This window comes from Cannabis sativa, chromosome 9, assembly GCF_029168945.1.
Source record: "Cannabis sativa cultivar Pink pepper isolate KNU-18-1 chromosome 9, ASM2916894v1, whole genome shotgun sequence".
Taxonomy (NCBI): Eukaryota; Viridiplantae; Streptophyta; class Magnoliopsida; order Rosales; family Cannabaceae; genus Cannabis; species Cannabis sativa.
The window spans coordinates 7,986,749-8,129,392 of NC_083609.1; the positions used below are offsets into that span (position 1 = coordinate 7,986,749).

General features: G+C 32.7%; 12 protein-coding genes, 1 long non-coding RNA gene and 1 pseudogene across 17 annotated transcripts in view; 5 read left to right on the forward strand and 9 right to left on the reverse strand.

Moving 5' to 3' along the window:
- LOC115722150 (squamosa promoter-binding-like protein 7) overlaps positions 1 to 4,770 on the forward strand; it is a 6,640-nt gene extending 1,870 nt beyond the window's left edge. Inside the window, exons 3-10 of the mRNA XM_030651279.2 lie at positions 1 to 9; positions 96 to 170; positions 275 to 382; positions 683 to 800; positions 1,222 to 1,357; positions 2,071 to 2,233; positions 2,751 to 3,329; positions 3,980 to 4,770. The exon at positions 1 to 9 is cut by the window's left edge and continues 218 nt beyond it. Coding sequence (XP_030507139.2) covers positions 1 to 9; positions 96 to 170; positions 275 to 382; positions 683 to 800; positions 1,222 to 1,357; positions 2,071 to 2,233; positions 2,751 to 3,329; positions 3,980 to 4,303 — 1,512 coding nt within the window. The 3' untranslated portion in view covers positions 4,304 to 4,770. The remainder of the gene's footprint in view (positions 10 to 95; positions 171 to 274; positions 383 to 682; positions 801 to 1,221; positions 1,358 to 2,070; positions 2,234 to 2,750; positions 3,330 to 3,979) is intronic.
- Positions 4,771 to 12,874: 8,104 nt separating this feature from the next.
- On the forward strand, positions 12,875 to 16,470 carry LOC115722728 (sugar transporter ERD6-like 16). Its single transcript, XM_030652016.2, has 17 exons — positions 12,875 to 13,214; positions 13,421 to 13,483; positions 13,582 to 13,671; positions 13,771 to 13,830; positions 13,908 to 13,973; positions 14,068 to 14,133; positions 14,231 to 14,306; positions 14,389 to 14,453; positions 14,548 to 14,640; positions 14,740 to 14,820; positions 14,907 to 14,991; positions 15,088 to 15,194; positions 15,293 to 15,352; positions 15,448 to 15,501; positions 15,592 to 15,651; positions 15,745 to 15,859; positions 15,963 to 16,470. Exons 1-17 carry the CDS (start codon positions 12,972 to 12,974, stop codon positions 16,103 to 16,105), a joined length of 1,527 nt encoding a protein of 508 aa, XP_030507876.2. The 5' UTR covers positions 12,875 to 12,971; the 3' UTR covers positions 16,106 to 16,470.
- A 977-nt stretch (positions 16,471 to 17,447) lies between these two features.
- On the forward strand, positions 17,448 to 18,222 carry LOC115722729 (uncharacterized). The gene is made up of 2 exons (XM_030652017.2): positions 17,448 to 17,748; positions 17,856 to 18,222. Exons 1-2 carry the CDS (start codon positions 17,601 to 17,603, stop codon positions 17,984 to 17,986), a joined length of 279 nt encoding a protein of 92 aa, XP_030507877.1. The 5' UTR covers positions 17,448 to 17,600; the 3' UTR covers positions 17,987 to 18,222.
- Positions 18,223 to 20,954: 2,732 nt separating this feature from the next.
- LOC115722562 (nucleolar complex-associated protein 2) lies at positions 20,955 to 26,775 on the reverse strand. The gene is made up of 12 exons (XM_030651803.2): positions 26,532 to 26,775; positions 25,203 to 25,356; positions 24,948 to 25,027; positions 24,797 to 24,868; positions 24,112 to 24,690; positions 23,631 to 23,933; positions 22,977 to 23,306; positions 22,684 to 22,890; positions 22,147 to 22,233; positions 21,764 to 21,858; positions 21,558 to 21,689; positions 20,955 to 21,472 (listed from the first exon to the last, which is right to left on the reverse strand). Exons 2-12 carry the CDS (start codon positions 25,219 to 25,221, stop codon positions 21,175 to 21,177), a joined length of 2,202 nt encoding a protein of 733 aa, XP_030507663.2. The 5' UTR covers positions 25,222 to 25,356; positions 26,532 to 26,775; the 3' UTR covers positions 20,955 to 21,174.
- Positions 26,776 to 46,059: 19,284 nt separating this feature from the next.
- LOC133030877 (uncharacterized) lies at positions 46,060 to 47,479 on the reverse strand. Its single transcript, XR_009684411.1, has 2 exons — positions 46,995 to 47,479; positions 46,060 to 46,536 (listed from the first exon to the last, which is right to left on the reverse strand). It is a non-coding gene; the product is annotated as an uncharacterized LOC133030877 (long non-coding RNA).
- A 296-nt stretch (positions 47,480 to 47,775) lies between these two features.
- Positions 47,776 to 54,146, reverse strand: LOC133031211 (uncharacterized; annotated as a pseudogene).
- On the forward strand, positions 53,953 to 58,553 carry LOC115722317 (nucleoside hydrolase 3). 2 transcript variants are annotated; one of them, XM_030651502.2, is made up of 13 exons: positions 53,953 to 54,083; positions 54,220 to 54,467; positions 54,939 to 55,118; positions 55,216 to 55,326; positions 55,405 to 55,737; positions 55,840 to 56,016; positions 56,110 to 56,397; positions 56,509 to 56,631; positions 56,710 to 56,907; positions 57,045 to 57,298; positions 57,434 to 57,638; positions 57,748 to 58,053; positions 58,191 to 58,553. In XM_030651502.2, the coding sequence occupies exons 2-13, from the start codon at positions 54,255 to 54,257 to the stop codon at positions 58,461 to 58,463; spliced, it is 2,661 nt and encodes an 886-aa protein (XP_030507362.2). In that variant the 5' UTR covers positions 53,953 to 54,083; positions 54,220 to 54,254; the 3' UTR covers positions 58,464 to 58,553. The 2 variants fall into 2 exon arrangements, with proteins under 2 accessions (XP_030507362.2, XP_030507363.2); XM_030651503.2 differs by lacking the exon at positions 53,953 to 54,083 and having other exon boundaries at positions 54,102 to 54,467.
- Positions 58,554 to 59,982: 1,429 nt separating this feature from the next.
- On the reverse strand, positions 59,983 to 62,384 carry LOC115722318 (histidine-containing phosphotransfer protein 1). Of its 2 annotated transcripts, none has more exons than XM_030651504.2 (7): positions 61,716 to 62,384; positions 61,505 to 61,585; positions 61,209 to 61,339; positions 60,948 to 61,016; positions 60,555 to 60,626; positions 60,386 to 60,458; positions 59,983 to 60,267 (listed from the first exon to the last, which is right to left on the reverse strand). In XM_030651504.2, exons 2-7 carry the CDS (start codon positions 61,562 to 61,564, stop codon positions 60,208 to 60,210), a joined length of 465 nt encoding a protein of 154 aa, XP_030507364.1. In that variant the 5' UTR covers positions 61,565 to 61,585; positions 61,716 to 62,384; the 3' UTR covers positions 59,983 to 60,207. The 2 variants fall into 2 exon arrangements, with proteins under 2 accessions (XP_030507364.1, XP_060960101.1); XM_061104118.1 differs by having other exon boundaries at positions 61,505 to 61,580; positions 61,716 to 62,367.
- Positions 62,385 to 69,035: 6,651 nt separating this feature from the next.
- LOC115722919 (probable prolyl 4-hydroxylase 4) lies at positions 69,036 to 72,834 on the reverse strand. Its single transcript, XM_030652295.2, has 8 exons — positions 72,582 to 72,834; positions 72,445 to 72,502; positions 72,247 to 72,351; positions 71,866 to 71,923; positions 70,719 to 70,894; positions 70,311 to 70,380; positions 69,877 to 70,189; positions 69,036 to 69,516 (listed from the first exon to the last, which is right to left on the reverse strand). Exons 1-7 carry the CDS (start codon positions 72,722 to 72,724, stop codon positions 69,894 to 69,896), a joined length of 906 nt encoding a protein of 301 aa, XP_030508155.2. The 5' UTR covers positions 72,725 to 72,834; the 3' UTR covers positions 69,036 to 69,516; positions 69,877 to 69,893.
- Positions 72,835 to 72,916: 82 nt separating this feature from the next.
- On the reverse strand, positions 72,917 to 78,193 carry LOC115723550 (uncharacterized). The gene is made up of 5 exons (XM_061104653.1): positions 77,021 to 78,193; positions 75,842 to 76,865; positions 75,207 to 75,749; positions 74,339 to 75,153; positions 72,917 to 74,251 (listed from the first exon to the last, which is right to left on the reverse strand). The coding sequence occupies exons 1-5, from the start codon at positions 78,191 to 78,193 to the stop codon at positions 72,917 to 72,919; spliced, it is 4,890 nt and encodes a 1,629-aa protein (XP_060960636.1).
- Positions 78,194 to 82,027: 3,834 nt separating this feature from the next.
- LOC115722942 (exosome complex component RRP41-like) lies at positions 82,028 to 86,312 on the reverse strand. 2 transcript variants are annotated; one of them, XM_030652329.2, is made up of 9 exons: positions 85,983 to 86,309; positions 85,676 to 85,718; positions 85,136 to 85,335; positions 84,878 to 84,956; positions 84,589 to 84,691; positions 84,377 to 84,497; positions 83,023 to 83,111; positions 82,599 to 82,748; positions 82,028 to 82,380 (listed from the first exon to the last, which is right to left on the reverse strand). In XM_030652329.2, exons 3-9 carry the CDS (start codon positions 85,257 to 85,259, stop codon positions 82,291 to 82,293), a joined length of 756 nt encoding a protein of 251 aa, XP_030508189.1. In that variant the 5' UTR covers positions 85,260 to 85,335; positions 85,676 to 85,718; positions 85,983 to 86,309; the 3' UTR covers positions 82,028 to 82,290. The 2 variants fall into 2 exon arrangements, with proteins under 2 accessions (XP_030508189.1, XP_030508190.1); XM_030652330.2 differs by lacking the exon at positions 85,676 to 85,718 and having other exon boundaries at positions 85,983 to 86,312.
- Positions 86,313 to 89,878: 3,566 nt separating this feature from the next.
- Positions 89,879 to 92,932, reverse strand: LOC115722051 (receptor-like cytosolic serine/threonine-protein kinase RBK2). 2 transcript variants are annotated; one of them, XM_030651171.2, is made up of 10 exons: positions 92,791 to 92,932; positions 92,548 to 92,635; positions 92,075 to 92,181; positions 91,578 to 91,982; positions 91,256 to 91,507; positions 91,025 to 91,179; positions 90,853 to 90,932; positions 90,626 to 90,761; positions 90,403 to 90,552; positions 89,879 to 90,282 (listed from the first exon to the last, which is right to left on the reverse strand). In XM_030651171.2, the coding sequence occupies exons 2-10, from the start codon at positions 92,601 to 92,603 to the stop codon at positions 90,100 to 90,102; spliced, it is 1,524 nt and encodes a 507-aa protein (XP_030507031.2). In that variant the 5' UTR covers positions 92,604 to 92,635; positions 92,791 to 92,932; the 3' UTR covers positions 89,879 to 90,099. The 2 variants fall into 2 exon arrangements, with proteins under 2 accessions (XP_030507031.2, XP_060960569.1); XM_061104586.1 differs by having other exon boundaries at positions 92,775 to 92,835.
- Positions 92,933 to 107,214: 14,282 nt separating this feature from the next.
- Positions 107,215 to 108,873, forward strand: LOC115723546 (uncharacterized). Its single transcript, XM_061104654.1, has 4 exons — positions 107,215 to 107,682; positions 107,818 to 108,142; positions 108,197 to 108,562; positions 108,647 to 108,873. The coding sequence occupies exons 1-4, from the start codon at positions 107,215 to 107,217 to the stop codon at positions 108,871 to 108,873; spliced, it is 1,386 nt and encodes a 461-aa protein (XP_060960637.1).
- A 28,474-nt stretch (positions 108,874 to 137,347) lies between these two features.
- On the reverse strand, positions 137,348 to 138,556 carry LOC133031212 (uncharacterized). The gene is made up of 3 exons (XM_061104655.1): positions 138,163 to 138,556; positions 137,747 to 137,898; positions 137,348 to 137,641 (listed from the first exon to the last, which is right to left on the reverse strand). Exons 1-3 carry the CDS (start codon positions 138,554 to 138,556, stop codon positions 137,348 to 137,350), a joined length of 840 nt encoding a protein of 279 aa, XP_060960638.1.
- Between the last annotated feature and the right edge of the window lie 4,088 nt (positions 138,557 to 142,644).

Here is a 142,644-nt window from a genome sequence, read left to right on the forward strand (position 1 = left end):
TCTTCTATGGTATGTGTTTGAATGATGTATTCAAGTCACTGAAGATATGCAATTTATTAGGGAGTTGTTATACTGATTTCATGTCACATTTATAGTGTCCTACAGGTCGTATTTCATTCAAGCTCTATGACTGGAATCCAGCAGAATTCCCTAGACGACTTCGGCACCAAGTACTATTAAAGGATTATTGTTACAGTTTAGTATATACAATCATATAATTATGGCTGCAAGCAATTTTAGGAATTGAGTAACCTGTAGCTTTCAATGTTTACAGATATTTCAATGGCTGTCCAATATGCCAGTTGAGTTGGAGGGGTATATTCGTCCCGGATGTATTATCTTGACTGTGTTTGTTGCGATGCCAAGGTTTATGTGGATGAAGGTATTTGTGATGGATTACTTTTATGAATTCCCCTTCAGGCTTATGATTGCATATTTACATATGATATTTGATAGTCTCATTTTTTCGTATCCCTAATCTAATTAATGAACACCAATGAAAGGATTGCTGCATATATTCAGAAAATACTTGTGTTAAATTAATGATTGGAAAAGATAAATAGCTTTTGGATGGATTCACTAGATAATTTCTCCGCTTATCAACTTTTTGATGACTTGAAAATATTTATTGGATTACAAGCGAATTTGTGATTTGACTGTTATTTTACTTCGTTTGCTACAGTTACTTGAAGATCCTAAATCATACGTTCACAACTTTGTTGCTACACCAGGAGGGATGTTGTCTGGAAGAGGCAATATACTTGTTTATTTAAACAATATGATGTTCTATGTAGTTAAAGGTAAATTGATGCTCCATATACTGTTTCATTCAACCATGTCTTCGATATTATTTAATACAGTCTGTTAGATAAAACTAAATTTATCTTTTATGTTTTCTGGCCTCTCTTAGCTTTATCCTGTTTAGTAAATCTGTATTTCTGGAAATCCTCCCCCTCCCCCCCAACCCCCCCGCGGCGGGGTGGAACAAATGTGGAGATTGAGATTAATTTCCTGACAGTGTTTTTTTTTTTAATTTTAGTTTTTGATAAACTGACAGTGTTCTTAAATGTCGTCATTGCAAGAACTTTGTGTTGTCATTTATTGGAAAATTTTATGATGTCTATTTTTTTTTTTGTTTTTAAATATCTTTGTCCATTGCATCCTTGGATAAAAAATTTTGTTAAAACTTTGACATGTTCTTACCTTTTTCAATATGCGTAGACGGGACTTCTGTAATAAAAGCCAAGGTGGATGTGCAGGCTCCAAAGCTCCACTATGTTCATCCTACTTGTTTTGAGGCAGGCAAGCCTATGGAGTTTGTTGCTTGCGGGAGCAACTTGCTACTACCTAAACTTAGGTATGGCTTCTTCCCGATGATTTAATAGTTTTCCTCCTTTTAGTTAAAAATAAACTTCTTGCTTCAATAGCATTTGCTTATAGATGGATAACTGGGTCTAGTTATTTCGATTGTTGCGTAGCTGTCTCACTATGAGCATCTCCATTAGAGATGTGAATCTATGATGCATTGCTAAAATATAACACACTTCAAAGAAAAGCTTCTATTCTAAATTTAGCATGTGCTAAAAGTTCATCCAAATTTGGATAAGAATATAACACTATCCAAATTTGCATCAACAAGAAATGCTCTTTTTTTCAATACTTTGTTGTCTTTACTTATTAATTTATTAATGTTGATATCTTATTTATTATTAACATTAAATGTCACTTTTTTATTTACTTTTTTTTGCCATTATTTATCTTTTTATTATTATTATTTGACATCTTATTTATTATTGGTATAAATGTTTACTTTTTCACATCTCTTTGTATATATATATAATCAAATTTAATATAATACAATACAATACGACCTAATACAACGTTCCAAACGAGCCCCATGTTTACTTTTTCACATCTCTTTGTATATATATCTATGGGCACTTTGGAGTAAAATTGTAAAAGTTGTGCAAAATATGTTTATTAATTTTTTGTTTTAAATTTAGCACTGTTTTTGCATCTTGCATTGGAGGTAGTCTAATGAGCGCTAAAGAAAGATCATCGTGTTGGCAGGTTTCTTTTATCCTTCTCTGGGAAGTATTTGGCATGTGCTTATAGTCCTGCATCTTCTCATTCTGTTACTGATGGGAACACTACTAGTAGCTTTGACCATCAACTGTACAGGATACAAGTCCCTCGTACTGAAGCCAACTGTTTTGGTCCAGTATTCATTGAGGTTGGTAATTTGTTACATTTACTTTCTTTGCATCTTTTTAGTTTTCTTTTATAATTTATTCAGCTGATCCATTCTTAAGATTATTATAACATTTTCTGAAATGCTTTCGTAATTAGTACACCCTTCGTGAATGAGTGCCCGTTATTGCTTGAGTAGTAATAAATGCAGTACTTAAAATTTGACAATTGGTGCTCTTTTCTGTTTCTTATTATGAATTTTTTTTGGCAACTTATGCTTTTTTATTTAATACAGACAATATTGATATGGGAAGTGGTATAACTTACCTACAGCAAGTTATCCAGCATAATACGAGTCTTTTGTGAACAATATTAACCTATAAAGAATAACTATTAACACAACCAACAATATCTAGTCGTATTTATTAGATTCAAGATTAGTTAATTTAAAATTTCTCCCCGCGAAGTACCAAACTTTCATTTGTTAGATTATATTATTAGAGCTATTGCTGTTAGTTATATATGAACTTGATGTATCTTCCTTTAATTTTATATTTCAGGTTGAGAATGAGGCTGGCTTATCTAATTTTATACCATTACTCATTGGAGACAAAGAAACTTGTTCAGAAATGAATGTCATTCAACAAAGACACAATGAATCTCACTTTTCAGAGAGGCCATACTTAACTTCCGTTGGTTCTCCATCAAACTTGTGCGAAGTTTCTTGTCAAAGACACGCAGCATTTTCTGAAATTATGTTGGAGATAGCATGGTTACTTAAGAAGCCAGGGTCAGAAAATTCTCAGCCGATCGTGACAACCTCTCAGATCCAAAGACTGAATTACTTATTAAATTTTCTGATATCTATGGAGTCATTTACAATTTTGGAGAAAGTAGTGCAAAATTTAAGAACTGTGGTAAATAAAATGGAATCAAATGCTTCATGTAATGGTATCAATGAGGCTGATTTAAAGCTGTTACAGAAATATATGGACTATGCTCATCAACTTCCTTCTCAGAAGCCACAGGAAGCTGCAAATTTAGATGTGAACTCCAGAAATTCAATGCTTCAGGTGGATCATGGCTCTCAAAGCTGCTCCCAAAATGATCCATGCTCGATTGGTTCTTTCCCTGGCCAGGTGCGAGTGCTGATAATGAAATATATTTATTCTAAACTAAAAAGTCTTTGTATATTTTCATAAATTTAGTTTCATTTTGGTTTGCTAGTGGCATCTATATCTATCTATGTATAGATATTATATAGATATATGGCACGGCTACAATGGTGCACATACCATGGTGAATCATTTTTTTTCATACGTGACTATGTTATCACCCAATTTTTTTACATGATAGTGTTAATTGTAGTTACATCGAACCTTCTGTGTATGTTCTTAGAAATACCAAAGCAGGATTTCAACCTTTTATTAGTCACGCCCGCAATATTGTTTTATACATTGAACCTTCTGCTTGTTCTTAGAAAAACATGAACAGTTTTGGATGCCGAAACAGGATTTCAACCTTTTATTAGTCACGCTCACAAATATTAATTTAGACTATTTTCAGCATCCTAAACTATTTAGTTTATTTTTTTTTTCTGAAAAGAATAACAAAACATACAGGACACCATGGTGGTACACAAGAAGTGTGCACAATTGTTGCCCACCCTATTTATATATATATTTATAAATATGAATTTGTGTTTATATGTATTTTGTAATGTTGCTTTTGTCAACCAATTATTTTATTTTATAATATGTTTAATAACAAATCAAGTAACCTTCTGCAGGATATGGAAATAATGGTTAATGGTAAGTCGGGATTCATGGAAGATTCCACTTATAACAAGAGAATTGAAACTATTTCACTTCTGGATAGAGAAACCATCTTAAAAGCAAACCGTAAGAAGGAATGGCCAAGTGATTCTGTTTGCCGAGTTTCTTATGGGCAAGTCTTAAGTTCTAGGCGCAGAGTAATATTGGGCTTCCGCCCAACTCTGCTTGTTATTGCCACCGCAGCTGTTTGCGTAGGGATTTGTTCGGTTCTGTTCCATCCTCAAAAGGTCAGCGAATTCGCAATATCAATCCGTAGGTGTCTGTTAAACAAACTGTAGATGCAAAACCTTTGAATCATCCTGTGTTATGGGATTCCTTATATCTGTACATATTCTGTGCACACTACATCTGACATGAGATTAAGAGAAGCTGCTCGGAAGCTCTATCCGTTGTAGCATGAGATTTTTTGCAGCTGGAAGGACAATTTCCGAGGGCTCACTGCCTCCTGCTTCAAAGTGAGTTTTCTTGTCCTGCACTTTTTGGAGTTATCAGGATGAAATGATTATCTCATAATAATTGCCCATAACTGTGGCTTTGGGCGATACATTTTGTTTCCTGAGATGAAAACTTGTGTCTGGTGTAGTGAGTCTTAGTTATTGATAATAGCTTCTGACCTTCGTGTATGTTATCTTGTTAAAGTGCTTAATAAAAGGGCTGGGTTTCTTTTTTCATGGCACTCTGTAACTTAATTCATGCTCTTCTTTTGGAAGAGTAAGTTATAGCCTTTTAGAATTGGTTATGAGTCTGAGCTGTTTTCTTATGGTAGATTAGTAGTAGATATTTTTATCAAGCTAATTTTTGGAACTACAATTATAGTTTTCACAACTATGAATGAATCTATGGAGTGTGGACGCACACACTCAAATACATCGAAGTTATCAGCATTCATTGGCTAATTAAGGTGAAGTTTGGTTAGAGGTAATGAAATAGGATAGAATGGGAAATAAAATAATTTTTATTCCATTCTTTTATTTGGTTTAAAATATTGGAATATCATTTCTGTGGAGTGACTATTATATTTAAAATGGAAGGAATGATCATTCTAATGTAAGATAAAGAAAAATTTAATAATTTTTTATTAATTTTTTTTTATACATTTTAAATTTAATTCTTTTCTTATTTTTATTTTTATATTTTTATTTCTCTCAACCAAATAACACCAACTAAGTTGTTAGCACCAGTCTTCTAATACAATGAACACATTGAGATTTACTTAGAATGTGTTTGGAAGTAATTGTGTAATTACTAAGGTGTGTTTGGATATGAGATGGTAATTACATATGAATTCTTAATATTTTGATTGGCAAAATAGTTAGTAATTACATAGGAAAATAATATTTTGTAATAGCTAATGTTTAATATGGAAAGTTTTTAGTAATTACACATTGTAATTACATTCAAGGAGAGTGTAATTGTAACCCCTCAATTACTTTCAATTACACAGTTACAGTGTAATTACATGGTCAGACAAACATGCCAAATTATGTAATTACCTCCAATTACACACAAATCCAATTACATTGTGATTTTCTAAACGCACCCTTAGGGTGTGTTTGGAAGTAACTATGTAATTACTAGGTAGGGTAATTACTAAAGTAGTAATTACACAGTTTAGTAATTACACTATTTTTTAAAAAGCAAGGTGTGTTTGGATATAAGGTGGTAATTACATATGAATTCCTAATATCTTGTTTGGCAAAATAGTTAGTAATTACATGAGAAAACAATATATTTTAGTAGCTAATATTTAATATGGAAAGTTTTTAGTAATTACATTCAATTCTCATGGGGGGCCATGAGAATTGAAAAGTGTAATTGGAACCCCTCAATTACTTCCAATTACACAGTTACAGTGTAAGTACATGGTCAGACAAACATGCCAAATTGTGTAATTACCTCCAATTACACACAAATCCAATTACATGTTGGCTTTCTAAACGTACCCTTAGTAAATTCAATGTCATTTGTTAACATTTTTTACACGAAGCATTGATGTTTTTTTTTTGTTTTTTTTTTTTTTGTTTTATGCTAATTTTGAATTATGTGTTTTGCATTTTATCTATTCACACTTTGTTATTTTAAATAAAAAAATCAACCTTCAAATCTTATATTATCTTACGTGTGAATAAATAAAATGTGAAGAATGTCCACGTTTTATTAACTGTTGTAAATAAATCAATTTCAAAAGGAATAATTGTCAATCTATATTCTTATAAATAAGGGCATAATCTATGAGAAAAAGGGACAATAAAAGAGAGAAAATTTTATTATTTTAAATATTGAGATTGTATTTTGTATTCAGAAAATATCTCTAATAATAAGGACTCATGGAGAGTAAGTAGATTTTAACTACAAAACTAAGTAAAATATCTAGTGTTATTTATTATCATTTAATTTTGTAGTGTATTTATTGCAAAAAAAAGCTATTTATTTAGTTAACGAAAATATGTGTTAATAATAGTACTTCATTGTAATTAATATATTTTATTTTATTTTTTGTTTGATCTGCATTAATCTCTCTATTTAGGATTTGTGATGTCCAAGAATAATTTGTAGGTGAATTTGGTTTTAATGGAGTTTAAATTCACAATATTAACTAAGACATATCAGGATTTTGTCTGCACAGATCAAGATTTATCTGTTCAGAAAAAATTTCATCATTTAATGAATTTCTGTGAGGAAACATTTAATGCATTCTCTTTATTTTCAAACCTTTAGAGCTTAGTTTTGGATGTCATTTATCTCTATAAATATCACCTAAATCAGTAGCTTCTACTTCTTAATTTCTTATATTTTTAGAAAAAAAAAATATATTTTTGTAAATGACAGTTGTTTTACTATTCCTTGTTGATTTGTGAGTCTTTATGATTACTTTTGTGTGAAGTAAATTTCAAAGTGAAGAACGTGAAGAACAACCTTGTGGAGAAGGTTCATCTAAGTCTTGCATCGAGAGGAAACAAATACCGCTATCTTCGGGAGAAGATTTCTACAAGTCTTGCATTAGGAGCAAGCACTGCTATCTTCGAGAGAAATTTTTACAAATCTTGCATCGAGAGAAAACAAGCATTCATCAGGTATTTGAAAGGAGTTCAAACATTGGTGTCTTAAGGAGATTCATTCAGTAAATATGAGTACATTAAGCTTGCGACAAATCATTAGAGGAATTCTATAAGTTTTGTTTAAGTATATTACTTTGTACTTGTAAAATTTACCTATGAATCTTATGTGGGTGTGGCCCCATAAATTGTGTCATTTTAATTTATGCACTATTATTTTGTTCTATAAAATTCAATATTTGATAGAACATATTTCACAAGTACTACTCAAACAATTTTATAATAATTTTGTATTAATCAAATTGTTAAATTTTACTTCATAATCATAAAAACAAAATTTCGGTCCATATAACAAAATTCTACAAGAACCATAACAACAAAAGTACCTTTTACAAATATAGGAAATTCTTCTTTGCACAATAGTATTTCCTACATAACAGTATTAATCCTTGGATATTGATTTTTTGTTTTTGTTTTTTTTATTTTTTTGAGCATAATAAATTTTGTAACATTAAATTTCCTTATGCAAAACATCTAGATATCAATAATTAAACTTCCTTATGCAAAACATCTAGATATGAATATGATGAATAGGGTTTCTCATAAAAGAAAGTAATAATAAGAAAACAACTGTTCTCTACAAGTGGGAAAACGATAGAAGAAACCCAAGTTGAAAGAAAAACAAGTTGCAAGATGAATAGTTTTGGTCTTTGGAGTACTATATATAGTAGTAGTATTTCAATTATTAACATTTTAAAAAAGAATAATAAGAAAAAAAGAAAAGGAATTATTGTTGTTTATTTTGGCAGTAGTCCAATTCTGATATGCCTTCATGCGTAAGATCCAACTCAGCTTCATATTTACATTGGAGGATCTTAAATGGTTTCATTATTATTCATTCGTATAATTGGGTCCCCAATCCAACGCACCTAGCTTATCATATCAACTTCTTTAAAAAAAAACCTCTAATTTTCTGTATATGGATGGCTGAAAATATGTTGTAATAGATTTTTATGTTTCAAAAAAAAATTATAATAGATTTTTTTTTGTTTGTAGATAAGTTAATTGTTAAGTCACTACAAAAGAAAAGAAAAATAATTATTTGATGATAGTTTTATTGGTCATAATATATATATTTTTGACTAATATCATTTTAATCACAACCTACAAAAATTATTGGTCATTGAAATATAATATTTGGATACAAATTGTTATTAATAAATAAAAAAAATTTCCCATCAACTATGATTTTTGTAGAGTTTGTCACAAATTGTTATAAATATTTTCATTTGATTACATTTTGCTTATTTTTTTTAAATGATTTATTTATGGGGACATGAATTACAGGTATAGTTGCACTAATTTATTTAACAATTTTAAACTACTCAAATTCAATTTGTTGACATTAAATATTAACTTTAAAAATTACATATACTTTTATAATTTATCAATAGACTATTGTTTATGTATTTATTTTTTATTTTGGCTCTTGATCAACTAAATCAGATTAATGTCACATTATACATCAACACAATATTTTAAAGAAAATGAGCAAATTGCAATTAGAGAAGATATTTTCTTTAATTTTTTATATTTCAATAATTTTTTTGCAAAACAAAAATGTTCAGGGGAAAATAGTGTTTACTTTAAATCGGTAAATTAATATTTGCATTTCACAAAAAATAAAATAAAAAAATCCAGTAAATATTTTTTGTAGTGTAAATAGAACTATGATGAATAATGATTAAGTCACATACAGCTAGCCTTGATTGATATGTTTTACTGGAAAACTTTGTGTTTATCCAAATTAAAAAGAAAAAGTTGAGTAAAAGATTATATTCTTTTCCCTACTGGTCAGAAGCTACTCATAATTTACTTTAAACAAAATTATAAAAATGTAAGTGAAGTGAAATTTATTAGGGTGTCACGAACATGATGTTGCAGATATCACTTTTCTATTAATTAATTTGTCTATTTATTAATAAGTGTAATAATTTCATTTGTCAGTGCCAATTGTTTGGAAGTTCCTTTTATACAAAGCTCTTCTCTGTCTCATTATAATAAATTATTATGGTAGAGGGTGATAGATAATATAGTTCTCTTCCAAGACAAATTAAGGTTTTATTTTTTCAATCAATTTTTCATAATAATTATACAATTTACATATTTATTTACTCTCACACTATTTATAACTTACTAATAAAACCCTACACTATTTTAATAGTGTAACACCTACTACATACCATTTGGAGAGATATTTTGACTCTTATATAATTTTCAACTTATTTATTTATTTTTTGAGGGACTTTTTCAACCTCAATTATTTAAAAAAAAATGAATTAAATAATAAATATAGGTAACTTAAAAAGGTAAATAATTATTATACAAATATATATATTTCTTTCTTATTGTCACAATATCAACTGGTACAATATTGTGTACTCATCTCAGTCATCACCAAAAAAAAAAAAAAAAAAACTTGTGTAGTCTATATATTTAGGAAAAATATATTAGTTTTATTAATCTCCCTGTGTGAGTGCTGAATTTACAGTACTCGAGCTTGAGCAAAAGTAGAATTATAGTGAGTGAGAGAGAGAGAGAGAGAGAGAGAGAGAGAGAGAGAGAGAGAGAGAGAGAGAGAGAAATTCATCTAACAGTAAAAGAAAACTCTAACTCATTTTCTATTTTAACACTCCCATATCTGTGAAACTCAAACTATAATATTCTCTCTAAAATTCTAAATGATCTCTATATGATTTTATTAATTACCTGTAATATTTTAGTGTTAAAAAATTAACGTGCACATTGGTACATTACAGGTGTGATGATGACTACTGAGCTGTCTTCAACTTTAATTACTACACATAAATATACAAAACAACAAAATAATAAATAATGATATAAATATATAATAAATCTTTTGATACATATTTAGTTTAGTACATGTACACATCAAAAACCCACTTTCTCTAAGAGTTAAACTAATAGTACAAATAATATAAAAAAATTATCCAAATTAACCCCATAATATATAATGACAAAAGAGTTTGCCAATATATATAACATATATCAAATGATTGGCTGGAATGGACCAGAATTGCCTGGTATAGCTTCTCATCTAATTATTATTTTTATTATCACGCATCACCAAAAATCTTCAATAATAATTTTTGTCCAAATGAGTCCAATGCTAGCCGTTCTTCATTGTCACTTCCACGTAAGCATTATGTGTACATAAGAAAACAAAGTTCATTATCATCATCATCATCATTAATTATATATATTCCACTCTCAGAAAAACAACATTCAACTACTTGCTCCAAATAATAATCCCATTTGGACTTAATTTTTAGAGATTTTTCTATTCCTAACGTTATATTTTTAGTACAAATTAAAGCTTTTTTACTGCGTTACTTTTCATGACCACGTCAGTGACAGCTTTATCCCACATGCATTATCACATTAAAATTTCATTTTCTATGTTTTTTTTTTTAAAAAAATAAAAAATTAGTGATTTCTTTTTTAATTAGTTTATGAATAGTTTTTTTTTTTTTTGAATAAGTGGTAATTTTATTAATGCAAATCAGCTATAACAATAGCTTGCAAATCCGTAGGGACAAGCCCCCTACCATAACTACGACCTGAGTATAAACAAGCATGCCTAGCCAAATAATTGGCGGCCTTGTTCGCAGATCGTTTAACAAAGACAAGAGAAACATTCCTTAAGATATTAATGAGAGAAATACAATCAGCAACAAGTAACCCAAACGGGGAAAACATAGTTACTTTGTGTAACACAGCGTTGACAAGCACTTGACAATCGGACTCAATCACAACTTGAGGAAAATCATTAGTTTTCAGCCAACTAAGAACTTCTTTGAGCCCAATTGCTTCGGCCATAGCAGGCTCCACCTGAAACTGCTGCAACATAGCAGTAGCAAAAAGGACACTGCCCTCATGGTCTCTAACCAACCAACCAAATCCAAACCGTTTCTCAGCCGCAAAAACCGAAGCATCTACATTGATTTTGATCGTATTAACGCTAGGAGGTTCCCAGTGCGGGATAATGACAGTACCAGCAGGCATATCATTCTCAACATTTTGAGTTTTCGCACTTTTCCATTGATCAAAATAAGCTAATGCAGATTGCACAACAGCTGCTGCAACCGGCTTTTTGTTACTCCAAACCACCTCGTTTCTCGCCTTCCACACAGCCCAGCAAATCACAGCCATACCTCCCAGAGCAGAAGAAGACAATGTACTGGAGATTGTAGCAAACCAGTCCACGAAGTTCACACCAGCCGGAATGCGAAGATGGGTGTTGAACTGCTGCCAACACTGTCGGGCAAAGGAGCATTCAACAAGAACATGTTCAATTGTTTCGTTGTATAGTTGGCAAAAAGGGCAAACAACAGGTGCATTAACATGTTTCACCTTCAGATTAACCCGAGTTGGAAGGTTATTACGACATGCACGCCAAAGAAATACAGAGATCTTTGCTGGAATTTTCAAATTCCAAAGCTTTCTCCACAGGCCGGAATTATCTCCACCAGTCCACCTTCCGTTCAGAACTTGAAGTCTTTTATAAGCACTCTTTACAGTGTACTGACCAAAATTTTCGAAAGACCAATACCGAGTATCAAATGCCATAGAAGAACTGATCACAACCGCCCGAATTAAATCTCTATCATGCTCCGAAAAGAGGTCCAAAAGAACCTCCTCATCCCATTGTCTAGCATTCGGGATCATGAGTTGAGACACTTTAGCACCGATCAAAGCAGGGTGTGACGAGGAAACATACGGATTGTCTTTATCCATCAGCCATGGCTGGTTCAATACATCCACAGAGTCCCCACTTGCTATACTCCATCTAACCCCAGACTGAATCAAAGCTTGACTCTCAAAGATACTCCGCCAGACAAAACTCGGATTATTTCCAATACTAGCAGATAAGAAGGAACCTTGCGGATAATATTTAGCTTTGAAAACACGCCCAACCAGAGAAGACTCATTAGTTAAAAGACGCCATCCCTGCTTACCCAGCATAGCAAGATTATGATCGTGAAGGCTTCTAAATCCCATTCCACCAGAATGTTTATGGGCCACCATCCTGTCCCAGGATTCCCAATGGATTCCTTTACCATGACTAGAAGAAGAGTGCCACCAACTAGAACACAGAATTCTTTCCATCTCGTGACAAGTTTTCAACGGTAGAAGAAAGACACTCATCGCATAGCTAGGAAGAGCTTGAGCCACAGTTTTAATTAAGACTTCTTTGCCCGCACGAGAAAGCATCTTAGCATCCCAACTCTCAATTCTTTTCCTCACCCTTTCTTTCAAGAAACCCAAAATCGAAGATTTATTTCTTCCCATTGTACTAGGCAAACCAAGATACTTACTATTATCATCAGCCTGAACCATGCCCGTAATCCTCATGATCCGATCTCTCATAGCCACCTCCGTGTTGGTGCTGAAGAAGATTGACGACTTCGCTAAATTGACTTTTTGACCCGAGGCAATTTCAAACTTCCTCAACAAAGTCATAATTTGAGAGGCTTCTCCCTCAGTAGCCTGACAATACAAGTAGCTATCGTCCGCGAAAAACATATGGGAGATAGAGGGAGCACTCCGCGCAATCTTACAACCATGGATCCATTTTCTCATCTCATACCGTTGAATAAGGGCCGAGAAACCTTCAGCACAAAGAATAAACAAGTAGGGAGTTTATGAATAGTTAGAATCGGACAAGTCAAAAATATCTAGTTGCACATATTGCACTGTCAAGTACGTACTCTCCTCGTGTGTATATATATACATATATCTTGAGAAAAAGGATTTCATATCAAAACTTGTGAAGTGGTGCAAGAGTTTTGGGTTTAATAAGAAAAAGATGGCAATTGGGGAATGCATAGATGTTGAGAATGGTGAGATTATGATTAGGAATAATAATAACAATAATATTCTTGAAGATTTGGAGCAACCATTAATCATAAATAATAAGAAAGTGAAGAAGATTGTTGCCTATGAAGATGAAGATGAAGATAATAGTACGGTCGATGAAAGTGGCTCCATTGGGATGGTTTTGTTCAGCACTTTTGTTGCTGTTTGTGGATCTTTCGAGTTTGGATCATGTGTAAGTATATAACATACATATATATATATATGTTCTTTTTCTGAAGGAAGAAAAAAACATTCTCTCCTCAAGTAGTTTTACTGAAATGTATTTCTTTTTGTTTGTTTTGTTTTCTGAATAGGAAGCCACAAAATTAAAAATAACCAAAAAAAATAAATTAAGGTAAAAGAAAAGGTTTGTTTTAGCTTAAACTATTATTTTGGCAGGTGGGTTTTTCAGCTCCCACTCAATCTGCTATCAGGGAAAGTCTAAATCTCTCCTTAGCTCAGGTTTGTTGTTTTTGTTCATTAAAAACCAGTTCTTAAAATAAGTTAAAATATATACATTTCTTACTAACTCTTATATACTATAATAATTCACATTGCAGTATTCCATGTTTGGTTCTATAGTAACAATTGGTGCAATGGTTGGAGCCATAACAAGTGGCCGGATTTCAGATTTCCTTGGCCGTAAAGGGGTAATATATATATATATATATTTATATATATGATCTTTTTTTTCATTATGAAGATATAGTTAGTTTTTTTTTACTTGTACTAACAAATTTATAATGTAGGCAATGAGAATCTCAGCTGGTTTTTGCATCACTGGATGGTTAGCTGTTTACTTAGCCAAGGTATAAAATTGAATAATTGTTGAATATTATTGTCAATTGGGTCAGTTTGTGATTTGAAAGAAAAAAATCTGATTCAGGGAGCAATGTCACTTGACATGGGAAGATTATTCACAGGATATGGCATTGGAATTTTCTCTTATGTGGTAACTTCCTTGAATATTACAACTGTTAAATTTTTTAAGAATAATAATATATATTCAAATTAATAAGATTGGTAATGAATGAAAACATGAACAGGTCCCAATATATATAGCAGAGATATCACCCAAGCATCTCCGTGGAGGTCTTACAACACTAAATCAGGTACAACAGAAGATTAATTTCATCTTAATTCTCTTAATGAGATGATTATGTAAAGTTAAAAAATTCTTATATGTTTGGTTAATTATTTGTTCTTCAGCTCATGATTGTTCTTGGAGCATCATTTGCATTCATAATAGGGACAGCTATAAGCTGGAGATCATTAGCTCTAACTGGTAAGATATATAATGATAGCATTATATTATGTGCTTGAACTGAATTTAAGGTACTGATTTCTGAGTTTCTTTTAATCTGAAGGACTTGTTCCATGCATTGTGTTATTGATTGGTCTACATTTTGTTCCTGAGTCCCCAAGATGGCTGGTAAGAATTTGGATCAAAACCAAGCTTAGAAAACATAGAAAAAAAAGAGACATATAAAGAATCTTATTAAGTACTTACTTTGATCATTTTTCAGGCTAAGGCTGGTCATGAAAAAGAGTTTCAAGCTTCACTGCAGAGACTTCGAGGCAAAGGAGCCGATATCACAAGTGAAGCTGCTGAAATCCAAGTAATTTTTTTCACCTACATTACAGAACAGAAGTTACAGAACATTTCTTTTTCTCTTATCATGAATACAGAAAACTAAGATTGTTGTCTGTTTATATAGGTATATATTGAAACACTTCACAGTCTTCCAAAAGCCAGTGTAGTAGACTTGTTTCAAAGCAAGTATATTCGTTCTGTCACTGTAAGAACTTAATGTTTCATACCTTGTCCTCAGATCTTGTTCTAAAAGACTTTCATTTTTAACTTGTGATCTTCATGACATCTTAGATTGGAGTTGGACTGATGATTTTCCAACAATTTGGAGGCATTAATGGAATTGGATTCTATGTTAGTGAAACCTTTACAGAAGCTGGTAAAGTCATAGCTTTCCTCTCACAAGATTTGATGTGTTTTTTTGTTAGTCTCACTGATATCAAACTTGTTTTCTCTCCTATCATTTCAACCACAGGACTTTCAGGCAACACAGGAACCATTGCCTATGCTTGTGTTCAAGTTCCAATAACTGTAATGGGAGCAATTTTGATGGACAGAACTGGAAGAAGACCACTCATTATGGTAAATCAGCTGAGAAAATCATCATAACAATGCTATATATAATTCATCATGTATTCCTCTTTTTCATACTTGTTTTTTTTTCTTCTTTTTGTATGAAGGTGTCTGCAACTGGAACATTTCTAGGCTGCTTTATGGCAGGAACTTCTTTCTTACTCAAGGCGAGTAGTCGAGACTCGATTCAAATGTCTTTTTTTCCCTCTTAGTGCTAAACCAGTGGTATCTAAATTAAACTTATAATCATTTGAATGAACAGGATCAAGGATTGCTACTTGAATGGGCACCCCTAATAGCTGTTGCTGGAGTACTGGTAAGATAAGACATTAGTTGCCATAACTCTACTTGAAGATCAAAATCTTGGACTAATTTCTTTTCTTTCAATCTCTTTTGGAATGATCAGATTTTTATAGCCTCTTTCTCAATTGGATTGGGGGCAGTCCCTTGGGTGATTATGTCTGAGGTAACTAAAATCCACACCATTGATAATCCGAAAAAGAAATAATGGTTTTGAATCATTTTTACTAACTTTATTTTTTATGGTCCCTTTTGGCAGATCTTCCCAATTCATGTGAAGGGAATTGCTGGAAGTATGGTGGTGATGGTGAACTGGTTAGGAGCTTGGGCAATATCCTATACATACAACTTCTTTATGAGCTGGAGTGCCTATGGTAAAAAAAGAAAATCAACGAAATAGGAATGAATAGAGTTAGTTGTTGACTCTCCATGATTGTTTGACCTTATCATTTTTCTTTTGTTTTCTCATTTTTTCAGGAACTTATTTCATCTACTCTGGATTTTCTCTATTGGCTGTTCTGTTTGTGGCCATTTTAGTCCCAGAGACAAAAGGCAAAACACTTGAAGAGATTCAGGCTTGCATTAATGCAGACAGAAGAAAAAACCAAGTTTTAAACTGATCATGATGAAACCCAAAAAGCTTGGAAATAATTTTGATATTTGATTCTTGCCCATGTAATCTACTCCCATTGATTTGGTGGTGAAAAAATTTGATGTGGGCAATTCATAGTTTATCTTGCTTGTTATATATAAATATATATTAGAATGTGAAGAGATTATTAGGCTTAATTAAAGAGAAAGAATGAAATAGTTCATTACTTTTGCAAGAGAGAGGAAGAGTACTTAAAGTTGTTAGTAATGATTATTATCATCATTATTTTGTTGTAGAGAGTGATATGATGGGTAGTAAATTTATTCAATGTAGAGAAGAAGATTTTTCTTCTTTTATTGTGCTATTAAAAGCTCAATATGTATCATTTTTCAATATCATATTCTTCATTTTGTTTTCTGTTGTTTGAATTTCTTGTAGAAGTAGAAAAATCTTTTTTTTTTTTTTGAAAATAAAGCTTGCATTGAAACTAGAAATTAGACTTCCCGATCATTACAAAAGATAGAGTAGGGTAACGCCTATCTAGCGACATTGTGAGTCAGAAATATAATTATAATGTTCCATAAGTAGAAAAATCTTACGAACATAAACCAAACGACAATAAATATCAAAGCAATAAACCTATATAATACGACAACGACTAATGTAATACACAGGGCCCAGGGGCATATTTTAAAGAAAATTTGTAGGTCGTACTGGAAACGACAATTGAATTGTTAAACGACAAACAACAGTCGTAAAACGTATGACATGATAAGATAATAAGCATGTATTAAATAATAAATAAGATTATGTTTGGATAAAATAATGTATTGTATTAATTATTACGACTAAATTTTTTAATACAATGTATGTTGTATTATTTAATACAAAATAAAGAGTCCGTATTAACTTGTATTATAATATTTACCTGGATCTGAGAGTAGGGACTCGAGACCGGGACCCAGACCCAGACCCGGAGCTGGACCTGGACCGGATCAGACCCGGACCTGGACTCGGGACTCGAACCCGTAGTAGGTGTTGGGATCGAGTGTATTAGAAATATATTATAACTTTACACAATCAATTAATACAAGTCAATATAAAATATTGTATTGTATTAAATAAAATACAATACAATACAATACATTACGATACGGCGTACCAAAAGAGGGGACTAAAAAATCAGCTTTACTTTTGCTTTTCTTTTCAAGAAAAACATGTGATTTTACCTCGTTCCTTGAATTTAGCATCTGATTTAAAGTCTCATCAATTTTAACAATTTGATTTGATGGAGGCTTACATGACAAGATAATACATTTAAGGACTAAATAGTTTAAATTTAAAAATAATAAGGACCAACCGTGTCACTGTCAAGAGGAAAATGTTTTGGGTATCGAGGGCCTAACTGCAAATTCGTCAAAATTTGCAAGTTTATACTTCTCTCTTTCTCTCTCTGGACTCTCGATTACGTTTCGGATCAGAAGTAGAAGAATCACACCGACATAGAGCTCCAAGCTCCATCAATGGCGTCCTCCACAGCCAAGGTCACCTTCCGAATGCTAATGCTGTTCCTAATCATTTTGGTCCTTTTCTACGTCGGTCGCCCCCTCTATTGGAAAATCTCCGCCACCATCCACGATATCCGCCAGAACAAACAGACCGTCAAACAAGGTTCAATTCTCCTCTCCTTTTCTTCTCTATTATTGGATGAATTAGGGTTTTTAATCTCTATTATTCTTGAAATAACTTCTTCATTGTTCTTTATTTTGGGGATTTAGGTATTTCGCAGATCGTTATGGAAGCTCAGAGAACGGTTGGTTGGTACCACGATGAGTCGGATTCGGGTGCCCGTGAAACTCGGATCGGAAAGAAGAGCGGGTCATCCACGACCCGGAAACTGTTGAGCTGATCAATGATGATGAGGTATAGATAATAATTCACCATAAATGTCTGTAATTTTAGGGTAATTTTTAGTCTATAAAAGGAAAAAGCAAAGAAATCAATGCCAGTTTGCAATAAATTTAGTTCCTGGAGAAGCCCAAGATAAAATTAAAAAAAAAAACTTGGCTTTGTATGAGTACTGTTAACATTTTTTTTTTCTTTTACCATAAATGTAATGTTATGTAGATTTGTTAGTGTTGCTAATTTGATTGGTTTTTTTTTTTTTTGTCTTTTTATTTTTTAGAATGAATGGCCTGAAGAAAGGTTTTATTAAATTTTTTTCAAGTATTAAAAGGGTTTAAACTTGAATTTATGTTTAATACAAGTCACGTGCTACATCTATTTTATCAATTATAAAATAGGTTAGATAGGATAATACCAGTTAAAATCAGTACAAAATAAACGAGTTTGAGTTGATTTGGATGGAAGTAAAAACACGTCTAATTTGTTTATTAAACAGACAATTTTCAGGTTCTCATGATACATCTCTTATGTTAGTCTTCATAGTCAGCTTGTGTTAAATCCTATTCTTTTTGTTAAGAGATTTGTACTTTTCTTACCTTGCATTACTGACATTGAGAAATGTTTATATGAGGGTTGAAACATCCTAATATATGAGGGGTTTTTTACCTAGTAATTATATGCAGGTTATGAGGGTTATATGTATCAAATTTTTGTTAGGGGTATTCATGAAAGGGAAATTTTCTAAATATATCTCATTTTAATAATTTTTATTTTATATAAAACTTATATCTTTAATTGTATTAAGTTTTTTTAATTTTTTTTTTCTTCCAATTCATATTCTTAAAAAATATACCTATCAAATAAAAATAAATTATATTTTAAATATTATGACAACAAAATTAAAATAAAAAATTACATGAAATTTTCTTAGAAAAATAAAAAAAATATATACATGAGTTGAAATTGAAATCAAAATAAATATTGAAATTAATATAAAATAATATGAGGAAAAAATTTAAGAAAAATATTGGGAGTAATTTTTAAAAATTATTTAAATTTATATTTTCTTAATAATGGGGTGTATTTATCATTTTATGGGGTGTAAATAGAATTTCTCTTCATAAAATAATTGATTCAATTCAATCTACACGATCCAATCTAATTCAATATGCTAAGTGTGGATATCCGCACTTGTGATAGTACAATAGCGTTGGTAACATTTTTGTTTTTTATTTTTTTAATCGCTAAAAGAGAAAGTAAAATTTGTGTTTTTAAAAAATAAAAATGTATTCTATAATTACTTTTATTTTTTAATTTTAAAAACAGAAAAATAAAAGTGTGTTCTATTACTTTTATTTTTATTTTTATTTTTTGATTTTATTTAAGTCGGGTCCAGGTCCAAGTTTGGAGTTGGGGTTGTGGTCCGAGTTCGGGATTGGGTTCGAAGTTGGAGTCTAGGTCACAAGGTCCAAGTTACTATCGGAGTCCAAAATATTGATTAAGAAAAAAAAATTATTGTGAAAGTATTTTTTTTTTTCAAAATTTTTAAAATTTTAATTCTCAATTAAAAATTTGAAAAGTGAAAACAATTTTATAAAACATGTTTTAAAAAATATTTTCACTTTCTAATTAAAAAAATAGAAACTAATTAAAAAGTGTTACCAAACGCACCTTAAGTAAAAAAAATCGTAATACAAAAATATATTGAGGAGTTAATATTATTTTGCTTATTGCAATTAGGTCATTATTTTGTTATTTTTCAATTGTTGTGTAGTTGTATTTTTATTGTTTTATAATTTTTTTCATGCTAATTGTTAAGTTATTTTAGAGTTGTTTTTTAGTTGTTTTTTTTATTTTACTAAAACACAATATTTTTGTAATTTAAAAAATTTAAACTCAGCATTTTTGTAAAATTGATAGAGTAAAAATGTAAAAAAATTCACGTCACAGTCAGTATTTTTGTAAACTTTCTTCAATTTTACAATATTTTTATAAGTTCTCCAAAAAGAACCTCTATTATTGGTATTATTTAAAAAATTAAATACTTAGTTGGTATTTGGTAATATTTTTTGTTTTTAAATTTTTTAATCACAAAAATAAAAGTAAAATTTTATTTTGAAAAACAAAATGTGTTGTATAACCACTTTTGTTTTTTAATTTTAAAAATAAATATGTATTTTGTAAATTTTATTTTTATTTTCATTTGTTGATTTTATTTAAGTCAAGTCCGAGATCAGAATCGGGACAGGTCCGAGTCGGGTCCAAGTTTAATTTTTAAGAAAATTTTAAAAGTGATTTTTTGTTTACTTTTAAAATTTAAATTCTTAATTAAAAAATAAAAAACAGATATATATTCTTGGGTGATTCTATAATGCACCCCTTAAAAGGGATGTACTGATGCATCCTTAACTTGTTTCGGCATTCAGAAAAATTTTTTAGTCTAATTTTTTTTTTCATATTCATGTATGTTATAGCTATTTAACATATCCTACAAAATTTTAAAAAATTCGAAATAATTTACAATATAGAAAACAATGTTCAAACAGTCTATTTTACACGCGTATAAAATAAAATAGTCACGCGTACAACACACTGTTTGAACATAATTTTCGGCGTGTTAAACTTTTCCAAATTTCTTAAAATTTTGCAGAATGTCTTAAATAATTATAACGTACATGACCATGAGAAAAAATTTGACTAAAAAATTATTTCGGATGCTAAAACAGATAGATGTACATCAATATATTCATTTTAAGGGAGTGCATTGTAGAATTTTCCTGAACATAATTTTTTGAAAAATGTTAAAATATTACCGAAAGCACCCGTTAACATTTCTATTTCATTTTTCATTGGTCCTTTTCGTTCCTCGAACACAATTAATAATAATAATAATAATAATAATAATAATAATAATAATAACTAAGTTAACAAATGTAAACTATTTTCTATTTTATACAACCTCAATTTCCATCTTTTTAAGCTAGACTGTATAAAGTATAAACGGCCGGTTTACATAATTTGTATTAATTGTTTAGATTGCCAATAAAAAAACCTTAAAAAAATGGTGCTTCTTACTACTTTTTTTTGTTTCTTTCTTATAATAAGGCCTCCTAAAAATATAACAAAAAACAAAACAAAATTTTAAGCTCAAAAAAATTACATAAAGAAAGAACTCATGGTTTAAATGATGTTTTACTCTCCTCTATTAGATTTTGAACTTGGGTTCTTTCTCTTCCTTGATTTGTTTGCAGGAATTTTTTTGTTCTTGGATTGTCTATGCTTCTTGGTCTGTTGTTTTGGAGGCAATGATGGTTTTCCGTCTTCATCTTCCTCATCAGACCGGTCATGGCCATCACTCAATGAGCCATCTTCGTCCGAACTCAGGACCAAGTCCTGTACAATGTCTTCATCCCCAGCTAACTCATCATCCACTTGCTCTGTCTTTCTCTTCTTTTTTCTCTTCTTTTTTGATTCCTTAGGTTTCTCATTCCTGTTAATTTAATAAAACAGCACAAATTAAGAATATATATCATGCAAGAAGAGAGAGAGAGAGAGAGAATCTTATTTAACCATACTTGGAATCAGTTCCTGGCAACCAGGAGGAACTAAACACAACTGTGCCTTCCTCATTTTGGGTATGATCTTCTTCATCGTCACTTTCTGTCATCTTTTTCCCAAAGAAGGATGAGTTTTCACCAACAACAACGCTGCAAATTACCACCACATTAGATTTAGATGCTTATCACCGAAAAAATCTTTGGAAAAGGAAAAAAAAAATAACCTGGATTCCATCAAGGAATTGTTTCTTTGTTGTGCTCTTTGGCGTAAAATTAAGACAAATTGTGACAGAGGGCTCGCCCCCGCCTTCTTCTCATCCTACAACAGCCAAAAACAAGTTCTTCATTTGATCAACTATAATTAGTTCGTAGCTTTTTTTTAAAAAAAAAAAAAATTAATTAGTTCATAGTTAACATAATAAAAAATGGAAAATTTCCAATTATATTGTGCAGGATTGATTCTGTTTTGATAGATTTTAGTAACAAAAATATCAATAGAAGAGAAATTCGAATATTCCTAAATATTGAGTCAAGCTTTGCTAGTTAGAAGCAAAATCAAACAATACAAATTCATAATGTAACACTCTACACGAAAAATAGAACATACCTCAAGAAAAGACGCCACTGCAGGATTATTTGGCATATAAGAGATTGACATGCGTTTCTCATTTGTAAATACAGAGTTAGCCTCAATCTGAGAAATAAAAGAGTATGAACATTAGATGCAACCTTTGTACATGTCAACACTCAACAATCATCAATTCACAGACCACTATAAGACCTTTGAACAACACTAAGGTGGCATTTGGTTGGGAGGAATGAAAATATAGAAATAGGAATAGGAATGGAATAAAATTTCAAATGCATAAAAAAAACTGATAAAAAAATCATTAAATTTTTTCTCTTGTTACATTGGAATGGTCTTTTATTCCTTTTTAAAATGGAATAGTCATTCCACCAAAATGGTGAAAAGAGCATTCCATTAGAATGCCATTCCAATACTTTAAAATGCAACCAAACAAAGGAATGGAATGAAAATTGTTTCCTTTCCATTCCATTCCATTTCATTACTTCCAACCAAACGCCACCTAAATGTCTAAAAGAAAATCACGTAACACATCTGATCACCACATAAAGTAATTACCTGGCGGATCAGCTGTCGCATTGCCTTCCGAAACCTATCAACCTTGGTGGACTTGGTAAAGTTACGTAACCGCACAGCTGGAATAAAAGACAGCTCAAAGAAAGAAACAGAATAGCTCCATTGAGCTAGGTGTTCGGAAAGCTCATCGATAACAGAAAAGACACATGCCTCCTGAAACGCTCGGGTCTTCACAATGGGCTTGCTAACCTGGCACAAAAGTTATGCAATCATGTGAAATAAAAAACACAATTAAGTGGTGCAATTGCATGAAGGATGCCCATGCTCATTCATACCTTGAGTATTGTACGTAAGTCAACGGCTTTGCCAATGCCTCCAGTTGGGGGCCTATTCAGTTCTTTCATTTCTAGCATGTCCAGTAAAAGCATGGATACAGGTATAAAAGTATCAGTTGCAGAAGCTATTTGATTGAGCATTCTCACACATCTCAATCTAAGAGGGAAATATCTAGCAGTTGGAACTAGACGTGCTACCCCGGCAATGATTTGCGATAGTGGGTATGCGAGAGGCTTCAAGTCAGATTCTTTGCCATAGGTGCAAATACATCCAGTCCAGAGCTCAAGGCAACTCATGAACTTCCACTCATAAACCTTACGGAATGCTTCCTGAATGAATAACCAACAACATAGCACAAGTAAAACAAAAGAATTTAATAATAAAAATTGTAAAAGCATCTAGCTAACCTTCCACCAATTGTCTGGTGGAATAAAAACATAAAAGCAGCCTGCAGCATCCGTTTCATTTATTCATGGCAAGAAAACTTTCTATTGATTAATTAACCAGTTTAAAAAAAATGAATTGAGAAACATAATTAAATTCAATGATGGTAGCCGACACCTTACCTGGCATATGATATGCATAAATGATTCAAAAAGAATTAACAAGTCAAAAGGCTGAATGTTATCTAAAGATCTAGAAATTGCCATTACCTTGGTTCTTGTATTCAATGCCTCTCGCAATACCATTGCTAGTTGCCGAATGAAAATGAAGGCATGTTGATATGCTGTTGGGAGATCTACCCCAAAAAGTTCAATAATACAGTTCTGAAGAAACTGGATATGTTGCAATTTGGCAGCATTTACAAACTGGCAATTCAAAACGTATGCTTTATATATCCCTTTAAAGCATTCATCTAAGCAATCAGAGCCAAGTCGAATGCATAGATCTCTTAAAAATAGAAAGGAGACAACAGGAAGGGCACCTCCACCAGTACCCCAAAAATGAAGCGCAATCTGAAATAAAACGTCAAAGAAATGTTTATTCCATTACTAAGGAAGTGACAATAAAACAAGTATACATAAGAATATACAAGTCCCTCACACCAATCATTAGAAAAGTCAGCAACATATCATATATGCATGTTGCGTATCAATTTCAAAACGCACAAAATGCCAACGAACTATGTCATACCTTAATGTACTTCCTTAAGAGACTTGGGAAAGCAGCCAGAAATACAGAAGAATATTTGAGACGCCGTAGAGTGAATGCTATCATTTGTGTGTCTGTCATTTGGTTCAGAACATGTAGGGAATTTCCAAGATATGACTTCACAATATGGTTGTAGTTCGTCCATTGTTTAGTGCTCCTTAATTCTAATATGATCTCTTTTTTCCCACCAGATGAAGGAAGCTGCAACATTTTTCGAAGTATTCCATCCATTTCACTTAGTACAAACAACATTACTTTATTAAAAACACTGCTAGACATGATACTGAATTTAGTTGATGGATCATCTCCACTGTCATCACCATAATGGCATGCTGTGTGAAAAGCTTTCATAAGAGTACGAATAGCAGAGATCTTTCCATCCTTTTGAACTGAGTTACACCATTCATCAACCATGGTAGCTGTTATAACACGTTTGGATGGCTTTTCTTCTTTCTCTGCAACTTCAAGGTCACTAGTTTCATCATCATCATCATCTTTTAGCTCTTCATCAACATCATCTACTTCGGTTTCTTCCTCCTCCAAATCACTATCAATATCCTCCTGCAATAAAATGGCAACAGATTTAATCATTTCTTAAAACAACCCATCAGAGGAAGTTACAAGTTGAGTGCAATAAACACACATTTTTGCATTTTTGCTTACTGACCTCAATATCTTCATCTTCAAACTGTAGAAGTTCTTTGTCGTGCTCTTTCAAAAATTCATAAAAATCTGGGTCCTGCACAATGAAGTTAATTAGTAATAACATACCAATCACCACAACTCAACCAACTGAAGAAGAAGAAGATTTTTCTAACCTTTTGCCTGAGTCTTTCCAGCTGCTCCTTATGCTCTGTTGCTTGACCCCGGGACTTCGATGTTTTCCCATCTTTATCATCTGATAACATAAATTAAGCAAGAATACCCAACCTTAGGTTCACAATCAAATTGAAATAACATGAGAATCATATTACAATAACAAACCACATTCTGACACCAATCCAGAAAACGCAGAAACTGCTTACATATATAAAAAGAAAAAAATCACAAATTTACTATTCAAAAATCAAAACCTGCGAACTCTGTATCCATATCGACAGTGGATTTTCCCCGCAAATGGACAGCCTCCTTAGACCTAAGATGACGAGCAAACCGTAACTGGAATACTGAACCCGCCAAGCTTAATCTAGGCCAAATTTGTCAAAATTTGTTGGGCCCAAATCAGACCTGTCACAAAAAAAAGTGACTTTTCAAGAATACGAAATTTTAAAATGGTAGAATAGTCATTTGTGACTGACAAACATTAAATAAAATAAACTGTATTAATGTAGAAGAAAAGGCAGAAAGAGATAAACTAGTAATGGTGAGTGGTTGGGTTGAAGCGAGTTTGAATTAGAAGAATAATATAAAAAATACATGCAAATCCTCATTTTATCAAACATTATCAATTTATTCTCATAAGACAGTACAATAGCATTAGAAACAAATTTACATGTATTCAATTTGTATAAATTAATAAAATAATAAAAGTAAAATTAAATTAACATTGAAAGAGTCATTTCATAACCCTTTTATTTTCTTTCTGGATTGGCGGATTCCTGAGTTAGTAAAAACCTGCTCTGCTTTCCTAGTTACTCTTCTAGCAATTCCTATCTCATCATATAGCCATGTGTTTGCATATGTTTGTGTTTATATTATTATATAATAATGAAAGAAACTAGGAGGAGAGTTGCACATAAATTAAACCACCAAAGTTCAGCATGTCAATTTGATTATAGATTTTCCGAGCATACAAAGGTTTTCCAGTGCGGCTGTGCCTACTATCTATTAGGAAATCTAGCTCAACATCATCATCATAAACATAAATTCTCATATGATTATTCCAACTCAAAATCGAAAGTGGCCAAAATTAAACCCATAAAAGACTGAAGCTCAAATTCTTCTATTCTCATCATCAACATCAAAAACACAAAATAATCAAAGCAAAACTAAGCTTACCAGTTCAAAGAAAAAAGAATGATAGAGGAGAGAGATGGTAACAAAGAAAGAGAACCCGTCCGTGCAACTGTGGAGCTGTAATATGCTACTGGTAAAAATTTCAAAACTAGCTAAAGCCTAAAATGCACATCTCTATCTATCTATCTATTCTAAACTAAACACTAAATGATAGTTGTTATTCGCTATTACTACGATATATATATATATATATATATATATATATCTAAAATGCTTTCTCAAAATTAATAAATGCAGAGCATTATACTTCCTCAATAAATTACAGTAATGAACACAAAACTAAAGAAAAATAATTAACTCTACTTAGTCAAGCATTCAAGCTTCAAAATAGAAGAGATATTGAGCCTAACGTAAAGAATGGCAATCAGAAATTTGATTTTGAATACCTGTTGGAGAGTGATCAAGAAAAATCCGGAGCTGGGCGGTGCGGACTGCGGAGTGAAGAGAGGGAGAGAGGAGAGAAGGAGAGGAGAGAGGAGAGTGGTGGACGGGAGAGAGAGTGACAGTGAGGCGCAGAGAAAGGGAAACAGAATTAGATTGATTAGGGTTACGTTTTATTATTTTGTTTGTTTTATTTTCATGGCATCTCACATACATACTCATTTGTTTTTCTTTTAGAAGAATCACATTATGTTTGAAAAAGAATACTTTAATTATATGGTAATATGAAATAGTATTTTTTTTATAATTATATAAAGCTGAATTTTTGCTCTACTTTTCATTTTGCTTGTAATTCTTAAGTGATTTTAAATAATTATATAATTTGTACAAAAAATATTTGTATTAATGATAGAAATTATAAAATAAACTTATAATTTTTAATATATTTTTATGTTATTCAATATATTCTAGGGGTGAGCATAAAATTCAGAAAACTGAAAAAACCGTCTAAATCGACCTACCGAACACCATTAGAATCGAAACCGACAAAACCAAAAATCGAAAAACCACTGATGGTTAAAACCGCCATTGAACATTCATTTTTTTTTTGGTAATAAACCGACCAAAAAACCGAAACCGACCGTTATACATATATATATTAATTTATTAAGTTTTTTTTTATGTATTATAGTTACTAATAATATAAAAAAAAAAAAAAAACTATATTATTTTTTGGCTAATTAGTAATTTTTTCCCCTGAACTTTTTTTGCCGTTAAAAATTTCCCCGAACTATTGAGATTGTTAAATTTAAGGACTTTTGTCTAATTTCATTCAATTTTATTGTTTCAGTAATTGTTTATGTACTAAACCATGCTCCCCATATTTTGATATCTACCAAATCATGTCCCTCAAACTTTGATATCTACCAAATCATGGCCCTTTAACTTTCATCCATGTTAGAATTTTTTTACTAAAATTAGACAAAAGTCCTTAAATTTAACAATCTCAATAGTTCGGGGGGAATTTTTAACGGCCAAAAAAGTTCAGGGGGCATGATTTAGTACATGTCAAAGTTCAGGGGAAAAAATTACTAATTAGCCTTATTTTTTTTTTATTAATATTAAAGTTAAAAGAATAAAATAATTAGTTTTTGAACAATTAATTTGTATGTTTGTAGTTGTAAAATGTAGAATAATATATTTATAGAATAAATGGATTTTTTTTTTAAAAAAAAAAAGTTCGGTTTGGGCAGTTTTAACCGACCAAACCGAGGTTCAAAACGGTCGGTTTTAATATAGGTTCTGGATTGGTCGGTCGGTTTTCGGATTGCACCAATCCAATCCAAACCGAAAACCGAATTTTGGATTTTTATATAGAAAAAAATCGATCAAACCAACCGATGCTCACCCCTAATATATTCAATAATTTTTAAGTTATTTTTATTATATTTAAAATTAAAATTACGTGAATTGCTACGTATATTTTTGTGTATACGTAAGCAATCTACCGTCGCAGTTAATTGAGATTTTTAGATAAAAGGGATAAATAGCTAATAGAAAAGGAATTTTGGTAGTTTTCATCAAAAAAATCTATTTAAGTAATTAATTATTAAAAAATATAAAATTAAGTGATTTTACTGCCAATATCTTTTTTTTAACAAGATGAAATTAAGTATTAAATGATTATCTGTAGAGTTTTTTGCGGTTAAATCCTCTAAATTAATATTTCACTTACATTTAACTCTCCAAACTTAAATTTTGACGGTAAAACCTACTAAACTATTAAACCGTTAATAAATTTAATGTGTCATCTATTTACTTTTGTTAACTGCCAACAAGATTGCCAACATGGCTGCTTATATGTACAATTTTAAACATGTGTCGTATTTATGTTAGTACACCTAATTTAATTATTTAAAACTTTAGTTTTTAAAATAACTTTCTATATTTTTTAAATAATTAAATTAGGTGTACCAATATAAATACCACACATGTTTAAAATTGTATACATAAACACCTATGTTGGCAGCCATGTTGACAGTTAGGATGATACTTTAAATTTGTTAACAGTTTAATGATTACTGTTAAAATTTAAATTTAGAAAATTAAATGTAAATGAAATAATAATTTGTCATGAGGATGGATTAGTAGTAAGCAATGTTAGAAATAATTGGGGTCACAATTGTATATATAAAATGTGTGTTGGGTCATCAAATAAATAAGTCAAATTTATGTGGTCTATTTTGGAATAAAGTTTATGACTTAAGGACATGATTGTTATGATTTTAATATGTGGATACCAATTAGACAATTTCTAATTTGATGAGGGGCCAAATTGGAAATAGTCAAAAAGGATTAATTTAAACAGGTATTGGTCCCCATTTTTGCATCGCTTCATATCGTATTCTTGAATCCCCATCATCAAGAAAACTCAAGTTCCAGAGAGAAGGTTTTGATGCAAAAATTGGAAGATCATACCAATCTAAGGTTATTACAAAATCGATTCTATGGACTCCGGTACGCTTCCGCTATTCTTTAATTTTATTGTTTGATTCTCTTGAATTAATTAGGGCTATATACAGATTTACAGTATTTCTAACATGTGGTATCAAGAGCATCCCTAAATTAATTCTTGAGGATTTATATAAATATATATGTGATGAAGATGAAATATATGTGTGATTAAAGCATAATGCTTGTACGATTAAATAATACCAGTTTCTTATATATACAAGCTTTAATGGTATCGATTACTAGTTTTCATATGGCAAGATTTACAGTAATCTTGTATATCATATCGACTACTCTGTTTTTATTTGTTTTGTTGTTATGCCTTTTTTGTCGATTACTGGTATAATATATATTCAAGTGATTTTGAAAGTTCTGCAAAAGCATTTATAATGCTTTACGATTGAAAATCATGTTTTGGTTTATATGAGTTCATACAAGAGATTTGTATATATATATATATAAGTCATATGCATTCTGCTAATGTATGAAATTTTGCAAACGTCACCGACAATATATATTCTGCTATTTGATTATGAAAGTAATCGTATATATATATATATGAAAGTAATTGTTTACAGAATATATTAGTTGGTGCATTTAATATATGTGTGCATCATTTTATTAATTTTGGAATAATTCAGTAACAATTAAATTTAAATTTTGGTTTAAAGTTTATTAAGAATATCTAATATTTAATTAAATTAATTGAAACAAAATATCACCAAAGTGATCTCTTTTGTGTAGATTAATTTAATAAAAATATTATGATAATTGTGTGTATGTGATTCATAAATTTATTAACTAACCCAAAAGTGAGTTAATATTTGGATGAATTTCATGCATGTTTGTGGTGATAAATGTGTGACAATTATAAGGTATTTTGTGTGAACAATGTGTTAGTCCAAAGATTGCATATTGTTTGACATAATTTATTGTCAATATTTGATCACTACAACAAGAGTACCGCTTACAATTAATATTACTGTCCAAAGACTTAATATTAATGTTGTGTTTGGTATCTTGAGATGGGATTAACCATTATTTGAATTTATTGTTTTATTTGGATTCTTATGTGAGCATGTTATTTATGTAATTGTATTGTTCTTTTCAGCTGTTGCTAGTGTATCTGCTAATCTTAATTCGGTACCGGTCCTTAATGGTAATAACTTTAAAGACTGGAAGGAGAACATTTTTATTGTTCTTGGCTGCATGGATCTTGACCTTGCATTAAGGATGGATCATCCTGCTTCTCTTACGGATACCAGTACCTCCGAGCAAAGGAGGATTTATGAGAAGTGGGACCGTTCAAACCGCATGAGTCTTATGATCATTAAGCGCGGCATACCTGAGGCTTTTAGGGGTGCGGTGTCCGAGGAGGTCACCGATGCCACAACTTTCCTTGCTGAAATTGAGAAACGCTTTGCAAAAAGCGATAAGGCGGAAACAAGTACTCTTTTGAAGAAACTTATTTCCATGAAGTTTAAGGGCAAGGAAAACATAAGGGAGTACATTATGGAAATGTCTCACCTTGCTTCAAAGTTGAAGGCACTAAAGCTTGAGCTTTCGGATGACTTGCTTGTGCATTTAGTGCTTATCTCTCTTCCTCCACAATTCAGTCAATTTAAAGTCAGTTACAACTGCCAAAGGGAGAAATGGACTCTTAATGAGCTCATTTCATTTTGTGTTCAAGAGGAAGAAAGATTGAAGCAAGAGAAGACTGAAAGTGCTCATTTGGCAAGCACCTCTAAAGATAAGGGCAAGAAAAGAAAGAATGAGGCTGCTAAGGATAAAGGTCCTGCACATAAGAAACAAACTCAAACCAACAGTGATGATGGTTGTTTCTTTTGCAACATGAAAGGACACATGAAGAAGGAATGTGCTAAGTATATTGCATGGCGAGCAAAGAAAGGTACATTTCTTACTTTGGTCTGTTCTGAGGTAAATTTAGCTTCAGTACCAAGAAACACTTGGTGGTTAGATTCCGGTGCTACTACTAACTGTTGGGTTTTATGCCCTAAATAAAACTCATTTCAATATAATCAGATTTACTTATTAATATAGATCAGAAATAACATTTAATGTTGCATGGTTCACATGATTTATTTCATGATTATATGTACACAATGTATAAATTCATCTGAAACCCTTTTCACATACTTGATCCTGTTTATTGTGTCGTCAACACATTGGAAAGTAAACATGACTATGTGAATAAAGTTTCCTAGATTTATCAGACACAGGGTTTTACTGATATGATAATCTACAACAAGAGTTTACTTGCATTTGGAGAAGTGCTATGTTCTTTCCAGAGCATTGGTTAAAGTAAAGCTCAGGTTGGATGCATGGAGTATGCATCGGAAGGGACCGATATTGAACTTTGACTTAGATTTAATTAAACTTACCGTAAAATCTATTCAAGTCAATATCGCCTAGTTGATCCTAGATCAAATGATCTTAATCCTGTTATGATTAGGCTCAATCTTGAAAGGCTATTCGTGTTCTTTGATTTGTTAGTTAAGCCTACTTTTAGGTCAGGGTGATACGTACATTTTGGGAACACGGTAGTGCAATTGAGTGGGAGCGCTATCATAAACATGGAATCTATAGCTTCTATCTGGCGAATAGTAAGCAAAGGATGATCTCCTTCGAGCTTGACCAAACGAACATAAATGGTGGAGTACTCATTTCACATAAGCTGAAATATCATTTATACGGGGTCAAGTGTTTTAAGGAATAAATACATTGTAGGGTGTAACGGTAATTTAATCCCTTTACAGTGTAGATCATTCATATAGAGGATCATTGATCAAATTAGGATTATAACAATGGATAACTAATGATGTGTTTATATGGTGGAACATATAGAGCATTCTATATACTGAGAGTGCAATTCTAAGTTCTATGCGTGGATTCAACGAAGAATTAATAAGTTAGTGAATTTTAGTGCTAAATTCTTGATCTACTTATTGGAAGCTCGGTTATATAGACCCATGGTCCCCCCTTTAGTTGAGATAATATTGCTTGTAAGACTCATGTAATTGGTTTTGATTAATCAATTATAATTCTCAAATTAGACTATGTCTATTTGTGAATTTTTCACTAAGTAAGGGCGAGATTGTAAAGAAAGAGTTTATAGGGGCATATTTGTTAATTATGATACTTTTTATGGTTCAATTAATAAATATGATAAATGACAATATTATTTAATAATTATTTATAGTTATTAAATAGTTAGAATTGGCATTTAAATGGTTGAATTAGGAAATTGGCATTTTTGAGAAAATCAGATACAAAAGGTGTTAAAATTGCAAAATTGCAAAAAGCAAGGCCCAATCCACTAAGTGTAGGGCCAGCCACTTTTGTAGGAAATTTAAACTGATTTTTTCATTATTTTAATGACAAATAATTCAAACCTAACCCTAGTGGAATGCTATAAATAGATAGTGAAGGCTTCAGGAAAATTACACTTAAATTTTCTATTTTTCCTTCAGAGAAAAACCTGAGCCTTCTCTCTCCCTATCTTTAGCTGTCACTTCTTCTCTTCCCTCTTGAGAATTTCGAAATCCTTAGTGATTAGAGTAGTGTCCACACACATCAAGTGATACCTCAATCATAGTGAGGAAGATCGTGAAGAAAGATCATCAGCAAAGGAGTTTCAGCATCAAAGATTCAGAGAAAGAGATCCAGGTTCAGATATTGATAATGCTCTGCTACAGAAAGGAATCAAGGGCTAGATATCTGAACGGAAGGAGTCATTATATTCCGCTGCACCCAATGTAAGGTTTCCTAAACTTTATATGTGTTTAATTTATCGTTTTAGAAAGTTCATATTTAGGATGTTAATAAACATACTTGTGAGTAGATCTAAGATCCTGGTAAAATAATTTCCAACAACTGGCCTCAGAGCCATGGTAATTGATTTACTTGCAAGAAATTTGGACTTTAAAACGATTGTTTGTATGTTCTTTGGATGGTATCATGTTGTATTGAGTGTTATTTGATGATTGATTGATGTTTGTGAAATTTTCGTGAAAAATAATTGCGATTTTATCTCTGGAATTATTTTTATTGGATAGTATGGAAAAAATTAAGCAAGTTAGCCTTTTACAGAACTCAATTTGGATTTTATTTGAATTAGTTATGATTTTTTGAAGATTTGACAAAATCGGTACATCTTGATAGTTTCCTGCGATCGCAGAACTGTCCGTACAGTTTCGAATTTTTCCTATTTTCTTCAATTTTTCATACTTTTTCATGGAATTAGCTTCCAATTTTTTGTATGGTTTTGTATATATACTATTACTATTCCTAATTCAATTCTAATTATCATTTTGAATTAATTTATTTTTTTTAATTTAATTCAAGATATTAGTGTAATTTGAATTTGAATAGAATTAGTATTTATCTTTTTGCTTAAAAATCTATCTTATTTTTAAATTTGATTATATTTTTTTTAAATTTAAGGTCAGATATTTTAAGATATTTTAAAAATATTTTATCTTTTAAGATTTTTTAATTAAATCTTTTTAGATATTTTGACCTTATTTAAATTTAAAATAAGATATTTATAATCATGTAATTTTAAATAGATGTAAGATATTTTGCTAATTTTTTTTAAATTTTGTTATTTTATTTATTTAAATTACATTTAAAATTTGAAAAAGATATTTATTTATCTTTTCTAATTTTTTATTTAATTTTTATTTATAAAATAATATTTAAAATTTAAAAGTAGTTAGCAAATTTTTGAAATGATATTTAGGTTGGTTGAAACCTAATTTTTCAAAATTGTAGGTTTAATTTTAAATTTAAATATTTAATTAATTTTTCGAAATTTTTTTAATTTTTTTTTTTAATTTTTCGAATTTTTTTTAATAATTTTTCGAAATTAATTATTTAATTTAAAATTAAATAAATCCTACATCCAACTATCCAGCTAACCCTGTTGCAGGAGTATGTGTTTTAGCTTGTTTGTAAGTTTTTAAAACCTATTATTACTTGATTGCAAATAGCCATGGTTACCTTTTGCCAGATCTAATGATCTGATGGCTCCCTTGGTCAAGATAATAATTTGTAACAGGTATATTTACAATCTTCTTTCATCTGTGTATGACCTAGTAACATGATAGGACCCATCCAAAGTGTGCCTGTGTGAGCCTATGTGTTTAATTTTATTATAGATGCATATAGGTTAATGTTGCTAAAATAAATTATCATAGTTATTGATAGAATTTATTTAGGCCCATTTAGTTTTTGGGCCTATTCAATTAATAACAGTTGTTCTTATTAAGGTTAAATTCCTCTCTTTTGGGCCTTGTGTGAGAGTTGGGAGCCATAGAAGTGGGTACGACATACTGAACCCAGCACCCCCTCACACAAACCACCCCAATTGTGAAGGCCCATTTGCCTAATTTGAATGACTGTACTAGGTTAATTACACTAGTTTAACCTAATTAAAATTGATTAGCAACATAATTAATTTCATTTATTTTGAAATTAATTTAAGAAAAATATAGTTTAAAGAATTATTTTTTATTCTAAGCTAAACTATATGTATTTTCTTGTATTTAATTAAATATAGAATTATAACCATCTAGATTCTTTTACGGAACTTAATTTAAATTTTTCATTAAATATTCTTATTTAAGTTGATATTTAGTTATCTACAACTAACCAACTTAAATCTGAATATCTTTTGAATTCAAAATTTCAAAATTAAGTTGAGGAATTTTAGGCATTGGTTATTAAGATTCTTTAGATATTTTTTAAGTTAATATCTTTTCGAATATTAACTTAAAATGGAATATTTTCAAATTAAGTGGTTACAACTTAATTTTTGATATTTAATTAAATTTAAATTTGAAAAATATTTAAGTTCTAGATTTTTTCTAATACAACTTAAATTAGATATTTTTTCAAATTTTGTGGAAAAGATACTTAGTCAAATAAGATATTTTCTAGATAGTTATTTCTAGACTACTTATTATTTCTAATATTAAATAGGAAAATATTATAAATTGTGAAATTAATTATTTAATTAATTTTGGTACAATTTATTTTAAGTATATTTTTCCTAGTATTAAACTAGAGATTAATAATTAAGCCTTCTCTAAACTTAATTATTTATTTCTTGAATTTAATACATTTAATTAATTTGAAAATTAAATATCTAAGTTGATTTTTATCATCATACTTAAATATTTTTTTTTCATGACATTTAATTAAATAGAAAATTATTTTTAGTTGAAATTAATTTTTTCAACTAAATTTAAATAATTTTCAAAATATTTTCTTTATTTTATTAATCAATTTTTCGAAATTGCATTTCTTAAATGCTAGAATTTCGAATTTTATCTTGAAAAATAGATTAAGTTGTAAATTAATTATTTATTTTAATTAATTCTTGGATCAACTTAAATCAATGATTTTTTCATTTATTGATTAATTTAAAATAAATTGAATTAAAGTATATTATTAGAAATTGAATTAATTAGTCAAAGGAAAATCTAGATAGATGATATTTTTGCTTCAAGTATTTTTCTAGTGTATTTAATTAAATAGAAAATTAATATTTAAGTTGATTTTCATCATCATACTTAAATATTTGAAATTTTTCTTATATATTTAATTAAATAGGAAAATTATATTTTTTGTTGTAAATTAATTTTATTAATTAATTTTGGGCCAACATTAAATTAGAATAATTTTTCCAGGATTAATTTTTTATTTTAACATGCATTTTCGAAAATTGTATCCTTAAATACTTTAATTTTTCGAAATGCAAAATATATTTATAGAAAATTAAATTTGAGTTGTAAATTAATTTATATTAATTTTGTAACAACTTAAATTGAATATTTTTCTAAATATTTATTGGAAATTATTACTAAGATGGAAATAATTCATGTTATTTTCATATCCATCTAAGTAAAATTTATAAATATTAAATTAAAATTTATATTTAGAATTTTTCATTCTAAATTGGAAATTTTAAATAAATATATATTTAAAATAAATAAATTAAATAAAGAGAATCAAAGAAAATACAACTCACTTTAAATAATGAGCTTGATTATTATTAAGATATTCGATCTCCATTGTTGGTCTTACAAAAGTTAAATGTTTTCAATATAACCTCGAGACGCTAGACTTCGTCCCCCTATGGATGGTTATTCGTTGAACGCATTTAACACCGTAAGATTTCATTTGATAAGTGTTTTGTAAGTTTTCGTCTCTATTAGACTCTCCCCTACGGTGACTACTTAGAGATAAACTTATGAAACATGAAACAATGGTAGAAGCTCATAAAATGAGAATAACCTTGACTCGCCTACGGGACAACGTTGGATTCTTATTTTGATCGAATAAAAGGTTGCTAGAATGGTTTTTATTTTAGATGAGGCGACAACTCTATTCAATAAATGATGCTTTGACTCTCGCCTACGGGACACTTTGTATCGGTTTATTGAAAACCTTGGAAATTATTTAGGATTGTATGTTTTAGTATTTTCACTAGTCATTCCTACTTGCTATATGTTTATAATTTCTGAATTGTGTATGAATTTATATTGAACCATGTTATTTTCTGTTATTAAGTTGTAGTTTAATTTCGAATCTTCATTGTTGGTCTAACTTGGCTTGTTTATCTAATGAGATAAATCCCTAATGGATTTTCACCATTAGACATACATAATAGTGTAAGATCTCGAAAGATAAGTATTGTATATGCGACATCTAACTGTTCATCAATTGATGACACCTTAGACTAGTATTTTTACAATATGAAACAAGAAGATTACATAAATAAGATTACTTTGTCTTTCGCCAATCGAAGCATCGTTGGATTCTTATTTTAAACGAAATTATCCTAATTCCTCTTAGCTTATTCATTTCGAATTAGCTTCAAAACATATCATTGGATGAATGGTCTATAAATCATTTCATGTCATTCTATATTTTCTCTTAAGAAATTAAATGACGCATATGATTATAATCCCGAAATTCTATTCCCAATTGATATAAATCCTCAATCTTAGAAATCTCCTACTTGTATGGGCAAATCTGACTTAGAGTTTGTATTAGTAGTGCTGGTCCAAGATAGAATTACTCATTATATTTGGTATAAATTTAAGTCTTTGACTTTAATTTTAGATTCCAAATAGAAATTTTCTTAAATTTCTAATTCCAGAATACAATACAGTTACACTTTCTCAAGTGTTTAATATCCATCTTTTATTAATGGATTAAAACTGTATGGAATATGAGTTAGGTATTCTGTGACCAGGATCCACTTGAAGTATTCTAGAACTCTTTGATGTAACTAAACCTATGTCATCAATAGACACTACCACATTTTTTTTAATCTATGGCATTTGTATCTTGTTCATAGTGGATTTGACAAGATCAATCTCTGCAAAGAGATAATATGCCTATATCCACTGAAAGTAGTTCATCTCATTCGCAAATGGATGTACATTCAGGGGTGGATATGAGTTTTTCGTTGTATTCTTAAGACGATAACTCTAGACTATACCTTTTAGCAAAGAAATTTGAAATGTTTGAAAAATTTCATTAATTTCTAGCAATGGTTAAAACCATTAAGGTAAGTGGTTAAAGATCTTGCGAACTGATAGGGGTGGAGAAATAGTTAGTAGATATGCAGTTCAAAGATCATTAAATTGATTTTTGAATTATATCCAAACTTACCTCCCCAGAAATTTCGATTTGCATATTGATGATTAGTTACTAGTCGTTGCCTAAGTCCTTCTATGGTAATACAATTTCAGAATGATGTAATGGTTGTATACTTAATGTAAATCATTACTAGATTCATGGATGACCTAATCAAAATCTTAAGAAATGCTAGAACTGTTAACCATGGTTTGTTAGCTTTTCTAAGTGATTAGGGGTGGACCATCCCATTGTCAATAGATAAGAAAGTGTTTGTTCAAACAAATACTACTTTTCTAAGAAAATGACTAAGTCTGAAAAACAAGTAGCAAATAAAGGAGATATTTAATTCTTGATTCCAAAAGTGTTCTATCATCTTATATAACATATGATGATCCCACTGCCTCTGTTGTCTTGTCACAACCGAAGAGATCAATACCATTTAGTTTTTCTTCGACATAATTCACGGTACCTTGTCGTAGTGGGAGAGTTTCTAGGAACTCACCTTCTTATGACTTGGGAGACACTAGTGATTAAAATCCATTGTGAGTTTAAACAGGTAATGGATTGTCAAGATAAGAAACTAAGAAGAAAAGCCAATAGAACTATGGTTTAATCCATTCACATGGAATAACCTAAAGTTTTCTATTACAAGGACATAAAAGGAAATTTTCGTTTATAAGTCCATTCAATGGACTTAACAAAACTTCCTGTTCCTAGTATTATAGGTTTGAGTTTATCTAAACCTATGGCTTGTGGTATACACAGTAATTACTTACTCTAATGCAAGCAACTTAAGTAAGATGCTGAAGCATTTTCTTTCTAATGGCAATCTATAGAAGCTTCACAACTTCTTAGGCATAGATTTTATTTATCTAAGGAAAAGTCTTAACTATTCCAGAAAAGATAAAGCCATGAACGAATTTCTTACATCAACAGTGAGAGGTCTTAGATATGCTTTTGTATGCCTTAGACCAGACACCTGCTGTTGAGTGGGAGTAATGAGTAGGTATCAGATTAATCCAGGAGAAGAACATTGGAAGACAATCAAGTAAATCTTAAGATAAAGAAGAGGAACTATATGTTAGTCTATAAGAGTGTGTTTAAAAACTCTTAGACTACACCATATCAGATTTCGAAATTTGCCTTAGTGCTAGAAAATCTTTCTGATAAGATGGTGGTTACTCTGGGGGTGGAATAGTGATTTTGGAGAAGTTTAAAAACCTATACGAAGTCTCTAGGTCTACCGGAGAGGGCGAATGTTAAAGTCAGCAGAAAGGTACTTATTCAGTCTAAGGAAAGTTCTATACATCTTTGGCACCATTCCAAATTGCCTTAAACTACTAGTGTTAATTTCCTGATTAACCAAAAGTAGTTGCCAAAGGTATAGAATCCAGTATCCCAAGAGAGTAGACATATAGAGAGGAATTTCACATTATCAATGATTTTGTGATTAAGGAAGAGTAATGGTGGAGAAAAGGTTGTGGTTAATTCAACCTTTCAGATCCTATTACGAGGAGTTTACTACTACTACACTTGATTTGTATATCAAGGTGTTGAGATTATTTGAAACGCACTTTTTGTTTTATATTAGTGCAAGTGGGAGTTTGTTGGGTTTTATGCCCTAAATAAAACTCATTTCAATATAATCAGATTTACTTATTAATATAGATCAGAAATAACATTTAATGTTGCATGGTTCACATGATTTATTTCATGATTATATGTACACAATGTATAAATTCATCTGAAACCCTTTTCACATACTTGATCCTGTTTATTGTGTCGTCAACACATTGGAAAGTAAACATGACTATGTGAATAAAGTTTCCTAGATTTATCAGACACAGGGTTTTACTGATATGATAATCTACAACAAGAGTTTACTTGCATTTGGAGAAGTGCTATGTTCTTTCCAGAGCATTGGTTAAAGTAAAGCTCAGGTTGGATGCATGGAGTATGCATCGGAAGGGACCGATATTGAACTTTGACTTAGATTTAATTAAACTTACCGTAAAATCTATTCAAGTCAATATCGCCTAGTTGATCCTAGATCAAATGATCTTAATCCTGTTATGATTAGGCTCAATCTTGAAAGGCTATTCGTGTTCTTTGATTTGTTAGTTAAGCCTACTTTTAGGTCAGGGTGATACGTACATTTTGGGAACACGGTAGTGCAATTGAGTGGGAGCGCTATCATAAACATGGAATCTATAGCTTCTATCTGGCGAATAGTAAGCAAAGGATGATCTCCTTCGAGCTTGACCAAACGAACATAAATGGTGGAGTACTCATTTCACATAAGCTGAAATATCATTTATACGGGGTCAAGTGTTTTAAGGAATAAATACATTGTAGGGTGTAACGGTAATTTAATCCCTTTACAAAGGTGTAGATCATTCATATAGAGGATCATTGATCAAATTAGGATTATAACAATGGATAACTAATGATGTGTCTATATGGTGGAACATATAGAGCATTCTATATACTGAGAGTGCAATTCTAAGTTCTATGCGTGGATTCAACGAAGAATTAATAAGTTAGTGAATTTTAGTGCTAAATTCTTGATCTACTTATTGGAAGCTCGGTTATATAGACCCATGGTCCCCCCACTAGTTGAGATAATATTGCTTGTAAGACTCATGTAATTGGTTTTGATTAATCAATTATAATTCTCAAATTAGACTATGTCTATTTGTGAATTTTTCACTAAGTAAGGGCGAGATTGTAAAGAAAGAGTTTATAGGGGCATATTTGTTAATTATGATACTTTTTATGGTTCAATTAATAAATATGATAAATGACAATATTATTTAATAATTATTTATAGTTATTAAATAGTTAGAATTGGCATTTAAATGGTTGAATTAGGAAATTGGCATTTTTGAGAAAATCAGATACAAAAGGTGTTAAAATTGCAAAATTGCAAAAAGCAAGGCCCAATCCACTAAGTGTAGGGCCAGCCACTTTTGTAGGAAATTTAAACTGATTTTTTCATTATTTTAATGACAAATAATTCAAACCTAACCCTAGTGGAATGCTATAAATAGATAGTGAAGGCTTCAGGAAAATTACACTTAAATTTTCTATTTTTCCTTCAGAGAAAAACCTGAGCCTTCTCTCTCCCTATCTTTAGCTGTCACTTCTTCTCTTCCCTCTTGAGAATTTCGAAATCCTTAGTGATTAGAGTAGTGTCCACACACATCAAGTGATACCTCAATCATAGTGAGGAAGATCGTGAAGAAAGATCATCAGCAAAGGAGTTTCAGCATCAAAGATTCGGAGAAAGAGATCCAGGTTCAGATATTGATAATGCTCTGCTACAGAAAGGAATCAAGGGCTAGATATCTGAACGGAAGGAGTCATTATATTCCGCTGCACCCAATGTAAGGTTTCCTAAACTTTATATGTGTTTAATTTATCGTTTTAGAAAGTTCATATTTAGGATGTTAATAAACATACTTGTGAGTAGATCTAAGATCCTGGTAAAATAATTTCCAACACTAACATCAGTGTTTCTATGCAGGGTTGCCTGAGTTACCGAAAGCCAAATGATGCTGAAAGAAGCATTTATGTGGGAGATGGCAAGTCGGTAAATGTGGAAGCAATAGGGCATTTTAGGTTGTTGTTAAGTACTGGTTACTATTTGGACTTAATAGATACTTTTGTTGTCACAAATCTTTTAGACGAATTTGGTTTTACGTTTACTTGTTTGGACAAATTGGGTTATTGTTGTTCATTTGGAAACAATTGCTTTAGTTTATCTATTAATTCAAATACTGTTGGATCTGGTTCACTTATGGTTTATGACAACTTATATTTGCTTGACACTGTTGCTTCTTATAATGAAACCTTGAATGTGGAATCACGTGGTACTAAGCGTAAAATGGATAATGAAAAATCAAGTTCCTTATGGCACAAACGGTTAGGTCACATCTCTAGAAATAGAGTTGAGCGACTTGTGTCTGATGGAATTTTAGATTCAATTGATTTTTCAGACTTTGATGTTTGTATTGAATGCATCAAAGGCAAACAGACCAAAACAAAGAAATTGGGTGCGAAAAGAGCTACTGATGTCTTAGAGTTGATACATACAGATATTTGTGGGCCATTTCCTACACCTTCTTGGAATGGTCAACGATATTTTGTATCATTCATAGATGATTACTCAAGATATGCGTACCTATTTCTACTTCATGAAAAGTCTCAAGTGTTGGACGTGTTCAAATCTTTTAAGGCTGAAGTTGAGAATCAACTTAGCAAAAGAATAAAGCAAGTCAGGTCTGACCGTGGTGGTGAGTACTATGGCAGATATGACGGATCAGGTGAATAACGTCCAGGACCTTTTGCTAGATATCTAGAGGAGTGTGGAATTGTCCCACAGTACACTATGCCAGGATCTCCTAGCATGAATGGTGTTGCTGAAAGACGAAACCGTACTCTTAAAGATATGGTAAGGAGTATGATCAGTCATTCAACCTTACCAGAATCACTATGGGGAAAGGCACTTAAGACAGCAGCCTACATTTTGAATAGGGTACCAACTAAAGCAGCTGCAAAAGCACCTTATGAGCTTTGGACAGGGCGAAAGCCTAGTCTTAAGCACTTTCATGTTTGGGGATGTCCAGCTGAGGCCAGGCCTTATAGGCCAAATGAAAAGAAGCTGGAACCTAAAATTGTGAGTAGCTACTTTATTGGATATTCTGAACGATCTAAGGGTTTCAAGTTTTATGATCCCAAAGTAAAGAATATATTTGAAACGGGAACTGCAAAGTTCTTTGAGGTATTGAGTTTGGGGGGAGAAATACGGTTAAAGACTTTGTTTTTTAGAAGAATTTAGAATCAACCACTCATCTTGAGGATGAGTTGATTCCTATTCCAATAGTTGCTTTTGACAATATCCAGGATTCCATTCCTAATATTGATCAAGTTTTAGATCAAGAGCAACCAAACATAGTCAATCAAACCCCAGAGGTACAAACTCAACAACCTCAAGAACAAGTGCCTTTGCGACGATCCACTAGAGAAAGAAGAAATGTTATTAATCCAGATGAATATATAGTGTATCTTCAAGAACATGAGGATGGCATTGGAATGATGGAAGATGATATTTGTAATAACCTTAGATTGGTATGATCTTCCAATTTTTTTACATCAAAACCTTTTCTCTGGAACTTGAGTTTTCTTGATGATGGGGATTCAAGAATACGATATGAAGCGATGCAAAAAATGGGGACCAATACCTGTTTAAATTAATCCTTTTTGACTATTTCCAATTTGGCCCCTCATCAAATTAGAAATTGTCTAATTGGTATCCACATATTAAAATTATAACAATCATGCCCTTAAGTCATAAACTTTATTCCAAAATAGACCACATAAATTTGACTTATTTATTTGATGACCCAACACACATTTTATATATACAATTGTGACCCCAATTATTTCTAACAATATCTCCCACTGGGTCACATATGTATACATATAAATGTGTTAACCTTATTGAGCTCATAACTTTGTCATCATAACCATAGGCATGTGCAATCTCGTCCATTAACTATATCAACATAGGATCAAAGCGATTTTTGTTGTATCAATCACAACTAAACCCATCAATGGTCACATATATCAACATAGCCAAATGACATAGATCAATCATGATAATGTGGTATGAAAATTACATGCACGGTGATCTATTCATGTCAATTTTCAATTGGTCCTACTTTACTTTATGGAGATCAAAACTTTAGCTTAAATGTACAAAGTGAAATAAACTGAATAACATAATTTCTGATCAGAAAAATATCCAAATACACATGTTTCATAAAACAAATAAAACACACTAAAGACAAACTCCCACTGAATCTAGATATCTTCATAATCTAAAACACCCATACGAGCAGTGTGCTCATGAAAGACCTTGGGTGGCAAACCCTTAGTAAGGGGGTCTGCAATCATGGAGTTTGTACCTAAGTGTTCTATACAAATCTGTCCACTTTGTACCCTTTCTTTTACAACAAGGAACTTGATGTCAATGTGTTTTGACTTCGTCGAGCTCCTATTGTTGTTGGAATACAATACAGCTGATTTATTGTCACAATACAACTTAAGTGGTCTTTCAATTCCATCCACAATGCGCAGCCCAGTGACAAAATTCCTCAGCCATATACCATGGTTGGATGCCTCATAACATGCAACAAATTCTGCTGCCATGGTGGATGAAGCTATGAGTGTTTGTTTTGCACTCTTCCATGATATAGCTCCACCACCTAATAGATATATGTAGCCCGAAGTAGATCTCCTAGTATCTTGGCGTCCCGCAAAGTCGGAGTCAGAATATCCAATGATCTCAAAGTGATCTGACCTCCTATATGTGAGCATGTACTCTCTTGTTCTCTTCAAATATCTCATAACCTTTTTGGCTGCTTTCCAGTGATCAATTCCTAAACCCTAACCCTAAACCCTAAACCCTAAACCCTAAACCCTAAACCCTAAACCCTAAACCCTAAACCCTAAACCCTAAACCCTAAACCCTAAACCCTAAACCCTAAACCCTAAACCCACATAAAAAATAAGTAAAATACTTTTTATATTAAAAAATAATTAAAGGGCTTTTTTTATAATTATTTTAAACTTGACAAATATTGAAAAGTACAAAAATATATTTTATATTTTTTTCAGGGTTTAGGGTTTAGGGTTTAGGGTTTAGGGTTTAGGGTTTAGGGTTTAGGGTTTAGGGTTTAGGGTTTAGGGTTTAGGGTTTAGGGTTTAGGGTTTAGGGTTTAGGGTTTAGGGTTTAGGGTTTAGGGTTTAGGGTTAGGGTTTAGGAATTGATCACTGGAAAGCAGCCAAAAAGGTTATGAGATATTTGAAGAGAACAAGAGAGTACATGCTCACATATAGGAGGTCAGATCACTTTGAGATCATTGGATACTCTGACTCTGACTTTGTGGGATGCCAAGATAGTAGGAGATCTACTTCGGGCTACATATATCTGTTAGGTGGTGGAGCTATATCATGGAGGAGTGCAAAACAAACACTCATAGCTTCATCCACCATGGCAGCAGAATTTGTTGCATGTTATGAGGCATCCAACCATGGTATATGGCTGAGGAACTTTGTCACTAGGCTGTGCATTGTGGATGGAATTGAAAGACCACTTAAGTTGTATTGTGACAATAAATCAACTGTATTGTATTCCAACAACAATAGGAGCTCGACGAAGTCAAAACACATTGACATCAAGTTCCTTGTTGTAAAAGAAAGGGTACAAAGTGGACAGATTTGTATAGAACACTTAGGTACAAACTCCATGATTGCAGACCCCCTTACTAAGGGTTTGCCACCCAAGGTCTTTCATGAGCACACTGCTCGTATGGGTGTTTTAGATTATGAGGATATCTAGATTCAGTGGGAGTTTGTCTTTAGTGTGTTTTATTTGTTTCATGAAACATCTGTATTTGGATATTTTTCTGATCAGAAATTATGTTATTCAGTTTATTACACTTTGTACATTTAAGCTAAAGTTTTGATCTCCATAAAGTAAAGTAGGACCAATTGAAAATTGACATGAATAGATCACCGTGCATGTAATTTTCATACCACATTATCATAATTGATCTATGTCATTTGGCTATGTTGATGTATGTGACCATTGATGGGTTTAGTTGTGATTGATACAACAAAAATCGCTTTGATCCTATGTTGATATAGTTAATGGACGAGATTGCACATGCCTATGGTTATGATGACAAAGTTATGAGCTCAATAAGGTTAACACATTTATATGTATACATATGTGACCCAGTGGGAGATATTGTTAGAAATAATTGGGGTCACAATTGTATATATAAAATGTGTGTTGGGTCATCAAATAAATAAGTCAAATTTATGTGGTCTATTTCGGAATAAAGTTTATGACTTAAGGGCATAATTGTTATGATTTTAATATGTGGATACCAATTAGACAATTTCTAATTTGATGAGGGGCCAAATTGGAAATAGTCAAAAAGGATTAATTTAAACAGGTATTGGTCCCCATTTTTGCATCGCTTCATATCGTATTCTTGAATCCCCATCATCAAGAAAACTCAAGTTCCAGAGAGAAGGTTTTGATGCAAAAATTGGAAGATCATACCAATCTAAGGTTATTACAAAATCGATTCTATGGACTCCGGTACGCTTCCGCTATTCCTTAATTTTATTGTTTGATTCTCTTGAATTAATTAGGGCTATATACAGATTTACAGTATTTCTAACAAGCAAGGCTCTACAAATTTCACAACTGCATGGGTCAGCAGTAAGCAAAAGCTTAAGTTTGTCATGAGGATGGATTAGTAAAACATCCAGTGTGGGAACAACCTTAGTGGCTTGATCTTTATTAGATGATGAATCCTTTACAACTTTACAATGGTGGAACGAAATTACATCAATGGCTCCAATCACAAATCAACAAAGAGACAACTCTTCTAAGTACACAATACAATTCTCAATTCTCTTGGTTCTATTTCCTCAATTCATACCTTTGAATTTGAATCACCCTTTTATGAAATTTTAACTACTAAAACTCTGGTTTTATCTGTATAAAGAAATGTATTAGTTCTCCAATATATTTATATAAAACATGTATTTTGCCTTGGAGTTTTACCAAAGCAGACTAGCAGCATTTTCTTGGAACTCACAAAACTAAAACTACTCTACAGATTAAGAAATAGACTGTGACCAAGTTATACATCATGAAATCTTAATACATAATAATTCAATGGCTCCAGTAGAGCACTCACGATTTGACTACTTGAGAAATTTCCAGTTAGCTCTCTTCAGACTCTGCACCAAAATTCACAAAAGATTAAGAAAAGCACGACTGCTGCATAATATATCAGTTCCTTTCATTTCTAGTCTGGAACACAAACAAATGCTACAATGTCTACTAAGGAAGAAAACTGAATTTGCTTTTTCAAAGCAAATAACCTTTTTGCATTTTACCTAAGCGTGAGAATGTAACTATTTTGGTGTGTGTTAGCTGTGAAAAGTACAGCATGATGGACCCTGTAACACTACTTAACAATGGTGAACACTTTCTAGTAGACAGGAGAGAACACTGATTTTCAATAATGAGAATTTGATAAACTAATAGTATGTATTTTATCACAGTATGTAAGATAAATAGCTGGCTTCTTTTCAATTTCAATCAAAATCGGCTTCATAGCTAAAAGGGTCCATCATATGGGGTTCATGTTATGAACAAGAGGAATAGAAAAACTTGTTGAGTGAGAGATGCATACCGTGAGTGAATAGCTTCCATGTTGTCTTCCTTGTAAACACCAAGTAGAGAACCACGGACAGATAAAAGCATCTCTCCAGGCTTTGGAAGCCTCAGTGTTTTCGGTGTCATTCCAACAGATAGCCTTTGGCTACTCATCTACAGAATTTAAGGGTTAATAAAGTTATTATCTATACCAATCTAACAGCCATGCATTCTTTTAAGCCCATAAACAAAAAATCTGAATTATTATTGCCAATATCAATTGATGTAGCCCACTGTTACACAACTCCAAAAGACAGAAATAGCAGGAAACAAATATAGGTAATAGGTGAAATTGATCTCAATTAGTATGCTAATATTTAAGAATTACAGTGATGCCGAGTTGTACTACTCAATTCAAGATTAACCCCTCTCTCCCCCCTTACTCAACTATATATGTATATATATATTATCCTATTCTCCCACTTATTTATTCTCAATACAATGACTCATACACCCTTTTATTTATACCCTTCTATCTTGTTCTACTCATTATGGGATCTAACACATCACGGGATCACCAGCCTTGTTGGCAATACACATCCCCTAGACCACTTCTGTTAGACTTTAGTCCCTCAAGTTTGACACACTTTGCATCTCACTTAGCTTTACTGTTTTTCTGTTCTTATGACATAACAAGGTTCGAGCCTAGCAAATTATCAGCAGCCTCACAAATAATATTGACGCTCAAAATAAAACAAAAGAAGCACTCCTGAAGTCACATACCCAGGTGTACAAAAAGCATCTTGTAACCCCAGCATCTATGTTTCAGATGGCTCCTCCAGAACCTACAATAAAGAAAAGCTTAAAAGTTAGCCAGATAGGGAGTCAAAACACAAAAAATACACATCAAATGTGAAAGAAATTGAATTAAATAATTTTTTAGTTAGCTAAGAAAATAAAAGTCAACAAATTCCTAGGACATAATAGACAAATATAAATTCCAAGAGAACATACAAAGTCTCTGATCTGCAGATCTTCACCAGCAAAATGGCTTGTTTTCACTGCCATTAATCAATTAATTTACATAAGATACAGCAAGAACACTAACTTTTATTACAATTCTATGTTAAATCAAATAAAAAATTGTTTAGAACCTGTTCTATTAGAAAAGTCAAAACCACCCAAAGATGGGATTGCTGCAGAATAATTGGAATAAGCCATGGACAATCGACGCAGAAGGGAGGCGTGGAGCTCTCTTCTATTGTCATCAGAGACATTGTCTTCTTTAGTTTTCCTTTGTACTTCAGCGTCTCTATTTTGTCCATTTCTTACCACTGACAAATTCAGAAAGTTCTCTGCAAAATATTGCAATACAGGGTTCTGCAACTGCTCCTTTTTAAATTACGAACGGAGCAAACGCAATTCAGTCAACAGATGCTCAATCTTTACATCCCGAATAGCTCTAATGGCAGCAATTTGACGCTCAACTAATTAAAATTTAAAAAAATTATAACAGGCAACATAAAAATAGAAGCAGCTTATGATATATTTTGTTAGCTTATGATTTTTTTGTTGCAATAAAAATTTTTATGTAGAAAAAAAAAATAATGAAAAAACTCCTATATTTTATTATTTATTTAGTTTTTATAATTAAATAATTATTGTTTAGTTTTTATTTTCAGTTTTAAAATTATTTAATAATTCTTTTGAAATCGGATCACTAATTCATTTATAAGTGTTAGTTTAGTCAGATCTAATGGAACTTAACAGAACTAAGATTAAAAATTGTAACAAAATGTAACATAAATTAATTAAATTGTCGAAAAAATTATATAATATATAAGTGTGTAAAACTAAAAATATGAAATATTTATATTGCCGATAAAAATCATCTTTATTCTTAATTTATTATCTCTAAATAAAATTGAGGGCAGGGCGATGGTTTTTAATTGCCATATATGATTGTCCAACGAAATTTGTAGAAAATCTAAATAAGCGCCACGTGGATCAATTTTAATATTCAATCTTTATTTATTTATAATTTTATTCCAAAGTTTTAGCTACTATATTATTTACTTATTTTTGCTTAACTTAGCTGCTATATTTATTGATCACACCTAATATGGCTTTGGAGAAAGAAAACAATAAAAAAGAAAAAGTAAGCTTTTGACCAAATAAATAATTAACATTTTATATATATATTGATTACAATTAAAAAAGTTGTACCCTTTTTAGTGCACATTAATACATTATATAACTAGATGTAGTTTATTAACCAAGACATTCTTGATTCTACTTATCCATTTGTCACAAAACTTTTTTTTTTCTTATTCTCCACTATTTAATTAAATAAATAAATAAAAATAAAAAAGTGAATAATATTGTGGGCTCTGAATCTCCACACCCACAAAGTTGATGATCCCAAAGCAGCTCATTCAATGGTTGGGAAATTTTGAAAATTAACATGGTGGGGTTAGTTTTCAAGCTATTTAATTGAAAAGCTACACTAGATGTAAGTGGGGAATTAAGTCTATTATTAATACTTAATATTTGTTTTATGACTTTTATCAAAAAAAAATATATATATTTATTATGAAAAATACTAAAGTGTATTAGTAGTGAGGTGTTATAAATGTTGTACAGTTTAATATTCTCGTAAGACGCTATTTATAGGAAGTGTTAAATACCACAAGTTCACGTATATAATGGGAACTATTATAATAAGAATTATATGTTTTACTTATTAATATGAATAATAATTTATAAATTTTGATTTAATTCAATGACTCAAATTAACTCTTAAAAATTATACTATAATTAATATATTTTTATTTATAATTAATTTTAAATATTATTAATTACAGGTTCAACTAACCAAACTCTAACTTAACTCCAAATTTATATTTTTTTCCTTTTTATTTTATATCTATTTAAACTTTAATTTTAATTATATATTTTTTTAATTTCAAAATTTTAATATATTTTAATTGAATATATTTTTAAGACAATAATTATACTTATAGAAAACTACAACATCTTCAACTTATAATAATTTTATAATAATTAAGTACTCTTAAAATAATTAAAACGTGATGACTTTAATCCTTTAGAAGTAATATTTTTTTTTTCTTTATTTATATTTAATTCAATTACTTTAATAATTTTAAAAGAGAAATGAGCTCATATACTATTTTTTAATTTTTTTTTTCAAATTTACGGTTTGAGTTTCTAAACTAGTTTCTCCAGTAGTTTTTATGTGGGTTGCTATACAAATTTTAGTTGCGATTTAGGTTGCTCCGTTAGTTGCAATAGGAATTTCTATGTAGAATTTCGTAAAAATACAAAAAAATTGTTTTGAAGTATAAAAATAAAAAAAACCCAATTCTAACATTCTATCATATTATAGTAATATTAAGTATTATTTGGGAAAAGACATATAGTAAATACATATTATTACATTTGAAAACATATATATATATATTTTATACACAACAAAATATAAGAATCAATTTACACATTAAAATTATTTTAGCATATTTGGTAAGTTATTATATCTCTTGTTAAGTGACGTAAGTTCAATCATCGACACCTTCATTTGATAATTTTATACCGTTTATTTTTTGTCTATTTTATTTCATTTAAATTTTTTTTGAAGAGTTTTTATCTCCTCTTTATCATTCTCAATAGGAGTGACGTGTTCATTCAATCTATTCTGCATTATTTTACTCATAGTGCATCTGATCCGTACTAAGTGCGAATTTTATATTTTGGAATCCAATCCAATTTGCATAATAACTCAAACTCAATCTGCAAAAGTGCGGATTGGATCGGTAATTTTGGATTGGTTACTTTTTAATATTGAATTACTTAATATGTATTAATTTTTTTTTTTTCACATAACTAACAACAAAATAAAATAAATTATTGTTGTTTTATGTCTCCAACAACAAACTAAAATAAATAGACCAACATTGATAATCTTACTTGTATATAGTAATAGGTCTAGATCAAGCTCTTATCTCTCAGCTCATTTAGGATTTGAACAAGTCCTTCTCATTAAAGGATCTTGAAGAAGTACATTATTTCTCGGGAGTAGAGATTCATAGAGAATTTACGGGTATGTATCTATCGCAAACAAGGTATATTACTGATCTTTTGGTAAAACCTCACATGAAAGGTGCCAATTCTTTGTTCCAATCCTATTAAAGCTTCTACCTAGCTTTCTCTTCACCGGGGTGACTATTTGAAGATCCTACACTCTATAGGAGTACAATTGGTGCCCTACAATGCTTACAACTCACTCGACCAGATGTTGCTTTTGTCTAGGGCTGAGCATAAAATCCAGAGAACTGAAAAAACCGTTCAAACCGACCTACCGAACATTTGGGAACCGAAAGCCGGCGGGCAGAAAGCCGAAAAAACCGACAACGGTTTAAACCGCCAATAGTCGGTCGGTTTTTTTTTGGACCGTAAACCGACCAATAAAACCGAAACCGACCGAAATACCGTATACATATATAATTTTTTAATTTTTTAGTTTGTTTATTATATTCTAATTGTATATACTATATAGTATATACTGATAAGTAAAATATATAATATATAATATATTGTTATTTTATTAATATTAAAATTTAAAAGTAATAACTTTATTAAAGTCATTCACTATTTTGGACTTATAAGTTATATTTGATTTGTGTTGTATTATGTTGTATTTTAGAGTTTGAACTTTTAACTAGACATTATAATTTGTATGGTTGGACTTGTAAAATATATAATGATGTGTTTAGAGTTTGTATTAATGTGCTTATAAAATAAATTTTATTATATTTTACAAAAAAAAAATCGGTTTGGTCGGTTTTAACCGATTAAACCGCGGTTCACATTGGTCGGTTTTAAGGATGTTTCTGGATTGGTCGGTCGGTTTTCGGATTGAACCAATCCAAACCGAAAACCGAATTTCGGATTTTTTTTTGTAAAAAAACCGACCAAACCGACCGATGCTCAGCCCTACTTTTGTCATAAACAAATTAAGTCAATTTCTCAAGACACCTACAGCACTTCATTGGGAGGCATGCAAACGACTCCTTTGATATCTTAAAGGCACCATTAGAGAAGGGTTAGTGTTTTGACCTGCTGCTGACTTTACATTAACCAACTACTCTGATGTCGATTGGGCATCGTGTGTTTGATGAGACGCTCCACAGCTGGCTATGTGATCTTTCTTGGTAGCAATCTAATATCCTAGTTTTCCAAAAAGCAACATGTAGTTGCTCGTTTGAGTACTGAGAGTGAGTTTTGCTCACTCGCAAATACTAATGCAGAACTTCGATGGATTACTTCTCTTCTCATTGAACTCCAAGTTCCTTTGAGCCACTGTCCAATAATCTGGATTGACAACCAAAGTACTACTGTACTTGCTGCAAATTCTGTGTTTCATACTCGTTCGAAACATATTAAAATTGATTTGCACTTTGTCAGAGATCAACTTATAAATAAACAACTTTCAGTATCAATATGCCTACCATTGGTCAAGTGGCTTATCTTCTCATAAATCCATTGTCTACCATAATAGAAAATGCTCCCACCGTATAGACAAAAGTGATATCTCTACTAAGAAGTTTCTCATATCTTTATATATTAAGTGTAACTATCTAAAGTGATTATTGGTTTAACAGTATTTTATTTTTATTATTTGTCAATTTTAATATAATATATATGCTATTATTTAGTATAATATTCTTAGTTAGTTTTTAAATAATTCAACAAATAACATTTTAGTATTTATTTATAACAGGGATACCACCACTTCTTAATCCTAATAGTAGGGATGTTGTTGTTTTCGGTATGTGAAGAAATTACAATTCATTATTATATGACGATAATATTATAAATAATTTATAATATTTTATTAATTTTTAAAAAATTCTAAATAATTTATAATGTTAAAAATAAGTTTTAAAGTGTTAATTGCATGTTAAAAATAAACAAATAAGCTATAATATAAGTGCTAATAATAAAAATGTGCCCATCCATAAAATTTCTCAATATATAAACATAACTGAAAATTAACTTCCAACCATTTGTAAGAGATCTATTTTCTTATTTAAATAAGAGATCTATTGACTTTGAAGATTCCATTTTTTCTTTTTTTCTTTTTTTTAAAAAAAAAAGATTGAAGATTCCTTTTAAAATGTTTAGTTTGTATACTTTATAGTATGCTTGTATTACAAAACATAATTTGAAAAAGAAAATGGCACTCATTATTTATTAAATGTAAAAATTAAAAAGTTAAAAAGCAACTTTTTGTTCATTATATAATATTTCATTGTTCATCCCAAAAAAGTTGATTTTTTTTTAAAAAAAAACTAGAGGGTGATTTTGTTATTTTTATCTTATTTAAGTATTTATATATTACAATTTTACTTGGGATTCGAACCCAGGATCTCCAAGACATACACCCACCTATAGCCACTTGAGCTTGTTTTTCTATCTTATTTATTTATTTATTTTAGAACTTTCTTTATTTGGAGTTATGTAGTTATGTAGCTCCACAAAGTTCCAGTTGGTACTGAAAGAAGATCGTTATGATCAAAGATGCTATTAAGATCTAAATTGAGGCTGATGAGTTTAAGTGCAACTTATTAATTGTACTTATTTGATCTTTCTTTTAAAGTTTTCCAAATAATATTCTTACTTACTAAAAATAAATATTAAAACTGCTAATTAAGAAGTAAAGATGATTCAACAAAACTTTTCTTCCCCTTAATAATAAAAGTGGATAAAGTAGTTGAACTTGAAGGTTATGATTTTTTTTCTTTTTTTGGACAAAAAGTCAAAGTTCTTATTAATTAAATTTGATTTTTCTTTCTTTCATTTTGTAGTATATATATACATATATATAAATATTTATATATACATATATATAATGAGTCCAAGATGATATAGCAATTAAACATTGACCAGCCATTGTAACTTTGTCACTTTCATGCTACTTGTCTTCTTCCTATATCTGTACCTTGCAGCTTACTTTTATATATATATATTTATATATTTATATATATATACCTCTCACCACCTTAACTACCTTAAATCTGTTATTGCCTCTCTCATGCTTTAACTGAAGGTAATAATAATCACTGTTCACTCTGGGTTCTGCCTTTTGAGCCTTATATGCATCTCTCTCCATAAGTATTGTATTACAATCTTTTTCATTGGTTTTGAAACTTTGTTTGTTTGTTTCAATGGGTTTTCTCAACCAGAAAATTTGATAGGTTTTTCATAAAGTTTGGTGTGAATGATGAGAGAGAGATCAATGGTGTTGAAAAACAACTTCTGGGTTCTTGTTTTTGCTCTACTCCTATTTGGATTTGCAGCTAATTTTCACACTGCAAAAGGCACTCCTAGGCCTAGGCCTCGGCGGATTCTTTTAGATACTGATGTTGATACAGATGATTTCTTTGCTCTGCTCTACCTTTTAAAGCTTAACAGATCAGACTTTGACTTAGAGGTAATCAACTAACCTTTTTCTTTCTTCATGTGATTTGTCTATTACAATTTTAGCCCACTTAAAAGATTAGACAGCACCACACACAAATTTGAAAACAAACATTTTTCAAACAAATTGTTGCATATTGACAGTTACGTATTATAATCCTTGATACCATCGAAGCATTGAGTTTTCATATTCTTCTTCTTCTTATTTCCTTTTTTTTAAAAAAAAAATTAAATAATTGTTGTTTTTTTATATTGGTATTGATGATGATGATAATAACAGTAGTAAAATATTATTCTGGTCAAAGGATAAAAGAACACTTGATGTTAGGACCATAATGTGTCCTAGTATTGGTTTTACCAATTACTACTGTAATAACATCTTTTACTTTTAAAAGCTTATTCTTGCTTTGCTTTTTCTAGTCTCCAATTTGAAAAGCTAATTTATAAGAATTCTTTTAATTTTAGTTTTTTTACCTCATTTTAGGGAGTGACTATCAACACAAATGCCTGGAGTAATGCTGGACATGCTGTGAATCAGCTCTATGACATTCTTTACATGATGGGGCGCGATGATGTCGCTGTTGGAGTTGGCGGCGAAGGAGGAATACTTAAAGATGGTACCATTCTTCCAAATGTTGGTGGATATCTTCCTATAATAGAACAGGCATGATGAACACATTGATTGTCTTCTACATAGAAAAAAAAAAAAAACAGAAACAAAAACACTTTGTACATTGCCATAACATGTCTATATATTTCAGGGTGTTACAACCACTGGGGGATGTAGATATAGACAAGCTATCCCAGTTGGTATTGGAGGTCGTATGGATGTTGATACAAATTTTGGCATTAGAAAAGCTTTTCTTCCTCAGGTATATGAACTTTTTATTCTACTGATCTGAGTTATACTAAGAAATAATCAATACTTTTTCATTTTTTTTATGACTTAGGGGAGCAGGAGATATAGACCAACTACTCAACCAACTACTCAACAGGTTATGTATGATAAAATATCTGCTGGTCCTATAACTGTTATGGCTATAGGAGCACATACAAACTTAGCCATTTTCCTTATGAAATATCCACATTTGAAGAAAAATGTGGAGCATATTTATGTCATGGGGGGTGGAGTGAAATCAAAGAACCCGACAGGTTGTTGTCCCAAAAATTCTACTTCATGTACTCGTCAGCAATGTGGCGATCCTGGCAATTTGTATACAGCCTACACTAGTAATCCTTATGCAGAGTTCAATATCTTTGGAGACCCTTTTGCAGCATATCAGGTATGACAATATTAATTTGAACAAAATGATGTCTTGGGCAATATATTAAAGAAACTAAAACTCAATGGTTGTAACTTAAACAGAATAATGACGATTTTTTAGGTGTTTCATTCTGGTATTCCTATCACACTCATCCCTTTGGATGCGACGAACACTATTCCTATCAATAAGGAATTTTTCGATACATTTGAGAAGACTCAGAATACATATGAGGCACAATATACTTTCCAATCCTTGAAGATGGCTCGTGACACTTGGTTTGGTGACCAATTCTACACGGTAGTGTCTTTGATGATGTTAAGTTCAAGCCAACAGTATTAATTTATTTCTTATTTTTGCTGTTAAATAATCAAACTAATTTACTATGTTTAGAGCTATTTCATGTGGGACTCCTTCACATCCGGTGTGGCTGTCTCAATCATGAGCAACTTAAATAAAAAGAATGGTGAAAATGAGTTTGCTGAAATGGAATACATGAACATAACAGTTGTTACTTCAAACAAGCCTTATGGGATATCAGATGGATCCAATCCATTCTTTGATGGCCTGAAAGTTCCCAAGTTCAACTTAAAGAGAGGTGGTGTTCATAGTGGTCATGTCCAAACAGGACTTGAGGATCCATTTTGCATTGCCAAGAATAATGGGAAAGGGAGATGTAAGGTAATTTCTTATTTATTTCATGTGAAATCAACCAATTTCTACAGTAAAACTTGTGTTATTTTTGTTTGGTATAATGGCTTTAATCTAAAGTTCCTTAGATCTTGTAAACAGGATGGTTATACAGAAGTGGTGACTGGACCTGAGGCGGTTCGAGTTCTTGTTGCAACAAAAGCAAAACTGAATCCAGATCCTAACAGCCCACTTGACAGAACCTTTTACAAAAGTTTCTTAAATGTAATTCAAAAGAAATTGTTTCCATGCTTCTAAATATGATTGCCTATACTATTTTATGACATTGTTTTGGGGTCACAGGTGTTAAATGCTCCTCAAAACAGTGGAAGATTCAATTTCACAACACAGTTTCCAAACTACAAAGAAGTTCTTTACAAACCAGATTTGAAAAAAAGAAGACTAGGAAAACCAGTTGTATTTGACATGGACATGAGTGCTGGAGATTTTCTAGCTCTGTTGTATCTTCTGAAAGTTCCACTTGAAGTCATCAACCTTAAGGTAATGAAAGTTTTGGTTTTGCCTCCAACAAAAAATGTTAATAACACAAAAAGGAATTATCTTTTGTTTATGTAATAATGCTAATAAAATATCAGTTTATTGATTTGTTCATGCTGTCTTCTCTCTTGGAAATGTAGGCAATAATAATAAGCCCAACTGGGTGGGCAAATGCTGCAACAATAGACATTGTTTATGACATACTTCATATGATGGGCCGCGACGACATCCCAGTTGGTCTAGGAGAAGTTTTTGCACTGAACCAGTCTCTTCCAACATTTTCTGCTGTTGGAGACTGCAAATACATTAAGGCCATCCCACATGGCAGTGGAGGATTTCTGGACTCTGATACACTCTATGGCCTTGCTCGAGATTTACCAAGAAGTCCAAGAAGGTTATGATTATGTTACAAATTGATATATATATATATAGAGAGAGAGAGAGAGAGAGAGAGATTTCTTTGATGGTTTTTCTTTTAGTTAGAGTTGAATTAAGTGTTTGAGTTTTTCTTGTTTTTTTTATGTTTCAGGTATACAGCAGAAAATTCTATCAAGTATGGAGCTCCTCGCGATACAGATCATCCTGAACTAAGGCAACCACTATCACAGGAAGTATGGGATTCTGTACTGAAGACACTTGATCCTGGTTTAAAGATTACAGTGCTCACCAATGGACCCTTAACCAATCTAGCCAAGCTTATTTCATCTAACAAGAAAGCAAGCTCTCTAATTCAAGTGAGTATAAAGAGAAATCCCAAGTAGACTTACTTAGCATATCAGGCTGCAAACTCCAAAACTCTTTAGAATTCTAACATTTTCCAATTATGTCTATGCTCTTTTGCAGCATGTATATATAGTTGGAGGACATATAAGCAATGGTCATATGGACAAAGGAAATTTGTTTTCAGTTCCTTCAAATAACTATGCAGAATTCAACATGTTTCTTGATCCTTTGGCTGCAAAGACAGTCTTTGAATCAACACTTGACATCACACTCATTCCCCTCAGTGTCCAGCGCAGCGTCAGCTCATATAAAAAGATCTTGAAAAAGTTGAGCAAGACAAAAACCACAGCTGAGTCTCGGTTCGCACTGCGTTTGCTGTCATTGCTACATCTTTTGAAACAAAATCATAGTAGATATAACCACATGGTAAAGTTTTTCATCCATTTCTACTTTTTGAGACATTCTCCTCTTTCTGCTTCTTTTTTATGGTAAAGAAAAAGATTTTGTCATTCAACGTAACAGTTTTTTATATCATTTTGAATAGTATTTGGTTGAAATTGCAGGATACTTTCTTGGGGGAAATCCTTGGTGCAGTTTTCTTAGCTAATGATCATTCTCAACTGAGTCCATCATTGCAAGTCAAACCCATCAAAGTCTATGCTCATGGGATTGAATCAAAAGATGGGCAAACTTGGATTGATGTAAAGAAAGGAAAATCAGTCAAAATATTGGAGAACATTAATGACACTGTATATTATAATGTGCTTGCAAAACAGCTCAGTTATGAGAAGCAGTCTGCTGTCATAGCAAGTTTTGATGAACAAAATAAACAGTGAAATCAGCTATCAGTTCATAAGAAAACACATCAATGATTCTAAATATTATTACTATTATTAGTTATACAGTTTTTATTTTTTGACATAATACAGCTTCATGTGCAATGCTTATAGTGAGAAAATATGTTCAAAGTGGAAAGTTCTTGTAGTGCATTGTAAGTAGTTCAGTTGAACAAAACAAAGATGAGATAGAACAAATAAAATGGCATTAAATCATTGTTTTTTGTATTAAACTTTTTAGCTTTGGAAAATAAACTTGACTTTTTTACTCTTTAAAAGCACAAAGTGAATGCAAAAACAGATGTACAAGATGGATAAAGGTTTTTGTCTTTTGGTGAATCAGATTATATATATTGAGGAAGGAAAAAGGATATATATTTATAAAATTTGGATTAAGAAAAATTGTATTCTAATGCTGTGAATAAGGATATTCTTTTCTCTATCTACAGTTTTCTTGCCTTTGATCTTGGTGGTCCATGTGCTGAAAGACTGAAAACCCATATGAAGTGTCAGCAGCATATCTTACCCTGCTGAAATAAATGAAAATGGTATTAATATTTCAGGATATGGATCCGTGTATGGAGTTTTTGTCATATCTTCTTCAGCCATTAATATTCCTTTCTTAGTTTTTTTTAATAAGACAAACATTAATAAATTCATTGAATAACAAAAGGGTGCACCATGCATTGCATATTCACCATTTTCAATTTCCAAAACTAGTGCTTGCAGATTTTGTTCAATCTCTAAATTTGATTTGGTTGGTTCACCAATGAAAAGTTATTGAATTAAAATCTCTTGGATTTCGTTTATAAGAAATGACTTAAATAACAAGTTATCATAGACGAGCTAAAATTTATGCACCTTCCTTTGATTCTACCTAATATTCTAAATTTACTTTGGTAATGGTGAGTGGTCTTTGTTCAATGTTCACTAGAGTTCTTCTCCCTTTCTCTTTTAAAAATACCAAACAAAGGAAAAGATGGGGTATCCTATGCCACCACCACCACTAATTTGATATGTTTTTGGCACTACTTTTATCTATCAAGGGGCCAAAAACATCCCCCACAAATCAAAGATTGACCTCTAAAAGAATCATATCTTTCAAATTGATTCCTATTCTTTTCTATTGGCTTTATACAAACAACAAAAACAAATGGAGTTTCTCACCCCAAATTTTTGTCAATTTTTGACAGCAAAGCAAGGAAGCCAACTAACAAGTCATATGAAGCTTAATGATACATGGTAGCAAACAGCTAATAGGATGATAAATAATGTAGTGATAATGATTTTGACAAGATAAATTGATTGGAACAATTACTTCTTGTCCAAGTAAGAAGATGTCATGTTGTAGGCTAAACTTTCCAAGCCACATAATCTCTGCAGGGTGTAAAATTTTCATGACCAAATAAAATGACTTGAAAACCTGAAAATTACACCAATGAGATGGCATAATGACATTTCATGATTAAAAATGCAATGAATGAATGAGTTTGTATTGGGTGTGAAAGATCATAGGAAGTAGGAAATGAGAATAGATTGATATAAACTCTTTTTCTCAGTGAAAATCATACACAATCACAGATTCACCATCAGTTAATTAGAGAATACTAATACAAAGACAAAAGTGTCTGAAACACTTGTAACATGCTTGCTTCTCTACAACAAACCCCACCCCTCATCTTCTTGTTTTGTCTGATTTTTCTTTTGTTTTTTGTTTCTTTGTTTTTTTGGTTTTTGGTAAGCCTTAGAATCCTAATTCCATCATAGGAATTGACCCACCAGCTGCCACAATTTGTTGCTCCAGCTGCACCCCACAAAATATAATTATCAGTTACAAGACTAATTATACCAGATAATTAATAACATTCACATAAATCAGCAAGTTGTTTAAGCAAAAACAAAAACAACTTCATTTTCCTTACCCTGAATAGATTTTCAAGCTTGTTCTTCACAAGGTAGTACTCTTGTTTTACTTGTTGAAGACATCTAAGGCAACTGTTTACAAAACATTTTCACTATGATCACCAAAAGTCCAAAACATTTATTTGAACCAAAAGAAAACTGCAAATGTTAGAGAGCAAAAGAACTCACGCATCGGTGTTCTGTTCCTCGCAGAAGTTGCGGAAAGCAACACAGCCATTTTTAACTCTCTCTGCACCTATGCTGTTCACCAAGAAAAAAAAGAACAAGAACAAGAAAACTCAGAAAATAATGTGGTTTAGAATGACTTGAACCAACCCCTTTTAAGAGAATAAGTCAGACTTCTAAGCCTGACCATGGTGGTTGATCTATATATAAAGTGTGTAAAGAAATGGTTTAAACCAAGTTGGGCAGTAGCAAGCTCAGCTAGGAGCCAATGGATCCTATGCACAAAAGAAAAACTAAAAAAAAAACTGAAAACTGAAAGAGGCATTATTTTGTAAAGTCAAGATTGCAAATAAGGATCTTTAAAATCAATGTTTCTGAAATAAAACTTCAATTTACCTAGAGCTGCTACCCTTGAGCTGGTGAACATGGGCATCAACTCTTTTGAAGTCAACACATTGCTGTTCTCTGTATGAAGAAAGAAAGAAACAAAAAGTTATAAAAGAACTCATAACAAACATTCATGTACTATTCAAAGTTACCAAAAGCAAAACATGATCATTACAATTAAAAACTTAAAAAGAAAAAAAGAGTTTGCTGAACAAACAAAAAGAATAATAATAAGAACTCTGAAGATAAGAAGGAAATATGGATCCTTACAAAGCTGCAGTGAGATCATTAAGAAGCTTTTCAGTATCATCAAAGAAGAGAGACACAACTTCAACAACAAAATCAGGGTTGCTCTCATCTTGTAACTGTAGGAGCTGTAAGAACTGGGAGTCCAGATACCTCTTCTCTCACCAAAACAACAACAAAAAGAAAGAAATAAGACAAAAACAAACAGACCAAATACATATCTATAAACCAAAATCAGCAAAAACAAAACAAACCCATCAAGGAAATAAACCCTTTTATATTATTTATTATTAATAACATTTCAAGTGTTTTTACTTTACCTCCATGAACAAGGACTTTGTATAGTCAACCCACTGTCTCTGCATCTGACCCACCTCCATATTTTTTGCTTCCTCTCTTCTCTACACACAACACAAGAGGAATACTAAGTTTTTAAAAAGCTGTGTCCCAACAAAGCTTGAGCCTTGAATTGCAGATCTTGAGAAGTTATTGCAGAATCAGAAAAAAAAAAAGTTATAAATGCTTGGAAACCTTGAAAAGGATTGGATGAATTGAATGTGATGTTCTTCTGCACAGCAGTAAAAAGAACAAAAATTTATCTGCTTTGGTATGAAGTAAGAGCTCTACTACTGTCTCCCACTTGTAGAGTCTAAACCCCTTTTGTTCTATTTATCTTTCTCTGGATTTGTGCTCTGTTTTGGATTGTTTTTATCACAATATCACACACAGAGCCCCCACTTAGACCAACTATGTTCTCTCTTTTGAAATATTTATGAGCATTTAAGCCTTCTATTCTATGTCTCTCTCTCTGTCCCTATTTTTTTTATTATTATTCTTTTCTATTTTTGCTATTTTTATTAACTTATTATGTCACCAATTTTTCCCTACCCCAACTTTCTTTTAAATTAAAAAAAAAAATGTAGTATTAATAAATAAAAGAACAATAGCAAATTAAATAGAAAAATATATGTGTTTTATAAAAAGGAGAATAAAAAACTCTACCTAGGGAATTATTAAATAAAATATACAATTTTTTTTTTCTAAATAGCAAAGTTCTTCTAGAATATTCTACATTACAAAATGTCAATTTTTCTCTGTGTTGTATACTCAAAAGGAAAAAAGGAAATCACTCAACTTGTTGTTTTCATTTTTTTTTTCTTGAAGAAAATTATGGAAATCTATTGAAATCATTCCTCTTTAGAAATTCTTTTACCTAAATAAGTTGAACCCATTTAGTACATTCCAATTTCAACTAAATTCATTACTTTCATTGAATCCATCTTTTTTACCAACTCTTTACCATATACTCACTCATTTCATACTTCATTAATATTAGTCACATCTCTAGCAAGTCCCCCCAAAAAAATTGGTTTAGTATATAGCAATTTTCTTGGACCCCAACCTTTAAATGCACTAAGAAAACTTATTTATTTTTTATCCTATAATTATTTTTTTATGTGTCATTTCATTTGATTTAAAGAAGAAAAAAAAACTTTATTATAGTGTTTTAAATAAAAGGTGTCCTATGTTTTTCAAGTGTTAACTCTCTAATTCTAATCTAATCTACAATTTACTTTTTTTTTTTTTGTAGCTTTTTGAAACATTTTAGGACAGCATTTCAAGTCCATGGACCATTGAACACGGACTCTTATGCTGTAATTGGGGACAAGCCTTGTCACAATAAGCTGTTAATAACTTTCTTTCTCATTTTCTCTTTTTTAATTTTAATCTTATTATTCTAATCACGTCATTTAATATTTTATTATATTGATTCTGATTTGTTGTGATTTGTGAGTATCTATCTATCTAATCACCAAAGACTTTATATACATGTATATCTATGTGTGTATAATAACTCTGAGATTATTACACCAACCAAATCGTGCCATTTGGCACAAACAATCTCAATTAGCCAAGTGGTCAGGCATGATTTGCAAGGTCATCTAATCTTCAAGCTATGCCATCCAAGTTTTATACATCTTATTTAATCTCTTCACGTTTTACAACATAATTTAATATATAAATTGTATTTATTTTTCAATTTGGTTTATTTAAATAATTTCTCAATTTTTTTAGTGTAGACAGAATCTTTATATCCTACACCAAATCTCACAACCACAGCTGTTTGTGATTTAATTAATTGACTTTAATCAATTTTGAAGAGCCATTTCCATAAGGTAAAAGTAGTTTTGTGGGACTCTCACTAGTTTTCGGGTAAAAAATACTTAAGTAAGACACCAAAGGTGTCCATCATTTTTAGAGGTCACTTTGTGATTGGTTACTTATATTATATAAAAATTATTATATTAAATTATATATCACCAATAAAACAATAAAGAAATAAAGTAAAAGAGAAGAAAAAATATATCATATATTGAATGAATGATCAATCGGACTACAAATGAATACAATTACTTATAGTAATTCAGAGTTAGTTACAAGACACACTAACTAACTCTATGACAACTCACTCTAAACTACTAACCAATCAACTAAATTTTAATCTAACTAACTTGATACTCTCCCTCAAGATGGACTATATATATATTTTTGTGATTGGTTCTTTTCATGGAAAATTAGATTGGCAGCAATGTGTTGAATGATTGGTTATCACAGTACAACAATGCAAGTTCGTTGTGATCAACTATAAGCTCTTCCAGGATAGACAGAAGCTAACCAACTTCACAAGTTGTATTTGCCATTGCTATGTATTCAACTTCTGTTGAAGATCTAGAAATTGTGTGTTGTTTCTTACTTTTCCATGAAATGATTGAGTTACCTATGAAAATACAAAAACCAATTGTTGATCTCCTTGTGTCTAATCAAGCATCCCAATTCGAGTATGTGTAGGCCTTAAGTTTTATTTCTGAATCAGTAGGAAAGTAATAAATTCCTTAGCTAGGAGACCCTTTCACATATAACAACATTCTAATCGTTGCATTCATGTGACTAACTTAATGTATTGTAAGAAATTGACTCAATTTATTTACTGAGTAAGAAATGTTTAGCCTTATAATTGTCAATTATTACAATTTTCCAACAATCCTCATGTACAAAGTTGAATCTCCTAGCGTTTCTTTCTCATCTTCTCCAAGCTTTAGATTAGCTTCTATTGGTGTATTCATCGACTTACATTCATAAGTTCTTTTTCCCTAATTCACACACAGTTTACACTCAACCACTACAATTGATTCACACAGACTTATGGAGACCCTCTCTCATGGTCTCTTCTAATGGATATTATTACTATGTTCACGTTATTGAGGCTTATTCTAGATTTACCTGGGTTTACTTACAAAAAAACAAGTCTGATGCAATTCAGACATTCATTAACTTCAAAACCCCGGTTGAAAAGGAACTTAATCTACCAATTAAGAACCTTCAATCAGATTGGGGGAGAATTCCAAGCCTTTACCTCAAATCTGATTGAACATAGGATCCATCATAGACTTTCATGCGCCCCCACTCATGAAAAGAATAGTGTGGCTGAAAGGAAGCATAGACATCTCATAGAGACCGCCTTTACACTCCTGGCCCATGCCTCTCTTCCATTAAAATTTTAGGATGAAGCAGTGAGAGCCTTAGCCTTTCTAATCAATAGACTTCCTTCTTCTGTTCTGAAAGGTGACACTCCCTTGCACAAACTCTTCAACCTGCAGCCAGATTACAACTAATTAAGAGTCTTTGGTTGCTCCTGCTATCCAAACACAGACCCTACAATAAACACAAATTAGATTTTAGATCAGAATAGTGCACATTTCTTAGGTATAGTATCAATCACAAAGGCTATAAATGCTTATTTGCTAATGGGAGAATCTACATCTCTCGAGATGTAATATTCAATGAACATAGCTTCCCTTATGCTGTTTAAACTAAAACTTGTCCCTCATCTTCAACATATACTCATCCAAACACGCTTATTGTCCCTGTACCAATTATCTCACCCACTCAAACAACACAGAGTCAACATACACCTCAAATAGATCCCGTAGCCTCTGCCCATTCCCCAATACCTGAACTTGGATCCATACCAACACATACAACTCCTGCAACATCACCTATCATTCCAGCAGCAGCACCTCAGCCACCATCTAATACACATCCAATGACAATATGGGCAAAAGCTAGTGTCTATAAGCCCAAGGTTTACATCAGCTCAAAAACACATCTGACATTACAGGAAGCCTTGAAAGATCCTACGTGGAAATGGAGCTATTAATATTGAAATTGTGGCTCTAAAAGCAAATGGCACTTACACTGTTGTTCCACTTCCCCCTGGAAGAAAGACTATTGGGTGCAAGTGGGTATACAAAATAAAAGAAAATGTAGGTGGGAGTGTCTCAAAGCTCAAGGCTAGATTGGTGGCCAAGGGATTTCACCAAGAATATAGTTTTGACTTCTCTGAAACATTCAGTCCAATAGTTACCAACCATTCGAATCATCATCACCATTGCTCTTCCTAATCACTGGGAGATAAAATAACTTGATGTGAACAATGCTTTTTTAAATGGTGACTTGGTTGAAGAGGTGTACATGCAACAACCACCAGGGTTTGAGGAACAAGGTCCACATATGGTGTGCAAACTGCAGAAGGCCATTTATGGCCTAAAACAGGCTCTCAGTGCTTGGTTTGACAAATTGAGACAGTCACTTCTACACTATGGTTTTCACAGCTCAATGGCTGATGCATCCCTTTTCATAAGGTTCAAGAACAGTCATACCACCTATGTGTTAGTTTATGTTGATGATATTCTCATCACTAGTAGTGACACAGCTGAAATCTCTCTACTGATCACTCAATTGAGAAGTCAATTTGCTCTTAGAGACCTTGGTGACATTAACTACTTCCGGGGCATACAAGTGACACCAACAAATCATGACCTGTATCTCTCTCAAACCAAATACATCACAAATGTCATATGCAAGGCTAAATTGCAATTTGTCAATAGCCTGCCTACTCCCATGACTAGAGGGGAAAAATTGTCCAGCATTGGAAGTGATCCAGTCAAAGACCCTCAGCTTTATCGAAGTCTAGTTGGTGCTCTGCAGTATGCAACTCTAACCAGACTAGAAATCTCATATGCAGTCAACAAAGTCTGCTAGTTTATGCACTCTCCTCTCGAATCTCACTAGAAAACTGTCAAAAGAATACTAAGATATCTGAAATGTACTCTTGACTATGGCCTTGACATGTCTCACTCACCTTCTCTAGACTTGATAGGCTTTTGTGATGCAGACTGGGCATCAAATGTCGATGACAGACGATCCACCACAGGTTTCTGTGTTTACCTTGGTTCTAATCTCACCTGCTGGTCCTCCAGAAAGCAGCGATCTAGCACTGAGGCAGAATATAGAAGCTTAGCTAGTCTGACTACTGAAATCACTTGAATATAGGCCCTCCTTGGTGAGTTAAAAATCCAAATTCCTCGATCTCCAACAATCTGGTGTGACAACCTCAACATAGTGCTGATGTCTGCCAACCCAATTCATCATGCTTGAACAAAGCACATCGAGCTTGACTTATACTTTGTCAGAGAAAAGGTTCTAGCCAAGTCTCTTGTGGTGAAGCATACCATTGCCTATGATCAAACAACTGACATTCTAACTAAAGCACTGTCCAATGCTCGATTCCTTCTTCTCAGAGACAAACTTAGGATTCAGTCTCTCTTTCCACCCTTAGTTTGAGGGGGATGTTAAGAGTATAGGTCACAGTTTGTTAGTATAGGTCACAGTATAGGTCTCTCTTTCCACCCTTAGTTTGAGGGGGATGTTAAGAGTATAGGTCACAGTCTGTTAGTTAGTTGTTAGTTATATATGTTTGCTGTTAGACTCAATTAGGAGAGTAGTTTGGCCATTCTATTTTTAGCTCTATCATTGTACCTATATAAGCTGTATCTTTTACTTTGTTAATTAATAAGAATTCATCTTTGTCAATTCAATTCGTTTAACATAAAGTAGATTGCAAAGCAACTTGTTCATATTTTGGTAGTATAATTATTTGAATTTTTTAAAAATTTGTATGAGGTTTTAAATAACTGTACATTAGACCATCATATATAAAATAATAATAATTATTATAAAAGAAAGAATAATTAGCTTTTTTAGTCCCTGTACTTATGACACTATACTATGATGCCCCTTAATTTATAAGTGTAGTTAAAAATGCCCCCTAAAATATATCAGTTGGAATAGTATAATCCTTCTATCTAATTCTGTTAAAATTGACTAAAGTTGACTGTTAAATTAATAATGTGGCATTATACATAGATAGTAGTTGAAAAATTATATACCATTAGGAAAATAAATTACAAGTCATAAAAAATACAATCACAAGAAAAAAAATGAAAAATAACATCCCAAAAAATAGAATATCATTACCTTAATTTTTCAAAAATCTCATGTTCTTTCTAGTGATATCCATCTCTTCAAATACTGTAGAATCCTAATTTTACACCTTTTTCTAATTTGAACTGCTAAAAAATGATTGGAATTATTTTAATAAAATTATTTTTATTAAATTTTTTTAAAAGGTTATGAAATCATTTTTTAATCATCTTTCATTGTCAGTTATTATGCCACCTCATAGTCAATTTTTCCTCTAAAAAGAGATGAAATTACTACTCTATCTTTTGTTATAATACCACATCATCAATACAAACGGAATTTTTAAACAAAATAAACAGAAGGACTAAATGTATGCATATAAAATTATACAAGGACTATTTGTAACAAATGTTCGAATAGATTAAGGAAAGATAATAAGATATAGTATAAGTACGAGCGTAAAAAAGATAATTATTCTAAAAGAAATGTATCCTATGTTTTGAAACTTATTTTATACATACGTAAAACTAGTAGTTTCTAAGCATGTTTTGACATCGTATTTATTCGAAATTTTATAAGAATTCGCGAATGATTTTAAATAATTATATTGTATACCGTCGTATAAATTGTAATTTTTCCATCTACCGTAAACAAATATAATCCTACCATAAATATATTAAGAAATTTTATAGTACCACTACCACTTTTTTTTCCTAACAGAAGAGTATAGGTGAAAAATTATAATTGTAATTATAATGGGTATTACACCTGCTTTCAAAATATTTTAAAGAAAAATTACAATGCAAAAAATTTTAAATAAATTATTTGAATTTTTTTAAATATTAATAGAATATCGTTATATGTATAATGAACACCAGAATTATAATTTCTCCCCACACTAAATATAGAGACAATCATATTAATGTTGGAAGAAATTGTTTTAGCTTGATTCTTTCTTCTTCTTTTTTAATTTTTTTTTATACGATCATATTTATAGTTTGAAGAATATAACTCTAAATGAAGAGAGGTGGGTAGAAAGATATTCTTATCAAAATGAATAGAGGAATATATCCTATTACTTTTTTAGGTGTATGTTGCCCATTGCTCAATATAGCTTTAGTTATTGCTTAAAAATAGTATTTTATTGTCAATCCTATCTAAGATGGTGGCCAATAGAAAGAAAGAAAGAGAGAAAGAGATAATGATATTAATGTAATCATGTTTATTCTTTTTGGTATACGTTGCATTAAGAAGGATGCTAACCATCAATGTTGTCGTTTTGTAGATAATAAAGTACTAAGAAGAAAGGTCTTTACCTTAAACCCATTTTCATTCCTAACAATCTTTTGCAGGTAGAAGATAAAAAGAGTTGGATTCTTTGGAGAAACAAGAGGACCCTTTTTTTTGGGGGGTAAGATTTAGGCAAAGAAAAAGTTACTTGTTGGGGGAAAAAAGAAAAAGTTATTGATTGAATGAGCTCAATTTTGTGTGTGTTTTGATTGGGAGGCCCTCATGTCATGTCATGTCATCTCATATCATATCATATATATAAGTTAAACCAAATAGAAAGGCTGAGTGATTTAATGCACGATGCTACAAAAGTATCAATCAAAATAGGACACTTATAAGGACCACAATTCAGGGCCTCCTTTTCCATTTTGATATTGATAATGGGAATCTATGGGTGGTCCTCTTCCTCTAAATGTTGTTTGTACAATCATTCATTACTGACCGAATAATACATTTATTTATTTAAGTTGGGTAACAGTAATAACCAATAATAGAATAATAGGTAGGTAGGGGAGGGGTAATTCCTTTCCCACTAAAGCCTGAAATGAACTCATCTTTGACCCTTTTCTCACCAAAATGTACCTTGGAACATTATTGGAATCTTTCTTTCCTCCAGATTGTCCAAAACATTCAATTCAATATTTTAGCCTCTCTCTCTCTCTCTCTCTCTCTCTCTCTCTTGGGAAATTAATATATTGGAATTGGCCCGATGCAATGTCTGTAAAAATTAAGGATAAGAGAGAATCATCACAACAACCCCAATAAATAGAATTAATCAATCAAATCCCAAATGGAAACAAACATTGTGTGGTTCAAAGAATTAATCAATCAAATCCCAAGTGTATCTTTTGATGCATTAACAAATACTATTTCATTTTTCGTAAATATCTGAGAGAGAGAGAGAGAGAGAGAGAGAGAGAGAGAGAGAGAGAGAGAGAGAGAGAGAGAGAGAGGTACAACTAAAAAAAACAGCACATGGCTTGCCTTATAATTTATTGTCTATATAGTAAAAAAAACATGTCATGTACCGTACAATAAAACCAGTTGAAAATGAACAAAATGAATGGATACTACTAACCCGAGGACTGGAAGATTTTAGCACATTTTACAACTCCTCCTACAGTATCCAGGAAGTTCTGGAGATCCAACCATGTATTCTTTGTTCTTGGTGCATTCACCAAGGGCAGCCCATCTCTCACAGCTTTCATTCATGTCTGTACAGGTCCCACCAGCTGACACATCCTTGTCAAATGAATCTACATGAATCCATTTTGTTGCTGACCATTTCTCACCTTCGATGACTGGGCACCCTGCGTGGAGACTGAGTGTGTCCGGAATAGCAGTTGGGAGAAGACTGAAGAAGAGAAGGGCATCCCCTCGTCGTGCTTTGACTGAGTATTGACATGGTGAGAAAGAAAAGAGTCCGTAGTCATTAACTAAACTTGGGCGAAAACCATGGTATAAGTAGAATTAAATAACGATAATTGAAACTTCTTTATTTGTAATTAGTACCGGCAACTCCTTTCTTTGCACACTCGGAGAAATCTTCGAGAGTTGTGGAAGGCTTATGGCGTGGATTCTCCTGAAGGAAGATAAAAAATTGTTAATTAATGTTATAGAAGGACAAACTAAAGGCAGAGATAATGGAAGAGTTTTCTTGGCAGTTTATAATTACTTTTATCAGTCAACCTATTCAGGTTGTCATGTATAGTTCAATTGTAATAAGATAATTGTACATTTGATAATATTATGCAAGCTCATCCAAAAGATTTGGTTCAAGACAAGACACATGAAATGTTGACAGACCAAATTAGAGAAAACCAGGCAAGACTCTGTAAAGCCAATTATGAACACCATCTACCAACAAATAATGTCTGAAGACAATTATGTGAATCTCATTAAGTGAAAAATTTAACTAACCACTGCATGAGGGAATACAGTTTCACCACCCTTGACTACATCAGTGAGATACATGAGTACAGTTGCTATGCGGTGTCCACCCCGGATAATGTTGACTTTGTCAGCAAAGTAATCATAGTGGGGTTCATATTTCTGGCCTTCTTCATATCTAAGTACCTGTATGTCTTCTCCATTTTCTGAAATCAAGAAAAACATATTTGTAACCAGCAATCTTCAAGAAAACAGAAACCAAAACACAAAAAACACCAGCTAAAAATAAGAATGAAGGCCAACTGGTTCTGTGTCTTCTTTCATTAAATTGGTATGAGTAACAAAGAACTATTATATTACACAAGTAATGCCCTTTAAAGTTTCAGCTTGCTCAAATCAAATCTAAACATGTGTATCATACCGCTAAACTAACATTATAGCATTTCAACCAAATTCTCCACATAATAACTCTTCTACTGTCTCTTCGTTTAGATTTAGTTTGCTTTTAGTCCTCTTTCAAATACAGATAAAGACTTCTTTTAAGTATGCCATACTTCAGCTGTGAAGATTACACAACAAAGTTTATATTTAACTACAAGTTCTGAAGCCAGACTAAATAAATAGCACATAGGTTAGATTAATGGGTTGGCTGATAGACACTAGAACACTACACAGATCTTGAATGAAAGAAGAAAGTTTTGTACTTGATCAAAGCCAGAAGGCTGGTTACAAATACCCAAGTTATTCCAGAAACTTGGAAAACTCCAGTGTAATTTCAACTATAACAATCAAAAAATTAGTCCCCAACCCAACTAACAATAGACTCCCTCTTCCTATTTATAGGCTAGCAGAACAATGATTCCTAACTGTCTAGCCAGCAGGACCTTAGTATGTATTTGACATCTCACTTAAAAAAACATACATCTCAGCGACAAAAGACAGCTCAGCTACCGTAATCCTAATTAACTTTGCCTATGCAGTAGGCTAATTTGAGACCTAACATTGGCAAGACTAAACAGAAAAGGAGTCTTCTTTCCTCTTTACCTTCCAAAAGGGAAATACTGATATACATGTTACAACAGAAAAATCACATACAGAGACTAGAAACTGTGATAGTTATAGGAACTTATTAGGTTAGGAGAAAATATAGAACTTAGCTTTAAAGAAAAATCCATACCTTTAGGAAGAAAAGTCCACGTTGAAATCTTGTCCTCTATACCAGCAACAATGGGGTCCTACGGATAGGTTTAAATTCAGATATAAATGAGCTACACATTTGAGTAATGTTAAACAAATTCCTCATACAAATACAAAAACGCACATTCCCACCCATATCACTAAACAATGAACATTGAAGACTATGTTAGAGCACAAATATTACTAAAATTCCCAAATCGTTACATATAAATCCAATACCTTGTAGCCCAATTAAGAAGTTAAATGCGAAAAGTAGAATTTGAGTAACAACAAAACATGTTCAATTCAATAATGCAGAATTTTAAGACCAGTATCATAACATATTCCATACAAATCGAAGGAAGAAAAAAAAAAGGCAAACCTTGGCCTTAGATATGAACATGCCGGAGCTAGTACGAACTTCGCTAAGCTGGCTCTCCCCGGACTCGCTATCGGCGACAGCTGATCTCTTAAGTTCCGATTTGGCCTGTGAACAATGAAATCGAAAATTCAGCACTCAAATACTTTGAAATCTTCAAAAAGATCATAATCAATGAATTGCTCCGTCCACGGTACTCACAAGCGAGATCAAATGGTCGCATTCCAAGTCCGTAAGAAATCCTTCGTAGATGAAAGCTCTGAAAATCAATCGACGATCGAAAACCGATTCATTACACGAAATAAGAAAACAAATTCAAAATCCAATAGGAGAGATACCTTGGTTTCCATGAAATCTGTTTGACTTTAGCGGGGTTGATGATGGAACTGGCTGAACCAGCATATGAACTGAACGATTCATGGAAGAAGAAGAAGAAGATCGTGAACAGAAAGAACAGTGGCTGAACCATAATCTTAGTCATCCTAAGCCTTGGCGAGAAAATTAGATATTTTTCCGGGAAAATATCCCAATTTTCCTTAGAAGTTTGTTTTTTTTGGATACAGAACACCAGCGACGACCCGATTTGTTGTCGTTTACGTAACTAATAATATATTTGTGCGATGTACGAGCAAGGCATGCGTTTTTTTTTAAATGAAATATCAATTTTATTGAATTAAAAGCATTCTGAATGCAAGAGAGTCTGTAAATTAGGCCAGATATTATACTCAAAAATACTACAACTAGGGAAAAATTGTGCATGCCTAGCAACAGCATGAGCAACCCGATTTACTGATCGTTTAATAAAACGTAAATTAACATCAGTTAGAGACAACAATAAAGCATGACAATCTTTGGTGATTAAACCAAAAGTGGAGGATATATTGTGATCGCTTCTAATAGCCTGAACAACAAGGAGGCTATCGGTCTCTACTTCAACTTTTTGCCCGTTATTGCTCTTAATCCAACTAAGAGCTTCTTTGATTCCCAGTGCTTCCACAACCTCAGCAGAATAGTTACCAGCCTTGTAACATGTTTTAGCTTCAATTAGTTTACCCAAGTCATCCCTTGCTACAATTCCAAAACCATAGGAATTTTCATGATGAAAAAGCGCAGCATCTATATTAATCTTGATATAATTATTAGCAGGTTTAGTCCAAAGCTCGGCTCCATCATCACTATTATTAAGAGATAGAGATGATAGAGCAAATTTATCCTGAGCTTTCCGCCAGTGATCAAGAGTAATAGAAGCAGATACAAGAACATCATCTACAGAAGAATTCCTTTTGTTCCAAACTGTATTATTGCGAGATTTCCATAAAGCCCAACATAACATAGCAACTTTACAAACCTGATCATTGTCTCCTGTTTGCTGCAAACTTTCGAACCAGCTGCCAAAAGAAGAGGAAGCAGCTGCATTTATAGGAAGTCCGAACGATCTCCAGCAGTCAGTAGCAAAAGGACAAGGCACAAGTGCACGAATGGCTGTCTCGGGTTGGGTTCTACAGACCGGACATTGAGCAAAAATGGGCACATATTTAGTTACAAGATTCACACATGTGGGAAGGGAATCGGTGATAGCACGCCATAGAAGATTTAGCACCTTTGGTGGGATCTTTAAGTGCCAGAATTTACGCCAAAATTCAGAATTATTCTGTGTTGGGACTGCTGGTTTTTCAGTTTGCAGCAGTTGGTAGGCGCTTCGAACAGTAAAAACTCCTCTATGATCGGCTTTCCAAGACCAGAAATCAGGTCTAGTAGTGTTGGTCAAATGGATGCCGAGTATAACATCAACTTCATGAGTTGGAAACAAATCCAAAATCCCCTCAGAATCCCAATCTCGGTTGTCCATCTGCATAAGTGAGCTGACTGTGTTATTTTGCAGTCCAGGATGTGTTGAAGACACACATCTGTTGTGGACATTCGGCAGCCAAGGAGTACCCAAAATATTTGTAGTTGTGCCATCTCCAATGACCCGAGTAGCACCTAAACGAACAACATCTTGCGCCCCCTAAATGTTACGCCAAACAAAGCTTGGATTATTGCCAAGCTTGGCTGAGAGGAAGTCGGTATGTGGAAAGTACTTAGCTTTATACACTTTGGCAACAAGAGAGTTGGGATTACACAAAAGGCGCCAACCTTGTTTTGCAAGCATAGCAATGTTGAAATCATGTAAATGTCTAAATCCCATTCCACCTTCATCCTTAGGAATTGCAAGACGATCCCAAGACATCCAAATAATACCGCGACCTTTGTTAGAATTTGTTTTCCACCAAAAGCTAGCCATAAGCTTTTCTATCTCTTTACAAGTACCAAGTGGTAGGAGAAACACACTCATTGCATAGGTCGGTAGTGATTGAATAACGGTCTTAAGTAGAATTTCCTTCCCGGCACAAGACAAAAATTTTCCATCCCAACTATTAATACGAGCAATCACTTTATTCTTGATAAAACCAAGCATGGCTTTTTTATTTCGACTAATGATGTTAGGGAGGCCAAGATAGAGACTACCTTCAAGAGCTTCGTTCATATTAAGGGTAGAACAGATTTGAGTGCGGGTAGAGCCATCAGTGTTGGGGCTGAAAAAAATGGATGATTTGGAAGCATTCACTTTTTGGCCAGAAGCTTCTTCGAACAACCGGAGCAAGTTGGAGATGCTAGTAGCCACACTTACTGTTGCTTGACAGAATAAGAAGCTATCATCGGCAAAAAACATATGCGTGAGAGAGGGAGCACGATGAGCAACACGACAACCTTGCAGAAGCCTATCTTCTTCGAACTTTTGAATTAGAGCAGATAAACCTTCAGCACAAATAATGAATAGGTACATTGAAAGAGGGTCACCTTGGCGGATACCACGAGATGGGCATATGGGATCCAACATGTGACCCCCATGAACAACCTTGTAACGAACTGTTGAACACAAGTCATAACTAGGTCCACCCATTTACAAGCAAATCCCATACGAAGCATTACCGCTCTTAGAAAATCCCATTCCACCCGATCATACGCTTTGCTCATATCAAGCTTCAAAGCCATGAATCCCTTTTTCCCTTTTCTCTTACGTTTCAAGTAATGCATGACCTCAAAAGCTACCATCACATTATCTGAAATCAGACGCCCCGGAATGAAAGCACTTTGAGTATCAGAAATAATATCATCAATAAGATCCCTCATACGGTTCGCAAGCACCTTTGATATGATCTTATAAAGGACATTACAAAGAGAGATCGGTCTGAGATCAGTCATAGCCACAAAATTTTGCTTTTTGGGAATTAATACCAAGTGGGTATCATTTATGCCATCGGGCAAAGTGGCAGAGTCAAAGAATGACTTAACAAGGTGAATAACATCTGTTCCGACAACATTCCAGTGATGTTGAAAGAACCCTGGACCCATACTATCAGGCCCGGGAGCCTTATCAGGATGCATAGAGAAAGCAGCAGATTTGACTTCTTCATCAAGGATCGGTTTCAACATTTCTTCATTATGATTGGCACTGACAGAAGCTTTAATGTTATCCACAATAAACCGTGAGGATGTACTTGAAGTTTGGAAAAGCTGTTGAAAATAATTATTATGGTAGATTCAAGACCATTACCCCATTTCATCCAACCGCCATTAGCATCCTGGAGTTGATGAATTTGGTTTGATCTTTTGCGGGCACTTGCGGTAGCATGGAAATATTTGTTATTCTTGTCACCTGCGTGAAGCCAATACTGCTTTGATCTTTGCTTCCAATACAGTTCTTGTTGAGCTAGAATCTCAAAATAGTTAATCTTCTCTTGCACAAAATTCTCAATATCAGTAGCATCATTTGAAGCTTGAAGTCTTGCAAGCAGATTTATACTTTTAGAAAGTCTAGCTTTAAAATTCCCTGTTAGATTTCGACCCCAACTAGAAAATTGTTTGCCACAGATAGCAATCTTTTCCATAATATCCTGCTGCTGGTTTGAGTTCCAGACATCAATCACAATTTGGTGACATAAAGGCTCTCTATGCCAAGCATTTTCATACCGAAATAACCCCCTAGCAGCCCCTCCCAACACAGTTTCAGGTTTAAGCATAATAGGAGAATGATCGGAAGAGGAAAAAGCTAAGTTTGTAAAAGATACCTCATGAAAAATGTCAAGCCAATTCTGAGTGACCATGGCCCTGTCCAGGCGAGTCTCGACACTTCTGGTAGTCCCACGGCTTCGTTCCCAGGTGTAAGGATGACCTCGCATATCTAAATCGATGAGATGACAAGCCGAGACAGTAGCTTGAAAACCAGTAATTAAGGATTGAGGGTATGGCCGGCCTCCTTTTTGATCCTCATTGCTCATGATGTTATTAAAATCTCCAATGATGCACCATGAGAGACTTGATTCAGAGGCTAGAGTTCGAAGGAGAGCCCAAGTTTGATGGCGAAGATTTCGATTTGGCTCACCGTAGAAACCAGTCAGCCGCCATGTAATCGTACCTGGGATTCTAACTTCGATACTGATGTGGTTGTGAGAGTAATTAAACAAATGAGCCTCAGCCGAAACTTTCCATAACAAAGCAAGACCCCCTTTTCTACCAACCGCATCAACAGAATGACAACCTTCAAACCCCAACCGAAACTTGACTCTATCAACAACTTCCTTTCTACACAAAGTTTCACAAAAGAATAAAAATTTGTGTTTCTTTTGGACACAAATGTCATTTAAGAATTGTTGGGCCCGTGGGTTCCCAAGCCCACAGCAATTCCAACTTATGGTACTCATAATAATTGGTGGGCTTGGAAACCAAGACCCACCTTCTCTACGTTTTTTGAAATTGCTTCAGCATTGGGACCATTTGTCTTAATACCCTCTTCTATTTCCATTGTGTTATTTTTCAAAACTGGAGGCCCACTATTTTTAATTGCCTCAAGCCTTTTCCTCTTCAAATCAGAAATTTCAATGATATCCTCAGATATAAACCCAGCTGGATTCTCATTGACTGAGATAATATGCTCTTTTAAAGCAATATTATTCTTCCCAAAGGATCGGGCTTGGTCAATGACTTTTGAATTATAATGGCTGATATTAGGGTCATAATTGTCGGATGTCATGCCTTGATTTTTAGTTGCTGCATTAACTTCAGAAGATCCTGATGGCATTGTCCTCGTCGAGCTTGGAACCTCCGGCCCAGAACGCAGCCATGGTGAAGGTTGCATAAACTTCTGTCGTCTGGTAGGAGCTTTCATCTCAATACTATATGGCTTGACAATCTTCTCTATGGGCATATCATATATTCTGTCACAAAACTTCTCAGCATGTCCCATTATACCACAGATAAAACAGAAGGTTGGGACTCTTTCATATTTAAAATACGCATAAAACGACTCACCACCCCAGCTTCGGAACTTCATTCTTCTCTTAAGTGGTTCAGCAACATTAATCCTTACCCGAACTCTGAGATAATCCCGCCATACGCCTTGAAAATTATTCGGATCAGTATCGACGTACTGTCCAATATATCGAGCCACTTCGCGAATAGCCCAATCTGTTTTAAAACCTGACCGTAACTCATGAACTTGTACCCACATGTCCAATGTGTTTACAACAACCACCCTTGGATTCTGTCCCGGTTTGAGCCTTTCAATAAGAAGTTGTTTGCGATCATACGTCCATGGACTACCATCAATCACCCTTTGAATATCTATCTCATGATAGAATTGAAAAAGAAATCTGTTTTGATCAAGAATCTTAATAAAAATACCTCTACCAGGCTTCCATAAATCAGCAATGATGTTTTGAAAGATCTGAAAGTCAGACACTTTTCTGGACAGAAGGCGACCCACTAGACACCATCTATCATCAAATTGCAGCTCTTCCTCATCTTCATTATCTTCAGCAAGTGAAACTTCATGTTCCTCCTCATCTTCTAGACATATATCAGCCCATCTCATTGACATTAAGGGATCCTCTGTACTAGATGAAGCCATAAGGACAAAAAGAATAAAAAGAACAAAGACACTTTCTGATAAAACTTACATGCCCCAGACAGTACAAGAAAACAAAAAATCACACTCTAACAAGAGGGACAAAAACACTCTCTACCAGGAGAGACCTTCAAGAGTTTATTTTTTTTGATCCAGCAAGGCATGTGTTAATGTTAAATTCGCAGCTCCAAAAACTTGTACAGGGTTGTTAGTAAAGTTTTAATACTTAGAAAAGTTATGAAGCCACATGATTATTAAATTTTACTAATTATTATACTTTTTAATTTTATACTTAGTTAGATAATACAAAATTAAATTATAATTAAGAAATAAATAAAAAAATAAATAAATAGACAAACAACAAATTTTAATCAGAAAGTAAAAACCTAAAGCATTGATTTCCCTATTTTAAACTATGAATCTAAATTTACTAATTATCTAAATTTATCTTATAATTTGTAGTTTCAACAATTCTAATATAACTTATTAACCTCTCTCAAACGATGATAGATTCAACTTAAATTAACTAACACGATATCTCTATTCAATGTTAATCAAATAAGCACTCATAAAGCAATATGATTCTCTTTAAATGAAACTTATAGAATTAGTGGAATATCTCAATCTCACACTTTTACTATGTTATGCAATTCTTAGTCCGATTTTAAATTACCTCCCTCAAGTGTAAAACCTAAAATCTCTATATTAATTAATAGTGATCAAGCATTAAGAAGATGATAATTACCACAAAATTGCATAAACAAATAACACGAACAAATATGGGAATAATCTAAAAACTTAAATTCATAATCTAAAATAGTTCCATCAACAGTCTAGAATGAGTGTTTAGTTCATAATTACAAACATAATAACTACAATAATCATGTTCATAATTAAATAACTAAGCAAAAGAATAAAGAAGAAGAAAAAAAGAACTCTAATGATGATAGTTGATGATAATTGCTTGAAGTCTCTTCTCGCTTGCTCTTCAATGTGTTTTCTAATCTCAAAGTTGCTTGTTTTTTATCTCTCTCAACGTCCTCTCTTCAATATGATAAGTTCTGCGCTATAACGCCTAAGAGAAAAAATCCTGAACCCGTGCTGAAATTATCTTCTTTTTCTTTTCGTGAAAAATCATTTTTTTTTTCCAGCCGGGCGCTATAGCGCAGACCACCTGCGCTATAGCGCACAACGCTAAATTTTTCTACTTTGACCTTGCTCAGTAAATCATGCATAACTTTTGCGTTCGGACTCCAAATGGGATGGTTTAACATGTTTTGGAAAGCTGGGAACAAGCTCTATCATTTTGGGTTTCATAAGCTCTTCGAGAAAATGATGAAATCATTGTTAAAAATAGGCTGAAAGATCTCAGTCCATCACAAAATGTCTTTTCAGCACAAACCTACACACTTGGAGAAAACACATTAAATCTATACAAAAATAAATACTAATCCATCTAATAATTGATTAAGAATGAGTGTACAAATGTGCACTCATCAATTCTCTCCATCAAAAATAAGCATTTCAAGTTTTTTTTTTCAAACGATTCTCATGACGATACTGAGTATTGTTACGGTCCTTCTCCGAAAAACCCCTGACAACACCTTGTTGTAAACAAAATTCTGACGTCGAATGTGTTCCCATGGTGGTGTGGAGCGATTTATGGATACAAGTACTGTGTGGAGATTTCAATTTATTCGCTGATCTTTCTATCTCATCTTTTTCTTTGCTCGTAGCAGCTACTAGTATTTCTTCCCTGGGATCTTGGACAGTTCTTAAATCATTTTTTGAAGGGATTCTTGGAGATGTTTTTGAATCCGCAGAGCCAAACCCTAAAGTGAATCATGGAGAATCTTTGAGTTTCGAAACCTTTAATTTTAGGGCTTCAAGATCCTCTTCGAACACCATTGTAGCATCAATTGCTGGTGTGTTAGGCACGTGTTCACAATCACCACACCAAATTGATAAAACTTTCTTCAAATCAAAAAATGTTTCTATCTACAGTCAACAGAAATCAATCTCTCAAGAAATTACTTTATTAGTATTAGTGGCCAAAGCAAACCTAGCTTTCAAGAGACTAGTCTCTCCAATTTAACTATTCGAGAGGATTGTCTCTTCCAAGTGAGTCAATACTCATCTAAATCCCAACTACCCAAAATAAATTATCATCATTTTATTTATAGGCTTTGACTGAAGATAAAATTACAACTCATGTCTTCTTATTACAACAGCCACTAACACAACTAAACAATTTACAGAATAAAAATACTAAAAGACCCTTGCAACTCATAATAGATACTTTTAGCAATTTAAGCCTTTGCCCTATGCTTATTTGGTGGCATCCTGATATAAACTAAAAGCTCGTTTGGAACGTCGTATTAGGTCGTATTGTATTATACTGAATTAGATTATATATCATATTTTATATAATACTATATTAAGCTCTAATTTATACTAAAATATTATATATTTAGGTATCCATAAAATTTAATACCATATATAATTTTACATAAAACTATTACATAAAATACAATTTAATATAATACTATACAATACAATGTAATACGACGTACCAAACGAACCCTAAATGTACTAGAGGTCTATCACTAACACTCGCACCCAATTTATACAAGTGCAGCAAAACAGAAACTTTGAGGAAGTAGTAAAGATTTAAGTCATGATAGGATATTATTTCTGTCCCTTGTAAAGATATATAACATCTTTAAATTTGCAGGCAAAAGAAAGCAAATTCAGCGTGTTCTAAGTATAATCCATCGTCAATTGTCTGTACCTCATTTAAATAGGGAAATTTGATTTTCTATACTTAGAAAATCAAAAATTTTTTTCCCTAAACCAAAAATTTAAAACCTAAAAAAACTATTCCTTTTTTTTCAAAACCCCAAAAATACCCCCCTCACAATATTCTCTCTCTCTGCATCATCTCTCTCTCCCTCTATCTCACCCCAACCGCCCACCCTCACCCGAACCACCCTCACCCACCCACATCAACCCCAACGCCGATCACCACCCTCACCCCCGTCGACCACGACCCCAACCCCTCCGACCCCAACCCCAACCCGAAAGAGCAACCCCAGTCTCTGAAACTTTTTTTTTTTTTTTTCCTGCGATTTGAGAGAGGGAAGAAGACAAAGGTCCGATGGTCGGACCTTGGGGGTCCGATGGTCGGACCCATCGGACCCCCAAGGTCCGACCGTCTTTTTAATTTTTTTTTTTTTTCTGCGATTTTGGAGAGAGAGGAAGAAAGGGTCCGATGGTCGGACCTTCGGGTCCGATGGGTCCGATGGTCGGACCTTCGGTCCGATGGTCGGACCCATCGGACCGGAAGGTCCGACCGGCTTTAATTTTTTTTTTTTTTTTTTTTTCCCCGCGATTTGAGAGAGAGGGGAAGAGAGAGGTCCGATGGTCGGACCTTGGGGTCCGATGGGTCCGATTGGTCGGACCCCATCGGACACCATGGTCCGACCATCGGACCTGGGGTGTGGGATTCTTAGGGTAGGCTAGATAGAGAGAGAAAGAGAGATAGTTTTAGTTTGGGGGTATTTTTGGGGTTTTGAAAAAAAAAGTATAGTTTTTTTAGGGTTTAAATTATTGGTTTAGAAATCAATTTTTTTGATTTTCTAAGTATAGAAAATCAAATTTCCCTTTAAATATGAGGTCAACACTTGTTGCTTACAAGACTTGGGAGGTGGAGCAGGGAAAGATAGCTGATATCCAATCTGGCCAGTTGGATAGGGTGCCTTCTCATGTTGCCTCAGGCATTGGATATGTATTGAAGAAAAGATTTGTAAGCAGGTTAAAGCTGACACAGAAACATTCCAAGAGTACATGTATGGTACATTGATTTAGAATTATAATATATAAAAATTCTGGTTTTGCTTTTCCTTTTCTTAAAACTTGCTAATTACGGTTATGTTATTTTTTATAGAAAATATATGTTTGCTATCTAACACTAAAATATTGCCTACTCTTGCATGGAAAAAAAAACTAGTTTCATGGATGTATAAAAGAAACAAAAAAAGGAGCCATAAAATGACCCAAAAATTCACTAAACAGCAATTTGTAATGAAATAAATTTCATGCTATTCTTCATAATCGGAAGCTGCTTCTTTCAAACATGTTCTCATGATCTCCGCAAGCTTTGAGCAAGCATCCACGCATAGCTGCATTCCCTGTGCATTACAAGCAAAGTAGTGTTGAATTGCTGATAATCCCATTCAATTTTTTGCCATTAGCCAATGGTTCTAATGCACAGATCAGATAATTATTAATAATGCATTGTAAAAATGAACCATTGAGGCCTAGATTGTTCTAAACGTTTACCAAAACGAGAATGATTTCAAGGGCAAAGAAAGACTTGAACTCAAGTTGAACCAACAAGTTGCCATACCTCATTAACTTTTGGGGTTGACCATTCCCCTGTGATAGTTAGCTGAGTGACCTCGTATCGCTTAGGCATACACGTTATCATTAAGCTTCCATCTTGGGAGCTTTCCTCTTCCCAAACTGGGTCAATTACAAGGTTTTTTCCAAGGCAAGACTAGTTTCCGGAAACACAAATACCAAAAAGTACAATAAATCAGTCAGCTAAATGGATAATAATACTAACAAAACCAGTCAAATGACCTTGCCTTTCCTATAAAACAGATTTATAAACTCTCATTTCTATAACAGGTTATGTATGCAAGCCCACCCTTTGACTAGAGGAGGTATAGAAGGCTTGAGAATTGCCCAAAGAGGGTAGTATACATCTTTAACAAACACTTAATAACAAATTAAAAGTAGGAAAACAAAACACAGAGCAAGATGCTTACCACTGAAACTGAAGTTACAAGGTCATACATCATTATCCCTGCATCTGCCAGAGCTACACTAGCACATGAAATTACAACAGGTAGATCACCTACAACCCGAAAAGGTTAAATCCATGGGCATGTTGATTAGCTTAATTGTACACTAAACAAACTCATATTAGGAACTAAATTCTGACACAAAGAGAAAAGGTTAACATTTCTTGTAACTTATAGTACTGCAATGAACCATTTTTCCTATGACTGCAAACAGATGTTGAAAAGTTATTCTCTTGCTATTACAATTCAGTTTTAAGTATATAATTAATAGAAGAAAAATATTTCTTATACCCCAAACATGCTTCCCAAGTTGGCCAATTTATTTATTTATTTATTTATTTTGATCAAGAAGGAAGAAACTTCAATAATCGACAAACAAATACAACCAAAAGGAGCACTATATAAAAACCGGCTCCTTACCCAGCAGCCACCTTAATACAAAAGAATTCTATTCAAGTATACCCTTTCCCCTCTAGAAACATTCCTGTGTTTAACAATTTGTAATCTACAAGTCATTACACTTTTGACCTCTTTAACTATACGAGAGTTGGCCAATTTATTAACTACTAGCTAAATAGTCAAATTTAGAAGTCAAACTGGCATCCAGAAATAATGATGGGTGCGAGCCAGGCAAATATAACGAATTTGTACAATATGACGCTGTTATCCCTAACTTAGATGATGCATTTCCCAACTAACACTCAGCACAATATAAAATATGATGTCGTTGACCCCAATTTGTACAAGTGCAACAAAACAGAAACTTTGATGAAATAGCAAAGATTTAAGTCATGATAGGACATTATGTATAATAAACTGTCACTAGAACTTAGTAATTGTACTTTACCAAAACTAAAATGTGAGAAAGAAGGCATCATACTATGCCTAAGTAATAACATGAGTTTGGATACTGCTCCTATATCAGTAAAAAGTAAAAGTAACCCTGATGCAAGGAAAAAGAAGAAATACCCAACACTATCAAAAGCTTTCAAATCCACCGAGCAAGTCGAGTCAAACCTCTTCTAATTTAGGAGATCATCATAAAAGCTTTCTACAACAAGGAGCTTATAATTTAGGACATCCAATTCTAGTTTTTCAAAAAGAAGAGAGAGACTTGTTTTGCTATAATAGGGACACTCAACCAATAAAAAAAATGCTACAAAACACAAACAAGAAGGTGGAATAGGGAATAAGATACAGCAGGTGGCTAATCTCATATCTTGTGAATTCCCTACCACTCTTTCTACAATTTTATTTACTATGTTTCTAACAAAAAGTAAGGATCTCAAATCTGTGTATAAAAAACTAATGAACTTACTGCCACCAGATTCCAACACCAGTGCAAAAACGTCCACAGTTGTTTTGGGGAAGGTTTCCAAGATGATAGCACCTTCCAAAGCTTTATGAAGCATTGAAGAAAACTCCTTGTTGTCTGACCCCTAAATTATGAAAGCTCAAATATTCAATACATGTTATCAATTCAGGCAGGAGTAAGCTATTGTAAGAGTCAAAACATGATGGACCTATTACCTGTCCACGCACTGGAGTGGCAAAACTTGTATAGCTCACATTACAGTTCAACCTTCCAATATCACTGTACATCATTGCCTTCTTACTCTCTCTTGGCCCAAATCTAAGGTGAATGCAAAAGAAATTAAAAAAAAAAAAAACAAGCATCAAAACTAGTTAGTTGTCTGTCCCATACTAAAGACTAAAACAACATAAACATATCAATTCATATGTAAATATTTATATGTATAAATAGAGAGATTCATGTGTAAATATATATAGAGAGAGAAGGAGGTATAGAGATACTCACACAGACACAATGACTTTTGTTAACCCAATCTCTGCATAAGCAGATCCTGCAGCAGCATTTACAGCCCCAGTCTTGAAAACTGCCAAAATATAGCCTTCATTTTATGAAATAACATGACATTTGACAATAAACTAAAATACAACCAACAAAGCAAATAATGAGATGCTAAACTCTCTTCCAAACAAAAAAAAAAAATACACGCACCCAGAAAAACCAAAGCTTAGAACAGCATATTTTACAAAGAATAAAATAGCTTACAGGCAAGCCTGCATTGGTGAAAATCACGGCCATCAGGTCGAACCCAATCGACGTCGTGGTTTTTGGAACCCTTTTTGTGGGTCTTCAGTGATGGAGAGTATGTAGTCGGAGTTGTTCCAGCCATTTGCAGCGACTCCCTTTCCCTCTGTAGAGGTGTAGAGTATATCTACTACTCTTAGACGTCGATTTCTGACTCAACCCTGAATAAAACAATGTTTAAAACCAGGATTGCACACATAAGTTGGGTTGGCTGGGTTGAGGGTATTCGATGAGCCAACCCAATTAGATCAGCCTACAAAATTTTAATCCATACACATAATTTTTTTTCAGTTGAGTTGGTTACAACCCTTACATTTTCATAATTAAGGCTCTAGATTATGACCAAAAATAATAGAAAATCCAATTAAAACTATTAAATAACCAAAAGATAAAAAGTTCAAACATTAGGCAAGGACAGGTCCAAATAAGTCTCAAAACTATTGAAGTTGTCCATAATAATATACATTACTAACAGTGATTATAAACTATCAAAAAACATACAATTTTAATCTTTCGCCGTTGTGCTTTGATCTTTGTTTATTACCTACAATAAAAACAGTACCAATAAGCAATCCTTACCCCAAAAAAAAGAAACATATATGTCATTGCTATCAGAAGTTGAGACAAACAAAAAGAAATCAGGAAAGCTTTAACATTGTAAAATCACTATATCACTCATCAAATGCACAAAATCCATATAACAGTAGAAAGTCTAACATTGTAAAATCACCAAGCATTATTCTAATTCATCAAATCATTAAAACCATAGCCATAAAAGCAGCATAAAAAGAAAAGAAAAAGATTGGACCTGAGATTGAACCCTTCCTAGTCGCTGCCTGAGGTGAGAACTGAGAGTGAGAGAGAGATGGAGAGGAACCTTGCTTGATTCTTCTTTTTTTTTTTAGCAAAGAAGAAAAAGGTAAGTTATCCTAGAGAGAGGGAGTGAGGGATCCACTGATAGAGAGGAAGGAGGGAGTGAGGATGAGGATCTGTTTATTCGTGGAGTATGGCTTGGTGAAGAGGAAGGAAGGGTCGGACTGGTCTGGTCTGGTGCTGGTCCATGGGTCTGAAGGTAGCAGGAGATGAGGGAGACTATGGAATATTAGGTTAGGGTGTTCGAGACGAGAGTGTGCTACAATTAGCGATTTTTACAAAAAAAAAAATAAATAAATAAAATAATAGATTTTCGGTAAAAATTTACAATTTTACTGTTACAGAGGATTTTGTACAAAAATAATGTCTTTTTATAAAATAACCGTAAAATAATAAAATAGAATAATTACAGAAATAACTAAAAAATAAATGTGGAACAATAGTGAAAACTTAACACAGTACACAACAGTATAAACTTACACAGTATTTTTGAAAAAAATTCTGCCTCACAGTAAAAAAGTAAAAAAATTAGAAATTTTAGTATATGGTGTAAAAACTTCTAGAATTAGGTAATAAAAAGCCTATATAAAAATATGTTTTTTTACATGTTTTTACAACTTTATCGTACAAGAAAGTATTTGAAAATACAAGGCTACATGAGTTGCGTTTGAGGTGTGCTCTTTCAGAAATTGATTGGCAAAATACTCAACAATTATGTGATAACTGATAGTTGTTTCATGAAGTGACACAATTATTTTTTGGAACAAAATACCCTACCGCCAATATTTTTTCCCAAAAATATGTGAAATTAAGACATACATTGAATCATGGATGTCATCAGATGTGGGACATGACAATTCAAATAATATCTAAGTTCCAGAAATATTGGGGAAAGATTCACATGCTTATGTGTGTGGCAGTTGTTTTAAACCTGAGGTACAAGTTTATGTTGCTTGAATATTATTTTCTTGTAATCTATGGAGATGAGCAATATGTAACTGAAATTGCAAATGTTCGTGAGCTTTGTTGCGAGCTACTGGAGGAGTACGGGTCTAAGTTTCCTCATTTGAGAGAAAAAAGGGTTTAGGTGGAAAATGTATCAACATCTTCTTCAACACGGCGATTGGATGTCCTTTCTAACTTTGACAGATTTGTTAGAGCTTCCTATTGAGTAGAGAATGTGAAGTCTAAACTGGATTTATATTTAGAGGAGAACTTGGTACCTAGGACTGAAGAGTTATTTGATATATACAATTATTGGAAGGTGACGCGCCTCAAATACCCTTTGTTGAGTATGACAGGCCTCAAATACCCCATAATACCATTTACCAAGGATGTATTTGATGTGTCTGTCAACACTGTTGTTTCAAAATCTACATTCAGCACTGGTGGTAGACACGTGAGTCCACATCGATTGAGGCTTCATCCTTCTACATTAAAAGCATTAGTATGTACACAAAATTGGTTGATGACTGACAAAAAAAATAGATATCATTTAACAATTGTATGTATATATTCATTTCTTTATTAGAATTAATTTTTTTTTTGTTTTGTTTTTACAATAATGTGAATGATGAAGATAGTGATGTTGATCCATCAATGATAATTAGTTAAATTTTTGTAATTTATCAAATAAATTATTAATTTTTATTATTAATACTTTTCTTTGTTTTTAATTTTTTGCAGGAGCCTTACGTAGTTGATCTTGATGATTAGAATATACATTATTTTTTTAGTATATGAGTAAGGACATGGATGAGAACAAAATAGAAATGGAGAACAAAATGTAGTGTTTAGTATTTATTGTTGGTAGTTATTATGTTTGAGTTTATGATTGGTAGTTATTAATGATGTACCAAATATTGTTAGGAACAAAAGTTCGATCTCAAACTTTCTTCTATTATGCATAATTGAATCACCGATTTTCATACAAAAAATAAATTTTTTACCTAATGAATTTTATTACCAAATGAATCCAACTATTTATCTTTAAACAAAAAATACTTTAAAATAACATCCTCCACAATGCAAAATTTAATAAATTGTTAAACATGTTTTCTATTTTTATTAGGAATTCCTTCACCTAATGAATTTTACTACCAAATGAATCCAACTATTTATCTAAAAAAACTACTTAAAAACAACATCATCCACAATGCAAAATCAACTTATGGAAAATTTAATAAATTTTTAAACATGTCTTCTATTTTTATTGGAAATTCATTTACCTAATGAATTCAACTATTTTTCCTTAAAAATAAATAAATAGATAAACTGATTTTTTTTTTTTAAAAAAAAAGGGTTGGGCTCGACTCGAGGTCGGGCCTGACCCGCTAGACTGAAGAAAGTAGTCGGGCCGGGTCGGGCCAGGCCAAAGTGATATCAGGCCGGGCTTGGTCTATGGCAGGTCAGGCTCGACCCGACCCAATTGACATTCCTATTTTTGTTGGGTCGCATTCCAATGAAGAGAGTAGAATAATCTGTACGAGTTGTTCATATTTGCAATCCTTTGGTATGAATTCTCTACTAGCCTCATAATTGACATAATTTTTTCCTTCTTTCCATTGTCCATTACTCTTTAAAAGAACGAGTATAGATTCTATAATCTGCAATTTTTTTTATAGTATTTTAACAATTTAATATTTTTACAAACAGACAACAATTGTAAAACAACGCTAAAACAACCATCGACGTTGTATTTTTTTTGATTCAGTGTTCCAGCTATCATTTGAGTGTCCATATTTTATCTATTTCCCTTAATATCCAATAAATTGCATGTAATTATCAAGAACGACTCTTAAACAACTTTGGATATTTCAAAATTCTATTTTAATTTCTAATCGACATTTTTTTCTTCAGAAATTATGTATATTAGAATACATTTACTTCAATCATGCATTTATATAAAAATAATTTTAGAAGCTATAAATCATTTTCATTATTGATTTCCAGATCTATGTTTGAGCATTATTTTTAATTTTGTATTTAAAAGAATTTAGTTGGGTTTAAGTTTTCAACCTTTTTGATTTGTTAATTTTCTGGTGTTGATGAAGCTGTTTGTTGTTGTTTTGTTGTCGATTTTACTTTTTTTTTTCTATATCGTCGGAATAAATGGTTGTTTTCTGGTTTTTTTTGTGGTTCTGTTTGTCGGTTTGGAAGGTGGAAGCATCCTAATTCACTCTTCTGTCCATACAATATAAAAGAAATAAAAATGGGTCAGGGCAGTATTTTTGTAAATTCTGTCATGTGGCAATATAATTGTAATATTTACCCCTAAATCTAGTATTTATGTAAAACCTCTTTCTTTTGGCCATTTTTTTTTAGAAGTACTAATTACAATCTTTTAATCAATTTTCACATCCGAAATCATGTTAGAATATTTTATTTCAATTTTTTTTCATAACAGTATTCAATTTAGTTACAATATCATCACTATAAATTTTTAAAAAAATTCGAATAATTTACAATACTGAAAATAAAATTCTTGATATTTCAATTTACCACTCTCGTTCAAAGAATTTCAAACTTATTTATGACACTGTAAACTATTCAAAATTTTATAAAATTTACCAGGATAATGTTGTAACTATAACGAACACCACTATAAAAAAATTGAAAAAAAAAATATTCCAACATGTATTTTTGAATATTGAAGTTGACTAAAAAATTATAATAAGAGAACATTTTTTTTTTCTAAGGAGACATGAAGCAAAGGAAAGTGGTGAGATAGATAAAAATTACCATGTACTCAAATCTTTCCATAAAAGAAACAACTTTTTTTTTGGAATGGAAATTCAACTTCATTAACTTAAGAGCAATAAAGAAACAACCTTTTGAAACACTTTTGCACCATACAATTTTGGCCATAATTAATAGGCAATGTTTTTGTTACAAGTCTCTGATCAGTAGTACTGAATTTATGATTATATGCATCATTCCTTATTTCTTTCTCTTTGTTTTTTTTTTTTTTGTGTGTGTGTTTTCTTGATCTTCTTCCAAATCAGAAAAACTTGCATGGTTCCAAGTGATCTTTTTGACTAAGAAAACTCAATTCAAACATCATTAGAGGAGCCTAAAACAGTCTCCATATGTTTATTAACATCACTCAAATACTTGGTTGAATTGTACTCTTCTGCATCAAAAAGCTCTTCTGAATATGTCCGCCGCATTTTAGACTTTTGTCGCAGTTTTACAATCTCCGAACTGTCCTCATCGCCTTTCAGAATCTGCACAACCTGCAAATCAGAAGAAAAAGAGAAATGGCTGCAAAATGAGTCACTTTTTTTCTTTCTTTCTTTGTTTAAGTAACATGGCATGACAATAAGTTCAAGACACATAATTGTTGTTATTATTACTTGGCTCATTTGGGGTCTGTTGGCAGAAGATTGATGAATGCACATCGAAGCAATCAAGACTATGCGGCTCATTTGCTCGACATCATAGGCTTCATTAAGGCACGGATCAACAAGCTCTTTGAAACTTGTCTTGGAGAGCAGAGGTTTGGCCTGCAAAGTAAGGATTGAATTGAGTAGAATGAAGATGTTTTGATATTAGTTGCTGAAAAAAATGCTTACATACCCACATAACAAGACTTTTTTGTGAGCTATCTAAAGCTTGGCGTCCAGTGATGAGTTCTAAGAGTAGTACTCCATAAGCATAGACATCAGTTTTTTCATCTACTATACCATGCATGAAGAATTCAGGAGGAAGGTAACTGTTTCATGTTTTTGTAAGAAAGATTTTTAGAAGAAGACATAAAATAAGAAAGGAAGATCATCAAAAGAAAAAGTCTTTGATTTACAAACCCGAATGTGCCTTCGAATTTCGACACAATATGATGAGTCCATTGATCAGGTAGCCACTTTGAAAGCCCAAAATCTGATATCTGAATCCAATTGAAGATGAGAAAAGAATTATTTGATTCAATGCTTTTTTTAAGTGCAAAATATGGGAATTTTGAGTGTTGTTTTAGTGTACCTGAGGTTCAAAATCCTCTGAAAGCAAGATGTTAGAAGCCTTTATATCTTTATGAATAATTCTCCTTTGGCAACCCTCATGGAGATAAAGAAGGCCTACAGCTGTGCCTAAAACGATTTTGTATCTGACTCCCCAGTCAAGTTTCTCCCTTGGGCCTAATTATATGAAGAAATTAGCTAAAAGTTGTGATGATTTTTAAATAGAGTTAGAGATTTATAAAGGAAGACAAACCATAAAGAATAGATGAAAGGCTCCCATGTGGAGACAAATCAAGAACAAGGTGCATTCCACCTTCAACCCCATATCCAATAAGTTTGGCTATGTTCGGGTGATCAACATGAACTATAATCCCAAGCTCAGACAAGAAATCTGCTGTCATTTCTTCTTGGCTTCCTCTTGTCAAACGTTTAACCGCAACGAGTTCACCATCTTCCAATTCCCCCTTGTAAACCTCAGCATAGCCTCCCTCACCAATCAAATTCCCTTCACAAACACACAAATGAGCCAAAGCCAAATGTATTGAAAAAAACAAAAATGTAAAATATCTAGAGACCTTGGCTGAAGTTGTTGGTTGCAACTTGGAGCTCGGATAGGGAAAAGTTCTTCCATGAAGACTTGAAGCAGCTAAGTTCAGCATCTAAAGAAGAAGCATTGGTTGGAGGATTCAATGGTGGGACCATTTCCTCTCTAATTCTTTTGCTCTTTCTTCTTGTGAATTTTGAGACACCCTTTAGAGGAGGGAAGGTTTGGAACCTAATGTGTGGTCCTTTCTTAAGTATTCCAAAGAAACCACGCCAATGTGTGGAAGCTCTGTCATCTGAGTCTGAAGTGCTTGCTTTCGAAGAAGCTTCCTCGAAATCCAAGCTCGTCGGACAATCCTCGGGACCTCTTGCCACACATGAATCCTCATACTCTTCCTCTCCCTCTGCAGCCTCCTCAAAATCTAATGATCTCAAGTCTTAAAATGCATAGCAAAAACCAGAACAATAGTCAATAGTCAATGCCATTACAAAGAACAAGAGATAAAAGGAAATTTGCCTAGATTATTACCTTGACTTGAAAAGGAGTTAGAGTAGGCAGATTTTAGAGTCCTGTAGTTGGAAGAAACTTCTCCAACCTGGTCCTGCTTCGCTTTGGCAATGTCACGAGAGCCATTGCTGCCCATGAAAATCTCCACAATGTCAATAAGAGATGATATGTGACAAGAGAAGAAAGAGCTTCAAAGAAACAAATTATAACAAAGCAAATGGCCAAAATGTTATCGGAACAAATATCTCACAATAACACCAATAGAACCAATTGACACTTTGTCTACATATATAATAATAATAAAAAAAACATGTGACATAATGTAAATAAAATACAAAGAAAGAGACAACGTTGTGTAAATTCCCCTAGTTCAAATGTGGTGAAAGAAAAGAAAAAAAAGTAGTTATGTTCTTGGCTATTCCAAGATAAAATTAGTTTATTATATTAAGCATGAATTTACAGAGAAGCTAAAAAGTGAAAGGTTTGAAGATTACTGCACAGGAAAGCGAAATCCGCCAAAAGCAGAAGCAAAGAGCTGAAAAGGATTCATCCATTAAAAAAGGAGGCGAAAATATCATTACCCTGAACAAAAAGAAGAAGAAGAAGAAGAAGAAGAATGAGATGAAGATGTTGAATGTTGTGAGACATTATTTTCCATGAATTTTCAAACTTGGCCAAATCAGATAAGCCTAAAATTCAAAAGGGTATTCAAGGAAATTACAGATACAAAAACTCACAGCCAAACCAACTCATGACAAGGAGAGACCAAAGAGCCAGAGGCTGGGACGATTTTTCTCTTCTTCTTTCTCTAAAAGAAATAATGAAATTTTAACATGTACCGATTTTTTATCCTTAAAAATCGTTTATTTTATGAAATAGATTGATTACATTTTGCAAATCAGTTTGTAAGAATAAATAAATGTATAAATTTAGCATGTTTAAGGAGGGTATGTATGTCCTGTCTCCATTGGCTTTCATGCAAGCACGTAGGGATTGGTGTTATTTATCTCCTTTGGCTAATTGCTTTAGTTATATGTAACGTATACAGCTTCTTTCTTCTGGGTGTTTGACACGTGGAATTAACTACCAACCATTTGAAACCAAATGTCCAGCTTCATCATCATTTCTTTTAATATATATATTCTCAAGTCTAAACTAAGATGAAGTTCAGCCTAATCACTCAAAGTTTCAATTTGTGGAGAGCCATTCACAATCAATATAGACATTAAACATTATATAATACATATATATAATAAGAAAAATTCTATAGTAGGCACACTTGTTTTGTCTCCAATAGAATGAAGACATTTTCATAACCATAGATATTAATGACTTTTGAAGGTGCAACTTAATTAAGATGTACCTGAATGTACTGAATTAAATATATTACTAATAAAAATTTGTTGGGAATACACAAAATCTTGATCAATGAGAAATGTGATATTTTAAAAAAATAAAAAATCTAAGAAATATGAAATAAATATTAGTAATTACAATGTAAAAAAAAAAATGATCGGTAACTTTATTACATTTTTTACATTAAAATAAAAAAAAAATTATCTTTGATTCAATGGTCCTTCTCCTTTATATTAACCAACACTTTTCCACTACTAATTAATCTCGTCCTCTTACGTTTTCTAGAGCAAAGTTCTTATTTCTATTTTCAAATAACCATTGCAGAAAAAAAAAATCTCATATGATATTCTTAATTTAAAATCACCTGCTTTTATCTTCCATCCTCTTCTTTCATGATGGCACTAATAGTACTGATAGGAGGATATATATTATATTGTTGTGTTTCTTATTTGAACAAAAGATGTTATAGATAAGAGAAAATAAAATTATTGTATGCTAGTTGTTAAAAAAAATATTTTTTTTTTGGGGATAAAAAGCAAAATGAATTACCCAACTTGCTCTTATTTTTCATTTTTAGAATCTCTTTTAAAAGATATTATCATTTTTATTGAAAATTATATAAAATGAATTTTTTATTTGTAACCAAACTAAACTTTTTGATTTGACCAATACTTAGCATTTATTTTTTGTATTTTACATTTCTCATAAATAGTTCTAAACTATCTTTAGCATGTAATAATCCTATGTGATGAAATCCACACATAACTATATTTCCTAAAATTTCTCGACCCTTTGAATCGATCAATAATGGACACATAATAAAATGTCTGCACAGTAGAAACATAAGCAATTTACTTACCACAGATGTATCCTATATAATAATACCATATCAACTTTTTAAATCAACTACATAAATAGAACAACGTCACTGTGCATCTTTATTTACATACATAAATAATTTACATTTGGATTATTTGCTACAATAATACTAAATTTGGGTAAATAATAGCATAATAAATACTCAAAGTTTTAAATTTGTAAGTGACATAGACTTAATATTTATTTTTAGCCGTATAAGTATCCAATGTTTATAAAATTGTAATTATTTTTTTTAATTTCGTCAATATAGACTTTGTTATTGTCTTAAACAAGATACATATAAAACTTAAATTCTAGATCATTAGGTCTAGACATAAACATGTAGTATTAGTTACTTCGAAATTTTCTTTTAATAAATTCAAAACGGAGTCGTATTGACAAACTGGAGGAAACACTACAAAAAACTTGAGTTTTAGTCACAACAAGAATTGTGATTAAAAGTAAAAAATTTTAGTCACAAAAATTTGTTGTGAAGAGATTGTGGTTAAAAAATCCGTAACTAAAAGTTTTAGTCACAATAAAAATATCATTGTCACTAAAAGTCATTTTTGGTCACAACTAGTCTTTGTGACTAATAGTTGTTAAGATGTTATTACATTTAGTCACAACCACTCTTTAGCCACAATTCATTTATCTTCAGTGACAACTTTTATTATCACTGAAAAACCGTGTTTTTGCAAATGTCAGTTGTATATAAGAAAATATAAAAACTGTAATCGTTTGCAGCAGCAGAAAGTAATTCTGCTACAGCAAAACAGAACAGGCAGAATATAAAATATTTGCAGAAAAATAAATAACTTGACACAAGAGATTTATACGTGGTATCAGTGTTCTCACGAACACTCCTAGTCCACGGGGCCACGCCCAGAGAATGAAATCAATTAATAAAGTATCAAAATTACAAAGACAATTGACTTAAACAAGTTTAGACTCCCTCTAAAGTATTGTCGCAATCCTTTGTAATCCACTTTATGAATCTGACTTCTTGAAACACCTTCAAGCCCGAACTCCCTTCGTCTTTGAAGTGTGAGTGCTTACTTCCTTCCGAAGTAAGGCTTCAACAAGTCTTCTCCCGAAGACCAAGTGCTTACTTCCTCCCGAAGTAAGGCTTTATCAAGTCTTCTCCCGAAGACCAATCTCTTGTTCAGTCTAGTAGTTCTTCACAACCTCTAGGATAGAGTAAGAACAGAAATAGAACAACTAGAACCTAGATGAACAACTAGGCTCTCACAAAACAAAGAAAGACTCTCTTCTCTCAAAAGATAAATGTAGAAAATGAATAATGGAAGAGGTAATTCGAATGGTTGCTCTCTAGGCTCTATTTATAGACCATAGAAACCAAAGAGGCAACCACAAGTTCGAATTAGCAGCTGTACAAAAACTTTCCAAAAGAAACACGATCTGCTACATCAGATTCGGATGCTGACGCAGCAGATCTGACCAGAAACGGGAAACTTACTAAAATCGGGTCCGATCTTCTTTCAATGCTTGATTCCTGCCAAAAACAGATTAGATATTCTGATTGTATCAAGATACAATCGAAATCAATAAGGAAAAGGCAATAAACAAAGTTTCCCTAAAAAAGACAACTTTCCAAAAGAGAATTCCTTCTCTTTTGAGAAGTTTTCAACAAAGGAAAGTTCAACTGAAAAGTGCAACTTTCCTAACAAGGAAAAGAGCAACTACAATCCGAATAAACAAGGTAAGAAATCGGTTTTGAATGCACAAGAATCTTACCATAAAAGAAAAAAATATTTTGTCAACTAACTTGCCAAAAAAAGACTTTACAATCTCCCCCTTTGGCACTTTAGATGAACAAAATATTTTTTAACACAAATTACCTGCAAATTAAAGTTAGCAAGAACAAATAACAACTCCCCCTGAGTAACACACTCGAAATTGTAAAATAACAAAACAACATGCTAACTTTTAATCCAAATAAGTTCACAAGTACCAAACACAACTCCCCCTGGAAAAAGGGTCTAGAGTTGATAAAAACAAATTGAATGCTCAATAAAATGCACATTAATTAAAAAATATTTTGACAACTAAATTGCCAAAAAAGGACCTAACAATCTCCCCCTTTGGCACTTTAGATAATCAAAATATTATTAATTAACAAACACCTACAAAACAAAGTTAGCAAAATAAACATAAAAACTCCCCCTGAGAAGCACAACATTAAACCAAAATAAACAGCTAACTTTGACCAAAGATGAACACAAACACAAACACAAACACAAACCTCAACTCCTCCTAGACAGTTGAGTATACAATTACTCCCCCTTTTTGTTTATCTATAAGGGCCAAAGACAAAAAGAAATGAAAATATAGAAATATGTCCAACAAAAACAAAAAGAAAGAAAACTTATGCCCCATAAAGCTTGATCAATTAGGACAACTGCTTGGACATCTCTTACTGAACCTCCTCCATGGCAGCAAGACGATTGGAGCAGCAAGAAGAGCAATTGAGGGGGCTTGTTTAGATTCCACCATTTTCCTTTTTGGGATGCCCTAGGTTCTTTATTCTCACCATTTTGATCTGAAAGAGACAATGAACAGCAAACAAGCAAGAGAGACAAAGAAATAGAATCGGGTAGGTGGTGAGAGAGAATGACAAAAGTTGGTTGAAATAAACATGGGAGAGTTTAGCAAAAAGGAAACCAATTTCAACATATTTGAGAAACCACCAGCCCACGATTACAAAAGGAAACTGCCCACACCTCAACTCCTTTCCCCCTTTTTTTTTAAAAAAAAATAAATAAATAAATAAAAGGAAACTAGAAATGCCAAAAAAATTTCCAAAAATAAATCAATCTTTCAAGAATAAAGGCACATTACCATATAAAGATTAATCTTTAATTGGAAAAATATCAAAATAAATCAAAGAAGAATGAATGTTGATACTTACCATTTATGCACAAGATTTTCTTAACCCATGAAGCAAGTCACACGCCTCCCTCTTTTTTTTATTTTTATTATTTTTGTTTTTTTTTTTAAATTAAAACCGAAAATAAATTACAATGTGTACAATAAATATATGTGATTCGAATCAAGCAAAGAAATCAAATATCATTGACAATTGACAAAATAAAATACATGTTATGCTTTTAAGGAAAATAACTATTAGTATCTCAGGAAATAATCATACTTAATTGATGTTGAGGAAAAAGATATGCATGTTACTGAAAATTGTGAACCAGGACTATTAATTTAATTTTAATAGAGGAGACTTACAGATTTGAACACACTTATCAGACATAAGTGTGTGCAGTGAAAATAGGATCATTGTCCTTGGCAAGATTTTTCGTTTTCGCCTTTTTCAATTTGATCCCGCAACTGGATGCTTTCACACCATACTGAAGGTAGCCCTTTTCTATGGTAGTGCATCCTCATCATAGTTGCTAATTACAATGTTCCAGCTTACTCAACAGATGGCTTTCACACCTCAGTATGGGTAGCTCTATTCCAGCAAGGGGCCTGACAAGACTGAAACAAAAATTGCTCAACTCTGTATAAGTACATTATTTAATCCTAGACACAAATATAGAGTAACATGAACCTTTTAACACAACATCACAAACTATGATCAGACTGAGATCCTAACTAATTATAATCCAAAAGCATAAACATGATTTGTCAAAATACAATGATAGGAGATTAAGAGCTAGAGATGAATCACATAACACTATTGTACAAAAATTATGAACATGATAAAATTAAGCAATGCAAACTCCCAAAGACTTTCTGAGGGAGTCAAAGCGACTTGCATCTAGGGCCTTTATGAAAATATCTGCTAATTGTTTTTCAGTATCAACATATTCTAATTGCAATGATTTATTTTCAACAAGTTCCCTGATAAAGTGATGCCTTATATCAATGTGCTTTGTTCTAGAATGTTGAACATGATTTTTAGAAATATTTATGGCACTGGTATTTTCACATGCAGAATGACAAGTAAGAATAGATGTGAGAGTATAACAATTATCAACAGATCTAAACCTTTGTAAAGTGCATTGTTTATCACTGTTAAGAACAAAACAATGATCATTGTCAAAATTGACGGTATACCCTTGATTACAAATCTGACTAATGCTAAGTAAATTAGCTTTTAGTCCCTCAACACGCATAACATTTTTCAACCTTGGTAACCCTTCAAAATTGAGAGTTCCCATTCCAATGACATTTCCTGTTAAACCATTACCAAACGTGACCTCACCACATTGCATTGGTCTGATATTCACTAAAAAATCCTTGACACCTGTCATACGTCTAGAACAACCACTGTCAAAATACCACATTTGAGAAGCAGCACTTTTATCAGAAAAATCAGCTAAACATTTTTCTTTTTCAATCCATTTTTGTTTCAAAGCACTATGTTTCTTTTGAAAAAATTTCAAATTACCAAAATAATTTGTTTTAAACATATTTTGCAACGTGAAACATTTATGCCTGATATGTCCTTTAATACCACAAACATGACAGATTGGAACAAACCTTCTTACCTGAGATCTTATCCTTTTTGAACTTACTGGAGACTTTGCTTCTGTAGACAACATTTTTGTTGCAGCAAATCTTAAATTTGCAGTAGCAGGTAAATTCGCTGGAACACTAGATTTTACAAATTTTGTTTTTCCAGAACTTTCAGTACCATTTGATCCAAGACCAGCAAAGCCTCTTTGACCTGCATTCTTGTAAGACTCAGCCAGAGACTCCTCACAGATGTCAGATTCATCAGAATCAGAATTAGAATTTTCTTTTTCAATGGTATTATTCAAACATACCAATCTTTCTTTCACCTGTGAATCACAAACAAACTTGGAAGAAACTGAGGTTAGTGCAACATTTTTAGAAATATCTTCATCACTATCAGTTTCATCGTCACTCCATGTGACATTGAAACTTTTCTTATTCTTTTTCAATGTATTTGCACATTCAGATTGAATATGTCCAAAACCATCGCATTCCCTGCACTGAATTCCCTTTTTGTTAGTCATTGAAGGTTTTGAAAAAATATTACCTTTGGAGAATTTTGGAAAATTCTTTTTGTCACTTATCTTTTTTATGTATTTTTGAAAGTTTTTAGTTAAAACTTCCATCTCATCATCTTCTTCATCATCTGAAGTTTCTTTTTCAGCAACATTAAAAGCAATACCTTTACCTCTATCAGCAATGGACTTGGGTTTGTCCTTTTGCTTGATTTGCTGATTCAATTCAAAAGTGCGCAAAGAACCCATTAATTCTTCCACCTTCATTGTGCTAAAGTCTTTAGCCTCCTCCATTGCTAAAAGTTTAGTATCGAACCTCTCTGGAAGAACTCTAACAATTTTTCTCACAAGAACAGAATCATCAAGTTTTTCACCAAGAGCAAAATATTCATTAACAATATCAGATAGTTTTTCATAGAATTCGGTTAGGGTTTCATTATCTGACATCCTAAGATCATCAAATTTGGTCTGAAGCATAATATATCTAGAACGCTTAACATCAGATGTTCCTTCAAACTGTGTTTGAAGGATCTGCCAAGCATCCTTAGCAGATTCACAAGAAGATATAAGCTTAATATAACCTTCACCTACTCCATTAAATATGGCATGTAAAGCTTTGCTATTATAAGCAGACAATTTATCATCTTCAATAGACCATTCAAGTTCAGATTTTAATTTAGAATTACCTTCGGAATCTACCACAACAGGAGGAGACCATCCTGAAAGAACCATCCTCCATGCTTTCTCATTTTGAGACTTGATAAAGGCTCTCATTCTAACCTTCCAATAAGGATAGTTGGAATCATTGAGGAGTGGTGGGCGAACAATAGAAGTTCCTTCTGCAAAGGGAAACATATTGCAAAAACACAAGAAAATGTTGAAAGGACCACACTAAGAGTTTAGTGTCCCGCTCTGATACCAATTGAAAAACCGTGTTTTTGCAAATGTCAGTTGTATATAAGAAAATATAAAAACTGTAATCGTTTGCAGCAGCAGAAAGTAATTCTGCTACAGCAAAACAGAACAGGCAGAATATAAAATATTTGCAGAAAAATAAATAACTTGACACAAGAGATTTATACGTGGTATCAGTGTTCTCACGAACACTCCTAGTCCACGGGGCCACGCCCAGAGAATGAAATCAATTAATAAAGTATCAAAATTACAAAGACAATTGACTTAAACAAGTTTAGACTCCCTCTAAAGTATTGCCGCAATCCTTTATAATCCACTTTATGAATCTGACTTCTTGAAACACCTTCAAGCCCGAACTCCCTTCGTCTTTGAAGTGTGAGTGCTTACTTCCTTCCGAAGTAAGGCTTCAACAAGTCTTCTCCCGAAGACCAAGTGCTTACTTCCTCCCGAAGTAAGGCTTTATCAAGTCTTCTCCCGAAGACCAATCTCTTGTTCAGTCAAGTAGTTCTTCACAACCTCTAGGATAGAGTAAGAACAGAAATAGAACAACTAGAACCTAGATGAACAACTAGGCTCTCACAAAACAAAGAAAGACTCTCTTCTCTCAAAAGATAAATGTAGAAAATGAATAATGGAAGAGGTAATTCGAATGGTTGCTCTCTAGGCTCTATTTATAGACCATAGAAACCAAAGAGGCAACCACAAATTCGAATTAGCAGCTGTACAAAAAATTTCCAAAAGAAACACGATCTGCTACATCAGATTCGGATGCTGACGCAGCAGATCTGTCCAGAAACGGGAAACTTACTAAAATCGGGTCCGATCTTCTTTCAATGCTTGATTCCTGCGAAAAACAGATTAGATATTCTGATTGTATCAAGATACAATCGAAATCAATAAGGAAAAGGCAATAAACAAAGTTTCCCTAAAAAAGACAACTTTCCAAAAGAGAATTCCTTCTCTTTTGAGAAGTTTTCAACAAAGGAAAGTTCAGCTGAAAAGTGCAACTTTCCTAACAAGGAAAAGAGCAACTACAATCCGAATAAACAAGGTAAGAAATCGGTTTTGAATGCACAAGAATCTTACCATAAAAGAAAAAATATTTTGTCAACTAACTTGCCAAAAAAAGACTTTACAATCACTAATAATTATTTAGTGACAAATTTATTTGTTACTAATACTTCTTTAGCCACAACCTACTTAATTTTATTATTATCATTAATTCATTTTAAGTCACAACAGAAGTTTATGACTAGTTCTTATTTATTCACAAATTTTTTATTGCGACTAATATTCTTTTATTAGAAACTCATTATTAATACCCAAAAAAAGCAATACAACAAAATACCAACTAAAGGTCTTGTCTTTTGACATGTTGTGAAAAGTTCCTTAGTTTGTTTGTTTCGTTCTGGTGATTATTTGTAATAGTGTTGCGGGGCAGTATGGCTTCAAGCAGTCAAAATGCTAGTAATCTAGCAGATCAGTATGCTAAAATCAATATTGAAGGGGAGGAAGAAGGGATATTGATTGAGGATGAAGCTGAAGGTGACGAATTGGTGTTTTGATAACTCTAAAAATTAGAGTTATTTTTCACATTTTTTTTAACTAAAATTGGTTTAGTTCTTAAGTTTTTAATTAATTTATTAAGTTTTTAATTATTTTTGAATTTATTAGCTTTATTGTAATATTATATGTTTTTGTGTGTTATAATAATTATTTTGTTATAATTTGTTATGTGATATGTATTTTTAATTTTATTTTAGTTTTCTAATTAATTTATGTATTTTTAGGTGTGTTTGTGGAATGAATTGAGGGATTAAAATGAAGAAAAACTTAAAGAAATGGGTCAAAAGCATAATTTTAGAAAAGGAAATCAGATCAGCCTTTATGAAGTCCACTCTCGGTCAAAGTCTTCCTTCCATCCAGGCCGTTCGTCATCTGATCCAATGGCCCCTACGCGTGCGTGAGCCACACTCCAGACAGGCGCAAGTGGTGCGCCAGATTCGCCAGCAGCTGCTTCATTCCACGCGGGTCCAGCTCGTCAGCGCCCAACGAACCAGCGTGCGCCACGTCCCCAGCCGTCAGCTCCAGTCCTCCAACCCGAGCTCGCCACGTGTACCTGCTGAGAACAAAGAAAAAAAAAGGCAGTTAAATTAATTGCTTTATTCCTATTTTCTGATACACATAAAAAACCAAAAATCCATATTTTCTCCCACAACTTACACTAAAATATCTACTTTCTCTTCCCAATTTATTTCACCTAAATAAACCTTCCTAATTTATTTTTACCCTATCCTTTTCACTATTTTTTCCATCCAAACAAACATTTATTTTTTCCAATACTCTTACACATACTCTATTTATCCCTTCTCTTCCCAACACTAATTAAATTAATCATTTTATTTTATTTTATTTTGATTAATTTAATTCTCTAATTTTTCCTATAAATATGGTGTTGGAAGACCATTTCAAAAAGACATCTCTTCACCCCCCTAAACACCTCTTCAACCCAAAACACTTCTCCATTCCACACTCTTCATTTTTACCATTTTCTTTCTACCATTTTTACATTTTGAAGAGCATGTCAAGTATGATTATCTTTTGTAATTTTTATCTAGTTATGAGCTTCTAATCTTTTTTCAAGATTATTAAGATGATGATGAAGCAAAATGTAACTAGATAGTGTTTATGTTTGTATGTTGATTTCCCATTTGTGCTATAAAGTTCATGGATTTTTCTATCAAAAATATGTCTTTTTCATCTTCAATATCATGTATTTTTGATTGTTAAAGCATATTTCCACTTAGTTCTTCATTATGCAAAAATATAATACTCTTTGATTAAATGTCTTTCATTAAATTGTTTACATCTAATTCTTAGAATATAAGTGTTATATTTTGCCTAAACATAGTTTCTTTGATTTTGTGTAGTTTCATTAAATTGTAACACATTTAATGCTTAGAAATTATACCTTTTATAAGTGAAGAAAAATCCTACATTTTTGAAAATAACTTGTACTTAAAAGAAAAATATATTTTGGAAAATATAGTGTAATTTATTTCAACTATATATATATATGAACTTGGAAATCAATATACTTATAAATACTATTGAACTTGCATTTTGTGAATTCTAATATCTTAATAATCTTATTTTACACATCTTATTGGAAAATTATTTTCATACTCACTCATCTTTAATCTTAAGTATTTTAGTTACTTGTCTTTTATTTTATTTTGCAAAACTAAAATCCTATCAAATATTTGGAGCTAGGTTAGAATATTCTTGTTTTGTTTGAAATAGTTTTTTTTTATGTTAGTCAACTCCCATGGGTTCGACCTTGCACTTATATGAACACTATATTCCGAAACGATTCGTGCACTTGCGATTATAAATATTAAAACACTCACTTGCGAGTTAAAATGCTAGTAATCTAGCAGATCAGTATGCTGAAATCAATATTGAAGAGGAGGAAGAAGGGATATTGATTGAGGATGAAGCTGAAGGTGACGAACTGGTGTTTGATGATAGATGGTGTCTTATAGGCAGGTTTTTAACGGGCAGATCGATCGACTTTGATGCAATGAGGCATTTGATGGCATCTCTTTGGCAACCGGGAAAAGGAGTGTATGTCAAAGAATTGGAAACTAATCTGTACTTATTTCAATTCTACCATGAATTGGATATACAAAGTGTTATTGATGGCAGCCCATGGACTTTTAACAAGTTTCCTCTGGTGTTTCATAGGCTGAAAAGTGGTGAGAACCCAAGAGCGATTCATATTCATAAACTGGATATGTGGGTGCAAATTCATGATCTCAGATCTGGCTTCATGATGGATAAAGTTGTTAGGAGCGCTGGAGGCTATATTGGAACATATGTCAAATCTGATCCAAAGAATTTCAATGGCATATGGCGTGATTATTTACGTGTTCATGCTACTATAGATATTGAGAAGCCGCTGAAGCGACGAATGAAGATTTGCAAAGAGAATGGAGATTGGATATGGGCGACTTTCAAGTATGAACATTTACCAACGTTCTGCTTTATCTGTGGGATTATTGGCCATGCGGAAAGGTTCTGTCCGAAGCGATTTGAGCAAGATTTCGATCAAGCTAAAAAACCGTATGGAATTGAAATGAAAGCTCAAATGAGGAAAAAGAACTATCTCATTGGAGCACAATGGCTAAAGATAGGAAAAGAAGACTTTCAGCCGGTTAGTGGTGGCTCCTCTCACCGGAGTGAGGCTGAAGACCGATCAAATGAGATGGATAAAATCATGGATGTCGATCCCATGATATCAAGGAGTAAAGGGAGGGAGGTGATTACGGCCAAGGGAAATCAGGAGAGTAATGGAGTTGATATTGTCTCTGATAACTATATGGGGAATGTTACTATTAATAATAATGGTGACAAAGTCAATTTACAAAATAATGAGCTGGTCATTGTTTTGGAAGATAAAAAGAGGCGTATGGATATGAGAGTGATAGGTGGCAATAATGAGGTGTCATCAGATGTGGAGAATTATGTGGAGGTGGAGAAGGAGTGTGATGGTAGTGTTGGTCCAAAAAACTTAATGCAGGTGGGTCTTGGTTCCCAGGCCCACCAAACATTATGAGTCTTATTTCTTGGAATTGCCATGGGCTTGGGAACCCATGGGCTTTTCAATTCTTAAAGGACCTTGTGGTCAAAAGAAACCCAATTTTGTATTCTTGTGTGAGACTTTGTCAAGAAAGGATGTAATTGAAAGAGTTCGTGTGGCAATCGGTTTTGAAGGAGCGATTGGTGTTGATGCTCATGGGAAGAGTGGAGGTGTTGCTTTGCTTTGGAGAATTGCGGATGAAGTGCATGTGCTTGGCTATGGTGTCAATTACATTGATGCTTTGGTCAAAAGCAATGATACTAGGGATTGGAGACTCACTGTCATGTATGGTGAGCCAAATCGTAGTCTTAGACAAAAAACATGGGATTTAATTCGAAGCTTAAAAGAGGAGCAGGAGCAACCTTGGTGCATAATTGGAGACCTTAATAATGTTACCTCTCAACAAGACAAGCGTGGTGGAAATGCTTATCCAAATTGGCTTATTAATGGCTTTTGTGGAATGTTGGATGATTGTGGCCTACACGACTTAGACTTAGAAGGGTACCCTTTTACTTGGGAGCGTGGTAGAGGTACGGATGACTGGATTGAGGTTCGAATTGATAGAGCACTTGTCTCACAACAATGGCTTGATCTGTTTCCGACTGCTAAGTTGATCAACTTGGAGGTATCAACTTCTGACCATTGCCCTCTTATTTTAGTCCCTGTTAATGTGGCTGCTGTTACTGTGAGCAGAGTTTTTAGGTTCGAAAATTCTTGGTTAAAGGAACCTCTTTGCCATAAGATTGTGGAAGAGACTTGGGAAGAATATGCAGATATTTCTATAATGGAGAAAATTAAGAATTGTGTCAATGTTCTAGCCGATAGGGGGAAAGATTACACTGGAAATTTTAAGAAAAGAATTAAAGAATGTAAAGCAGAAATTCAGCTTTGGAAGAAGAGAAGGGATCCTGTGGCTGTAGCTAAGTATAAAGAAGCTCAAATACAATTGAATAACATCTTGATGCAGCGTGAGGTGTTCTGGAAACAAAGAAGCAAGCAATTATGGCTTCGGGAGGGAGACCAAAACTCTAAATACTTTCATGCCAAAGCAACATCGAGACGACGACATAATTTGATTCAGAATTTCAAGAATAATGATGGACATTGGGTCGGCTGGGATGATGAGTTGCCTAATGTGGTGACTAATTATTTTCATCAGCTTTTTTGCAATGAAAATGTCGACTATGGGGAAGTTGTTGATTGTGTTCAGCAACGGATTTCTGAGGAGCAGAATGGTAAATTGATGGCGGTTGTAACAGCAGAAGAGATAAAACAAGCTTTGTTTCAGATGCATCCTGAAAAATCTCCTGGACCTGATGGCATGACTCCCGGGTTTTATAAAAAATTCTGGCACATTGTGGGTAATGATATCATTAGTTTTGTAAGGAACTTCTTCACTTTTGGAACGTTTCCTTCTAATCTTAATGAAACTAATATTGTTTTGATTCCTAAAAAGAAGTTGCCAGAAACTATGAGTGATCTCCGTCCTATCTCTCTTTGTAATGTGTTGTATAAAGTTATCTCTAAAGTTATTGCCAATAGGTTGAAAGATGCTTTGCCGGATGTTATATCCAACACTCAAAGTGCTTTTCTTCCTGGTCGCTTGATATCTGATAATATCATGGTTTCTTATGAGATAATGCATTACTTAAAGAGGAAAAGGATGGGAAAGGAAGGATTCATGGCTCTCAAGTTGGACATGAGTAAAGCCTACGATCGAGTGGGTTGGACGTTCTTGGAGGCTATGCTAGTTCGGATGGGATTTAATAATCATTTTGTTTCTCTCATTATGAGTTGTGTGACTACGGTTACATATAATGTGACTTATGGGGGAAAAATTATGGGGCCTATTAATCCTGGGAGAGGAATTAGGCAGGGAGATCCGTTATCTCCATATCTTTTCTTGGTCTGTGCTGAGGGGCTTTCGTCTTTGTTGAAGCACTATGAGAGGAAAAATTGGTTGACGGGCTGTCAAGTTGCAAGAGGAGCTCCTCGTGTTTCACACATGTTATTTGCCGACGATAGCTATGTGTACTGCAAGGCTAATGAGATTGAAGCGGGAAGAGTGTTACAACTCTTACAAGTGTATCAAAGGGCGTCGGGACGACAAGTCAACAATGCGAAATCATCAGTTTTTTTCAGCAAGAATACAACTGATGTTATTCGACATAGAATGTGTGAGGTGTTGGGAATGATGGAAGCATTGAAGAACAACTTTTATTTGGGGCTGCCATGTACGATGGGAAGGAATAAGAATGCGATTCTTGGATTCCTAAAGGAGAAAATGCAGAAGAAATTTTTTTCTTAGGAAAGCCGATTCTTGTCAAGTGGGAAAAGAAGTGTTGATTAAGTCTGTGGCCCAAGCGCTCCCTAGTTATGCTATGAGCGTATTTCTCCTCACAAAAGAGATTTGTTCAAGCCTTGAAGGAATGATGTCCAAATTTTGGTGGAAATCTCAGTCGAACTCTTCTAAAGGTGTGAGTTGGGTGAGTTGGAAACGACTTTGTAGACACAAACATGAAGGGGGTATTGGTTTTAGAGATCTTCAGGATTATAATTTGGCATTCCTTGGTAAACAAGGATGGAGACTTTTAACCAATGAAAGTTCTTTGGTAAGTAGGATTTATAAGGCAAGATATTATCCTAATGGAAGCTTTTTGTCTGCTACTTTGGGTCATAACCCAAGTTTCATTTGGAGGAGTCTTTTGGAAGCCAAAGACTTGGTTCGGTCTGGTGCAAGGAGATCTATTGGTGGAGGAAACTCAGTTAGTATATTGTTTGATCCATGGTTGCCTGATGATCAAAATCCATTTGTTAGTTCTCATCACCCTGCTTTGGAGGGCCAGCTGGTATCTAGTTTGTTATCGGTGGGAAGTAAACAATGGAATGTTGAAGTGATTGATGATTTATTCAATGATAGGGATAAAAATTTAATTTTTTCTGTTCAGTTGAGTGAAACCGTGGACTTCGATTCATGGTACTAGAGCAGATCCCCTTCTGGTTTTTACACTGTGAAATCTGCTTATAGAACATTGCAGCAGAACAATTGCAACTTCATCACAGATCAGCAGAAAGAAGGCTATAAGCGGCTGTGGCAGTTTGATATTCCTCCTAAAGTTCAGCACTTCTTATGGCGTGCTTTGTCAGAGTGTCTCCCTACTAAGATTCAGTTAAATACAAAGCATGTTAATGTAGAGACTTCGTGTCCTTTCTGTAGCTTAGCAGAGGAGACCATCTTTCATATTCTACTGGGTTGTGGCTTTAGTAAAGCTTGTTGGAATTTATCTTGTGTTAGTACTGCTACTATACGTGAGAATGACTTCAAGCTTTGGTTCTTTAGTTTGCTTGATTCTTAACCTGTAGATGTTATCCGAGAGGCTGCTATGGTAAGTTGGAAAATATGGGTTGTGCGGAATGATGTTGTTTGGAATAGCAAATCTTGTTCTGCTTTAGAGGTGGTGCGGTCAGCTAGAATCACTCTTGACCAATGGAGTAGTGCTCAATCACAAAAAATGGGGGCATTGTTAGTAGATGATATTAACAATGTTAGAGAGCATTGGCGGAAACCAATGAAAAATACGGTTAAGGTCAATGTTGATGTCGCTATTTTTCAATCGGAGAATAAGTTTGGTTTTGGTTGTGTAGCCCGGGATTCTAATGGTGCACTTATCGAAGCGATTTCAGGAAGTCGATCTGGTGTGGTTAAGCCTGAAGTTGCAGAGATAATTGGTATCAAAGAGGCTTTAAGCTAGATCAAGAGAAAGCAATGGATTGATGTGGTGCTTGAAACTGATTCCTTGATTGCTGTTCAAGCTCTTAAAAGTTCAATTGCTATGCCTTTCCAGTTTGGATTGCTTGTTCGTGATTTTCAAGATTTAGTATTGTCATTAAATAACATTTCTGTAATTTTTGTTAAACGATCTGCTAATAAGGTCGCTCACTGTGTTGCTCGAGGGTCTTGTTTGAAGTCAGATTGTACTTTCAGTGAGCACGATGCTCCTTTTGCTTTAAAGACTATTGTTTATGCTGAAAGTTTATGAATAAAATCATCTTTGATTCAAAAAAAAAAATACCCAAAAAAAAGCTATATGGTAGGGTATACACATATCAATTACTTTTTTAGCTATAATATATAAGCCTAATTCAATAAATGCATTGGCAATGTCTTTCATTACTACTTTTTGGCTAAAAAAATTAATTGTTCACGATCTATTTTAGTTAAAACTAGAAAAAACAAAGGAAACAGACATAACTATCTCAACAACCAGAGGTAGTTACTTACATATCCAATGACTAGGCGATAGGCAAAATAATAATACATTAATTCTTGATCTGATTGAAGCAAAATCTAGTGATGCTCAACATTTGATTGTAGTACAACAAAGCTATTTTTCCAAAACTTTTACTTGTTTTCCAATACTTTTAACTTCATTATCCTCCTCTTCTTTCAAATTCAACAAACAACTCATGAATCTACAAAACTTAGTCCAAACGAACACTCCCTAAAGCTGCAACTCCTACAACATGTCCTGCTTAACAACACATTAAGTACCAATTAGAAAATAAAATCTAAAACATTATAATGCTTAATTATCACAAGAAGCATAGGATTAATAGTAAAATTTAATGTTAATACTTAAAGTTGTTTTACCAACTGTGACAAATAAAACAGATTAAGACATTCCTTAACTGATCTTGTGTGTGGCTGTTTTCAGAACATTTATTATTAATTACAATATATCTATTAGTTTTTCACAACATTAATTTTATAGATTATTTTTATGTGTGTATACATACCTTTTAAAAGATTCCATTCCATTTGTAGGAAAAGATGTTGGACAACCATTATTCTTTTCAAAATTCTTCTAGTTGTGAAAATACTAGTATATGTATGAGAAGATAAGAAACAAATGTCATATTATTCCTCTGTCAATACCAAAATCTATTTAAAAAGAAAAAGGAAAATAAAAAAAATAATTAGTTACCTCACGACATATTCTACTTTCTTTACTTTTCTGTAGGGTTCTAACACAGCAAAAAGACTCATGTTTCATTACATTGAAACTATTCTATGCAAACAGTTTAGAGATAATAATATGAGGACTAGTTAATAATCTATATATATCTATAATTCTCTTGCTTGGACAGATGACATGGCGGTCTCTATGAGTTTTTCTCACATTTCTTTATTTTCTCATTTTTTTCAATTTTTTAATATTATCTTACTTTTGTTAGCTTTTTAACATTTAATAGCTTTTTAACATTTAAATCTAAGTTTTTGAAGCTTTTTTTTCACTACTTAAATGCTAACGGCAGAATTTATTATTTTTTAATGTGATCTTCCTCAACTATTCTATGGAGTCTCTTCTCTTCCCCTTTATTTTTTAAACGTATATTATTCATAACATTTTTAAAGTATACATTAATTAACATTAATATCTTATTAAAAGAGACAATTAAGACAAAAAAAAAAAATTAAGGAGACCTGTTAGTTTCTCCTTTATATAGTGGTAAAGCTCTTTCGAGGCCTAGCAAGTCTCTTTATCTAAATGTCATGCCTTATCATGAGAGTTTGCCCTTGGTTTGGAATCTATAGGAAGTTGTGGGTCTCTTCTCTGTGACGCTAAGCTCCACAGGTGTGTTTCCAGTTATGTGTAATTCATAAGTATATAAGTAAATTTATATATTATATGTATATATATTGTATGGGTTTAGCTGTTGGAGATCAAATAATCATTTAAATGGTTTAAATTTACCTATAAAAGACAATATCTTTTATGGTATTTTTTATTTGATGAAAATCTTTTATGGTATTTTAGGTAATGCAAAAATATGAAATGTGGACTATACATATATAAATAGATGTGTGTGTGCATGCGTTCGTTGGTGCTTTTATATTGGTTGTTTTTTTAGGAAGAATATATGACATATTTCATTAATTAATCATGTATCTTGTATATTTACATAATCCTTTTGGCATGTGAGGTGGCTTCTCACATGAATTTTCTTTTACTTTTGTTGCTCTTTCAATTTTTCACATTTTTGTTATATTTTTATTCTTTATTAATATTTATTTATCATTTAAAAAATTATTATTATCTTTTCATTTTCATAACTCATATCCTAATACTATTTTATTATTACTCTATTTATATTATCACTATTATTGTTGTAACATTTTTTATATTCGATGATCATAACTAATAAGATTAATTTGTATTATTAAATATTAATTTGTATTATTAAATAACAAATAATATATTCCTAATCTTTAAGTACTATATAAGATGATTTGGCTTGTGAGTTGGCAGCTAGAGAAATTTTTTTATTTGATTATAATGGTTTGTTTGAAGAGATGAACGAAGTAAAAATGTCATGCAATGCATTTGTGGTTTGAACGTTAAAGGTATCCATCATGATCATTATCATTTCATCTTTTTTTAAATTTCGTATGTTTTTTTTTTCTATTACTTTGAAAATAGACTTCTAAAAAGTCTTTTATTTTACTTAATATTTTATCTATGTATATATGTCTCATAATTATGAGTCAAGGTCTTTTATTTACATATGTCTCATGGTGAGGTTTAATGTCCTTAAAATAGGTGATCACTATACTATTGAGTAAAATCAATGTGTATTAGGCTTTGGCTCACAAAAAAATGAAGAAAGAACGACAAAAGCATGAAGAAGCGGGATGAAACTCTACTTGAATAACTCTAAGATCATAAAAAATAGGATAATACTCGAGAACAACAATGAAGTTTATATTACCTATTAGAGACGATAAACAATTCTCATCCAACATTGTGTATTATTATGTTTAGATTTTTTTTAAAAGCACTCCCATATATATTGTGCTACTGTATATTTAGACCTTTATATTCGAATAAAATTTTAATTTTATGTGATCTCTTCTATTTTATTTTTCTCTTTTATTTAAAAACATGTATACATCAATTTTTTTATAATTATTTTTATGCCATAAGTTATATATAATTTTAGTACAATATATAAATTTCTTTATGCTCCAATCATTTTTAACAAAATTCATATATTATTAATAATTAGATACAAAATATTGTTTATAAATTTATATCATTTTTTTTATTTTTAACATAATTATTCAAGAAAAAAAATTACTTCCTTTTAAGAATATTAATTCAAAATAATAATTTTTTTTAATTAATCTATTTGTGTTATATTAATTTTATTTTATTGCTATCCATTAAAAATTCTTCAAATTTTATATTAGAAAGCTAAAAAAAGAAAAGAGGCTATATTAGAGTACACAAAATTATTATCATAAGGAAACAAATCTTACAAAACAATACATAAAACATAAATACAAATTAATCAATCAATATATATATATATGAAGATTTTAAGGAGTTGATGTCGCATGATTCTTATTATCTCTAATACTTATTTTTTAAATTTTTTTTACTAATTTTGTAACCCTCTATATGTAGACCAAAAATCATATATATATATATATCATACTAATACTGTACTTAATACTAATAACTTTTACAGCAATGACCTATCCATTCATATATTTTTTTCAATTCTCCTCTCAATGCTATTTATTATCAATCATAGTAGTTAAGAAAAATTAACTTTTTTTTTTTTATTTCTTTCTTTACTAAAAAATTACATGCCTATGACATTCTAAAAACAAAACCATCACTTCTATCATTTATATACATTCATTCATTTTATTAAAAAACATAATAACAAAATAACTATATTATACCATACGTTTTTCATTATTACATGATATCTACACCCATATTTCATCTATATATATATAGATATCCTCATTTAAAAAGAAACAAATTAAATACAGAGGCTAAATCATTATTATGACTTGAGTCTTTTATATAAATATATATATATATATATTTCTAATAAATTTTTTTTTTGGTAGAAGCTAAATTTCATTAGGAAAGATCTTTCACTTCAACAAACACAACTAATCATTAATTTGAGTATGATCATCATTCTTACTAGAATTACTTTTTAGGTGAGTCTTAATATTTTCCTTAATTTTGTTTACAAGTGTTCAAAAGAATTTCTTCATTTTTATTTATTTTTAAAATTTGTGCATATTAATTTGTTAAGTTTGTGTTGTGTATGATAGTTGCCAGAAATTTTTCCTGTAAAATACATATTGTAGTAATGTGTTGCAATATTATTATACAAACTTTTTTATCCTAAACTTTCTCCTCTTATTTTTTTTGATTAATTACTTAACTTTTTATTTATTTTTCTCACTTAATTATAATTTATAAGAACATGTGTATTTTATTATTTCTTCAAGCTTCATTTTTTTTAAAAAAAAAAAATATTATTTCCCACTTTGAAGTAAATATGTTATGCTGACTTTTGTTGTATTTTATTAAATATAATTATTAATTTAAAGCAAATATATTGAGTTGTTTAGTAAGTGAATTATAAAAATGAATATTGTATAAGAGATGTATAAGTTACACAAAATTAATTTTTAGAATTGATTTATTTTTAACTGTGTAACGTATGTAACTATTTTTTAATTGATTAATTTAAAATATAAATACATTAAGAAGTTTATTATTTAGTGAATTACAAATTTAATTTAAAAATTAAAAAAAAAATTATATAACTAATGAGTTGCAGAAAATGAAATTCATGATGTTAAATTTCAACATGTATGTAATATTCATATGTATTAATTAATTATTAATAAACTAATATAATATTAATGTGCCTTAGTGTATTAAAATTATTGGGTTTACAGATACCAATTTAATAAATACTTTGAAAAAATATGATATGTATCTTTCTGTAATTTTTACAATCTCATTTTCAGACATGTATATAACTTTTCTATTAATTTTTATTGTAAAATAATATTTTGTCATCATAATTTTTATTAAACACCAAATTGTAGTACGGAATCATCTACAAAGATCTCAGTCAAAGCAGGCATATGCCAAACGTGTATACCCCCCGAAGCTACAGGTAGAACACATGGTAGAGAGACCATTTCGTACTTATCCTAATTGTTGGTTCAATTTATTAATATCATATATATGTTACGCAAAGCAAGGTCTGTCATTGAGAAGCTGGTGGGAGGTCTTTGTGTTTCGGGATTCTTAAGATTTTTAGGCTGGTGAACCCTGTTCTGGGGTTGGTTTTCATCATCGATGACGAGAGCCTTTTACAACAATTACCTGATGAAATCAGAGGGACCTATTGTTGGATATTAGGTGGGATCCTATCATCAAAGTCTAAAGCGTGGTTTGAACACTAAAACATCATCACATGGGATTAATTTTTAGAATGAATTAACATATCAATTAGAAACAATACTAATATAATTTCAAAAACAGATAGCTTCTTAAGTCGCAAATTTTCATTAAAGGGTATCTATTAGACTATCAGCATCAATCTAAATAATTAGAAGTTTATGCTGCAAAATATAATTAATTTAGTATTGCTTACTTTATTGTATATTTTTGGATGAATGCAAGAAAGATTCTTGAATTTTTTAATATTTTGTCAAAACTTTAAAATTTAAATTAATCTTTAATTGTTTTTAAAAATGAAAATAAAGCTTTATTTAAAAAAGAATTGTCAAATAATAGAATATTATAGTTTATATTTTGTCTTGCTATTTATGGTATAAGTTTTTTACTTTAAACTTATATAAAATTAATTATAAATTAATAAAATTATATATATTTTTTTAGGACCGCGCAACGCGCGGTTACGTTACCTAGTTTAAAATAATTTAAAACCTTAATCAACTAGATTGTATTAAATCTCAATGTTCTGCAAGAAAAAAAAAACTAAATTAATTTATAATTTACTAATAATTTTTACATGAAAGTATTGAGTACATATAAGGTCTTTCATTTCGGTATATATTGGAGAAAAAAATACACTAAAGAACAAACTTATCCCAAGTAAAAACATCTATTTTTTACCTCATAATCATTCACTAGAACACATGATGACCAAGTGCGAATCATTCAACATGTATTGGATAGTTCAAGATTATTAGGAAAAAACGATAAGGAAACTAATAAAACATGAAGAGTGGAACAATCACCTTCCAAACACTTAGAGATAAACCTCCCAAATTAAGGATAATGAACAACTTTGGAGCAAGAAGGTCAACCTTACAGTCTTTATAAGGCTCAAAAAATGTGGAATCAAAACAAAAAATAACAAGAATTACCTTAGTGTAGTGAGAATATAAAATTGTCATCTAAACATAAGTAACTACAAATCATAACAAGTAATTGTGAATGGAAATTACAAATATAAGGAGCTATCTCATCTAAATGAATTTATTTGCATTTTGAAAGTGTAGATTACTCTTTAATTTCATATTACCTACCTTATAACTAATATTTCTAGTTATGTTATTACACATTAAAACACATAGAAAAGGAAAACAAGCACAAAAAGAAAAACAATTCTGCATCCTTACCCAACAAATAATTGTAGTAATTTGGCCTCAAATGAAACTTTGTGCTTTGGAATTGTTCTTGATTAGCCATAAGCAGAGGCCTAGAAGAACCAAATGAGAAAAGGAGACCATTTGAGAGTCAATTGTACAAGGTGTATACGAATTAAAAGCAATGTCTACTAATGTTCCCCAAAACCCATAAGCTTATGGTTGACACTACCAACTTAGTGGCTTAAACCCAAAGAAGCTGGTTTCCTGAGCCCATGTACCAAATCCCATTGGAGACAACATTTTGTGGCCCCACTTTCACTTGGTTTCATTCTCCATTATCAATTTCAAAAGACTTTAGAGAGAAAGAGAGTTAAAAATACCTTCTGCCATGGCCAAAAGAGAGGGAGCTTAACACTCATTAATTAATCAATTTCTCCGCTGTAACTCCTAAGTTGTAGAGAACTTTGATTCTTCTCCTAAATGTGATTCAATACTAGAAAATTATTTCATTTTCTCGAATAAGCATTTTCCGGTTTCGTAATGTGTAATGGAAGATTGCATTTTCTAAATTCATGAACGATTTAGATTTTCCATTGTAGAAACTCGAGATTTCTTTCCTAGAAAAAAAAAAAGAAAAAGAGAAAATGATGTCTATACAAAAGTTTAGGTCGAAGAATCGAAATCCACAAACTGAAATAATACCTTGAAGGTAAAGAATCCAGAAAAGATAAATGTCATAATAAGATGTCCCTTAGTACTAATGGTAAGAGGTTAAATATACACTTGTGAATGCATTAAACCAGACATCTGCTATTGAGTGGGAGCCATCAAAAGTGTAATCCAACAAGAGAACATAAGGAGACAGTCTAGAAAGAATCTCTAGATTAAAAGTGACCTATATGTTAGATGATAGGGGTGATATTTTTTGAACCCTTAAATCTGCATCAACTCAAAATTTAATGTCTGAGATGGTGATTACTCTGGCAGTGGAGAAATTATTCTCGAAAAGTGTAAAAATCCATATATAATATCTTAGTTCCACCAGTAAAACTAAATAACTAAGTTGCTTTTAAAAGGCACTAGAAAGTTATTCAAATTGAAGAAAATTTTTGACTGTTTTATCTCTATCCTATTTTTGGATAGGGTGAAAGTTGTGTCTTCTGTAGATTCAAATGCACTTATCAGGCAATAAATAATTCAGTATTCCAAGAGGAGTAATGCAGATAAAAAAAAACGATGTTCCACAATATCCTATGAACACAAAAAGAAGTAATGGTGGAGAAAGTTATTGCTTGTTACAACCTTACATATCATGTTACTTGGGTAAAGTCAAACACACTACACTTGATATGAATATCGAGATAATAGATTAATTGAAATATACTTCTAGTTTTATATTAGTGCAAGTGGGAATTTGTTGGGATTTTATGCCCTAAATAAAACTCATTTTAATATAATCTTATTTACTATCAATAGAAGATTAGAAATCATTTAGGTTTACATGTAGTTTTCATGATTATAGTTTTAATATATAAGTTCTATTAAATCCTGAATATATAGTTACTCACAATTACAGTGATTTTATCACAGTAGAAGGTAATTGTGATTATATGCTTCAAACTATTTAGTCCCATGATATATCAGTGCACTGGATTTACACTGACGTGATAATCAACGATAAAATTTACTTACACAGTGACATGTGGAATGTCCTTTCCAGGTCATTGGCAAAGTATACTAGTATCGGATGCCATACATCAGACTGGACCAATATTGACAGTGGAAAAGATATCATAAACTTATCGTAATATCTTTAATGTCACTTAGTTGATCTTAGATTAAAAGATCTTAATCCTGAGATGATTAGGCTTTTGGCTTAAATATATTACATGTGTTCTTTGACTTGTTCGTTATAGTTGACCATTTGGATCGGCCTAATACTTATATCTTGGAAATATGGTAGTGCAATTGAGTGGGAGCGGTAATCATAGATATGAAATCTATAATTTCTATAACTATTTAGAACTGAAATGATGATTTCCTTAGAGCTTGGCTAACAGACATAAATGGAAGAGCTCTTATTTCAGTAATTATATTATCTAACTGAAATATTATTTATAAGAAGTCAAGTGTTTTAAGGATAAAATATATTGAAGAGTAAAACGGTAAATTTGTTTCTACTCGATGTAAATCATCTATAGAGGATCATTGATTATTTAGATTGAAACAATGGATAATTTATAGCTTATATATTCTTGATGAATACAGCGTTCTATGTAATTAGGAGTGCAATTCCGAATCTATGGTGGATTCAAGAGGGATTAATAAGATAGAGAATTTACTTGGTAAATTCTAGAACTACTTATTGGGAGTTTGGTTACATAGGCCCATAGTCCCTGCACTAAATGGGATACTATTCGTTTGTAGTCTCAATTAATTAATTTATTTAATCAATTAGGATTCTAAATAATGACTATGTTTTATTTGTGAATTTTACCAAGGAATGGCATAATTAAGAAGAAAAGAAAATTCAATATTTATTTATTAATTAAGAGATCTTGGAAGATCTAATTAATAAATATATTTAAATGGTAATTTTATTTGATAACTAATTATAATTATTCAATAGATAGAATTAGTATTTAGAAAACTAGAACAGAAAAATGGCATTACTGAATAAAGATAAGTTTGCTTCATTAAGCAAGTAAAATAATGATAAAAATCTAACTCATGGGCCTTATAGAGATTTTGGCCATGAGGGATTATTTCAAGGGAAACTTACAAAATACTGCTTTTTTACCAAATATTTTCAAAAATACTGGGACACGGTAAACTTTACATTTTTACTGTCCAAGCCCATTTTTATTTCTTTTATACTGCCCAGGCCCAATATATTTACTTTTATACTGTAAACAGTAACCAAACACAAATGACACATCTCCTTCGTTGTTGGGGACGGACAAATCAACACCAGAATCATAGAAACACCAGGAAAAAACTATAAAATCTGGCAAAGATAAAAAATTACTAAATCAAGAACAAATTACTGTTTTGTAGTGTTATTTTACTGTTGTTTTAATATGAAAAAAAGGCCACGTAAATGAAATATTGTAAAAAATGACAGGACATGGAATCTATACCAGTTCTTATAAAGAGCAATGGACAATAGGAAAAAGAACATAATTATTTCAAGAGAATGTGACAATGCTCGAAAACACTACTAAAACAACAAAAAAAAAAATAAAGAACATAAAAACAAGCATAAAAGAACTTTGGAATGGTAGTATTCCGATCGGGTGTACTTGGATTCCCAATCCTATAAAAAAATATAAGAAAACACTACTAAAACAAAACTAAAACAACACAAAAGAAATAAAGAACATCAAAAACAAGCATAAAAAACATTAAAACTAAAAAAAATAAAATGGCACACCTCAACAACCCTTTTTCCAATTATGTCTTCAAACAGATCACTTGATTGAACAATCTTCACTTGATATTTACCCTTTCCCTAAGAGTTAACAAAATAAAACCAAAACAACAACAAGACACAGAGTTAAACAAACAAAAAACTATAAAATAGGACTAACAAAAAAAAAACATGCAAAAAAAAAAGAGAAATAGAAAACATAATCAACTTGAAAAAAACCCTAAAACAACACAATATCAATAGAGAAAAACCTTATCAGATTTGGGAGACTTCAGAACTTTGGCTCAACTCAAAATCTGAGTCTGAATTTCAACCACGGGACGAGGACGTTTGGACATCCTCCTCTTCGAAGTTTCACCAAGAAATTTGCGTTTGCTTGGAACTGATGAGGTAAGGCTTGGGGATGTTCCTTAAAAAATTTTTTACCCATTGAGGATCGACACAAGTTTTTCTGAGGTATTTTTGGGGGATTTTTACAACTGGAGAAGAAGACTTTGATAGAGTAATAACCATAGATAATAAACAAGCAAAGTATTTATATGAGAAACCAACAAATAAATTGGGAAAAATATAGAGAGAAAATTATAATAAAAACAACAACAACAACAAAAAAAAAAACTGCATAAATTTAATTTAAATAACCATTAAAAACTGCCCCTAAGAGAATAACTAGATGTGTTTTTATTTTTTTTTTGTTTTAAAAAAAAAGAACACAAGAAGAAGATGATGAATAGTTAAATGGGATAGTGGGTATAAACCACCAAAACGTGGTGTGAAAGAGATAGTAATTGTATTGAAGTGATGATTACATTGAATTAAAAGAAAAAGAAAAAAAAAAAAAAAGCCTGCCACAAATGTGACAATACACTGTCACATCAACCTTTTTAACACTTAAAATACAAAATAATAATAATAATAATAATAATAATAATAATAATAATAATAATAATAATACACATGCAAAACTCAAGGCTTACACGTGTAAACAAAAAAGAATAAAAAAACTTTTATCAACAAAACAATATTTTTTTTTTGATAAATCAGAGATGTGTATTGCATAAACCAATCTTTGTACATCCTAATGGCACCTGAAAAGGTCCAAGTATTCTAGTTACAATCGGTATACAGTTTGTAAAATGCACAATAAATCCTTTACAAGGATTGTATCCAATCTCTATCTTTGCTAGTTAACTTCTGAGGTTGAAACATGGTTAGTCTTATTCTTAATTTCTCTTTTATCCCTGCAACAATATGGTCAATTACCACCTGCTCTCCCTTCCAAAGCACTGCATTTCTCACAGCCCAAACATGATAAACCAGTGAGGCAGTCGCTGCAGCAAATACTTGCTTCTGCCCCCTGGTTTTTTTAGCTCTTCCGATCCATCAACAAAACAATATTAGAATACAAAAATTAAGAAGGCAGTATAAAAATAGGCAGTAAAAAAGAAAAAACTACTGTATCACAGTATAATTGAAATAAATGGGAAACATACAGTATGGGGTGTAAATTTTCCTTATTTCAAGCCATTGAATCTTTCCAATCAACCCATTTGATTCATAGAATACCTTTTAGACTCTCTCTTGTCTGACAAACTGAATCAAAAGAAAGCCTATTATTTTCCATTTATTATTTCGAATTTCTCTTGAGTTTTATTCACACAAAAATTGTGGTCTTTGGTGTTGAAAAATTGTCCACACATTTCAAAGTAATACTCAACATAGTGAGGAAGATTGTGTAGTTCAAATTGTCAACTGAAAGAGAATCCAAGTTCAGATCTTGATCATACTCTGAAATAAAAAGGATCAAGGGTTAGAGATCTGAATGGAAGGAGTCATAATTATTCTGCTGCCATCAATGTAAAGTTTTCTATAACTTTTATGTGTTTATTTTATTATTTTAGGAAATTCATATTTAGGATGTTAGATTATAAAATTATAATCTAATATACATGTTAATAAATCTATATCTTGGTAAAAGATTTCCAATACATCAAGCGCCACAGACGCCTCTGTCTTCTGCCCCCAACCACGTGCATGTGAGGCACACAGTGTTGTGCGGTTCGGGTGTGTCTTGCACGTGCCAAGCATGCGGTTCTCCATCCTTAAGCCGCATGGTCCCATTTTTAAAGTAGTCGAAACATTTTCTTCCCCCATACCAACACGTGTCACCCAAATGTCAAACCTGCTCTTTTTTCTAACTAATCAGAAAGTGACATATGGAAAATCCAGATTTTAACTTATAAGTAATTGTATTTTGACCCTATACAATTTGTAATAAGTTTAAATTGCGCATTTATCATTTTATCTTCCTATAAAAAGAAGCTTAAATTTTTAGTATTCAGGCAGTTTTAGATAGAAAAATCTAGAAAAAATACTCTACGCTCTCAGTGCTAGTTTATAATTTTTCTTAGTTAATTTTGTTATAGATTTCTAAGCTCCCTTATTATTAAGGTGGATGATGAAACATAGTGTATTTAGTTAAGTATTTATTTTTATGTTGATTCTCAATATTATGATATACACTTATAATTTTTGTTTCTTTAAATAATTTCAAAATTTTTTAATATCATGTATTTTTTATAGTTAGAAATCATTAGTGATTGATTTTTTATTTTATTAAAAATAATATTCTTTGTGTTGAAGTAGTTGGCCAAATATCAAATTCCTAAAGTGCCCTTACCAAACTTAACTATATTAACCAACTGTCTGTTATGACAGTTGGTGATCGAGCACTTTGAGCTCAGCTGCAGCATCAGTATTTAAAGGGCCTCACATCCTTTGATACTTGGTACCAGAAAGAGAGAGAGATAGTGAGAGAGAGAGTTTAAAAGAAAGAGAGAGAGAGAGAATTGAGTAGCCTTGAGTGTTGTAATTGGGGTGACACTGTGTGTGTGTTCATCACCATCAGAATTAACAATTGCAGAAGTTAAGCTTCCTGGTTGTGCAATTGGTACAAGTTGTAATCTCTTAAACTCAATCAATAAAGTCTCTCAAAGCCATAATTGTGGATGTTTCTGGCCGAGGATGTAGGCAAGGTAATATACTATTATCTTGTTCGAACCTCGTTAATTCTTGTGTGTGTTTAATACCTGTTATTACTAGTGATTCCTAGTTTTACTTTGCTGCACTACATGAATTGAATAAAATTAGTTTTCATTGATCTGGTATACTCTGTTTCTTGTTCTTGCCGAGGTGTTGTTTCACAACAATTGGCATCAGAGCTCAGGTTTCTTGCTGTAAGAACAGAATCAAGAAAATAATCCATGGCTTCCGCACGCTTTGAAGTAGACAAGTTCAATGGAACCAATGATTTTGGGCTGTGGAGAATCAAGATGAAAGCATTTCTGGTTCATCAAGGAGTGTATCAAGCCATTGATAAAGAAGAATTGAAGGAATTGGGAGATGACAAGAAGAAGATCAAAGAAATTGAAACAAAGGCTCATAGTGCAATCTTGCTGAGTTTGGGAGATGAAGTACTGAGAGAGGTATCAAATGAGGAAACAGCTCTGGGGTTATGGGAAAAGCTAGCCTCCATATATCTGAAGAAATCACTTGCAAACAAACTATACCTGAAAAAGAAACTGTATACACTCAAGATGGAAGACTCAAAAGAACTCAAAAAACATCTAGATGAGTTCAATCGAATCATCATTGATCTTAGCAACATTGGAGTGAAAATTGAAGATGAAGATCAGGGGATCTTGTTGCTCAGCTCACTACCTAAAACCTATGAGCACTTTGTGGACACGATTCTATATGGCAAGGAAACCTTGACCATGACAGAGGTCAAGGCTGCACTCAACTCAAAGGAAATCCAGAAAAGAAATGAAGAAAGGTATGATGGCATAGCAGACAGCCTGTTTGTAAAAACCAGAAGCAATTCAAGAGATTTCAGGGGTGGACACAATAAAACTAATCACAAGAACAACTAGAACAAAAAACACAGTTCAGGATTCAAATCCAAAGAAAAATCTAAACAAGGAAAGCAGTGTTATTACTGCAAGAAGGAAGGACATTTCAGAGATGAATGTAGGGCACTCAAGGCTAAATTAGAGAGAGAAAAGGGACAAGAAAGAGGAGTTGCAGAGATTGTTTTTGATGGTTATGAGTCTGCAGAAGCTCTAGTTGTGACAAGTCAAGAATCTGGTTGTGAATGGATTCTTGACTCAGGGTGTTCATTTCACATGACACCAAGGAAGGAACTGTTAAGTGACTTCAAGAAGATTGAAGGTGGTTCAGTTCTACTAGGAGACAACAAAGCTTGTAAGATTTCAGGGATGGGAAGTGTACTGATCAAGATGAATGATGGTCAGATCAAGCTCATACAGGAAGTCAGGTATGTCCCTGAACTAAAGAGAAATTTACTTTCAATTAGTGAACTTGTATCTAAGGGCTGGACTGTGAAGATAGATGGTTCAATAAAAGTAATGAAGGGTACTAGGATAGTAATGAAGGGAGACATTAAAAATGGAATTTACTATCTACAAGGAAAGACAGTTGTGGGAAAATCGAATCTAGTTGTCAAGAGTAGCAATAGGGATAACACAAGGCTATGGCACATGAGACTAGGTCATGTTAGTGAGAGAGGTCTCTATGAATTGGAGAAACAAGGAATTCTCAAAGGCAAACTTGACAAGGAACTAGGATTCTGTGAAGAATGTGTGTATGGTAAGTGCAGCAGAGTGAAATTCACTCCAGGTCTACACACAACTAAGGGAAAGCTAGACTATGTACACTCTGATCTATGGGGTGCTTCAAGAACTAAGTCAATTGGTGGTGCTAGCTACTTCATGAGTATTATTGATGACTATTCTAGGAGAGTTTGGGTGTTTCTACTTAAGTCTAAGGATGAGGCATTTCAAACCTTTGTTAACTGGAAGAAACTAATAGAAAATCAATCTGGAAGAAAGATCAAGAAGCTAAGGACTGATAATGGACTAGAGTATTGCTCAGATCGGTTCACAAAGTTTTGTCAAGATAATGGTATTGCTAGACACAAAACAGTTGTGAAGACACCACAACAAAATGGGATTGCAGAGAGAATGAACAGGACATTGCTTGAAAGGATAAGATGCATGTTAAAGGGTGCTGGCTTAGACAAGAAATTTTGGGGAGAAGCACTGCAAACTGCATGTTATCTCATTAACAGATGCCCCTCAACAGCACTGAAATTTAAAACTCCTCAAGAGTTTTGGACAGGTGAAGTACCAAGATATGATCACCTCAAGGTCTTTGGCTGCACTGCCTTTGCTCATATCAAACAAGATAAACTGGAGTCTAGAGCCATAAAATGTTTATTCCTGGGTTACCCTGATGGTGTCAAGGGTTATAAACTTTGGTGTCTAGAAGATGGACACAAGAAATGTTTCATCAGCAGAGATGTGATATTTAAGGAGCATGAAATGGCAATGAAACTCACCAAATCAGAGGCCAATCATGAAAAAGCAAAGTGTAGAACTTCAAACAGAACAAGAGAATGATGAAGTTGCAGATCAGGTGGATACATCTGCAACACACAGAGATCACAATATTGAAGAAGAAATAGGGCATGAACAAGAGTCTTCTGAGCTTCAAGGTTACCAACTGGTCAGAGATAGAGTCAGAAGAGAAGTAAGGCCTCCAGAAAGATTTGGATATGCTGACTGCATTGCTTTTGCACTTGCAGCAGCTGAAGAAATCGAAAATAGTGAACCTACCACCTATACAGAAGCTGTTACTGGAAAGAACAGAAAGAAATGGCTTGGTGCCATTAATGATGAAATGGGATCACTAGAAAGAAATAAAACATGGATTAAGTACCTAGACCTAAAGGATAGAGGGTAATAGGTTGCAAATGGATTTTTAGACACAAAGAAGGACTGCCTGGTGAAGAAATCAGATATAAAGCAAGGTTAGTTGCAAAGGGGTTTAATCAAAGAGAAGGAATTGACTATAATGATATTTTCTCTCCTGTGGTAAAACAAACTTCAATTAGAATCATGATGGCTAAGGTTGCTATGTTTGATCTTGAAATGGATCAAATGGATGTAAAGACAACATTCTTACATGGAAGTTTAGATGAGAAAATCTACATGGAAGAGCCTGAGGGATTTAAGAACATGGAAACTGATCAAGTTTGTTTACTACAAAAATCTCTATATGGCCTGAAGCAGGCACCAAGACAATGGAATCTTAGATTTCATGAATTCATGCTGCAAATTGAATTCACAAGAAGTGAATATGACCCCTGTGTTTACTACAACAAGACTCCTATATGGTTACTACTCTATGTGGATGACATCTTGATAATTGGAAAGGATAGAAAGGCTATTGACTTACTTAAAGAACAACTCAACTCTGAATTCGAAATGAAAAACCTAGGTGAAGCTAAAAGGATACTTGGGATAGAAATCAAGAGACAAAGACCTGGTTTTGTGTTCTTATCTCAGGAAGGATACATTCAGAAAATCATTGACAAATTCTGCATGAGTGAGTCCAAGACAGTCACTACTCCCCTTGCCTCACACTTCAAACTTGCTCAAAATCAAGCCCCTGATAATGAAGAAGACAGAACATACATGGAAAATGTTCCTTATGCTTCCTGTGTTGGAAGTCTAATGTATTGCATGGTCTGTACCAGACCAGACTTGGCATATGCATTAAGCATGGTGAGCAGATTCATATCTGATCCAGGCAAGACACATTGGGAGGCTGTGAAGTGGGTTTTAAGATACCTAAAAGGAACATCCAATGTTGGTTTTCTGTACAGAAACAATGGAAAATTTGAAACTGAAGTTGCAGGGTATGTTGACTCAGACTATGCAGGGAGTATCGACACCAGAAGGTCTATCACTGGTTATGCATTCACAGCTTTTGGTGGATGCATCAGTTGGAAATCGAACTTACAGAAAGTGGTGGCTCTATCTACCACAGAGGCTGAATATATGGCTGCTACTGAAGCCATTAAAGAGGCAATTTGGTTAAGAGGTTTCACAAGTGAACTTGGTTTCAAAGGAGAAGATATCACTGTCCATTGTGACAATCAAAGTGCTATTCATTTAATGAAAAACCCAATGTACCATGAAAGGTCCAAGCACATAGACATCAAGCTCCATTTTATTAGAGAAGTCATTGCAAGGAAAGAGATACAGATCCAGAAGATTGGAACCAAAGAAAATCCTGCTGACATGTTAACCAAATATGTTCCTCAAGCCAAGTTCAGACTTTGTCTGAACTTGCTAAGCAGTCTCACTGCCTGAGATTGCTCAAGTCCAGAACAGCTGCAATTCATCTCTACTCTGCTGCATTTTTTTGATATATGTCCAAGGTGGATAATTGTTGAAGTAGTTGGCCAAATATCAAATTCCTAAAGTGCCCTTACCAAACTTAACTATATTAACCAACTGTCTGTTATGACAGTTGGTGATCGAGCACTTTGAGCTGCAGCATCAGTATTTAAAGGGCCTCACATCCTTTGATACTTGGTACCAGAAAGAGAGAGAGATAGTGAGAGAGAGAGAGAGTTTAAAAGAAAGAGAGAGAGAGAGAGAGAGAGAGAGAGAGAGAGAGAGAGAGAGAGAATTGAGTAGCCTTGAGTGTTGTAATTGGGGTGACACTGTGTGTGTGTTCATCACCATCAGAATTAACAATTGCAGAAGTTAAGCTTCCTGGTTGTGCAATTGGTACAAGTTGTAATCTCTTAAACTCAATCAATAAAGTCTCTCAAAGCCATAATTGTGGCTGTTTCTGGCCGAGGATGTTGGCAAGGTAATATACTATTATCTTGTTCGAACCTCGTTAATTCTTGTGTGTTTTAATACCTGTTATTACTAGTGATTCCTAGTTTTACTTTGCTGCACTACATGAATTGAATAAAATTAGTTTTCATTGATCTGGTATACTCTGTTTCTTGTTCTTGCCGAGGTGTTGTTTCACAACACTTTGACTATATATTTATATTTAAATTGTTTCACATTTAATGGTTAGAAGTTATAATTAATTTTAAACCGAAGTAAAATCTATTTTAGTTAGAAAATAATTAGATTGATTTCTAATTATATTATGAGAATCAGTATGATCTTAAATATTTTTATTACACTTAGGTGAATTCTGAAGTCTTAATAATTTTTCTAAATATCATTAAAAATATTTGTTACTTGCCATTTTAACCTGTTAAATATTTACTTTGTTACTAAAAACTTTATTATTTTTAGAACTAGGTTAGAATTTAAATAATTTAGATTAAATAAGTATTTTTTTTTCGATTTCATGCAATTTTCATAAGTTTGACTTCGTTCTTAACAATCTCAATACTACAATACAATGCACTTGCGATTTGATAAATTAAAAATGTACCACTTTTTGGTCTAATATGATATAATAAAGATATAATATCCCAAAAATTTAGGTATCTATACATAATTAAATTAATTAATTTATTTTCTTAAATTAATCATTTTTCTCATGAATAAATATTACTTAAAAATGTAAAAAAAAGAAAAAGAAAAAGGAATAAGATAGAATGTAATCATTTTAGAGTGTTATGTCACCGTGTTATACTTTAGTTTTATATTTATATCAATTACTATAATAAAGAGTATTAATATGTGTTATAGTGGGAATTTTTTGTCTAGAAATACGAGTAGAGTCTCGTGAAAGATTAACATGTGGACATATTTTTCCAAAAAAAAAAAAAGGATGACGTGTCAATAATATGGCTCTTAAAGAGTTAACCTCGCATTACTCAAACTTGCGAGATGATGCGATCGGGATAAGAGTCTAGTCGCATAACCATACCTGCCATGGATGAAAGATAAGTGGGGCCAAGATAAATTAATAATTGATCGCACCTATCGATTATATGCGATGATCAAGTAGATCTCTCCCAAGACAAATAAAGACTGTTTCTTTTGTATAAGTATTGTCTAAATAAATAAATGTGTTTGATAACTCATCAACTCGCATGTTCTAAGTCGTCAGCACATGAAATGTCCGAATATGCGATCAAAGATGATCGTAGAAATTCATAAATTAAACCTAGGCTCAAAGCTCTATTATGCGAGAATAATATCGAGCCTGAAGGCTTGTGCATTTAGAATGTGAATGGACAAACTGCAACTCTTAATAAATCGAATACGTTGCTGTAATTAAGACAAGAACGGATTAAATTGTTCTTCCATTTATTCTTTAAATATTTCTATTAATTAAATTATGTAATTATTGTAATAACAGTCTTGTCTGACTAGTTATGTGATCTTAACGGACACATGCTTTTTATATAAAGGGGTGATCCACATCTAATAAATTAAGCTGAAAGTAATTACCAAAAATTGACTAAGCAGACCGAACTCTGACTGAACCACTATAATTCTCTTATCTCTTCTATATTTTTGTTCTTGGTTTGTCTATTTCGTATCCCAAACTTTGAGTACTCACAATTTTAAGTTAGTACTCGCATAACTGCTAGTGAGTGTTCTAAGTTTACTCGAATACTCGCAATATTTAGTGTTATTTAAATTTTTCTGATAATATTTAGCACCGTCTGTGAAAACGTTTTAATGTATCAGATATCATTACTTTGTAATAAATGTATAAAAAAATGTAGCAAATGTGTCAAATGGACATAAATATGTATTCAACAATAATTAAAAAAAAAATATGAATGTAATTATAAATGTTATATATAATTAAACTAATTTTATCCACATAATATTTTTATTTTATATTTAGGAATGGCAAACAGGTCGGGTCAAACCCAACTTGCCACTGACCCGACAACACTTTGGTCACCGGAGCGAGTCAAACCCGACCTGGAGAATAGTATAAACAAACCAAATCTGTGTTCTTAGCTAGAAATTGATGGTTGGGCCTGAGCAGGCACGATCAAAGGGGGAGCTTCGAGAATCGATTTGAGGTTGATTCGAAGAGAGATTTTATCAGAAGCTTTTTTAGGGATTTTAAAATCGGTCCTAAATTACTCAAGTCGATTTGAGTCGAAGAGATACTTGATCATTTGAAATTAATTTATTTTTTAATTAATGAAAAATCGGGGTGGGGCAAGGCAGAGACTCGAATAAAGCCCAATTGATGCGGGTCAAAGACTCGTCGAATCGAGACCCCGACCCGCGAAAAAACCAGTTTGCTTCCTAATTATATCTATATAAAGTAGGATTTTATTTATTTTTTTTTTTTTTTGCAAGATTTAATAGGATTGGATGACATTAGTATAGCAGTATGCCACTAATTAAAAGTAAAAAAATAATATTAAATAATAAAAAGTTGGTCATTGGTGGGTGTTGGCCAATTTTGTTGGCAAGCACTTACACGTTAAAAGATTTGCAAATAAGATTTAAATCTAAGCTAAAGATCTTCTTAATTATTATTATTATTAGTATGTATTATCTTAATTGTTATTTGGAAGGTACTTGTCTCAATTATATGTAGCATGCATAATTTTGATGTATTAAAGCTACATTGTATAATTAGTTATGTACTATTTTTATCTTTTGCACTATGTTTGATAGATGGAAGAGAAAGAAGGACTGAGAGGGAGAGGGATGAAGAGATGTTTGGAAAAAAAGAAACAAAGCAAGAGAAGAGATGGAAGAGACTCCCTTGGCCTCCAAAAATAAAAATTTGAATCCTAAGAATTTTAAGCTCTTCATCCAACCTATTTGACTAGAAAAAATTGACTACAAATTTATATTTATATATATGGTTCTTCTAACTTATCTAAGCTATTGATTAAGACTATGAATTATTAATATGTACATGTTGTTGGTGGACCTTTTTTAAAAAAGATAAGCAAGTGGAAAGCACTTTGGTCCAATCTAAGTTATTTGAATAATGAGATATCAACAACAATAATAATAATTTCATTTAAAAAACAAAACAATAATAATAATAATTATCAAAGAACATTAACATGTGAATTACACATAAAAATATTGAATTTAATGAATAGATGGGCCGGCAATGCTAGTCTAAAATCCATGCATTTATTTATTGTTGACATAAGTTTAAGCAAGCTTCTCTCTTATAATAATAAGAAGAAGAAGGAGAGGGTGTTTAGCAAATTAGTAGTGTCTAGTGTGTATATATTTATTGAAATTATTTCGTTAAACTTTCACAAAATAATTTTCGACACCCCTGGCTCTAAATACCTTCCTTTGATTCTAGACATAAATTATTTTGAAAAAAAAGTATCAAATATATCATTTTACAAAGTGCATTATAAAATAATCTATGTTCCCTAATCACTTTATAAAATAAGCTAAATGATTTTGGGAGACATGAAGTATTGTCTTTAAATTATTATACTAATTTTTCTAGCCTTTTAAAAAGTTCCTTTTTCTTTTTTATTTGGTATCTAATCATCTATATTATGACTATACGAATCACGGTAAAGTGATATAATTCGAAAATGACACGAAATAAATAAATTTAAATGACACATTTAATTGTCGCATCGTGTTTGTATTTTAACTTTTAACATGTTTAATAATTTTGGTATATTCCTGTTTATTTTAATTGTGTCATGTCATGAAATCTTAAGTTTTATGGACTCGTATTCTGGTTACAATTAAATAAAGACGCACCCATCAAATTAAAAGCACACTAGCTTCATGACAGATCTAGGCATGTACTGCTACAAAGTCATGCCCTTCGAGCTGAAAAATGCAGGGGTCACGTATCAAAGGCTAGTGAGCATGATGTTTAAAGATCTCATCGGCCGCAACATGGAGGTGTATGTAGATGACATGCTTGTCAAGTCCAAAAAGGCTGGGGGCATGTGGAGGACCTAGACGAATGCTTCAAAATCCTTTTGTACTGCTACAAAGTCATGCCCTTCGAGCTGAAAAATGCAGGGGTCACGTATCAAAGGCTAGTGAACATGATGTTTAAAGATCTCATTGGTTACAACATGGAACTGTATGTAGACGACATGCTTGTCAAGTCCAAAAAGGTTGGGGGCATATGGAGGACCTAGACGAATGCTTCAAAATCCTTTACAGCTACAACATGAAGCTCAACCCCCTCAAATACTCTTTCGGAGTAGGCTTTAGAAAATTCATTGGCTTCATAGTCAATGCCTGGGGAATAGAAGCAAATCCAGACAAGATCCAAGCCCTTTTGGACATGAAGTCACCCACAACTGTGAAGGAAGTGCAAAGCCTAACAGGACGCATTGCTGCATTAGGCAAATTTGTGTCCAAGTCTACAAACAAATGTGTACCCTTCTTCAACATTCTCAAAGGCAACAAAAAATTTGAGTGGGCAGAGAATGTGAAAACGCATTCTTAGAGTTGAAGAAACAATTGGCTCAACTACCTATGTTGTCTAAACACCTAGACGATGAAGAACTAGGTGTGTACCTAGCAGTCACAAAACATGTTGTGATTGCTGTCCTCACAAGAGAAGAAGACGGTGTATAGCACCCTATATACTACATCAGCAAAAGACTAATCGACACCGAAAATCGGTACCCACTCATGGAGAAGCTGACTTACAGTTTGCTCTTAGCTTCCAAAAATCTAAGGCCCTACTTCCAGGCACACCCCATAAAGATGTACACCGATCAACCATTGCGACAGGTTTTACAGAAACCTGAAGCATCAGGCCGACTACTCAAGTGGGCCATTGAGCTTGGCCAGTTTGAGATCACATATCAACCAAGAATAGCCATACAAGGTCAAGCCCTTGCAAACTTCGTGGTTGAGTGCACCAACTTATCTCTTGAGATCTCTCAAGACTCAAGAAAAAAGCAAGAGCCAGAGAAGAAGCAAGAGTAAGAGCAGTAATAAAAACTTAAGGAACTAACATGGAAACTCCATGTTGATAGAAGCTACATTAACCAATTGTTTGGTGTGGGTATTGCCCTTATAACAACTGGGGGCAGTAACTGTTGGGTTTCATGCCCTAAATAAAACTCTGTTTCAATGTAATCCAGATTATTCAATATCAATAAAGTAACAGAAGTATTTTTTCATTCATTTGTGTATGTTTTGGTTCACTTAATCAATTGCTTGTCTATTTGATTTATAAATTCATCCAAACCCCTTTTCACATACTTGATCATGTTTATTGTGTTGTCAACACAGTGGAAAATAAACATGACTATGTGAATAAAGTATTCCTAGATTTATCAGAACACTGGGTTTTACTGATATGACAATCTACAACAGAGTTTACTTGCATTTGGAGAAATGTTATGTTCTTTCCAGAACATAGGTTAAAGTAAAGCTCAGGTTGGATGCATGGAGTATGCATTGGAATGGACCGATATTGAACTTTGAATTAGATTTTTGAAACTTACCGTAAATATCTATTCAATTCAATATCATAAGTTGATCCTAGATCACATGATCGAAATCCTGATATGGTTAGGCTCAATTTCAAGAGTATTATTCGTGTTCTTTGATTTGTTAGTTAAGCCTAATTTTTAGTCTGGGCAATACATACATTTTGGGAACACGGTAGTGCGATTGAGTGGGAGCGCTAACATAAATATGGAATCTATAGCTTCTATCTGGCGAATAGTAAGCAAAGGGTGATTTCCTTCGAGCTTAACCAAACGAGATAAATGATTGAGTACTCATTTCACTTAGTTGAAATATCATTTATACAGGGTTAAGTGTTTTAAGGATAAAATACATTGTAGGGTGTTACGGTAATTTAGTCCCTTTACAGTGTAAATCATCCATATAGAGGATCATTGATCACATTAGGATTATAACAATGGATAACTAATGATGTGTCTATATGGTGGAACATATAGAGCATTCTATATACTGAGAGTGCAATTCTGAGTTCTATGTGTGGATTCAACGAAGAACTAGTAAGTCAGTGAATTTAAGTGGTAAATTCTAGATCTGCTTATTGGAAGCTCGGATATATAGACCCATGGTCCCCTCACTAGTTGAGATAATATTACTTGTAAGACTCATTTAATTGATTTTAATTAATCAATTAAAAATTCTCAAGATAGACTTGTCTATTTGAGAATTTATCACTTATTAAGGGCAAAACAGTAAATAGAGATTTTGAAGGGCATATTTATTAATTAGGAAACTTTAATTAGTTTCATTATTAATAAAATAAATGACAATATATTATTTGATAAATAATTTTAATTATTAGATAATTAGATTTGACATTTTTGTGGTTGAACAAAGGAATTGGCAGTTTTTGACAAAACAGGAAACTATCAGTGTAGGAAAAGGAAAGTTGGAAAAGTGGCAAGCCTTGTTTCCACAATGCCTAGGCCGGCCACTTAGCTTCCCTTTTCCCTTTGATTTTTTCAATATTAAATGTCAATTAATTCAATCATAGCCCTACGTGGTCTTCTATAAATAGAAGGCAAAGGCTTCAGTGTTGAACAGAACTGTACAACTGATACACAACATTATTCTGACAGAATTTTCTCTCTGAAAATTCTCTCTGAGCCGCCACCCTCTCTCTCTCTCTTCCTTCACTGTTTCGAAATCCATAAGTGCTAGAGTAGTGCCCACACACATCAAGTAATACCTCAATCATAGTGAGGAAGGCTGTGTAGAATTCAGAAATAACAAAGAAGGACTATCGGGCTCAGATCTTGATTATACTCTGATACAGAAAGGAATCAAGGGTTAGAGATCTGAGTGGGAGGAGACATATATTCTGCTGCACCCAATGTAAGATTTCTGATACTCTTATGTGTTTGATTTTCTATCGTTTTAGAAGTTCATATTTAGGTTGTTAAATCAACATACTTGTGAGTAGATCTAAGTTCCTGGTAAAATAACTTCCAACAGTAACTGCACGGAGTAATCAAATTCAGCTTCAAAGTCTTAAACAATGAGGCTTAATATGAAGCCTTAATAGCCGGCCTCAAGCTGGCGCATGAAGTACGAGCTGACCACCTGGACATATTCAATGATTCTTAACTAGTTGGGAATGAAGTCTTAGGTGAATACACAACTCGAGGTGAAAAAATGGTGGCCTACTTGAGCAAAATTATAGACTCGCTTAGTCAGCTTAAAGGCTACACAATCAGGTAAATCTCCAGAGAGCAGAATACTATAGCATATGCACTTGCCCGTCTGGCGAGTAGCACCATTACTGACAAGGAAAATTTGGTGCCCATAAAATTTCTAGGAGAACCCAGTATTACCATCCCAAAAGAAGTCGACATGTTAGATGACACTCCACCATGGATGACACCTATTGTATGCCAGAAGGTAAGAATGAAGCAAACAAGCTAAGAAGAAAAGCTGTTAGGTATTTAATCTTAGACAGAGTAATGTACAGATGGAGCTTCTGTTGGGTTTAATGCCCTAAATAAAACTCATTTCAATATAATCAGATTTACTTATTAATAAAGATCAGAAATAACATTTTATGTTGCATGGTTCACATGATTTATTTCATGATTATATGTATATAATGTATGAATTCATTTTAAGTCCAGAACATATGAATTGGTTAAAGATTATAGTGTTGTCAGCACAGTGGAATATAATCTTTATTATATGTTCAAAAGTTTATTCCTTGATTTGTCAGAACACTGGATTTAGACTGACATGGTATAATCAGCGATAGGTATTCTTACACCTTGAAAAAGTGTTATGTCCTTTCCAGGACATTGGCAAAGTTTACCAGTATCGGATGTATGGAGTATACATCGGAAGGGACCGATATTGAACTTTGATTAGATGTATTAAAATTTACCGTAATATCTATTCAATTCAATATCACCTGTTGATCCTAGATCAAATGATCTCAATCCTGATATGGTTAGGCTCAATCTCAAGAGTGTTATTCGTGTTCTTTGATTTGTTAAGTTAAGCCTACTTTTGGGTCAGGGTGATACTTACATTTTGGGAACACGGTAGTGCAATTGAGTGGGAGCGCTAACATAAATATGGAATCTATAGCTTCTATTTGGCAAATAGAAAGTAAAGGATGATTTCCTTCGAGCTTAACCAAACGAAGATAAATGGTGGAGATCTCATTTCACTTAGCTAAAATATCATTTATACAGGGTTAAGTGTTTTACGGATAAAATACATTGAAGGTGTAGCGGTAACAGTAGTGCCTTTTCAATGTAGATCATCTATATAGAGGATCATTGATCACATTAGGGTTATAACAATGGATAACTAATGACGTGTCTATATCGTGGAACATATAGAGCGTTCTATATGACTGAGAGTGCAATTCCAAGTTCTAAGTGTGGATTCAATGAGGAATTAATAAGTTAGGGAATTTACTTGGTAAATTCGGTTCGACTTATTGGAAGCTCGGTTATATAGACCCATGGTCCCCATACTAGTTGAGACCATACTGCTTATAAGACTCAGTTAATTGATTTTGATTAATCAATTATAATTCTAAAAGTTAGACTATGTCTACTTTATGAATTCTCACAGTTTAAGGATGAAATTGTAAAGAAAAGGGTTTCTAGGTTTAATTATTAATTGAGAGACTTTGCATGTCTAATTAATAATTATTTTAAATGACAATATTATTTAATAATCTATTTTAGTTATTAAATAATTAGTTTTGGCATTTAAATGATTAGAATTAGAAAAATGGCATTTTTTTGGAGAAATAGAAATAAAATTGAGGAAACTGCAAAATCCAAGTGAGGCCCATGAAACTCTATGGCCGGCCACCTCTTTGTGATTTTCCCAATTATTATTTTCAATTTTAATTGCCATGTAATTGCTAATCAAAGCCTAGGAATAATAGGAAAGTGGTGGATCACACTAAATAAGGCAGTTAATCAATTACACAGTAAAATAGGAAACTATTTATTTGGAAAGTTGTGCTCTCCCTTTTCCCTATATAAAGCAACCCTTGTTCTCTTCTCTTGCATGTCTTTATATGCTTCATAAGCCACGAAATTGAGAGAGAAAAATAGAGAGAAATTTCGAAATCCTTGTGAGATGAGTAGTGCCCACACACATCAAGTGGTACCTCAATCATAGTATGTAAGACTATGAAAATTCTGCATCAAAGAAGGAGAAAAGAAGATCCATGTTCAGATCTTGGTGATGCTCTGCTACAGAAAGGAATCAAGGGCTAGAGATCTGAACGGAAGGAGTCATATTATTCCGCTGCACCCACTGTAAGGTTTTCTAACTTTATATGTGTTTATTTTCATTGTTTTAGAATTCATATTAGGTTGTTAATCCAACATACTTGTTAGTAAATCTAGATCCTAGTAAAATAATTTCCAACAGCTTCTCCGTGCCTCTCTTGAGGTGTGTCACCAAAGTCGAAGTTGAGCGGCTAATGATAGAAGTGCATGAAGGCTTCTGCGGCAACCATACCGGGGGCAAAGTCTATCCAAGAAGATACTCCAACAGGGGTACTTCTATCCAACAATGGTCGAGGACTCGATGGACTATGTCAAAAGATGTGACAAGTGCTAGAGATTCTCACAAATTCCAAGAGCTCCACCCAACGAGCTCACGATGATGCAGTCTCCTTGGCCCTTCGTAGTTTGGGGGATAGACCTAATTGGTCAACTCCCAAAGGGAAAAAGAGGGGTACAGTTTGTTGTAGTCGTAGTAGACTACTTCACCAAGTGGACAGAAGCTGAACCCCTGGCAAAAATTACCTCCAAAAAAGTCCTTGACTTTTTTGTCAAGAACATCATATGTCGATTCAAACTTTCCCAGAAGATTGTGTCAGACAACGAGAAGCAGTTTGATAATGGCATGTTCACTAATTTCTACAACAGCCGTGGCATCATCAAAAGCTTCTCTGTTGTGGTCCGTCCTCAAGCAAATGGGCAAGTAGAAGCTGTCAACAAAACCCTCAAGGACACCTTGAAGAAGCGCCTTGAGGAAGTAAAAGGCAACTGGCCTGAATTGCTCCTAGAGGTCCTATGGTTGCATAAGACTATCGAGAAGACGACCACGGGGCAAACTCCATTCACTTTAGCTTATGGATATGAGGCGATGTTACATGTAGAGCTAGTGCCACTATCTCACAGGAGAACAACCTATGACCAACAAACAAATAACACCCTGCTAGCAGAGTCCCTTGACGAAGTAGAAGAAAGAAGAGATCAAGCCAACCTAAAGCTACAAGCCAACATTAGTGATTTGTACTTAAAAATTAGACATAATATTATTACATTATTATATTTATGCCATTACAATAGAAATATCCTAAACATTTACTTTTTTTTTTAATAAAAGCGTACTTTTGATAAATAAAATAGTTAGACCTCGCGATCGTTACATAATATGTTTATAGGAATGGTAGATAGCGGAATAACATTAAACCTCTGGTGGGAAAATGCCCACTCAGCCACATTATGGGCAACAAAGTTACAAGTTCTACTAATATTAGAGAAAATACAACTAATAAACAAGGGAGAATATTACAAAAAGAGACATATTCAATTGCCCAGTGGGACTCCTTCCCATTAAGAGCATTGATAACGACCCTCGAATCACTCTCTACAATAACAAAATCAGAACCAATGTCCCTAACAACCGATAAAGCCAGACAACAAGCCACCGCTTCTCCGCATAACGCATCAGTAAACTCCAACTGAGATGTTTGAACCTAAATCACCGTACCAAGATGGTTCCTGGTCACAACTGCAATACACATACTTTCTAACTCCACTTTTAACATCGTAATTCAGCTTAATCCAATCCTAATGGAGAGGATGCCAGTCCTCCTTCAGGCACGAAGTAGGGGAAGGGAAAATAGAAGCATGTAAATCTACAAAAGAAGTACAAATAGAGTCAATACACTTCTTCACATCAACAGAAGAATGATTGTGTACCTTATCGTTGCAAATTCGCCAAATGGTGTCAACAATAATCAAAGCATAAAAGAAAACCTCATAAGCAGGAATTCCTCTATGTTTAAGATCCCAAATAAATTTGATCCAGTCCCACATGCGAATACCGGTATCACACACATGATAAATACCCCAAGGAGAAGACTGCCAAAAAAGAAAAGCCACTTCGTAGGACAAAAAAAGATGTTCAACAGACTCCTTCACCAAACCACACAAAGGGCAACTCACATCCTCAATATGAAACCTTACCCTGATCACTACCCAAGTTGGGAGAGCGCTAGACAGGATGCACCACCAAAGAATCTTATGATGCTCCAAAATTTTACTATTCCATAGCTTGTTCCAAAATAAAGGGGCAACCTCACATTGGGGAGCCCTATCCACATCCTGAGATAGGTAGGCTGATTTGCACGAGAAATGACCATTATTTTCAAGAGTCCAAATCCATTTATCATTACCCTAGCCAGAGGGGTTACCTCCTTTTAAGATTGCAGAAATCGTCTCTCGATCAAATAATTAATTCAACTTATGGATATCCCAACCACCACTAATTGAAAAAAGATCTGCCACCCTGCTAAAATTAGTATCAAAAGATCCACTTGGTTTCGAACAAAAATCTTTGGTATGCGGTATCCAAGGTTCCCCCTAGATACTAGTATTCATACCATCTGACACCAATTTATAGGCACCCTTCCTTAATATTGACTTGGCTTTAACAATATTTTTCCAAAACCAAGAATCTGAATCTTTATAGCTACAGTTAAGGAAATGCTTCCCTTTAAGGTATTTAGCTGCCAAAATTTGGCAACACAGAGACTGAGATCCATTAAGAATGTTCCACCCCCATTTCGCCAGAAAAGCCTGGTTCATCTCTCTAGTTTTCTGAAAACCAAGGCCCCCAAGAGATGTGGGTGGGCAAAGCTTATCCCAAGCTTTTAGGTGAAGCCCATGGTTGCCTTTTTCAAAGTACCACCAGAAATTACGCACCAAACCATCAATTTTGGTGACGATACGATTAGAGAGTTTGGTTGTTTGCATAGCATACAAGGACAGGCCCATAAATTTGATATGGGTAGCCCGCCCCGCCTTAAACAAGGTCTTCTCTTTCCAACCCTGCAACTTAGAAGTGAGATTATCCAGAATGAAGTTAAAGTCCGCATCTTTCTATCCAGAGCGGAACAGGGGAAGACCAAAATACTTAATGTTACCTTCAGGAGAGCCAATCCTTAAAGCTTCCTTGATCCCTCTTTTCAAACCACTGGAAGTATTTTTACTAAAGAAGATCGAGGTTTTTAATTTGTTAACTTGTTGCCTCGACCAAGAGCAGAATCTCTCAAGACAATGCCAATAGCCTCTCGCTTTAATCAAGTTAGCTTTGCCAACAAGAATTAAGTCTTCAACAAAGAAGATATGGGAGAGAATTGGACCTCCCCTACTAAGTCTAATACCCTTCATAGCACATTTACTCATTGCATCCTCTAACAGCCTTGATAAAACTTCAGCAACCCAGATAAAGAGGTAAGGAGATAGAGGATCACCCTGCTGAAGGCCGCAAGAGGGCTTAATCAATCCAACCTGCCCCCCATTAAGACAAATATTGAAGGAGGTGGTAGAGATACATTGGGAGACCCAATTGCGAAACTTCTGAGGACTACCATAACAAGAAAGCACATGGTCGATGAATCTCTAGTTCAGCCTGCCATAAGCTTTCATGAGGTCAATTTTAATGGCGAAGTAACCTTCCTTGCCTTTTTTTCCTGTTAAACGAGTGGATAATCTCTTGCACAATGATATTATTATCTTGGATATTCCTACCCAACACAAAAGCAGCTTGAGTAGGGCAAATGAGAGAATGTAATATAGGTTTAATTATATTTGCAATGATCTTGGAGATGACCTTGTACATCACATTGCAAAGAGAAATGAGTCTAAAATGGTTGGTTCTTTTAGGGTTTTGGACTTTAGGAATGAAGACAACATTTGTAGCATTAACACCCTTATGCATTTTTCCAGAACTGAAGAAGTCTGTAATAGCTTCACAAAAATCTTCATCCACAGACTCCCAATAATGCTTGAAGAAGAGAACTGACATCCCATCAGGGCCAAGGCTTTATGGTTACCCATAGCAAAGAGAGTTCTTTAGATTTCCTCATGAGTGGGGCTCATGAGGAGCACCTCCTGGTCAATAGAAGAAATTCTCTCATGAAAGAATTGATTGCAGTTAAGAGCCCATCCATTATCAGACCTCGAGAAAATTCCTTGGAAAAATTCAATGAATTCCAAACCAATAAGATCTCGATTTGTGATCCAAATACTATCTTTGTTCAAGATAATTTCGATAGCTTTTCTCCTTCCTCTAATGGCAACCGAGAGGTAGAATAATTTCGAGCATTTATCCTCATCCTTAATCCAAGAAATTATGGCCCTTTGTTTCCATCACAAAGCTTTTCTTTCCAAAGATTCATTCAGGAATCTCTTGATGTCACGTTCCGAGTCCCAATCACGAGTACCCGCAGGTAAGCTCTGCAAAAAGTTAAGTTTTTCCTCCAATTCTTTTATAACAGTGTCCAAATTAGGATCTATGCCAATTAAGAAGAGCAACCCCAATGACTCTAATCTTTTTGAAGACGCGGGCATGGGCCAAAGGGTGGGCAACCGAATTCCAGGCACGAGTAACCACCAGCTTACTTCTAACATCCCTCGTCCAACCTTCTTCGAACTTAAAAGATCTTTTAAATTTGGCATCCAACCCCCCAAAAAAGAGACACAATGGTCTATGATCAGAGTTTCTCGTTTGAAAAGAGCAGATAATAGCTCTCAAGAATAAGTTGAGCCAAGCCCCATTGACTAATCCTTTATCAAGAGCAGACTTGACATGATTCTTACCTGAACGGTGGTTGTTCCAGGTCATCTTATCACCATAAATAGGCATGTTAATAAGACCCCGAGAATCCACTAGATCAGATATGAAAGGGATAAATATGTTAGCCCAAGATATGTTTCCAAGAGGGGGGGTGAATTGGAAATTTAAACTAATTTCGGAAAATTAAAACTTTTAACACAAAATTATGCAATTAGTCAATTAATCAAGTAAAAGCAAGTAGTATGGCAAGCAATATATTAAGACAAATAATTAAACTTGTAAAGTAAAGAGTTTAAGGATTAGAAAATGCAAACTCTCGATTTTTACAAGGTTCGGTAGAGCTATGCCACCTACGTCCTTGGTCTTCAAAGCTATGGACCTAGCTTTGAGTTCCAATATCGAGCCAAGTTAACGGGCTTGACTAACCCTTACAACCGGGAAATTTTCACCAAGGTATTTCCAAACCTCTTACAATAGTCTCGTACCCCCGAGGACTATTAACCTCTTTCTCGGATTGTTGAAGTGCCAGTCTCACTATTACCGGGTTGTTTACAATACCGGTGCCAACCTCACCTCAATCACAATATGGAAATGTGTTTGATATACAAGCTTAAATCACTCTAGAAATATGATGATACAATGGAAACCTAGAGTGAAAAGCAAGCACACTTAAGATGAATAAAATCAAATTTTGGCTCAAAGTGTGTGAAAAGTGTTTGTTTTGATTTTAAACTTGGAAGCTCCTTAATCTCACTTAGATAGGTTAGATGTTTGTAATAAATGCTCAACCAACTTATTTTTTGAAAGAAAAATCGAGTTTATATAGTGTTTGAAAGAAAACTAGCCGTTTATAGCCGTTAGCACGTTTCCCGAGGTGAGGTCAGCCGTGAACCGGAAGTCCGGATGGGAACCGGAATTCTGGATTGATTACAACCGGAATTCTGGTTGCCATCCGGATGACTGACCAGAGGCAAAAGTGCCATTTTTCGGGACTTAAACGCGCATAACTTCTTACTCGATTATCCGATTTCAGAAATTCCAACTTTGTTCTCTTAGTTAAACACAATGTGATTTAGAAATTCAGTCAAAAAAATTTTTGAACTATCGTGTGAAAAAACTTGTTGCACAAGTTAGTGAATGGGCCAAAATTCAAATTTATAAAAACTTAGTGTGCTATGCAAATCACTTTAACAAGACTAAAGTAAATTTATACCATTTGATTTTGAGTAGTCTTGATGTAGATGAGCCTCCTAGCTTGATTTGCATGTTTTTGATCCCATGTTGACTTTTCCCAAGAGTTGACCTTGACTTTGACTTTGACTTTCGGGTTGACTTTTTGACTTTGGGCTTTTGAAGACCTCTTTTGAATAGGGTCTTGAGTTGTTGATCCCTTGATGAATCTTTTGCTCTTGATATGCTTGTTGAATCCATTTAGTGTTGCTTTCAAAAGTTTGGTAAAAATACCAAAATATTTCTTTTAAATTTGCTACAAAATCAATGAATCATTAGTAACAAATAATAATCAAATATTTGTTAATCATCAAAACAAGGAGATCTAAAAGTTTGAGTTAGCAATCTCCCCCTTTTTGATGATATCAAATATTTGATTATTTTGAAAGGGAAAGAAAAATTTAAACAAAGTAAATTGGATTAGCTCCCCCTTAATGTGTGCAAGAAAAAAAATTTACCTTTTAATTTTACCTTGCATGAATTTGTAAACTCCCCCTCAATTTTTACCTATGATAAATAGATTAGATACCAAAAAAAAAAAATTGAGGTGATGCCAAAAATTAATCAATAGTTGTTCTCCCCCTTTTGATTCATCAAAAAGGGTGGCAAGGAATTCACAAAATATAAAAGAAAAGAGAGAAAAAATAATAAAAATAAAAACAAAGCAACATTCCAATGCATTAAAAAAAAACATAACATTCAAAATAACATTCAACACAAAAAAAAATAAAACAAAGAAAAGGACCAACTAACACAAAGTCAAGAGCCATGAAGCCTTTGCACACAACCAAAAAAAAAAATAAAAAGAAACTAAATGTGCCAAAAAAAATTATGCAAGAACTAGTTTGGTGGGGGGCCAAAGCGATCCATGTATGCCCTCCATTGTGCCATCTCCTCTTGCACATTTGCAAACCCATGAACCATGTCACTCCTCATGGTGTTGATGTCATTGTTAAGGTTGGTGAGTTGTGAGTTGAGATCATTCCTCAAGGTTTGAAATTGATTGTCAACAGAAGTGTGAAGACGAGTAAAAGCTTCCTCAAGGTTGAATTGG

What these genes read in the sequence shown, in the direction of transcription:
- LOC115722728 (XM_030652016.2), top strand. Translation starts at nt 12,972, where the DNA reads ATGGCAATTGGGGAATGCATAGATGTTGAGAATGGTGAGATTATGATT. An exon ending in TGAAACCTTTACAGAAGCTG is followed by an intron (nt 14,992 to 15,087) that starts GTAAAGTCATAG and finishes TTTCAACCACAG; the next exon opens with GACTTTCAGGCAACACAGGA. An exon ending in CTTGGGTGATTATGTCTGAG is followed by an intron (nt 15,652 to 15,744) that starts GTAACTAAAATC and finishes CCCTTTTGGCAG; the next exon opens with ATCTTCCCAATTCATGTGAA.
- LOC115722729 (XM_030652017.2), top strand. Translation starts at nt 17,601, where the DNA reads ATGGCGTCCTCCACAGCCAAGGTCACCTTCCGAATGCTAATGCTGTTC. An exon ending in CAAACAGACCGTCAAACAAG is followed by an intron (nt 17,749 to 17,855) that starts GTTCAATTCTCC and finishes TTGGGGATTTAG; the next exon opens with GTATTTCGCAGATCGTTATG.
- LOC115722562 (XM_030651803.2), bottom strand. An exon ending in TTGAAGATGAAGATATTGAG is followed by an intron (nt 24,691 to 24,796) that starts GTCAGTAAGCAA and finishes ATTTTATTGCAG; the next exon opens with GAGGATATTGATAGTGATTT. An exon ending in TGCGACAGCTGATCCGCCAG is followed by an intron (nt 22,234 to 22,683) that starts GTAATTACTTTA and finishes TTTATTTCTCAG; the next exon opens with ATTGAGGCTAACTCTGTATT.
- LOC115722317 (XM_030651502.2), top strand. Translation starts at nt 54,255, where the DNA reads ATGATGAGAGAGAGATCAATGGTGTTGAAAAACAACTTCTGGGTTCTT. An exon ending in TTGAAGTCATCAACCTTAAG is followed by an intron (nt 56,908 to 57,044) that starts GTAATGAAAGTT and finishes TTGGAAATGTAG; the next exon opens with GCAATAATAATAAGCCCAAC. An exon ending in TTACCAAGAAGTCCAAGAAG is followed by an intron (nt 57,299 to 57,433) that starts GTTATGATTATG and finishes TTTATGTTTCAG; the next exon opens with GTATACAGCAGAAAATTCTA.
- LOC115722318 (XM_030651504.2), bottom strand. Translation starts at nt 61,564, where the DNA reads ATGGAGGTGGGTCAGATGCAGAGACAGTGGGTTGACTATACAAAGTCC. An exon ending in CAAAGTCCTTGTTCATGGAG is followed by an intron (nt 61,340 to 61,504) that starts GTAAAGTAAAAA and finishes TGGTGAGAGAAG; the next exon opens with AGGTATCTGGACTCCCAGTT. An exon ending in GAGGAACAGAACACCGATGC is followed by an intron (nt 60,459 to 60,554) that starts GTGAGTTCTTTT and finishes TTTTGTAAACAG; the next exon opens with TTGCCTTAGATGTCTTCAAC.
- LOC115722919 (XM_030652295.2), bottom strand. Translation starts at nt 72,724, where the DNA reads ATGACTAAGATTATGGTTCAGCCACTGTTCTTTCTGTTCACGATCTTC. An exon ending in GCGACCATTTGATCTCGCTT is followed by an intron (nt 72,352 to 72,444) that starts GTGAGTACCGTG and finishes CATTGTTCACAG; the next exon opens with GCCAAATCGGAACTTAAGAG. An exon ending in TGCAAAGAAAGGAGTTGCCG is followed by an intron (nt 70,190 to 70,310) that starts GTACTAATTACA and finishes GTCAATACTCAG; the next exon opens with TCAAAGCACGACGAGGGGAT.
- LOC115723550 (XM_061104653.1), bottom strand. Translation starts at nt 78,193, where the DNA reads ATGGCTTCATCTAGTACAGAGGATCCCTTAATGTCAATGAGATGGGCT. An exon ending in TTTCAAAAAACGTAGAGAAG is followed by an intron (nt 76,866 to 77,020) that starts GTGGGTCTTGGT and finishes TTGTGTAGAAAG; the next exon opens with GAAGTTGTTGATAGAGTCAA. An exon ending in TGGCGGTTGGATGAAATGGG is followed by an intron (nt 75,750 to 75,841) that starts GTAATGGTCTTG and finishes ATAACATTAAAG; the next exon opens with CTTCTGTCAGTGCCAATCAT.
- LOC115722942 (XM_030652330.2), bottom strand. Translation starts at nt 85,259, where the DNA reads ATGGCTGGAACAACTCCGACTACATACTCTCCATCACTGAAGACCCAC. An exon ending in ACAAAAGTCATTGTGTCTGT is followed by an intron (nt 84,692 to 84,877) that starts GTGAGTATCTCT and finishes CATTCACCTTAG; the next exon opens with ATTTGGGCCAAGAGAGAGTA. An exon ending in CCACTCCAGTGCGTGGACAG is followed by an intron (nt 84,498 to 84,588) that starts GTAATAGGTCCA and finishes TTCATAATTTAG; the next exon opens with GGGTCAGACAACAAGGAGTT.
- LOC115722051 (XM_030651171.2), bottom strand. Translation starts at nt 92,603, where the DNA reads ATGAATCCTTTTCAGCTCTTTGCTTCTGCTTTTGGCGGATTTCGCTTT. An exon ending in AACCAACAACTTCAGCCAAG is followed by an intron (nt 91,508 to 91,577) that starts GTCTCTAGATAT and finishes GTGTTTGTGAAG; the next exon opens with GGAATTTGATTGGTGAGGGA. An exon ending in AAAAAAGTCTTGTTATGTGG is followed by an intron (nt 90,553 to 90,625) that starts GTATGTAAGCAT and finishes CTTACTTTGCAG; the next exon opens with GCCAAACCTCTGCTCTCCAA.
- LOC115723546 (XM_061104654.1), top strand. Translation starts at nt 107,215, where the DNA reads ATGAGCGTATTTCTCCTCACAAAAGAGATTTGTTCAAGCCTTGAAGGA. An exon ending in CTGCTTTGGAGGGCCAGCTG is followed by an intron (nt 107,683 to 107,817) that starts GTATCTAGTTTG and finishes TCATGGTACTAG; the next exon opens with AGCAGATCCCCTTCTGGTTT. An exon ending in TGTTAGTACTGCTACTATAC is followed by an intron (nt 108,143 to 108,196) that starts GTGAGAATGACT and finishes CTTAACCTGTAG; the next exon opens with ATGTTATCCGAGAGGCTGCT.
- LOC133031212 (XM_061104655.1), bottom strand. Translation starts at nt 138,556, where the DNA reads ATGGGCCTGTCCTTGTATGCTATGCAAACAACCAAACTCTCTAATCGT. An exon ending in CTATAAATTGGTGTCAGATG is followed by an intron (nt 137,899 to 138,162) that starts GTATGAATACTA and finishes CGTGCAAATCAG; the next exon opens with CCTACCTATCTCAGGATGTG. An exon ending in CAACTTGGGTAGTGATCAGG is followed by an intron (nt 137,642 to 137,746) that starts GTAAGGTTTCAT and finishes CTTTTTTGGCAG; the next exon opens with TCTTCTCCTTGGGGTATTTA.